Source organism: Vigna umbellata, chromosome 7 (assembly GCF_029865625.1).
Source record: "Vigna umbellata cultivar VRB3 chromosome 7, Vumbellata_1.0, whole genome shotgun sequence".
Taxonomy (NCBI): Eukaryota; Viridiplantae; Streptophyta; class Magnoliopsida; order Fabales; family Fabaceae; genus Vigna; species Vigna umbellata.
The window spans coordinates 28,635,772-28,773,528 of record NC_142171.1 but is presented as its reverse complement, the minus strand read 5'-3'; the positions used below and the strand labels follow the sequence as shown (position 1 = coordinate 28,773,528).

The 137,757-nt window shown below is 32.1% G+C and overlaps 8 protein-coding genes and 1 long non-coding RNA gene across 13 annotated transcripts in view; 4 read left to right on the top strand and 5 right to left on the bottom strand.

The window, feature by feature from the left end:
• Positions 1-33,060: 33,060 nt before the first annotated feature.
• Positions 33,061-42,514, bottom strand: LOC148195662 (uncharacterized). 4 transcript variants are annotated; one of them, XR_015780837.1, is made up of 4 exons: positions 42,223-42,514; positions 41,956-42,123; positions 39,908-41,486; positions 33,061-33,648 (listed from the first exon to the last, which is right to left on the bottom strand). XR_015780837.1 is itself a non-coding variant. In XM_088094565.1 (3 exons), the coding sequence occupies exons 1-3, from the start codon at positions 42,360-42,362 to the stop codon at positions 40,046-40,048; spliced, it is 1,749 nt and encodes a 582-aa protein (XP_087950691.1). In that variant the 5' UTR covers positions 42,363-42,514; the 3' UTR covers positions 39,855-40,045. The 4 variants fall into 4 exon arrangements, 1 of the variants encoding a protein (XP_087950691.1); XR_015780838.1 differs by lacking the exon at positions 33,061-33,648 and adding an exon at positions 38,036-39,361; XR_015780839.1 differs by lacking the exon at positions 33,061-33,648 and adding an exon at positions 38,036-39,138.
• Positions 42,515-47,508: 4,994 nt separating this feature from the next.
• LOC148195661 (uncharacterized) lies at positions 47,509-51,363 on the bottom strand. The gene is made up of 3 exons (XR_015780571.1): positions 50,965-51,363; positions 50,222-50,393; positions 47,509-47,746 (listed from the first exon to the last, which is right to left on the bottom strand). It is a non-coding gene; the product is annotated as an uncharacterized LOC148195661 (long non-coding RNA).
• Positions 51,364-53,854: 2,491 nt separating this feature from the next.
• On the top strand, positions 53,855-57,727 carry LOC148195660 (uncharacterized). Its single transcript, XM_088093771.1, has 5 exons — positions 53,855-54,180; positions 54,338-54,409; positions 55,284-55,450; positions 55,685-55,796; positions 57,332-57,727. The coding sequence occupies exons 1-5, from the start codon at positions 54,145-54,147 to the stop codon at positions 57,545-57,547; spliced, it is 603 nt and encodes a 200-aa protein (XP_087949897.1). The 5' UTR covers positions 53,855-54,144; the 3' UTR covers positions 57,548-57,727.
• A 2,855-nt stretch (positions 57,728-60,582) lies between these two features.
• On the top strand, positions 60,583-82,361 carry LOC124823915 (DNA-directed RNA polymerase V subunit 1). The gene is made up of 18 exons (XM_088094125.1): positions 60,583-60,730; positions 61,861-62,176; positions 62,668-62,794; positions 62,874-62,989; positions 64,922-64,975; positions 65,428-65,595; positions 66,148-66,306; positions 66,656-68,536; positions 68,639-68,814; positions 69,415-69,490; positions 75,891-76,015; positions 76,713-76,852; positions 77,613-77,887; positions 78,535-78,708; positions 78,796-78,936; positions 79,252-81,011; positions 81,385-81,499; positions 81,799-82,361. Exons 2-18 carry the CDS (start codon positions 62,096-62,098, stop codon positions 82,084-82,086), a joined length of 5,856 nt encoding a protein of 1,951 aa, XP_087950251.1. The 5' UTR covers positions 60,583-60,730; positions 61,861-62,095; the 3' UTR covers positions 82,087-82,361.
• Positions 82,362-87,067: 4,706 nt separating this feature from the next.
• On the top strand, positions 87,068-96,686 carry LOC124820196 (uncharacterized). The gene is made up of 17 exons (XM_088094765.1): positions 87,068-87,358; positions 88,020-88,259; positions 88,493-88,639; positions 88,941-89,019; positions 89,511-89,694; positions 90,319-90,384; positions 90,716-90,961; positions 91,404-91,610; positions 91,701-92,004; positions 92,137-92,296; positions 92,503-92,611; positions 92,711-92,846; positions 92,957-93,012; positions 93,090-93,389; positions 93,529-93,651; positions 94,926-95,615; positions 96,190-96,686. Exons 1-17 carry the CDS (start codon positions 87,211-87,213, stop codon positions 96,361-96,363), a joined length of 3,369 nt encoding a protein of 1,122 aa, XP_087950891.1. The 5' UTR covers positions 87,068-87,210; the 3' UTR covers positions 96,364-96,686.
• A 1,348-nt stretch (positions 96,687-98,034) lies between these two features.
• On the bottom strand, positions 98,035-100,353 carry LOC148195659 (prefoldin subunit 1-like). Its single transcript, XM_088094754.1, has 5 exons — positions 100,211-100,353; positions 100,062-100,115; positions 98,879-99,000; positions 98,541-98,625; positions 98,035-98,342 (listed from the first exon to the last, which is right to left on the bottom strand). Exons 1-5 carry the CDS (start codon positions 100,232-100,234, stop codon positions 98,229-98,231), a joined length of 399 nt encoding a protein of 132 aa, XP_087950880.1. The 5' UTR covers positions 100,235-100,353; the 3' UTR covers positions 98,035-98,228.
• A 1,166-nt stretch (positions 100,354-101,519) lies between these two features.
• LOC148195658 (uncharacterized) lies at positions 101,520-104,155 on the bottom strand. Of its 2 annotated transcripts, none has more exons than XM_088094132.1 (4): positions 104,001-104,155; positions 103,428-103,720; positions 103,242-103,284; positions 101,520-101,889 (listed from the first exon to the last, which is right to left on the bottom strand). In XM_088094132.1, the coding sequence occupies exons 2-4, from the start codon at positions 103,698-103,700 to the stop codon at positions 101,738-101,740; spliced, it is 468 nt and encodes a 155-aa protein (XP_087950258.1). In that variant the 5' UTR covers positions 103,701-103,720; positions 104,001-104,155; the 3' UTR covers positions 101,520-101,737. The 2 variants fall into 2 exon arrangements, with proteins under 2 accessions (XP_087950258.1, XP_087950257.1); XM_088094131.1 differs by having other exon boundaries at positions 103,995-104,152.
• Positions 104,156-104,724: 569 nt separating this feature from the next.
• LOC148195657 (protein LONG AFTER FAR-RED 3-like) lies at positions 104,725-118,142 on the top strand. The gene is made up of 15 exons (XM_088094347.1): positions 104,725-104,883; positions 105,334-105,491; positions 105,823-105,924; positions 106,285-106,357; positions 106,925-107,031; positions 107,113-107,236; positions 109,729-109,923; positions 110,432-110,517; positions 114,463-114,570; positions 114,759-114,854; positions 114,925-115,023; positions 115,158-115,232; positions 116,374-116,505; positions 116,626-116,741; positions 117,803-118,142. The coding sequence occupies exons 1-15, from the start codon at positions 104,796-104,798 to the stop codon at positions 117,975-117,977; spliced, it is 1,734 nt and encodes a 577-aa protein (XP_087950473.1). The 5' UTR covers positions 104,725-104,795; the 3' UTR covers positions 117,978-118,142.
• Positions 118,143-137,707: 19,565 nt separating this feature from the next.
• Positions 137,708-137,757, bottom strand: part of LOC148195656 (protein DETOXIFICATION 41-like) — a 2,373-nt gene continuing 2,323 nt past the window's right edge. Inside the window, exon 7 of the mRNA XM_088095263.1 lies at positions 137,708-137,753. Coding sequence (XP_087951389.1) covers positions 137,708-137,753 — 46 coding nt within the window. The remainder of the gene's footprint in view (positions 137,754-137,757) is intronic.

Below are 137,757 nucleotides of genomic sequence, written 5' to 3'. Positions count from 1 at the left end.
ATAAAGGATTGTTTAAAAAGTGAGTTATAAATTATGTTGTTACAATATTAAAATATTATTTTTAACAAATAATAAATAAAAATTGTACAGTTTATTAAGAAATTTTTTTTGATATAAAAATAACACTATATTATTTTAATAAAATGTATAGATTAAATATTTTATAATTCAGTTTAAGATAAAATACAATTTTTTAATGTTTAGTTCTAAACCTAGACATAAATTAAAAGTAGTTGCTGTCTTAAATTTTGATATATCTCTTTTTCAAAATTTTAAAAATAACGTGTATAATTATCTTAATTTAATTGTATTAAATTTCTTTAACATGTTAAATATATTTTAGGTTTAAATTTGCATCATTTATATTGTTTGACGTGATCCCAAATATTAGTTTAAAATGTCATTCAATAAAATAAAAAATAATTAATGTCATTAAATTAATATAATTATATTTATTTATTTTTAAAATTTAAAATTAAAATATATAAAGATTGAAACATAAACTAATTTTAATTTTGTATTTAAGTTTAGTCAGTAAAAACATATCTAATTCTAATTGTTTATTTACTTTAAAGATAAAAATATATTTAATTTTTTAAAATGATTAAAAATATCGGTTCTTCTGTTAATTGATAATCAAAGTAAATAAAAAAATAATTAACGCAAAAAGGTTGTTATTTGACCTAAAAGTTAATTGTTTCTTTTGTGGAGGAAGCTGCACGTGCCGATCTGGTTCATGACAACACCCACGTGGGAGTCATTATATTGAAGGGACTACACTTTGGTTTTGGTCAGACTTTTTGTTAGACAAATATGTGAACGGAGTTGAGTTTGGTTTGGTACATAGGATAGGATCAATATTCATTCTATGTTTTATTTATACAAAAATATAAATTAAAAAGATAGAAAATAAAAAATAAATAAGAAAATCATTTTAATCTAAAAGATTACTCCCACTGGATTCAGAAAAAAAAAATCATGAATTATAATGGAAAAACACACCCACCAACAATCATAGTGTGTAAATGCAAAATACGTTCAATAGTAACAAATACATATGTACTATGTTAAACTACTTCAAGAAAAAGTTGTATACTAAAAAAAATCATTATAAATCTACCATTAAAATTCAAATACACATTATGCTAAATTATCTCAAAATAATTGTAACATATTCAATATATCTAAAAAAACATATTGTTTGTTGAAGTGAAATTTATTCAACAAATATTCATTTTTAATTACATGCACCACATAATGTTAGAAAGTGACTTTTTAAGTCTAATCCAATCTCATAAAAATGACTTATAAAGTAAAATTTGCACCTCACTCATATTATAATTTGATCTTATTTCTAGTCAATGCGAAACTTCCAACATAACTTATTAAAATAATTAAGTTAGTTGCGTGTTTAACATGCAACATGTTGGATCATTCATATTGATTTAGTTAAACAAAATGAACATTTTGTATGTAAGGATAATGTTTTTTACTTTAGAATTATTATTATTATTATTTATTAATAATTATTTCTAACCTTGAAGTGATATTTTAGTTTTTTCTTGAATAATTATTTTTAAGATATGATTAAACATTAGACTATTGCTAAGCGATTATAATACTAGTATAGGTCAGACTTTTTATTTACTCGAATTTTCGAATTTAATTTCTTGTTGTGTCTTACTTTTTGTGGGTGCATGTGACATGAGTTGAATAAAGATATTATTGTTAACATAAGTTTGTAGTGACATGTTTTCTTTTGTGAATCATGCTTTTTGGTAGAAAGTAAATACTTCTCTAATTTTGGGAAAAAGTTCCAAGAACACAAAATCTAAAATGATGGGAGCTAACGATTTCTGAAAGTATTTGGTTTTGATGATATTGGTAATTATAGACAAGTTAGAAACAAATTATTTATACACAAAATGTCTTGTTTTATATTGTCATTGTTTTTAGAATTTTCATTCTGTATTTTATATTTTCTTACCCTTATGATATTTTTATATATAATCTTAAACTTATACTTTATATTGTCTTTACACATATGATCTTTATAAATAAATAAATATATATAACTTTAAACTTTTTCATAAAATATAGGGTTATTAGGAGAGGCATATAAAAGGAAGCTAAGTTTTAATATCTGACCAATAAAATTAGAGAATTTTGTTATCCATTTCATCGAAAAAGAAATGATAGAGGAGAACCATGTTCACTCATTTTTCTTCCTCCTAATTTTACTCTTCTCGTTTCATCACAAACAAACAAAATGTAATGTCACATTTAACGACAACAACCTAAGATTCTTGCTTTTAAATCACGTTATCTTATAAGACAATAGTTTTATAATTATAGTTACATTACTACACTTTTACTACTTACTAATATTCTCTCTTACAACATGCTATTAAACGGAATCAAAATATCATCATTCATTAAATTAAAAAAATAAATAAATCATTCTAACACGTGGGATGACACTAATATGCTTTTCATTTTTTATTTGATAGCTTTTTTCTTTTAAATGTAAAAATATTTCAATGTAAAATTTGCCGTAAATTACTTTATAATTATAAATATATCATGACTATTATAAGATGGAAATATTTCAAATATGATCACTCACTTTAATAATATTATCTTATCAAATTCGATGAACAAAAATATTTTTCGAATACGTTTTATATATAATTATTTAACTAATGTTAGGGCATCATTTATACATTTATAATAATTTTCAATTTAAATCAAAGTTTGGATACTTTTTGTTTGATGAAGATCTATGGTACTTTTAATTTATAATCAGAATCTAGATCTTATGACTTTTGATGAGATCCCAAGTCATTGTACTATATATGTGAGTAAATTAATGTATTAAATATCTAAGGAGATTGATCACATTCTTCAAAATTTATCTTCATGAATTGCGAAATTTAAGTTAATTTATTGAAGAATTAAAGATGAACAAAAGAGATGTAAGTTAAAAGGCGATTTATTTTTGGAGTTACATGTTTTTCTTATTGTGGTAAAATTTGAAGAATATGATACTGAATTAACGAATAAAAATCTTTGAAAATCTAAATAAAAATAAGGGTACATTTGATTCGGTGAAATAGTCATATTTGTCTGCATTATACAACAGTGATGATTCTTTGCTTTGTTCTTTTAAAACATTGAATGACAATTCTATTTTATTTGGGTACTGGATTACCCAAAGACAAGCAGAAAAAATGAACATGAATATTCTTCTTTAAAATTAAAAAGTGAGAATTTGTCACTTTTTTTTTGCAAAAATAAATAGTAATAATCTTACCGTGCTTGTTTAGCTTTTCTTGTGTGCTAGCTAGTTTTCATTTTATATTTAATTAGAAGTTTATTCTTAAATGTTTGTGTATCAAATGTAGATAACATGAGAATAGAATAAAATAGATTATATGAATGAGCTAATCAAATGATGGAGCATTCCATTCAATTCCAAGATATTTATTCATCCTAATTTCTTAAAACCGAGGACCAAGGGCATGCAATGCCAGAAAAATAAAATTAAAGTTCAAGAACATTAAGAACATCTCTCTTATATAATAATGAATAATCCATGCATGACTAATATTAAAAAATATATTAAAAACGCTGTAAATAAATTTATTAATTATTATAGTAGTTATCTTAAAAATAATAGTATGATTATTTTTTAGTTAATTTTTAGATAGTTTTACCTTATGTTTGGTTAAGGTCTATGTTAGGTTCTCTAATCAAGAACTTAAGGGAAAACAATTTTACACACCAAAAAGCACACACTCACAACATAGGATTGTATAATCTCCTTTGTATTAACAACCATCCAGCATGTCTGATACAATGGGTTTCTCAGAGAGCTTAACCTCCCCCTACAGGACCTATGGGTACCTGTCAACTAATAAGACTTCAAAACTAACTCTCGCCTAACAGTCCAACCCCCTTTTATACCAACCTACCTAACTGCCTTGGCAGTTAGGCTGTATAACATCTCTCCTTCTCCTATACACCAGTAGTTTCCTATCATTACGCCCCTCCTCTCCAACAACCTTGTCCCCAAGGTTGAATTCAGGATATTGTTCCTGCATAGTCGCCACATCTTCCCACGTCGCTCCCTCTTGTCCTCCTTCTTGCCACTCAACCAGAGGTATTTCTTCTGCTCCCATTTGTCTCTGCCTCCTGTCCAGCAGTTTGACAGGCCAAAACATGGGTCCCTCTGCCTGCAACTCAGCTGGAAGTTCCTTTTCAACCCTCTGCTCTCCCACCGCTTTCTTCAATTGGGATACGTGAAAAATTGGGTGTATCCGGGCTGTCTCGGGTAATTGTAAACGAAAAGCTACCTTCCCCACCTACTGTAACACCCGAAAAGGCCCATAGTAGCGTGCTGAAAGTTTCGGATGTAAGCGGACTGGCATGGATGACTGTCTGTGGGGTCTAATCTTTAAGTAGACCCAATCCCCTAGATTAACATTCGCTTCCCTCCTCCGTTTATTCGCATGTTTAACCATTGCCTCCTGAGACTGCCTTAAATGTATCTTGAGTTGTTTTAGAGCCTCATCTCTGGTCATCAAATCTTGGGCCACAGTCTCCACCGCCGTCTCTCCTGGAATAAAACGACTCAAGGTTGGTGGTGCTCGTCCATAGACAATTTCGAATGGGGAACACCTTGCTGCACTTTGGTAACTGGTATTATACCAGTATTCGGCCCATGATAGCATCTGCTTCCAACTCCTAGGCTGCTCGTAGCAAAAACACCTCAAATACCCCTCCAAGATTCTATTCAATACTTTTGTTTGGCCATCCGTTTCTGGATGGTAGGCCGTGCTCATTTTGAGCTGGGTACCTTGCATTTTGAAAAGCTCCCTCCAGAACACACTTAAAAATAGGGGATCCCTATCACTGACTATGGATACAGGGATCCCGTGCAGCCGTACTATGTCTTGGATGAATGCCTCTGCTACAGTACGAGCCGAATATGGATGTTTTAGCGCTATGAAGTGGCCATATTTACTGAGTCTGTCGACCACTACCGGTATCGCGTCAAAACCCTGAGATTTGGGTAACTTCACAATAAAATCAAGGCTTACCTCCTCCCAAATAGCCTGAGGAATGGGCAGAGGTTGTAGGAGACCCTGGGGGGAAGCAGCCAAGTACTTATGCTGCTGACAAATCACACACCTCGCCACAAACTCAGTAATCGTTTTCTTCATTCCCAACCAGTACAGTGATTGAGCTATTCGCCGGTATGTGCGAAAAACCCCCGAATGGCCTCCGGTGCTTGTCACGTGAAACTCCGTTAACAACTTGGGGATCCAACCTGATTTAGCCGATAATACCAATCTCCCTTTGTAGTGTAAACGATCATTCTCTAACGTGTAAGATGCGTGGCTGTTTGGGTTCCCCCGGATATCCTCCATTATTTTTCTAACTGTGTCATCCTCCTCCACTTCTCTTAATATTTCCTGGAAATCATGCCAGTATGGTCTGGAGATAGCCCACAACTCTCCCTCCTCCATACCTCCTTCTTCCTTTCTAGACAAAGCATCCGCAACCCTGTTTGAGCTTCCCGTTTTGTAAACGATATCAAAATCATAGCCCATTAATTTAGCTATCCAATTCTGTTGGCTATGGGTGGTAATCCTTTGTTGTAACAAGTATTTTAGGCTTCGCTGATCTGAATGGACCACAAACCTCCTCCCTAATAGATAGGGCCGCCAGTGTTGGATGGCCATTACCAAGGCCATCAATTCTTTCTCGTATATGGACTTACTACGGGACCCTTTTGATAACGCCTTGCTAAAGAAAGCAATTGGCTTTCGGTTTTGCATCAACACAGCCCCCACTCCACTCCCCGATGCATCGCACTCCACATGAAATTCCTGAGTAAAATCAGGCAACACCAAAACTGGTGCCGACGTCATAACAGATTTCAGAGCGGCCATAGCTGTCCGAGCTCGTTCTGACCATTCAAACTTCCCTTTTTTTAATAATTCCGTCAGGGGTCTGGCCAACTCCCCGTATCTCTGGACGAACCTCCTGTAGTAACCTGTTAAGCCTAAAAAACCCCTTAGCGCCTTCAAATTTCTAGGCTCTTCCCACTCCAGCACAGCCTTAATCTTATCTCGGTCCATCTCCACTCCTTTCTCCGAAATCTGATGGCCAAGATATTGAATTTTTTGCTTCCCAAACTCGCATTTTTTTTTATTTGCCACCCAACTCTGTTGCTCCAGCAACTGCAGCACCAGTTTCAAATGTTTCAAATGCTCTGCCCACGTGGTAATGTACACTAAAATATCATCGAAAAAGACGAGTACCCACTTCCTCAAGTAAGGCGACATTAAGCTGTTCATAGCGCTTTGGAATGTCGCCGGAGCGTTGGTTAATCCGAAGGGCATCACCAAAAATTCAAACAGGCCCTGATGTGTTCGGAAAGCAGTTTTATGAATATCTTCTTGCCCCATTCGTATCTGATGATAACCGGCCTTGAGATCCAGCTTGGAAAAATACCTTGCACCCTTGAGCTCATCCAGCAGCTCCTCAATCACGGGTATTGGGAATTTATCGGGAACGGTAGCCTTGTTCAGCGCCCTGTAATCCACGCAGAATCGCCAACTCCCGTCTTTCTTCTTCACCAAAATCACGGGACTGGAGTACGGGCTTTGACTTGGCCGTATAATTCCCGCTTTCAGCATATCTTTGACCTGTGTTTCAATCTCTTCCTTCATGAGGTATGGGTACCGATAGGGGCAGACATTTATGGGATTGATCCCCTCTTTAAGCACAATCCTGTGTTGTGCGTTTCGGTGGGGAGGTAACCCTTCTCTCTCCTGGAACACCCGATAGTGGGTCTGCAAAACTGCTCTCAGCTCCACTCCCTGCTCTTCTGTCAAATCATCCGTCAACTCACCGACTGGCTCCTGCTCCACTAGGCCCAAATCCCAAACCAATATCCATGACTCAGCATCCACTATCTTCAACAATGCTTCTGGCTTCACCAGCTGTCTGGACAGCGCTGGGTCTCCTTTTATAATCCTCTTCTCGCCCTCCACGACATACTTCATGGACATCTCTTTCTAGTTGATCACTACTTCCCCTAATGTCGCCAACCACGCGATTCCCAGTATCACATCAACACCCCCTAGTTCAAACACATGCAATTCTTCCTCCACGGTGACGTCTCCCAATTTTAATCCAACCTTCTCACATCGTCCACTCGTCCATTTCTTATGCCCATCACCTAGACTCACAGCGTACGCCGGCGTATCTGTCACCGACAATCGCAACTCATCCACCACGCTCCGACTAATGAAGTTGTGGCTGGCCCCGCTATCGATGAGGACTACCACCCTCTTTTCCCCAATCAACCCGGCCAACTTCATGGTCTTGGGAGGCGTCATCCCTTCCGCTGAACACGCGGATAATTCCATATGATTATTTTCCGAGTTCGACTCTTCAACCGCCTCTTCCTCCTCGTCCTCCGCTAACAACAAAACTCGTAGGCTTTTCTCCGAACACCGATGACCCGGAGCAAATGGGCCCCCGCACCTAAAACATCTACCTTCTTCCCTCCTCTTCAGAAACTCGGGATAAGGTAAGTTTCTTACCATTCTTCCCCTGTTATCGCCTCCCGCGGTGGTATTACCTCTTGCATGTATATTACTCGCCGTCGACGATACTTCCCTTCTAGTCGTACCAACTCCCTCCCCCCCCCCCCCCCGCGCGCGCGTAGTGAAATTCTGATCGCTGTCGTTTCTAACGATCGTCGAAGAGCCTGGCGTACTCACTGCATTAACTTTCACCCCGTTCCAGACGCCTCCGCGTGCTCTGTTCATGGCGTCTTCCACATCTCTCGCCACCCTTATGGCGATCATCAAATCTGGCGGATCTTGGATTCGTACTTGGCCTTTGATATCTTCGCGTAGCCCCGCTAAAAAGAATCCCAATATCAGCTCCTCCGCCAGCCCCTGGGTCTGGCCCAATAGGGTCTCAAAACTCCTGACATATTCCTCCACCGTCCCATCTTGCCTCAGTGTCGCCATCTGCTCCCTTCAAACGATGGCAATTCCACTCTCTTCCGCCAATTTGGAGGTAATCCCCCATTGTCGCGTCGTTCGGCGTTATGTATTCCGGGGGGCGGGGGGGGGGGGTTTTTTTTTTGTTTATCATTCACAGAGTTGCTACTCCCTTCCGTGCCACCTCCCTGCTGATTCTGAACTCCCCCTATCATCCTCATCATTTGCTGTAAGTCGCGTCTGATCGCGGCCGCCTCATCTTTAATTCCCTCCACCGTAATCTCCAGATTGTCCAATCTCCCCTCCGTTTGGCTATTCATCGTTGATCCTTTCGCCTTCTTGATCCGATAGGTCGGACCAATTGTTAGGTTCTCTAATCAAGAACCTAAGGGAAAACAATTTTACACACCAAAAAGCACACACTCCCAACATAGGATTGTATAATCTCCTTTGTATTAACAACCATCCAGCATGTCTGATACAATGGGTTTCTCAGAGAGCTTAACCTCCCCCTACAGGACCTATGGGTACCTGTCAACTAATAAGACTTCAAAACTAACTCTCGCCTAACAGCCCAACCCCCTTTTATACCAACCTACCTAACTGCCTTGGCAGTTAGGCTGTATAACATCTCTCCTTCTCCTATACACCAGTAGTTTCCTATCAGTCTATAATTCAACATGTGTGACAAACTTATGGTTTGTTCTCAAGAAAAATGGAATCAACAACCTTATATAAAGATAAATGTATTGTTCAATTGAAAGGGTGGTATAGAGATTGAAAAGTTTCATGTGAAAATTTGAGATCTATTTAAAATGTTTTTGTCAAAGAGAAATTTTGAATAATTGATTCACAAGATTGTACTCAATTGTCTTAATGATGTAAGTTTAGAAGGAGAAATAAACTATATGATGAAATATTATTAATTTAACATCCCAATTTAGTAGATTTATATAAGCAATAGATCATCACATAAATATAATATATATTTACAATCCTCCATGAATCTTAAATTTTTAGAATATATAAGGTTTTTCAACAAATGGAAGATTATACAACATAAAACTATATACTTATGCATCAATTATATTCTATCTGACCATCATGCAGTCACTCCTTCACAATCCTCTTTCATGCACTATCATGTGCTCACTTGTAATATACAATCATCATAAACAGATCAACTACAACTAAACATAAAAAATAGGATAAATTCACTAGTAAAAAAACTGGAATCTAACGCGTCATATACGCTTCGGTTACACAAAACCCGAAGCGTAAAAAGCTATATACCTCGATTACACCTTGACCCGAGGCAGAATGATGATATTGCCTCGGTTAGAAGAAGACCTGAGACCTATACTTATGCCCTAATCAGACTTTTTGTCTGACAACTTTATGAAAAGGCCCTATTGCCTCAGGGTTGCCAGACAACCGCTGCCTATACACATGTGCAAGTTAGGCTTCGCTTCATTTCTCTGATCTTTTTCATTTGTACATCCCAACAACTTCTTCATCAAGGATTACTTATCCAAATAAAAAACACACGCATCAAGGAAAAACAACAAATACAATCATAACAATTCACTAATGAAATCAAAGATTACCATTCAACAATAGCCCACACATCCACCAAATAATTTAGACAATATAAATCAAATTGCATAAAAATAATATTAGCTTCTCTCACTTGATGTAGAAAACACTCCTGGCTCAAAATTGCTCCTAAAACTATATTTCTCACAAGATGCTTTAATTACCTACACAGACATCTTATCATATATTTAAGCATATCATTACGATCACAACTGCACAAAGATCAATTTTGAGTTATTTTGAGTCACATACATAAATCCTAAAACCATATGTGCCTCAAAACACTACTAACTCAAAAATAGAGTCAAAGTAAACTTTCTCTATTTGAGATTCTAATTGATTATATCTTTCCATCATAAATCCACTAATAAGTATGATAGAAAGGAAGATTTGAAATATTTTTTAGAAAGATAATAATTCTTATAAATAAAACTCAATTAATAGCAAATTTTATTTATATTATGGTAGTAATAAAATAATTAATTATCTCTTCTAATATATTAGTCACTCTTAATTATTTTTTTAGTCCTTACAATTAACATTCTTAATTATTATTTATGTTTATACATTTTTTAATAGGTATGTTATATCTTTCAATACTTTGAAGTACGAAAACCATTATCTTCATCAATTAATGTTTGCATGTGCAAGCGTTTTTTTTACCTTAAAAAAGTTAAGATAATTTTAGTCTACCGTTATTATTTAGATTTTAATAAAAGAAACTCTTACAATTTAATTTATAATATTTTTAAAAGAAATCATATTTAGTTTACAGAAAAATTAACATGTTTGCATAATATTATTTTATTTGTTTATCTTCTCTATCACTGTAACTTTAAACAAATATTGTACAGAAGAAAATGAAAATTTATTATACAAACTTTATTATATTACATAAATAGTATTTTTAATTTTTTGTAATAAACATTTGAAGGTTCGACAAATAAAACATAACCATTCACTCAGTCCCAGGTAACTTTCTCAAAATTGACTTGATCATGGTTCTATATCCTCAGGAATCTAAGCACCTCTGTTACCAAACCCTACTTTTCTTTAACCTATCTTTGTCAAACCAATAATCTTCTTAAATGCAGAAAATTTCTTGATAAAAAAATACACAGAAAGAGATTGATTTGATCAAAAAACTGTATACAATTTGTCTTCATCGTGTGTATCGATACTGGAATACACACTTGTCGAATACAGACTGATATTTTACTCTTTTTTCACATACTGTAGTAAAGTTTCTGAGCACCCAATAAATTCTATTTACTCACAGTATCTTTTACATTTTGATACTTTTCAGCCATTAGTGATGATCGATTTTCCAGGGTTGAAAATACTCATCTTAATAACCCTTCTAGAAATAATTCACAACAATAAGTATATAAATGGAATGTGAATATAATTTAAGAAATTTCAGAAATGTCATTTAATTTACTAAACTCAAAACGATAAAATCGATTTAGACGTTTAATAATAATGAAAAAGTTAAATAAAAAATATTTTTAGAGTCCATACGAAATAAATAAACATTACTTAGATAGGATATTTTAGTTTATCGAAAATTTAAAATTGAAAAAGTATATTTTTCACATTTTACTGTTTGTAAAAATATTTGATTATTTTAATATTAAATTTTTTTAATATAAATAATTTTATTATTTAAAATATATTATTTCTATGAGGTTTCTGACTTTTCTTTAAGAGTTTTTTTTTCTGTGTTCATCTATTTAAAGATCGAGAATCGCCTTAATGATTCTTGCCGTAAGATCTTAAAGTCAATCTGATCAGTTTCTACAAAAGAGTAAGTTTGATTTCTTTTCTTTTTTCTTAGTTTGTTTACTTCACCTTTGCATGCATATCATCTCTGGTTGCATGTATTATTTAAGTCTTTTATAAGACTCTTTATTGATCAGTGGTCTTAATGGTATATCATAATCAGTGTTTTTCATAATAATTCACTAGCCATAGTCCACACCAAATCAACAATTCCGTTACATATTACCATACATGCAATTAGACAATATAAATCAAATTGTATAAAAATAATATTATCTTCTCTCACTTGGTGTAGAAAACACTTTTAACTCAATTATTCCTAAAATTGTATTTCTCACCGGATGCTTTAACTACCTGCATATCACATATAAGTGTTAAGAAGTAGACTGTAATCTTAACTCAACCCCACCAAATTGGCTTGTAAGGTGAGGTTTTTGCACTCACTTATATACTCTAATTGGCCTTATATCTAGTCGATGTAAGACTTCCAACACTAAGTATATTGTTACGATACTGCATATAGATTCATTTTGAGTTATTTTGAATTACGAGCATGAATCGTAAAATTATGTGTCTCAAAACACTATACTGATTAGTCATATCTTTATCGTGATAATTTATGATCGTTAAACATATAAAAAAACTGAACTTGAAAATTTAAGAAAAAATAAAAAAAAGATTTGAAATTATTTTAGAAAGACCGTGATTCTTATGAATAAAACTTGTTTAATATAAAATTTTATTTATATTATAACTTTTAGTAATAAAATAATTAATTATCATCTTATTCTTAATTATTTTGTAGTTCTTGCAATTAACCTTCTTAATTATTTTTTATGTTTGTATATTTTTTAATTGGTATGTTATATCTTTCAATACTTTGAAGTGCGAAAACCATTAACTTCATCAATTAATGTTGGCATGTGCAAGTGTTTATTTTTACCTTAAAAAAGTTACGATAGCTTTAGTCTACGGTTATTATTTAGATTTTAATAAAAGAAACTCTTAGAAATTAATTTATAATATTTTTAAAAGAAATCATATTTAGTTTATAAAAAAGTAACATCTTTGCATAATATTATTTTATTTATTTTTCTTTTCTATCATTGTAACTTTAAACAAGTGGTGAACAGAAAAAAAAATGAAAAAATATTACGCAAACTTTATTATATTACAAAATAGTATTTTTAATTTTTTATAATAAACATTTGAAGGTTCGAGCAATAAAACTTAACCATTCACTCAGTCCCAGGTAACTTTCTAATAATTACCTGATCATGTTACCAAACCCTACATTTTTTTAACCTGTCTTTGTCATAAATGCAGAAAATTTCTTGATAAAAAATACACAGAAAGAGATTGATTTATCACAAATCTGTATACAATTTGTCTTCATCGTGTGTATCGATACTGAAATACACACTTGTCAAATACAGTCTGGTATTTTGCTCTTTTTTTCACATACTGTAGTAAAGTTTCTGAGCACCCAATAAATTCTATTTACTCACAGTATCTTTTACATTTTGATACTTTTCAGCCATTAATGATGGTCGATTTTCGAGGGTTGAAAATACTCATCTTAATAACCCTTCTAGAAATAATTCACAACAATAAGTAAGAAAATGGAATGTAAATATAATTTAAGAAATTTCAGAGACGTCATTTAATAGTTTAATTATTTATTTAATTTCTAAATTCATGATTAAGTCTAAATTTTATTTCTTTTTAAAAAGTTTCAAGTCCCTACTTTATATAATTTAAATTAATCAAATTCATTTTATTAATTTTGCAAAAGTTAACATGACAAAAAAGTATATATTTTCTTCTTTTCTTCTTTGTCTTCTGTGTTCCTTTACCCTATCTCTTTTTTTTCTTTTTTATTCTTCTTAACATTAAATATACTTATTTTTTAATAATATTTATTATCTTTAGACTCTTTATATTCATTTAAAAAGTTATAAACTTTACATATGCATTTCCAAATAGTAATTTATAACAATAAAAGAGTATAAATAAATAATAAATCAACTTCATGACATCCCAAAATATAATAACCACATCATCTAATTTAGGAGTCAACATTCCCAATAAAAAGAACAGTTAGAGTATGACTTGCAATTAAATACGAAATTACAGTCATCCAAAATATAATACAGAATTTTAAACTTAGACAGTTTAGAGTATTTAATATCCAAAGGTTGAAATATCTAAATCATAAGTAGACTGTGCAGCAGCATCATTCTCCTCCAGCTCTTGCTCCAGAGGTATTTCCTCAACAACATCTGCTCCCATCCAAGTGGATGATCGTCGCAAAGAAAAACATACACAAGCAGCACACAACACAGAAGCAAGGGTGAGCTAGATAAACAGGCAATAATCATATTGTTCAATCAATTAATAATCATCATGCTTAGTACATATAAAACAGTTAATATATAACACTTTAAACCATGACTCAAACACTCATGCGACTCATCCGGATTAGTATAACTGTCGAACTATTGGTCGTCTTTGCACTTGCGTAGTTCAGCTAGCACTCCCTAACACTATGCAAGGTAAATCCCCCAATCTGTCTATGTCTAAACTTTAAGACTATAGACGAGGACCTCCCTCTACTCTCACCACTTACACTGCTCTCCTCTATCTGAGTATGAACAGTGCTTCGAGTGTAGGGATAGACATACCAGTTCAAAGCTCCATACAGTTATACAGAACAACAACAACACCCCACACATCACTTTCAATCATCTCACCCTGAGATGTCCACTTCATACTCAATTACATCATTTCAATTTGCAGTCACATTATATCAAGCCACACAATTCAAATATATGGACATACATACATCCTGGCAGTCAAACAACATCAAACAGCTCAAACAGATGTGGAAAAATATGAAACTCACCGAACCAGGTCTCACAATGCACCAAGATGCAAGGCTAGACAGCAAAAATTCGCATAGCGCACCACCCTTGGTGCGCTGAGCAAATTTTCCTGACGAGGGGAGTGTTTTTCAGCTAAAATTCGCATAGCGCACCCCCTTGATGCGCTGGGCGAATTTTCCTAACAACAGGACAGCTAAAATTCGCATAGCGCACCCAGGTCGCTATGCGAAAACCCAGACAGAGACCAACCTCCCCAAAGCTCTCGCTATGCACCCCACTTGCTCTTCGAATTAAATGGGCAGTGATCCCAGACCACCACCAGTCACATAGCGACAAGATTCACCATGGCGAGTCCATAAACAGTGAGCATCACCCTCTGGTAATTCGCACAGCGCACCAACTCGCACAGCGAATTACCAAGACAGTGAGCACCCTCTACAGGGTTTCGCTATGCGAGACAACTCGCATAGCGACACTGCATAATCTGCAGAACGTGAATTCTGTAGAATCACACACTCACACTAATCCTTACCATTTTCAGTTATTTTCCCCAACTTCTAACCCTCCTAATTCTTGTATCACACCTAATTAAACTTGTCTAGATGATTATAAACGTTCTTAGCATGATTCTAAAGTGATTACTACCAAGTTTTCAACTTACAACCAATTCACATCATAACAACTTACAACCAGTACATTTTTACATGCACAATTTCCATCATCACAACACCAGCCAATTTATACTCAACAGGTACATCCACAGGAACATAACAGTTTAATTCAACACACCAATTCAGGATTCAACATGCATATATCTCATAAATTAATTTCAAACAAAATAACTAGCTCCCCTTACCTTAGAGTTGTATTTCCAGGCTCACAAGGACGCCCCTTTTTGGGTATCTCACACACGCGAACTCAATCCAAACCCTACAAACCACCAAAGTGGTGACAGCAACAACTCTTAGAGCTTTATTTGGCAGAAACAGGAAAACGACACCCCCTAGTAACGTACAACCAGTACTGTTGCATGCTCTAGGTTCGAAGATAGTGAAAGAGAAGGGAAAAATGACTTACCGGTCCAAACGAAAATACGATCGGTTCAAAAGGAAGCCTTCGGTGTGGTGAACGTCTGAGCACCTTCCAACCCAAGATTGAACGGTTCAGAGAGTTGGAAATTTAGAGAGAAGGCAGAGAAAACATTTAGGGCAAGGGTTTTAGAGAGAGAAAAGGAAAGAGCTCAGGAAAGTTGGAAAAGAATTCTGAGAGGCCCTTCCTAAGGTTAAGCTGGCCTTAAGCTGATGGGCCTGACTGCCCCACATAGGGCCCAATGGCCTTAAACTTTTTCAGGCTCTTACACATGATAAGGCATATTGATAATTTTTAATGAACTGTTATAGTATTTAATTACTTATGAGTGATCTGTTATGTTTTTTTTAAATTTTTTTAATAATATATGTATTATTTAAAATTTTACAGTTAACTTTTGTAAAATTAACGAAATAAACTTAAATGGTGCAAATTATACAAAATAAAGACGAAATAAATACTTTTTTAAAATTATAGAAAAGGCAGGTAAATTAATTTTGAGTTACTAATCTTTATTACAAGATTATTACACAAGTTATTATCCTCTCCTACGGCTAGGAAAAAGAGAAGAGAGAGAATAGCAAGAGAAGAGAGAGAATAGCGCAAACTCGATGATAGAACGGACAACTTTGAATGCTTTGGGTTAGGGATCTCAACCCTATCAAAACAGAAGTCTTTAACCTTTTGAAACCATAAACCTTTAGGAGCATACCAAGCCATAGAAAAAGGCCTAGATAAAGAATAAACAATAATATTTTCTTTCTCAAGTTTATATTGAATTGTAAAATCATATCCCAAAATTTTTGGCAACCACTATTGTTGTTTAGGAGTATATAATTTTTGTTTTAGCAACTCTTTTAAACTCTTTTGATCAGTTTTATCACAAATCTATGACATAGCAAGTAATGTATAAACTTAGCTAGAACTTTCGTAATAGCATAAAGCTCATGTATTGAAGTGGATTGATGTTGCATTCTAAAAGATAATTTCTTGAAAAAATAAGGAATAGGATGACTATTTTGACTAAGGACAACACCAATACCATTACTTGATGTGTTAGTTTCCAATTTGAAGGGTTAGGTGAAATTGAGAAGAACCAAAACAGGTGTAAAAACCATACCTTCTTTTAGGGCAACGAAAGAGCTATTGGCAATAAGAGACCATTTAAAAAGAGTTTTTCTTAAGCAAATCAGTTAAAGGAGTGACTATTTGTGTATAACCTTTTATGAACTCTCTGTAGTACCTCTTAATCCCAAAACCTCACACAAGTGCTTAACGGAGACAAATTAAGGCTAATTTTTTATAGCTTCTACTTTAGACATTTCCATAACAATTCGTATTCTAGAAATGTTATAGCCTAAATAATCTATTTCTTTAACTCCAAAAGAACATTCATGTAACGTCCCGGCAACTCACAGGGACCGTTGACTGCCCCCACAGACCACCACCAGGCTTTCCAGTGTGCTTTGTCCTCACTCGCACACTTTCTGGGAAAACTTCCCAGAAGGTCACCCATCCCAGAATTACTCCAGGCTAAGCACGCTTAACCATGGAGTTCTTATGAGTCAGGCTACCGAAAAGTAAATGCATTTTGGTGATATGAGTAGTCAAATCAATTCCTTTAAGCTATCCTTCAACCGTATAGTCCCATACCTACACAGTCTCCAGATCCCTCTCATTCCGGTGTATGTTCGATTCATCCATGTGTCCCTTCCACCGGAAGCCTTGCCAGGAGCCGCTCCTTGTCTGTGCCCCCTGCACCATGCTCCCTGCACCGGCGTCACTCCAGTGCCCGGGTGTCACATGCCCACCAACTTCCGAATGGTTCGTCCTCGAACCACACCGTACTGGGAGAGGCTAGGCTCTGATACCATCTGTAACGTCCCGGCAACTCACAGGGACCGTTGACTGCCCCCACAGACCACCACCAGGCTTTCCAGTGTGCTTTGTCCTCACTCGCACACTTTCTGGGAAAACTTCCCAGAAGGTCACCCATCCCAGAATTACTCCAGGCTAAGCACGCTTAACCATGGAGTTCTTATGAGTCAGGCTACCGAAAAGTAAATGCATTTTGGTGATATGAGTAGTCAAATCAATTCCTTTAAGTTATCCTTCAACCGTATAGTCCCATACCTACACAGTCTCCAGATCCCTCTCATTCCGGTGTATGTTCGATTCATCCATGTGTCCCTTCCACCGGAAGCCTTGCCAGGAGCCGCTCCTTGTCTGTGCCCCCTGCACCATGCTCCCTGCACCGGCGTCACTCCAGTGCCCGGGTGTCACAATTCATATGGTTAGCATATAATTTTTTTCTATTTTAAAATGTTCAAAAATTTATCCAAATGATGCAAATGATCATGTCAATGTAAGTTGTAAACTAGTATATCATAAAAAAACAAACAAATTTACATAATATTTCTTTAAAAATATCATTCATGAAACAATGAAAAGAGGTTGGAGCATTAGAGAGACCAAATGGCATCACCAACCATTCATAATGTCCATGATGTATCCTAAATGTTGTTTTATGTCATCTTCATATTTTACTCTTATATGATGATAATCAGACTTTAAATTAAGTTTAGAAAAATAAATAACTCCAAACAACTCATCAATTAATTCATCTACGGATGGTATTGGAAAAGTATCATTAAATGGTGATAGTATTTAAAACCCTATAATCAAACAAATCCTCCAAGATTCATCTTTCTTTTTAAATTACTAGATCGCGATGAGAAAGGGATTTTGCTAGGTTGTAAGTAATAATAAAAAACAAAAACCTATTTATTGTAATTTGAACAGAGCAGCCATAGGACATTCAAAAGGAGATGGACAGAATTGGATCTCTAAGGCTGAAGTAAGGTCAAACCATGAATTGATGGCATGCATCATGTGCATCATTTGGAACCAAGGAATAACATATTTCTCGAAATTCATCGCAAAAATGTCAATGCATTTGGAGTCTAATGTGTGATGAAATGGAAAGAACTTTTATGCTTTTAATATCAATTCCAACACTAGCATGTCAGACCTTCAAAATGGGGAAAACCCAAAGTGATATCACATTGTTGTAATGTAGCTACACTAGAAGACCCATGAACGCTAACATGTGAGTTTGGAACATTAACGTGCTAAGACTAGTAAAAAATCAAAGTATCCAAGGATCGTTATAATTGATCCAAGTGTTCTCGATTAATAGAGTGATTTTGATTCACCAATTCACGTAACAAATGTTTGTTATCTCGTGAAGCTTGATCACTTTGATCAATCAAATATACAAGACAACAAATCTCCTCATTATGATGCGTAGTTTGATTTTGGCGATTCTTTAAGATGTGTGTTCTCAACCATTGATGATGATGAAAGCACCAATGTAATCAGGAAAGAAAGATTAAAACAATTACATTGCTTATTACAATCAAAATTGAAGAGAAAAATAAACAAATAATAGAACTAGGACAAGAACGTAATAACAAAGAGGAAGAACATAATAGATGAAAAGTATAAGAGAATCTCATAAAAGAAGACATTAACTACTTGTTGTCTGCCCTTGGTTTGCCATTCAAAATCCTTTAATAGGACATTTTTCCATCTTTGCATTTTGTTTTTTCATTAGTCATTTGAGAGAGTTAAATAATTTGAGTGTTTAATTTATTTGTTTGTTTAATTATAGAACTTGACGCTTTAATTTTCAATTATTATCTTTTTAGTAGATAAACATTTTTGTTGTACTTTTATGAATAGAATCAATCCACTTTTTTATACTATAATAAATGTATAAAATAAATTAGAAAAAAAATCAACTGACATCCACTCTTACCAATTTGTAATGGTTAAATCAAGTTACAAATTTTTCATTCATCAAAAAGTAAATTGAATTAATCTAATTCACTTTTAGTTAAACATTATAAATCAACTCGTGTAAACGGAATCGATTCATTTGAAGACTTTCCACTTCCAAATACCTTGGATAAAATAGGACCTCATATGTTTAGTAAAGTTTGATTATTTGGTTGGTCACTAAAATTAATTATTAAGAAACCAATCTCATTTATCTTATCTTTTCTGTGTGAAATCTTAATTTTTTAGTATTTTTGCTACTCTTCTCCATCCCTTCATCCATTACAGAATCCATATCCCTCTTTTCACTCCTTGAAAACTCTAACCCTCCATTTTCATCTCAAAATTTCAACCTCCATTTTTCTTCTGTCTCACTCTTACTTCATTAATTTTCTTAATACCCCACCATCAAACATAAAATTGGTCACAATTTTACTACGTCAAATCAACATTACTAAGTATGCCTTAAAAGTTGTACCAAAATTTCCTGAACATGGGTACTAGACTACACCTCCCAGCACAAAGCTCTACTAATTCGACAACTCACATTGACTTGAAGAATGGCATGAATTGAGTGGTGGTGGCACAGTGGATTTCATGGCAGAGATAAAGGAAAAGAAAGAAGTGTTTGTGGGTGTGATGGGTGGTGTTTGGCAATGTAGACAGGTACAATGAGTGGGGTTAAATGCTTCTTATTCATTACTTATCTTCAAGGGTACAACACAACCTTATAGAGTTCATAATGTACACAGTCTATGAATCGAGTGGTTGGTTATAGCTAGCATGAATCATGGTTTATGCTTTTTTTTTTTAAGAGACATGATGGTTTATACTTTATAGAGGCTATGGATAATGTTGATGGGGATATTGGTTTCACCTTATGGAGAAATTATTAGATTCCGATTCTTAAGGATTGTGACATGCAATTAAAGTTTATAAATTAAAATTTAGTATATAAAAATTTGTTTATGTTGAAGTATAAAATTTAATTCTTTGAGTTCTCATAGCCGAAACCTTTGAAGAAAGGAGATGGCAGCACCTTCTTCTATTTTATTTGTGTATCAAATGTTTTTTTAATTTTCTTCTGGTATTAAGAAGTGAGTTTTTTAAGTCTAACTTAACCTTACAAAATCAACTTGTAAAGTGTGATTTGCATCTCACTTATATATTATAAATTGACATTTTTTCTAGTCGATATGAAACTTCTAACATCTAGTGTCTTTTCATTTCTTTTAGATTTGAATATTTAGACAAGTTAAGTTGGAGTAACAATCTAACTATTAAATGAGGAAACCAAATTACTAATGTACCTTAATTCTTAGTCTCTCTAGGACAACTACCGAGGGAATCTTGTATCACTTCGAAATTCAAAATCCTTAGATCTTATGACTAATGTGAAGTGGATTAAAACATTGTCTTGAGCATTTTCAATATTAAGTTCCTGGAAAACTGAATTGCAAAATGTTTGTTTCAAAACATGAAGAAGAATATATGTTTCTGGATCTCTTTAAATGTAAGACTTTAAGTGAAGAAAGAATATATTGGTTATGAGTATTCATCAAAGTCACACAGAATAATATGAAAAAAAGAAACAATAGAAAAGTATTGTAAATATAGGTATTGAGATATCAAATCAAAGTTAAATTTAATGTGTGTTTTTATTTAAATTTTATTTTATGCTCTTATTTGTAAATATAGTTTTACTATATTATTTTCTTATTACATTATTGTTAACAATAAGTGATTTATCCTTTTTATGATGTTGAATTTGAAATTTTGTGGACAAAGGGAAGTTATACGAGATTAAAGAAAATCTTAGGAAGCCTTACATCTTTTATAAAACGATTAAGATTCTTTTTTAATTATGATGAGAATATTCTATTCAAGAATGTTTAAAATATCTAGTTTGCTCTAAAATAAGATGAAGTGCAAAAAGGTATGAACTATACTAATTGTTGGTTAAACTAGTAATGAGGTAACTCTAACTGGCAACTTTCTTCATCCACCATTGTGGTTGCTTTCGTCCATCAACAGATGATGAGAATATACTTTTTATATAACTTTTATTCAAATTAATTAATTAAGTTGTTGGAAGTTACACATAGATTAGAGATAAGGTCAATGTAAAGTATATAAGTGGGTGCAAACTTCACCTTACAAGCCGGTTTTGTAGGGTTGAGTTAGGCTTAAAGTTCACTTCTTATCATGGTATCAGAACTAGGTTAGAGTCTATCCTAGCGATATTTGTTGGCTTAGACCAACCACGGTTAGACATATTGTTCTTAGCTTAGATGAAAAAGAAGTGTTTTTCCATTATTCTTGTCTTAATATTTTCTTTGATGTGTTTCTACCTTTATTAAGCTCGTGTCATATGCTTTTTGGATAAAAAAATTTATTCTAAATTTTCATAAGGTAATATATTTACCAAGTTCAAGAAAAACTACATCAATTTTCACGGAAAATAATTTTATTCAAATCAAATAAAATAACTATCTAAAATAAGTATTGTTTTAATATTTGATATACATTTAAGACTTAAACTTTAGATGAAAAGGTTAATTTTGCTTAAATTTTATGTCTTATGTGTAAATCATTTATATGATGACCAAAGAAAATAATTGGTATGTTTTATTTATAGTTTCGTTGGCAATACTTACCTATAGTAACGTTATTATTCTTCTGATGAATAATAATTTTATTTTAAAGATTCTCTTTCCCATCTATATGTTTATAGAGTTGTATTGCAATTTTGAGAGGAGGTTAAACCTTTTTAGAAAAAAATAGATTTATTATTTTTAAATTATATTTTAGATTGGGGAAAAAATTATGAAATACTTTATATATTTTTTAAAATATTTTATGTCTTTGTATACGAATTCAAACACCTAAATGCTTCACTCATCTTTCTTTCTAGTAAAAAAAAAATGTAACTATCTTATACAAAAATAAATACTTATATATATATATATAGACACACATATTAAACTGCATAAAAAATAATGGAAATATTAGTTTTTGAAATTTTAAAAATAAGACTATATTTAAAATTGACGCGTGGGATTTGAAACAATTAATAGGGTAAAAAATTTTAAACCTTATTTTAATACTTCCCTAATAAATTATTAGCTATAACAGGGTATAAATATAATAATTTAACCTAAATTTTGACAGAATTATTAAATAATACCGTTTTGTGATACCTTTTAGGTCGTTATAATAAGCTACTACAAAGGGATATTTTGTTTTGTGTGAAAATCATATTTTATAGAACCTTTTCTTATCGCTGAATATGTTATCTTACTGAATGATATAATCACACTGATTATTAAAAGGTTAAAAAAATGTGTATTTAACCTTCATTTGACGTGTGACTCTTTTTTTTTTTTTGCGTGTTTTAGTTGATTTATTTACTATTTGAGAAAAATGTATTAATTTTATTAAAAAAAAGTTAATCGGTGTAATTATTAAAATTTAAACCTCAATATTTGTTATAGCATAACATGAAGTTCAAACATATGTTTTAATAAGGTTGATAATTTGCATTTTAAACTTTAAAAATATAACGACTCAAAGATTTATAATTTTCATATATTTATAAGAGTATTGTAATATGTATTATCTTTATTTTATATTTATTTTTTATTTTTATTTAATTTATTATTATTTTTTTATTTGTATTTTGGATTTGACACATATTTCTTCTATTATAAATAAATAATTCTATGTATATATTCAACACAACACTACTACAAAAAAAAAAAAGCTTTTGATGTCTTTTATTTTCGATATTCAATGTCCAATTCAAATCTGAGGTCTTATTAGAAGACGTCAATTTGACGTCAGATCCTCTTTCTTGAACTTCAATTTTGACGTTGGACCCCTCCTAAACCGACGTCCCTTTTGCTTTTTGTTTTTCTAAAATTAATTTGTTTTTACAATATTCTCACACTTGAGTGTTTGGTATCATTATAATTTATGAGTGCATATTCATACCCTCATTTAACGTTTAATATTGAATTATTAATTGGTTTTTGTAATTTAAAAGAATATTTTAAATAAGATTTGTTGTAATTGGGATTATTGAGCATGAGATAGAAAAACATGTTAAATATAGTTTTTTAGTTGCATAAATGTTCTTTGGATAATAGAGGTGTGTTAATGTAGCTTCAACTAAGTTAAGCTCATTGAGGTGTGAAAATAATTTTTTTAAAGTTTTATGACACCTTAAAGATAAATTCAAGAATAAAAACTAATGAAAAACAACTTGAAGTCAAGCCAAACATTCCATGAAGAAGGCAAGAAAAACATGAAAAAGTGAAGAAATTTGGCTAAGCCAAGAAGAAGGAATAGGCAACAAAAATTAGACATTGAGATTTTTTCTATTTTTTCTACAAAAAAGACTTTGATAATTGATATATGTTTATGATAAAAGATAATTTGGGGAAAATATATTTTTAGATATTTTATTTGATATTTTTAAATAATTATTTTATTTAACTATATTAGTAAATATCAAAAGATAATATTTGCCAACTCTATTTTAATCTAGCAAAGATCTTTTTAAATATTTATATATCCACAACAATCAAATATATATTGAAGATATTGGATTATTTAGAAGATAATGATAGAAGATTACATTATCAGAAATAATATTACAACAAAAAAACAAAACTCAGTCCAATTTTTACATAAAGTGACTTAGAGAAACACATTAGAAGAGTTGAGGAACCCTTCGAGGGCCTAACTTCATCCTCTCTCTTCTCTCATGTTCTCCACCATCTCTTCTTCTATTTTTTTTTATGTTATCTTCACATCCATTAAACCTCTAGGATTGATTCTACTATAATTTCTTAATTGGATTATGAGATTAAATGAATAAATTTTTTTATTCTTTTGTGATTTATTTTTACTTATGTCTTTTGTTTTTTAATGAAGTAAAAGTAATTATTAGCATGATGTTAAATCTACATAACATATCAATCATACGAGTTCAAGGTTTTTAATTTTAATTGAGAATTTACTTTTATTAAAGTTATAAACTTTAATATGATTGAATGTCTTTTTGCCAATAATTAATGATGCAATTTGATTAAAGGTTAAAACTTTAACAAGAATTAATCAATAATTTATTTTGGTTAATTACTTTTTTACTTAATGTAAGAGGTCAATAATAAACATGATTAGACATAGTAACACTTAATTGAAAATTATTTAATTGAGAGAATTTATATTGATTAATTTAAAAATTTAAGATAATAATTACTTGAACAATAATCTTTAGATAACCAAGGATAAATTCTATTTTGAAAAAAAACAATGAAATTAACCTATTTTCTTTATCATTGGTTTTATCTTTTTAAATCTTTTTATAAATTTATTTATTTCTGTTTTTTGTTATTTTGTTATTTAATCTTTTATTTATTTTATTTATCTTTATCTTTTTTTATTATTTTTATTTTACTAACCTTTTGTATAGTTTTTATAAAAATTAATGTGTTAAGAATAATTATGTGTTCATTGAGGTTAATTATGTGTTGATATCACATTAGACATCAAACAAGTCGGAAAGACGACGTCTAATGATTAAAAAAATGACTTTCGCACGGTAATGTTTAATTGTTTATTTTATTTACCCAATGTTTATTTGTTTATTTTATTTAAAAAAATATCATCGAGCATCTTTTACTTTGATTTTTTCTAAACTAACGTTAAATACTAAACGTTAAAAAGTTAGCACTAATAATTATACTCAAATAATATATTTATAACTTCTTATGAAGTAATGTTTAATTATTATTTTTCTGATCTTTAAAACAAATTATTAGCTCAACACATTCAACTAAGAAAATAAGAAGAAAAATATTTTTTAGAGAAATATAAACTATATATATTTAATCGAAAAAAAAAACTTCTATTTTAATTTAACTTTAAAACTCACTTTCAAAATACATTAAAGTTAAAAAAAAAAAAAAATATCATGTAGTAATCTTGACCCCACTAAGTTGGAAAGATTTTCTATAAAAAATTGTAGTTTTATTAGTGCACGTAGTTAAAATGGGTTTGTATGTGTTTAACACAATTTCTCCTCTTTGTTGGATCAACGTCTTCATCATCATCCTATCAACCTAAAACAAATTTGATGGGACTTTGGACAAAAAAGTCTTACCCAGATCACTAAGCTTTTACTTTTTTAGGTATCAATTTATTTATTTTTATGAAAATTGCAAATTTTAATTGTTATTTATTAAATTATAGTAATACTTGAAGATCGAATTCAAATTATTCAAAATATATATATAGAATAAAAAAAGGAAAGAAAACAAAGTGAATTGCCATATTTTAAATAAAGAAACAAAAACCTTATTAAAAGCAATGGGTAAGTGTTTTTTCAAATATTTCCTCTTTCTAAAGGTTGGAAATCAGAAATGGCTAATTAGTGAAAACAAGTTTCTCTCAAATTATAATTTTTTTTATCGTAATTATACATATACATTTTGAAAAAAAAAATTAAGAAGCAAAGCCTTTTTAATTCAACATTTTCTTTGTAACTATTTTCATAATTAGTTAATAGCAGGTAAGTAATCCCTACGAATACATTATAAATTGAGAAAATATACGGAAAGTAATTCTGAGAGTATCTAATTAAAAGTTTCACATACGAGAGTAATATTTGAGTTTCAAATTATTTTAGTCGTTCTGTTTTATTCAATATACAACTTTGATGTTTGGTGACATTTTGTTCTTTTTAAAAAAAAAAATCTTCAATTTTGTTATATATATATATATATATATATATATATATATATATATATATATATATATATTATATTCTAATCAATTAAATTATTTTTCTAGTATTAAATATGTTAAATTTAGGGTTCTAATTTATCATAAATAAATTATATGAAAAATGTTTTGAAACGTAGAGTTGAGGTTAATATTTCATCGTGTAGAAAGCAGTCCAAGGAGTTTCATAGTTATCTTCTACTCTAAGTCTTTTTATAGTCATTTTTAAATCATTCGAAAGATACATGTAGAAGGTACTCTAATGTCAAAATCAATTTAAGATTTGACAATTCAAATATTAATGAGACAGTAGATACAATTACCTATTTCCTTCTTTCAAACCTATATTTATATTTTTGAGAGTGAATCTTTGATTGACCTAATTATGATCCAATGAGTAGTAATCATATTTTATCTTAAGTTGTTCAATATTAAAACTAATTATCCAATAGAGAAAGTTGTCAACCCCTCTCCTCTCCCCACCATTGCCTATTGTTACTTATCCGGTGGAGGAGAAAATGGGTAAATCTCATATAACCTACTATATCTGACAAGTCGCACTCTATATCAGTCCAAACTATATCTCTATCCCTGGAAAGTCGAAAGGATACTCGTGGAACACCAATAGACATAAAATGGACAAATAATAAAATCATATATCTCAATTGATGTATTGATCAAATTTTATAACTGTCCAATCTTAATGGTAATACATTAATTTGGTATTGATAATAGTTTATTTGAATGTTTAGTTGACCGTGGATCTAACAAACCTCACTACAAAAAGTAAAAGAAAAATTACATATTTTTTAAAATAGATAAAGATCAAATATCTCTATTTTAAAAAGAGAGAAGGAAAAGACTAAAAGTATATTCGTATATAAGATATTTATATTTTCATATCCGTTTTTACCTTATAGTGATGAAGATTAAAGATATAGAGAAAAATGTTATGATATTAATGGTCCACCACTAGAATCATAATCATGGATCATGAAAATAATAGTGTCCTATTTGTGCAAACACTAGGCATTATCTACTATACCTACAATAAAGTTTACAAATTTCACCAATTCATTAAAAAGGGTAATGACTATTTATATCAATGTTTTTAGAATCACATGCTTTGTGCTTGAGATTATGTGTGATGTGTGAGCAATTATCATATGTGAGAATAATAATATTAATAATTATTACTTTGATCTTTTAATGGTAATAATTATTTGAAATCGAACTTTAGAATTGTGTCCTTTCATGATGACACTATGGTCTTCGAGTAATTATGAAAATCTTTACTTTTTTCAAAATGGGACAACCACAGTCAATGCATGAAAGCTTTTCTCCCATTTGTTGCTGTGAAAGAAACTTAGTGCTTTCATTGATTTTTAACGAAAAAGAATTATTATTTTAATTTTCTTTGCCAATTCATGAATGTAACTTTCTCCATTTTACTTTTAAGGTTTGGCCGACTTCTATATATATCTATATTTTATCCATAATAATCTTCTTAATTAAGCTCATTTTTTTCTTCACAATTTTTTCTGTCAAATTAAATTAATATATATTGAAAGAAAAAAAGCACCACAAAAATGAAATGACTGAGTGTACCTAACTTTGGTGGTAGCTACATAATCTCATCTTCAAAGGTTTGGCCGACTGTCACAATCTGCATATATACTAACCATATCCAATACCACTTCTTATATATATATATATATATATATTAATGAAATCGTGAAATAAAATCTAGATTAATATTTATATTAATGAAATAATTAAATCAAATTATTTAATCATATTATTTTTACAATTCTATATAAACGGTAATAAAATATTAAAGAAATTTAATATGGACAGAAAAATAAAATAATCTAATTTAGATTTTAATTTACAAAACTAATATAATTTTATCCCATTTCTCAATTTTTTGTTAAGGGAACTTCAAAATAATTCATATAGTTTCTTATTGGCTTGTCATCCTTAATTTTAGACCTAATCATATTACAGGTGTGTCATGTATGACGTGCGTTTAAATCTTTCATCTTGTTTTTTAAAATAAATAAATGCAGATTTTATCGCTTGACTCATTACATTAATTTTATTACTCATCTTTCCTTTTTATTGCTGTTTTCTAAACTTTTTAACATATTTAATTATGTTAAAATGTTTGACAGCATAACATACTACATGTTGTTTGTAAAAAAAAATAATCATGACAAAGTGACATCATTTTTATTTTTTAAACTTTTTTCATGCACATCTGAAATTATAAAAAAAAAATAGTGAAAATATAGTGATGAAAATGTCGACAAAATTTACAAAATAATCTAGATATATAAAATGCAGCATTAATCATTTTAGTTTGTTGTATATCTTTGAAAAGAAATATCATTGTAAAATTCGTTGTTTATAAATTAGAATACTCATTATTGTAACTATAACAGTTAAATATATTTTCAGTTTGTCACATAAAATTAAATTTTATTTTTATTTCTTTAATATAATTTGATTTCCAAATTTAAAAAGTAAATTGATATAAATTTTTTTATTAAATGATGAATGAAATTTATTAATGTGATAAACAGTGTTGTAACGTGAATATCCATGTCAACAGGTAAACACACGTACCAACGTTGTTTATCATGTCAACAAATCTTTTAAGAGTGTTTAATCACAATAACTATGTTTATTTATTAATAAAGTATAACAATAAAAATGATTCAAAATAAAATAATATCAAAATTCAACTTTTTATAAAAAGTTAAAACTAAAATCATAATTAATCTTTTCAGGAAGTAAGTTTTTTTTGTTTGATATCTATATGAAATGACTTGTTTTAGTTTTACGTATGTAGACAAATTTGAAAAACCTTATGCGGAGGAAAATATTTTAAAATTACATATTTAGGCAAGTCGTAGAGGATCCAGACGATTTCAAATGAAGAAGTTGTGTCTCTTCTGCACGACTTCACCTGATATATGAATGAGAGGTGAAGTCGTGCACCCTTAAAACAATTTCAGATTCTGGTAATCGAATGTAGTAATTACAAATTATATACAAATTAACATTTTTATTATTACATGAAAATATTAATAATTAATAATTCAAATGGTAACAATTTAAATGAAAATTCTAATAATTACTAATAATTAAAAAACGATGAGACTTGTAATCGATTACGAGAGACCTCTAATTGATGAGTTCAGCCTTCTATAATTGATTACAAAGTCTGCTAATCGATTATCAAATCAAATAGTTTTAGGGGTGCACGATTTCACCTATGACTCATGTGTCAGAGGCATAACTTCTTCATTTAAAGTAGTATGGGCCCACGACTTGCTTAAATGAGTAACTTTTAAAAATTATCTATATCCATAAAATGCTTTTTAAATTTGCTTATATACGTAAGAAAACCGAAATGAGTTTGTGTAAGAGTTGGTGTTATGGATAGTGAAGAATATTTTGGAAAGAAAAATCCATAAGAAATATATTTGGTTGGTGGTGAAAGTTACACAGATGCAGAGTTCCATGACCACCAAAATAATGAATTGAGTTTAGGGTTAGGCTTTAGTTGTGGAAGGGAGAGAGTTGATCTCCCGACAGCAGCAGTTGCACAACACTACTGAAGAGTGGCAATAAGTCAGCAGCTGAAGGGCAGGCCAAATCTGTATAGGGTCCATTTTTCCACATAATGGGATGTCCAAGTTCACTTCTGCAACAGTTTTTTTTATGCACACACATACACATGATTATGCAAAGGTTAGTGAGAGAGAAAGAGTGTGTGTTTTTGTGCTCTTTGACAAAAATGGAATCTCTGAGTGAAAGCATGACCAATAAGAAAGGGACTTTCTAGGCCTTTGTGGGAAATGTGTGCCCTAGATTCAATGACTCCAGCCTACACAATTTAGTTGGACAGAGACACATTTTTTTTCACCCTTTTCTACCCTTTTCTTTTCTTTAATATTTTTTATATATTCATTTCAATTTCAACTATCTTCAAATAATATACCATCAATCAGCAAGTATACAAGGGATTCTTCAATTTAGAATATGAAATTTCTGTTACGATTTTGTTACTTAAAAATATCTTAAAGATTGAAGTAAAAATGCATATTTATTAAACTCACTGTTGAATACAAACAAAGTCTCACGTCAGATAAAATAAGAGATGGATATGAATTTATATACACATAAAATACTTCCATTGGTAAGAGACCTATAAAATAAGAAATGGATATGAATTTATATACACATAAAATACTTCTAATTGGTAAGAGACCTTTTAGAGTGGTACCAAAATAGTGTATCCGAAAAAGGAGTGAATAGTATAAGCACTGATATGCAGTGACGAAATAAACGTCCACACACAGACCCTCGTGGAGTACTATGTATATCAGACAGTGAGTTTATGATAACTGTCTTAGAAACATGTTACATATATGATTTGGTGATGGTGGTGTAATTTTTTTATTTTTTTTATGGAGAGACATTGTATATGGAAACTAAATACGAGAATTCGGAGGAATTCACATGGTTTGCAAAAAAAGCATTAGTGTTTTTGTAACAGATTACAGTGACAGATAGAGAAAAGTGTGTTCTTTATCAGGTGGTGGAGGCAACAGCTACAGTTCATGTGATTCTCGAAAGTTTTTGGGAGGATTTGGAGATGTGATATATCAGTGAGAGTAACACTGATAATTGTACCTCAGCTGCACGTTTTTCTTTTATTCATAACCTGTGCTTATGAACAATTAAGATTGACTATTATATAGATGAATTTTGCATAGGGTTTTGATAAGGAACTTTTATAGTGTGAGGAAATTTAATCACTTCAATAAAAAATAAAAAATTATTTGAATAGAGTAGTTCGATTTCTTTTGTGTTTTAAATAAATTTATTTAATTTCTATCATATAAAAAAAATTGCTTTGAAAAGAAACCATATATACAAAATTTTTTATTAAAGTATTTGGAGTTTAACCATCAACTATATAAGATTTGAGAATGCCTTCGATTCAAATATTAAAACAATGAGTATGAAAGTATTTTTCATATATATTATTCATGTGATAAATTCATCTCCAAGTAATGTTAGACTTTTAACTATACATCTGAATTCGTCACAGTTGCAATTTTTTGTGAGCATATTTATATATGTTTTTAGTAAAACATGGTTTGAAAAAGAAAAAAGAAGGTGCACGATGAAAGGAAGAGAAAGTGTATAACTGAAAACAAATCGAAAAGGTTTGAGTGAGTGTGTAAAAGGAAGATGGACCACGACCTATATACTCTTTCTTTTCAAAATTTCTGCATGCATAGAAACCTATGAAACATGGTTTTAGTACGGTTGTTTCCTACTTCCTATGCATCACTTTTCATGTTAAAGAAAATTCCATCTTATCATCACAAAAAAGAAAGCGTGGTTCAATTTTAATAGCTACTGTTTTTTGGCATATTAAGTTTTCAGATAAAAAGAAAAAGAATAAACATTCCATCTTATCTTCAAACTAGTGTGCTTCGATTTTAATTAGGATTTCTGTAATCTAGATTGTAGGTTAATTATTTTATTTTTAGAAGGAATAACGCTTTGTTTTGAATGAAAAGGCCTGTGTGAGAATTTTTTTTTAATGTGAGGAATAAATTTACAAATTAGTAATATAAAGTCAAAAGATAAAGATTAGTTAGTAATAAATCACATAACTACTTAAGGTATCAGTGTGTGTTTTCTCTGAATTTTGATAGTTAATATAAGTAAAGTTTTATTAACATGCACCCTCTTATTTTTGAAGAAAAAAAAGTTAACAAGTTTCATTTAGAGTATATTTTATGAAATTTATAGTTATAATTTGCTAACTTGGACCTTGTAAAAAGTAAGTTAATATAAGTTAGCAAGTCACATCTTAGGTGTATTTTAGAATATTTTTTAATACATATTATATATATACACACACGTTTGGTTTGTTAAAGTTTTTCTTAAGATGTTACGATAGTTTAATGTTTTCATTTTTTGTTTTCTTAACCTTATTTCAATCTCAGTCTATCTATTATTTAAAAAGGAAAAAAAAACTCTGCTGTTTACTTCTTTTTTTTCTTTTGTCTTTCGTCGTTGTAAATGTTTATCATACAATTATCACTTTAAAAATATTCGGAACTAGCAATGATTTTATGCGTTAAGGTTGGATGTAGAGTAATTTTATAAAATTTAATTGGAATACAATGACAAAATAAAGACTGTTACCTGATTGATTTTGTTGGATTTTGTTTGTGATGATTTATAATTGATTTTTTTTTCTAAATACTTAGAAAAACAAGATAGTGAAAAACAAAAGTAAAAAATTGGGTAGTTCCCCTTCTTATTTGTTACATACATATATATCATTTACCTTAAATTTTAAATATTATTTAATGTAATACAATTCAAATTTTATGAACATAAAAAATATGTGTAGAGCATCAATATCCTTCAAACAAATTTGCTAAAATAATAAATTAATTTCAAATAAGTTCATGCTAATACGACTCTCATGAAAACTTTTGTTTATTAAACCCGTTACCATTCTTAATATATAATGCTTTTCTTATTGAATCTACTCCCTTTCATTTCATATTATGAAATGATAATAATAATAATAATAATAATATATTTAAAGTTGGACCTAGCTGCCTCTACAAAAGCTTTGAACTATTTCGTAAGCCGCTTTAATCATTCAAGCTTGTCATAGTAATAACAAAACCCTTAGCACGAAACTACCAAAATATCAGCCATAATCCTCCAATCTCGAATTCACAGAAAAACTTATCAATACCCAAAAATTTAGAATGGAAACTTTTACTTCAGAAGAATTAATGGAGTGAAAAAAAGTTATCAATACCCGAAAACTTACATATAATACCATAAATTCTGAAAGCATTATTCCTCATTCAGAATTAGATCTTAATCTTGATAGATAAATAAATAAATAAATAAAACACCATACATCTAACAAAATTATTTACTAAGCAGATGGTGAAATGAAGCTCTAAATCTAACTTAAGATCAACAACACCAACAAGTCAATAATCATAGTCCATAGCTTACCTCTTTTAGGAGGCTGAAACGCACAATTTCTCAATCAGCTTGTAATGCCTGTTCTCCAAGTACAATTTCTCAATTTAACACTTGCAACATCAATCAAACGGAGAAAAAACATAGACATCTTGTCTCAACATTCCGATATTTTCAGAGTAAGTAAACATTTAACAATAATTACCAGAAAATAACCCCTGGCTGACATATTTCCCTCCGTGAAAAATTTCCTAGTGGCTGCAACTAAACTATTGTAAATTATCAAATACATTGTAAAATAAAGCTACATTTTAGTACATTCAAATTATTCATTTATTCGCCAATAAGAAAATCACTACCAAATATGTTGGCTAAACCACACTCGTTGTTAACATTTACAAGCACACCAACCTACAGTTGCCGTTTGAATCCTTCAGCATTACGAACAAATGTAACAGTACCTATTATTCCCCAGGTTTTCTGTGTGGCACACTCGGCCCATTTAGTGCCAGTAGCCTCTCAATGGTACAATTGTAGACATTTGTTATGATAACCTCCGACTGCAGGAGAAGCAGCACTTCTTCCAATTGCTCCTTCTGAATATAATTTAGATAAAATGACGGTTAGCATAAATACAAATATGTATGAATAATCAAGAATTCTATGGCAGGTACGAAGCTTGGAGAACAGGAAAATTCACAACTTTCTGCTTCTTGAGTTGAGAAAGTAAAAAGAAACAAGTCATCAATCACTTAGAAAATTGATGTACAAATTCCATCATTAGTTTTTGATTCAGTTATATTTGGTTTAACATGTTGATAGGTTCAAGGGAAATGTTTATATTAGGAGAAATAAAAGGGACAGACAGTTATAATTGTCTGTGGGTAGGTTTTATTGTCTCAGACTTTTATAAAGTTTGTGTAGGCAGTTGTTTTTAGCAGTTTTTCATTGTTTTTTGTACATTCTGAAAAAAATAGGAAGAGCAGAGAGTGGGTTTCTCCACATTGGAGGAAACTTGGTATGTTGTTGGAATAAAGATCTGCAGTTTCTAAAACATCTCATTATAGGTCTGAAAACCTATCACATGTTTATACAGATAATTAGTGCCAAGGCAGCTACGTTGTTAGAACACCACCACCGATGCAAAGAAGCACAACGGATAGAAAGCCACCAAGTATTACTAAAAACGATGTCAAAAGATCTATTGAGTTATGCAGTGGAGAAACAGATAAGTGACAAAATTGAACTAGAAAAGAATTTATCAACAGCAATGGATATCATCGAAGGACTGGGTCATTGCAAAGAGAGATAACCTCAGTCTCCTCAAAAGTACCTACAGAAACACAATACCCTTTACTCGTCCTCCCTAGCGACCAGTGTTATTATCAAGATAACAGAAAATATGGACAACTCCAAAAATTCTTCATGAAAATATTTCTGAAGTCAGAACAGGTTATGGTGGAAGCATAGTAGAAAAAGAAATACAATACATACATACGAATAATAAAAAAAATGCAGAAATATAATTGTATTGGCAAATTATATCTAATTAATGAAAATAATAAAATAATGAAAAATGTATAAATTAATGAAAATATATAAAAAAAAATGCAGAAATATAATTCTTCATGAAAATAATGAAAAATAATGAAAGAAAACTATCTAATTAATAATATTGGCAAATTCAGAAATTCAAATAACAATAAAATCAAATAGAAAAACCCCAAGTTCAAGTTCAAGACTGAAGATAACAACAAACCATAAAACAAATGTTCTAAACTTCTAAATTCTAATCATCTGGCTTTTCTTCATTCCCAATCTAAACTATCTTTAATGTTATCAAATGGGGCATATCCCTCCTCTTCCCCCTTCACATCAAGTCTTGAGAAAGTTTGTAATTCTTCAAATTCTTTAAACTCAGAATCAGAGCCAGCAAGATTAAATTCGTGTTGGAGCTGATGTTGCACCTGGATATTTCATGGAAGCATGGGAAGATCCAATAGTAATACCACCACTTGATAGTTGCTTTCTTTTATTGCTTGTTTTCTCCTTGTATAAATTATTGGCTCTCCAACACATGAAACTTTATAAACAATTGCCCAATTAAGAGTAGGATCTTCATTATCATTAGCATCATCCACTTGTCCCACTAACCACTCAACAATGTCATACAATATGATCAATTTCATCTCAAATGTTGTATTTTTGAGCAAGTTATTTTATTTATTCTTGATGTAAACCAATCATACAATTGTTTACTGTCACTCCTATTTCTCCTTTTTGAATGAATCTGTGTTTTGAATAAGTAAAATGTGAATCAATTTTATCCCTACTTTCTAAAAAGAAAATTATTAATAAAGAAATGAGTGATGAAGAATAACTATTACTTGCTCAAATACATTCCAATTGCACTCACATCCCAATAAGCTAAATGTCAAGATTAAAATCTTGATTGCTAGCTTTTGCAAGTTTGAAACTGCTTGACCATAATTTTTCCACCATTGAGCTATAAAATAAAAAACAACTTCAAAATTAAACACTATAACGTAAAGCAATTCAGAACACTCACAATAACTTCTATGAAAGTGTTTGAGTTTTTCACCAGGAGTTATGGCTGTCCTATTTTCTTTGGCAAAGTCATCAGTATAGAATCCACTTCAAATGAATGGAGCAAAAAGATCTAACAATCACATTTATCATAGCCTGAAAGCTCTTCAATCTAACAAGGTTAAATGACAAGCATGTTTGGGACCAGAAAGAAGGTCACGTGCCTCATTCATATTAGCTTGTCTTAGTTTCCTTTTTGTATTGCAACAGTTGGATTTCTACTAAACATATCAATCGCCCTTTTTTACCACCACTCTTTCTCCCCTTAACATTACTAGATATAGAAATTTCAACTTCATCTTCCCTCTCATTATCACCATCAGCCGCATTATTTATAGGATTTATACAGGTGACTTCTTTATCACTAAATAACTTCTAAAGGTCTTCTTTCACTTTTGTTGGAATCTTGGTGCAAGATGTGAAATTGTCCTTTGTCACGTTATTTGGATCTAGTAATTCCCTCTTTCATAATTTTTTTCACAATAATTATCAGGAATATCAAAATATCAAATAAGAAAAAATATCAGCAACCCCAAGAATCCTTCATGAAAATATATTAGAAGCCGCAATGGGTTATGACGGAAACAAGGCAAACAAAAATAAAATACAGTATATGCACATAAATAACTAAAAATGTAGAAATATAATTGTAATTCAAAAATAATGGAAAATAGTCATATAATTAATGAAAATTGCAACTCTAGAAATTCAAATAACAACACGATCAAATAAAAATACCACCAAGTTCAAAACTAAAAATAGGTGATAAGGTGTTAAAGCGGTCGAAAAGAGGAAGAAAAAAATAATTTGGAGAGGACAGGTGGTGCTGAACAAAGGGCAAATAGAAAGGGAAAAAACGGACTTTGTTGTTATACAGTTGGGGCAGGACAATGGCTATATTGTGGCCCAATAGCGGGTGGAACAATATGTCCACATAAATCTTACTAGGATAGGTTCTAACCTGGCTCTGATACCATGTTAAAGAGTAGACTTTAAGCCTAACTCAACCCCACAAAACTGGCTTTTAAGGTGAGGTTTGCACCTACTTATATACTATGAATTGGCCTTATCTCTAGTCGATGTGGGACTTCCAACACAAATAGTAACATCAGGATTTCCTTAATCTGAAACACCAATTTACATCCTAAGTGTTCTTGTGAGGTGGAAGTGAAACAAGAGACCAACTGCTATTATGTAGAGCAAAGATTTTGTCCTTCATAACATGAAATGATTACGAATCTTGACAAGCTTGTTTCGTTGTGGTAGATTCTAAGTAGGCAAGAAGAAGGATAGGATGAACACAAGTTTGTAAAGTACCAACTTTGGATCTAGTTTGCATAAGATGAATGTTTAAAGGTTCGATGATTGACTAGGTTTTGTATTAGATGTATAGTGATGTGGACATCATTGAGGGAGAAAAGGCGGTTGAGGAAGGTTATGAGGATGGAACATATGAGATTTATATAGGTGTAATGGTAGGTATAGGAGATGAGGATGGAGCTTATGAGACCTAAACAGGTGTGATGTTAGGTATAGCTATTTGGGATGGTGAGACTATGGGTATATTAGAAGAAGCAAGAGGGAAGACTGATATTGTAGTTAATTGGGTAGAGAGAAATTTTTCAGTATAAGGAAACTTGTTTTCATTGAAAGTAAAATCTTTAGATATATTTGGGTGGATGTGGGTTGTTATCATGTTCTCTCCTTTTAATCTTAAGTCTATTGTTTGAGGAGGCACTTAACAGATACATTTTGATAACGAAAATAAAGTTTATATGAACTGTATGGTTTAAAAAAGGGAAAGCGAGCACATCCAAAAAGTCTGAGAAAACCATAGCCAAGTTGATAGAAACCTCCTTTCAGGTCTATCACAAGTGCTATCCCGAAAAGAAGTGTATATGGTACACCAAAATTTACAGAAGCAGAAAGTATTTTGTAGATGAGATACATTGTTGTAAGAAAGGGAAGGTCCCAATAGGTCATAGTAAGAGAAGCTTGATTGAGAAGTGTAAGGCCCATTTCAACATTGTGATGACGTTTCCTTTCAATTGTGCCATTCTAATGACATGTAAGAGAAATATAGTTCTGAGATTATAAGAAGTGGGATAATCATGAGAAGGGCAAAATTCACCACTGCAATCAGTTTGCACTGCCTTTATTTGTGTCAAATTGCAATTCAACCATGGATTGCAATTGTTGGATAACGAACAATGCATCCACTTTGCATTTTAGAAGAATTACCCAAGTAAATATCAAATAAGCATCCACAAAGAAAATATAGTAAGAATAGTTATTAGTAGATGACACAGGTGAAGGACCCCACAAATCACTAAGAATTAATTCAAAATGAGAATTATAAGAAGTGACAGAATGACGAGAACGAAGTCTGTGATTTGCCCATACAACAAGCTGAAAATAAAAGGTAAACTACTTTTATTATTGAAAGATACATTAAAAGACTGAAAGATAAGACAAAGTACATTGAAATTGGGATGTCCTAATCGTAAATGCCAATATGAGCATTACAATTGAAAGTATTATTAGAAGCAAGCAATAGTGTTTAGACTTGGAACAGGAAAACTAGAAGGTTGTTGTTGTGTATGAGAGGCATGAAGCAGGCTTGGAAACTAATTCAGGCCATCGAGTCCAACTTGTCCATGAAGAACTTCATTAGATGCATGGCATTTGACAAAACGATGATTAGGATCAAACTCAAAATACACATTGTTGGCTGAAGACTTGTCACAGATGACAAGAGGATCCAAGACACATGTCAACCACAACATGATAGCAGTTGCAACAGTGGACAGAGTTGCAATTAAGGATTCAAGAAGCTCTGCCCTTCAGTGGTCAGTTTTCTGCAGGCTGAGGCTTTTGAGCCTGAACCCACACATTAGACCATTCCAATTTGCATGACCAAAGTTGTGCACAAGCTCATGTTGAAGCACAAACAGCTGTGCAAAGATTATGCATAAATATTCAGAGTCTTGCATGTTACAACATGCCCAGCCATGCATATTTAATGTACAGCTCAATAGAGACACCTGAAAGATTGAACAGAAAGAAATACAAGCTGTGTCAAGAAGTTTCATACAATGCTACACCACTGATTCTGGCGTCAATTTGAAAAGGCCGTAAGCAATGAGCTGCCAACTTGGAATGGATCATTTTCTTGCAACAAATTGCTGGCTATAGAGCCTTAGCATCAAATAAACCCACTCTCCTTGTGCAAACGTGTCCTCAACCAAACCATCTCTTACAAATACCTCAGTCACCAACATGAATAGTGTGCTTCTAGTTGCACATTGTGTTCTGGTAAACAATGTCGTACCAATACTCTGCTCGAAGTGAAGGATTTACCACTGTTTCAACCAGTCAACTGCAGAACACCTCAACTCAAGCACTCCAAATCCTTGTCAAGACCTTCATTTATTCATCCATCAGAAGTTGATAAGCAGAGCTCCTTGTCAGAGTTGTCACTGCAAGCGGATAGTATTTTACAACAATTTGATAACAAATGTGGGATCCCGGACCCTGACCACTTAAAATGGAACTTGGAACCCCCAGCAAGTCTAACAATTTCTTTAGCAAGTAACTCAGCTATTTCTGCAGAGTAAATGGGTTCTGGAGGGACAAAATGCCCATTGCTTGAGTACCTGTTGACATTGACAACCACCAAACCCCCTCTGTCTAGGCAACCCCCTATCAAATACATCTCATCTCTAATTAGGGATAATAGAAACCAGATACAGAAAGGGAAACTGGACCAAAATGTATACGGAAATACTCCTAATACTCAAAGAAAGAAGTCTTGTACAGGATTTAAGCAGATACTACAGCTAACACAATACAATGGAGCTGAGCTCCTCGTGAGATGGAAAATATACAATATGACCACGGAAATGGTGAGTTTGCAGGTGATTTGGAAGGTCACTAATCCTAAGTGGATGGTTTATAGCAACTAAATTTCAATGCAAGTTAAGCATTTGATTAAAATTTAGCAAGCAAAAGTTCCAAACAGCACATGCATTATGTTAAATGTCACTGCCCACTTTCATTTAAAAAAAATATAGTATATAATTATATATAATAATTCACAAATCAGCAGCAGCACATAAAATGGGTCCACTAATCAACCCAAAATCTACTTTAGTATTCAGGTTCAACATTTAGCAAGAGTTTGAAATGCAGCCACTGACAATGATTTCACTGGAAGTACATTGTGTGGAATAAAATGCCAACACTCACCTGAAGCATAACTGATAAGAGCTATCATCAACATTTCAGTTGAAATCTGAATTTCAGCTGTTTGACTTCTGAGCACAAGTGGCACTTTTTCCCGAACTTGAAACTTCATGATGTCCAAAGACAGGCAGAATGTCAAATTTAATACAGATGACTTCCCCTTTTACTTTCTAACCAGTCTTGATAGAAATTAAATGCTCTAACTGGTTCCTTCATTTTGCAGTACTTGTTAAATAGAATCTGCACTGGAACATGATCATTCAATAAACCAGATTTTAGTATTTTGGCATATAGCTCCTCTGCCTCTTTCATCTTACCTCTAATACAGAACACCCTAACAATTTCAGTGTAAGTTATTAAATCTGGTTCATACCCTCTCTGCACCATCTCATCATGTAATTGAAGAACAAAATCAGGACGTCCTAAATTACAGGCGGCACCTATCAATAAATTATAGGTAACAACATCAGGAAAAATATCCTTTGAGAGCATTTCTTCCTTCAGAGTGCAAGCACCATTGAAATTGTCACTCTTCACTTGTGCAAGAATTAAAGCATTGTAAGTAAATACATTTGGGTGAACACCAAAAGCTAGCATCTGATTTCTTGTAAAAAGTGCATTGCTAAGATCATCATATCGTCCGTAGAAGTCAATTAGTAGGTTCCATATTAAAGGCTTCGGCACTATTAAATTGTTCAACATAGACCAAAGCAAGCTTTTTGCTCTAGCAATCTCTCCATCAAAACAAAGGCCTCGAATCACAAGCTGGTATGTAATTTGATCGGGCATAATTCCCATACTAGACATGACTCCAAGGGTATAGCAAGCCTCACTAGTTTTACCTTCCTTGCAAAGAGCACCAATAAGAATATTATACGTAAAAACATCAGGAAGTAAACCTTTCTTATACATCTCGCATGTATATCCATATGCAAGGTTCATTTGTAGACTCTTGCAAAAGCCATGGATAAGAACATTATAAGCTACAACATCAACTTTAGTACAATTTTGAACCATCTGATTCCAAAGACTAAGAGCCTGAAAAATTGCTCCTTTCTTAAAGTAGTTATCCATAAATATAGTAGAGGTTACTAAATTAGTTATATATTTCTCGTCATCATCCTTCAATATTTCTTCGAGCATCCTTTTAGCTCCCTTTAGAAGACCTTTCTCACACAGAGCACGCACCAGTATACTACAAGTAACCCTGTTTGGCAGAACCCTAGCATTGGACATGGTGGAGAACAGAGACAAAGCCCTGTCCAGGTCATTAACAGTGCAATAGCCCTTAATCAAAGTGTTATAAGTCGCACAATTGGGACCAGGACCAATTTCTAACATCTCTCCAACAATCCAATCTGCTTTCTCCAGAAAACCAATTTTGCACAGCCCGTTAACAATATGGTTGTGGGTAAACACATCAGGAACAACACCTTTCATAACCATTTTCCTCCGAAGGCAAAGAGCTGCTCCCAACTTCCTGTCCAAGCACAAACTCCTAATAGTAGCTGTATGTTCAGCATACTTGAATTCACAAGCATATCCCATAGTTAGACCTATCTTTACCAAACATATATTTTCCCTGCAACATTATACGTGATAACCAAAAAAGTCAATCACATTGGAATCCCTTGTATCTTTATCCTAACATATAGAGATATACATATATGGGGATGTAGCTAACAAGAAAGCCATTTTAACATGAAGAGAACAAATCTGGGTCAAACAACCATACATCGATGTTAAGATTAGAAGTTCTTTAAAATCACAGAATATAGGTCCTTCGAGAAAGGTCGTGTGAACTCTTAAAATGATTTTCACTTAATTATTTTCTTTTTCGTTTTTCTCTTCTCTCAAGACTGAACCGTTTACTCCAAGACACTTATTCAGCTAGTTGTTCATCCAATCACATAAATAATCTTTCATTGATGGTAAGATCTAAAACACAACCGCATAACATACATACATGCATTGCATGATACTGTGATTCAATTCAACCTACAAATTACTTTAAACTTCATTCTTCGAATTCGATAATAATCGAAACTAACCTCATCATCTTCAGCCGCTCTAAACTATCCTTAAGCATAGTATCCAGCACATTGAAAACGGCGTGCCGTCCATTCTCGTCCGCGCCGAAACTCCTGTCGTTCGACGAAGAATCTCTCGCGTACACATCACACTTTTTCTCAATTGCCACGTCCACGACACAGCAAATCCTGCAACCAACCACGGAACAACGCTGTTGAGGTCAGAAGTTTGAAAGAAAGAAAGAGACGCGATGCAAATAAATGGAGTGAGAGAGAGGAAATAGATGCCTGTGGTGTGAGACGGCGTCGTTTAGGGAGCGGAAAATGTGAGCGATGAGGTTCCGTTTGACGTAGAGAAAGGTGCTGTTGAAGAATCGTAGCAGAGGAGGTTCTCCGGTGGCGGCGAAGAAAATTGCGGTTTCCGCCATCGTTTCGGTTTTACTCGATTGAAGTTGAAGACATTTGGATCGGGAGAGTTGAAAAGGAGAGGAATATGGAGAAACTGCTGTTATCTCTGCTTCTGTATTGTGTTGGTGGCTGCAGAGTGTAGCCTGTTGGAAGAGGATGCACAGCACCGGAAATGAACAAATTATTTAATTTTTACTTTACTCATTCAACTATTTAAAATTAAATAGTTTAAAACTTTTCTTTTTTTTAAGAAAATCTTTTTGTTTTATGTAAATCTAATTTTCTCTAAAAACGTTGCTTTTTCTTCTAAATTTCGATTCAGTTTCCAATCTTTTAACACTAAGAGTAATGAGTTTTCTCCTGCATACAAACTCATCTTTTGTTCATGTCAGTGTCTATTTTTGTTGTTAGTGAATCCCTCCTTATTTATGATTTAAAATTTTGCCTTCTTGATTAAGTCTCAGTTTGTAAATAGAGTGATTTTTTTAGAAAGATAGCAGATTTAGACAAACTATATAAAGTATGGGAAGCTAATTTCATTTTTTAAATATAATGTTTAATTTTTGGAAGCATAGTGTTGTGTTTGAATGTCGTTACAAAATGAGAATTTCATAAGAGAAGTAGAAGTTTAATGTATGATGATATATATACGAGTGATATTTTACTTTGTCTAAAGAAAGTTAAGAATTTGTGAAAGGAAGAGGTTTTTTGGGTCTCTAGTATGAAGTTCCCAAAGTGGGATGAAACTACCGATTTGGATATATTACATTATGAAATTGGTATATGTTTATTCATGTTTGATGTTTTTAAGTTATCAAAATTGGTATGAAAGTAAGTGATTAAGAGTCATATGAGAGAAAATTTATTGATTGAATGTGATTTATGTGATTTCATTGTTATAAGTGTGAAATAAGTTTTTCATGTTAAGCATTCAAAGTTAGAATATGAAAAAACACTTTTATAAATAAATGTTTAATTTAAAAATATAAATTTATACCTTTTCAATATATATATATATATATATATGCTCATTACATGTAAGAATTCTCAATTTACAGTGTTATATTGAATAAATTTCATGAAAATGTTTCGTACCAAGGTGAAAATATACTCACGTATACATTGTAATTATTTTTTTAAAACAACACCACCTCTTTGTGCTTCCTCTTTTGCTTGAACCAAGGACTTCGTTCATGAGTGCGAGGAAGAACAAAGGTAAGTTATGTGTAATTTCCCTTAATAAAGGTAAGTTATCTTCTAAATAATTCAACATCTTCAAGATATATTTGATTATTATTCAAATCTAAAAAGATTTAAGAAGATTTTGCGAGATTCAAAAAGATTTGACAAATATTTTCTTTTGATATTTACTAATATGGTTAAATAAGGTAATTATTTAAAAATATAAAATAAAATGCATAAAAGATATATTTTTCCCAAAAAAAAATTTATCATAAACATTTGAGATTTCAATGGTGTAGTATAAATGGTGTTTTTTGAGCTTTGGGACAAAAACTCAATCTCTATGCAACATAACATTCACCATCACCACAAAAATCATCATCCTTCCATGTATTCACTATATTCCAACATTTAAAATCATATAATCACCGATAAAACTTTCATTTACAATCATGACCTTTTTGTCTAGCTATCATATGATTGCTTAATGAGTTCCTTTTTTGTTCAACGTGTTACCTATGAAGGCAAACTCGCTCAATAAGAAGGTGGCTCACTCAACGAGCCATGGGACTAAACTCATTGAAATTTGCATAACGAGATCAAGCTCCCTCAATAACCAAACCTCCCATGTCGCTCTACCCTTTCCCAAAATGGTTTCCGCCCAGTAATCATTTATCTTGCTCAACAACTTAGACCTTAAGAGCTGGTTTAATCAAATTTGCCCAACAAGCTCTGACTCGTCTATCGAGTGAAAGAATTTGGAACTCTCTCTGATTTTAATATTTCACTATTGATTAGCAAGGGTTTGCATCACCTAACAAGTTTGCATAAAATTAAAAATAAAAATACATTCTAAATTAGTCAATTTAGTCCCTTTAAGTTTCTTAACGTTTCTTAGTTCATAAAATCACAACTATAAGTTGAAATTACCTTAAATGGACCAATTTGCTCAATAAAAGACATCTAAAATAGCTTATTAATCATAATTTATAGGAACCACACAAATTACAATCAATTCAACCAATAATAGTTTACCACAACTCATATTAAATTTTAGATCAGTCAAAATCATAAACAATTTAGTTATACTATTTCAATAGAAATCAATGTTCACATCAATCCAATCCAACATAAACATGTATAAAATAGCACTAGGTTCTCTTACCCAAATAGACACTCCTGAACTCAAAAAGTGATTCACATAGGTTCAAATATCAAATTTTCCATTGACTCTCACATAGGTAGCTCTACTTGTAGATGGAAAAACTTTGATAAATTATCAAAACATATCTCCTAACAATCTTGATCAAACATAGATTAATCTTAAACCGTTTAACGCCACAAGCTCAAACACTTCACATGAAACACATTTTCTAAAATATTGAAAAGAAAAAAAAAATTAACTTACTCTATTTTGAAAAATCTAATCAAATAGAATTGTAATAATCAATGTCATTCCTCATAATATTAAAAACAAGCCAGAGGAAAAAAAATTAGAGAGATAAAATCTTTATAAAATTAAATTTAATTAACTAATTATAATAATAATCTCATAGATCTATAACCTTTGTTAGAAAAGTGTCTACATTTCTTTGTAGGTTTAAATTTTTTTACCGAAACTCTTTTGATAACCTACACAGATAATAAAGATCTAAGACTTCCAATATAATTGTCACAACATAATTCAAGCATCAGAGATATTAAAAAATCGTCACGACAAATCTAACTACGGAACATCTTTAAAATTTCTGCAATTTTATAAATGAATATAAAACCTCAATCATTAGGTAGTTTTTTTTATAGTGTACCTTTTATTAATATTAATAAAAAAATAAAATTAACATTAAAGGAAAATTAGTCATAAATAAAATTCTAACTAAAATTAATTAATAAATATTTTTTATTTATAATGTTCAAAAAATAATTTTAATTAATTAAAAATAATCTTAACTTAGATTAATTGAAAATAAATTCAGTTCACACCAAACGGATATAATTAATAAAAAAGTTAATCTTAATAACATTGGTTGGAAACAACTCTAATCTAACATTAATAATAAAATAATTTCCATAATATCAGTAAAATAAATAAATATCACAAACTTTTTGTGTGAAAAAAATATGTCAATATTTATTAAAGATTGTATTAATATATTCAAATTTTAATATCTATATGTATTGATTTTAGTGTTATGTCAAACCAACGAAAATCAAAATCAAAGAAGAGAATAAAAAAAAAAGACAAATTTGGAATTTTACCTTTCAATTGAAATTTAAAATCATATAGTTCTAAATCATTTAATTAATCTCGTAAATTCTATATTTAAACAACAGAGTTTACGATAAAGGATTTTCAATTTCTCTATTAAAATAAATTGTTCTCTTCAATTTTTTGTTATCCAAATACAGTATATTAATCAATTCAACATTCTTTTAAAAATCATTCTGAAATCAAATTTATTTTATTTTGAATTCTTCATTTCATAACGAGTATGATTTTATCTCTTTCAAATATACATCTCTCTATTAAAATATTACGGGAAAAATAAGGAAGACTTAATAAATATATTCTCTTATCTATAAATAATCATTATAAAATTAATTTTTAATTATTGTAATTACTGATTTCAAAATAACCTACATAATGATTTACCCTTACCATCGAATTATGAAATAATTTTTGCATAACAGTTGCTTTAGTATAATTTCTGATAGATTGAATCACTAAACAATGCCCAGCAATGCTTTTGCAGTTTGGGATGACAAGTTCAAATTAATTAAAGTTGAAAAGAAATTAAGGTTTACAGTCCTTAAAACAGTAATTAATATTATCTAAAATTTAAAAAAGAATAGATAAATGTATAAGAAAAGTTCTCAAACAACAAAAATTAAACAACTTCATATTATTCATATTATCAGTACCATGATATCATCTGATACACACATAATATATATATATATATATATATATATATATATATATATATATATATATATATATATATATATGGGTTAAATATGTTTTTAGTCTCTAAACTATTGGCCCTTTCTCGTTTTCGTCCCTATTTCAAAGTAAGGTACAATTTGATTTTCATTCTTTTCGAAACGTTCGTTTTAGTCCTCGAAAACTAAACACTGTTTAAAAATTTGGTCCTCATTTAGCAACAAATGAGGACTAAAACCAAAATTCCGATGACTAAAACGAACGTTTCGAAAAGAATGAGGACCAAATTGTACCTTACTATGAAAGAGGGACGAAAACCAGAAACGACCAATAGTTTAGGGACAAAAAACATATTTAACCCTATATATATATATATATATATATATATATATATGTCACCCTAAAACATCAATTTCAGATCTAGGGTTTCTGGTGCAAGATATTGCAATTTCCTCATCAGCCATGTTTGGTTTCTTTAGCAATTTCAACAATTTTTTCACTGGAAGGATCTGGAAGTTCATTAGTAGCATCATCACTCAAACACTACAAAAAAAAGGGTTATTTAGAGGAGGTTTTTTTTTCGATTTGCGGAGGTTTTCACCCTCCGCAAAATAAATTCCGGGAGTTTTTCAAACCGCCGAAGTTTGAGTCGCCACAAACTATCTGCGGGGGTTTTTTGCGACCCCTGGTATCATGTTCAATTTGCGGAGGTTTTTCTGCAGAGGTTAAAAACCTCCTCTATTACTGACTATTATTTTGTGGGGGGTTTTAACCTCTTTTATTTTCAACTATTTGATCACAAAAGTTTTCTATATTTTTGTCAGTTTTTTTATTTAATGATTATTAAAATATATAATATTGTTTTTTGTTTAATGATTATTAACATATATAATAACTACCTATTTTCACCAATTTCTTTCTTTTCTTCTTTTTTTTTAATTTGAAAATTAAATAAATTTATTTTTTTAAAATTATTAAATACCAAACAAATATGATTTCTCTGAATAAAAAATTGATATCATAGAACAAAAACCCCTGAGTAGGAAGGAATTTAGAAAAATAAATTGAGAGACAATTGTATGTTACATAAGGATAAACTAGAAGTCAATGTAATCCTATTGCAGAAATAGTTACAAAGAAAGAAATGTGATCCCAATTCATAATAAACTAAGTATACTTTGATCCTAAATCAATATCATAAATTTCCTAAAGATTACTTCCATCAGATGATTGTCTTGTTCCCAAAGGAGACTCTGACTCATTTGCATCACGAGCTTGCTGAAATAATATAAAAAATATTAATAAAATAAACTTAATTACATGTGCTCACATTTTGAAAATAATATATAAACAATAGAATTCAAGACGTGTAGCTCATGCACAAGGTACAATAATGTGTCAGTTAGTTTGGATCATTCTGTGAAGTACAATAATGCACCAATTAAATAAGTGAGGGTTAGTGAGATCGATGTAGGGGAGTGGCATGAACCAAGTCCTTATGTAATCTAAGTTGAAAGTGAAAGAACGATGTTATATATAATAAACAATAGAATTCAAGTTAAAGTAGTGACAATGTCTGGGCCAATGTTTGTTGATATTAGAACTACAATCAGACCAAACCCATAAAAAAAGGGGTTTCTAAAAAGCAAATGGTATAATTTCACAACATCATAAAGGACAATCCAGCCTATATATAATCCTTGTCCTACTGAAAGTACCACAAATCATAATAGAATCAGTATTTATCAAAGAAGACTTGTTAAGAACGAAAAAGTTAGATGAGTTATCAAGATTGGATGTTTAGATAAAATTTTGAATATATCATTATTCATCATTCACAATTTTGTTAAGACAAATAATAACTTATTGGTCAAATCACTCCTGCTTTTCGAATATCATTTTCATTAGGGCTTCAGCTGCAACAAGCAAGCCCATGTCTCTCAGAATAGCAGCTTTAATAATTACCAGAAGAATAAACCCTGCATTTCATCCCCAACTATTTCTCACTCATAAATACTTCCAAACTATAAGAAAATTCATACTTAATATTTGATAAAAGTATACTCTAACAAACAAAAACTAACACTACTCAGTAAACAGTGTCAGATTCACATCTCACAAACAGTAAAATGTAAAATAATATATATTAATTTATTAGAATCTATTTTCGAAAATCAACGTCATAAATAATGTGAATAGAATCCATATTCTTCCTACTCTTAATTCCTAGAAGGATCCTTCGTTTCTTTTCATGGCTTGTTCTCCATGAAAAGAACATATAGTCTCAGCAGTTACTACTTTACACCATATATAAAAGGCAATGGACCAGTACTTCTCACACTGCATATAAATCTTACTACAACAATCAATAAAGCTAACTACAACACAGATACAGACAATAACTAACTACCTAATTCTCACACTATGCATATAAATCTTACTGCAACCATCGTACTCAAAACTTGAATAATGAAAAATATATTGGAAAAACACGACTTATTAACATCTATTAAACCAATTTCATTCCGAAATATAACAAAAAATACACAATCATATAACCGTGAAGATTATTTTGACTGAGATCAATGTAGTTCAAGTCTGGAAGGAAATAAAAAAAGTTTGTTATATCCCCAGTAATTTTTACTATATCTTAAAATATGTTATCTTATATAATTTACACGGTATTCCTAAACCCTATGTATTTTTTTAATTGCACTAAATAATTTTTAAATTTAATAAATTATAAGTTTATATACACAATTAGTAATAATATATGACATCAATTTTTACATAAAATAGTTTTTATTTCAAAGATAGATATTATTAGACAAAGTCTTGTCAACCTACAAATTTCAATCCAATTCAAGTTACATTGAAGTCATGCTTTCCACATACAACTTCAGTTGCAATCAATTTACACAGTTTATTTCAGCTTTAGACGACTTTCGTAAAAATTAAAATCCAATAAAATTGTGCTAACTTTTCACAATTTCTGTAAAACTTAAAATTTAATAGTTGAGCCTATTTCCACGACATGAATTAAAATGGATAAGAAATTTGTAAAAGGAATATAAAATTTGAAGGAAAAATTGTGTTATAATAACTGTTTTTGAATAAAAAATTGGGACATGAAGGAAATTAAGAATGTAGATTTGGGTGATGTGTGGAAATGTAAAATGGGGTTGTCTCTGAAAGACTGAGTAGCTAGTCGTGTATGATGCATGCTACACTACAGTCCAAGAAAAGAGAAATGGCAATGGGCATTGATAAGACATCTTAAGATTAAGGCGTGCCTAATTTACTTAATTTTCTCATCAGTAAGCTTCTCCATTTCTATTGGAATCTCGCCAGTAAGTTCATTCTCAATAACACATATGACCTTGGCGTTTGTTAAATTTCCTATATGGGGAGGGATGGATCCGGTGAGTTGATTTGAAGATAAAGATAACAGGGTGAGCCTGGACAAATTCCCAATACTGGCAGGAATGGATCCAGAGAGTTTATTTTCGAAAAGGTGAATGGATTCTAAAAGGATCAAGGTTCCTAAGGTAGGAGGGATTGACCCAGAGAGGTTGTTGGTAAATATATTGAATGTGAGAAGAGACTGGAGATGATCCACTTCATTAGGAATAGAACCAGAGAGACTATTGACACTAAGATTCAGATACTTTAGTTTGGAAAGATTACAAATGGTTTTACAACAGTTTAATGTGTGGAGGAATACTTCCAGACAAGGAAAAGTTTGAAGTGTACCTTTTAATCCAACACGTGTAAGATTTATGTGAGAAACAGAACGGGAATCATCACATTCTATTCCCAGCCAGATGCAAGGATTAGTGCCATTCCATGAGAGAGAGAAGCTTGACTGTGGCTGTCAAGGCTGCTTTTCCACTTCAACAAAGCATTTGCTTCCGAATCAGAAGAACTGGCAGCATCATAATGTGGAAATGCACAAAACAATACAACAAGCATCGATAAAGGTTTTAGCTTCATGTACAGAAGCGTTGGAAAGACGAACACCATGATGAAATATTCAATTCAAGAGAAATAACTTGCATGCAGTTAATGGGATTTTGCAAATACTTATGAGCATAAAAGTCAAGAAATATTCTGCTGTTTTCTTTTCTTGAATTGGTCGTTGTTACTGCAGCGTATTTTATCAGAGACAATTTACAATTACCCCACCAAAAATTTACCATTAGGTTGGAACTAAAGACAACGTTCTTATCATTCTCACTAAGTTTAATCTCTCTCCACCCACTGACACTAGCACTGCCACCACTGGAGAATATCATTTTGCTAACAATGCACTTACACAAATACAGAATTTCATTACTATACGGATAACCAAGAGAAATTTAGTCTACACTCCTCAACTAGAATCGGTGAGCTTTATGTAAGGCAATTCAAGGTATGTACACCCATAATCATTGGGATAAGGTTTATAGCAATTAACTAGGAGTAAACGACCAAAGCAATTGGTGTTAGAGTTAAACCTTAGGAATTGGGGATTCTGCAGAACCTAGGTGTTGCCGGTGCTGGTGCTGGCGCTGTTGGTGCTTCGGCTGGTGTGGGGGATGCTGTTGGAGTAGGTAATAGTGGTGAGTCAGCTGGTGGAGATGATGTTGGAGATGAGACCTTGGGAACCGCTGATTTCACAGGTGCAGATGATGTTGGAGATGAGACCTTGGGAACCACTGATTTCACAGGTGCGGATGATGTTGGAGATGAAACCTTAGGAATTGGGGATTTTGCAGAACCTAGGGTTCAGGTGAGCGGAGTGAGCGGAGTGAGAGGAGTGAGCAGAGAGCAGAGTGAGCTAGGGTTCAGGTGAATTGTAAGAAGATTTTTAGAGAAAAATTAACTTTTAGAAAAATAATGGTTTTAGGCACAGATGGGTTTTAAATCTGGAGGGAATAAAATTTTAGAATTGTTAAAATGAAACTTAGTCTAAAATTTTTAGAGGGAAAAATGTAAAAGAATTAGAAGATGATGAATAAAAATATATTTTTATTTGAAGAGGTTATAAACTTCTCTTGAAAGGAATTAAAACCCCCACAAATATTGTTAGTTAGATAATTTAAATTAAACATCTTAAAGTATGTTAATTTGAGGGGGTTTTTTATAACCTCCCCAAAATAACCTCCTCTAAATAAGGTTTTTTTTGTAGTGAAAGGTGGTTGTGCAGTTGTATCAACTTTATCATCTGTTGGAGCTTTTTCAGAAAACATAGCAACCATCTTTTCTAGAACCTCATTATCCATATGTAACAGCATTTCGAAAAATTCATTACTTACCATAGATATCACATCATCTGCAGTAGATGCAAAAGGTACATAATCAGCATCCTCATGCTTCTTTCCAGCCATGTTTGTGAGCAATTAGGGTTTTGAAAAAACTAAAACATTTATAGGAGATATAAGTGCAACTTCCAAAGTAAAACTGAATTAATTACAAGTTGTATTTACTAGAAGATTGATGAACACAAGTGCAACTACTTTCTGGGTAATGTAAGAGTGTATTAATTTTAGGTTTGAATGAATGAATCAAAGTTATTTTCTACCTTTCACCATTTCAGAACACTCTTCACAAACTATTCAAGAGTCACACCACTTTTGTATATGTTATCTTTCATTCAGCATTAATATTTTTACAAACTGGTTATTCTTGTAATTTTTGTGAAAAATTGTTCCTTTTCTTAAAAAAAACCTGCATAATATATTATACAAATTTTATATAATATTATAATAGCATATAATTTATTATTTGCTATTTTATGATTATTTAAATTTTAATTTATAAATTATTATTTGGTTTAATAGTTCATTTATATTGTATAACTTTCACGTGAATTATTTTGATATAGTTTATGTAATTTTATGAATTTTTATTTAGAAAATAAATTTGTTAAGTTTTTGTACTTCTTAAAATTTATTTTATATTTTTTATAACTTTATAGCTTAAAAAAATTATGAATTTTATAGAAATTTATAATTTTATGTAATTTATTAGAATGATAAATTTGTTATATAATATTGTTATTCTTTCCTATATAATAGTTTCTCTCCTTTGTTGAAACATTCAATAATAGCTATGAATTTAAGAAGATAAATGAAATTGGTGAGAGAGTAAATTAACTCATCAATACTTGTACTTCTAAATTTATCATTAATTTCATGTTATGTTTGCACGACGAAAGATATAATAAGTATCATATCATCTATGTTAATTATCATGTCGATCCAATCATTCAGGTTGATCACCAAACTAACCATTAGAATGATCACCAGATCGACTATTAGACCGATCACTAGGTCGACCACTCAGGCCAACCATTCAACTGACCATCCAGGTAGATCACTCAAGACAACCACTAGATTTACCACTAGGTTAGATTATCAACTATAATAACTCATTAAAACCCTAATGCAGAGTAAGATGTGATTGGACTGTCATTAGACTATCGAAAAATAAAAGTCATTACAACTATTATATAAAAGTCTCATGTGTGACTTTAGATCATCATGCAAACAATATACATATTTCACCTAGTGAATTAAGCATCAAAGTTTTTTTTGTAAGTATCCTTTCACATGTTTTGGATCAGCGAATCAAAATTTAGTTACATCCTACTCAATATGCTGTAGTGCTCCTGAACCATCTTCAACCTCAAATCCCTCCTATGACCCTACAACCCGAAACATAATATAACATATATTTTCAATATGATATAAAATAATAGAATAATGATATATATATATATATATATATATATATATAAAAGAATAATGAGTTTTGAAAACTTCATATGTTATAACTTTATATAGGAAATCTTGAATCAAGAAAATTGTAAGTGTTGTATATAAAATAATCTCCTCATTCAAACTATTTATTGATCTATTTTAAGTACTCATTAAATGTCAAAAAAATTAAGTGTATATTGATGGTGCAGTATTTAACATGTCATAGTAACAACACTAATATACCAAATTCTATTAGAATGCTATACATTTTCGTACTCTTATTTTCTTTTGGAGAAAAAAAACCACATCTAAGCATTTTTTTCTCTAAAAAGTAAAAGATATTTCTTTATCATGTTATTATTAATAAAAAAATCGTAACAATAATGACTAATAGAAAATGTTAATCGCTGTTAATTTTTTTAGTTAAATAGATTCACTTGTAATGTAATTCTAAATGACATGATCATATGTTATGAGTCTCTTTATCTAAATTTTAAAATAAAAAATATTTTTATACATTTTTTTAACTTTTCAGTGCAGTGGCAATTTTCAAAGAGTCACAGTTTTTTATTTTTTTGGGGACAGTAGCAGAGAAAGTCACTATTTTGTAATTGGGCTTTAAATTTTAAACAAAATGTTCAAAAGTTTTAGGTTAGAAAACGGGTCTCAATTTCAACCCAATGACCTACATCTGGCACCACCACGAGAGGCGCAACTGCGTGAGTCACCGCCGCGAGAAGTGTCACCACAAGTAACATTACAGTGAGAAGCGCCGCCGAGGTCTTACGGGTTGAAGCGCGATTTTGACTAATTGCTCTTATCCCTTTCTCTCACTACTTTCTGTCCATTTTTTTATCTCAGTATTTGAAGCCAGAGTTGAAGATTTTATTATTTGAATTGTGAGGAAGATTGATCAAAGAAACTGAGACAAAAATGAAGATGGTAACTGCTTTCACCGGCAACATGAAGGTGATTAATTTTAACTAGGTCCTTCGGCTATGTAATTTTGCATTGTGTTTTTTGAAAGGGATCACATTCCTCAATGGTTAAATAGGTCTGTGATATAGACTACAACTGGGTTATTTTTCAAATTCAATTTTTATAGCTTTTTTTATTGTATTCTCAGAGAGCTGCTGCTGGGCTTAAACGCATTAATCTTGATGGTCTCCGATGGCGGGTTTTTGATGCACAAGGCCAGGTGATCTGCAGTCTTTTCGTGTTTCTTCCCTTCAAAGCTAAGATAGAGTGGCTACATGTCATGACATGATATTTTGATGTCAACTTAAAGCAGTTTTCTAGTGTCTATGATTTTAGAAAGTAAGCTCCTTTTGAACTTAAAGCTCACCTCAATGTCATAGTTTCATTTTTGGGTATGCCTGGAAGACGGATTGGAAATGAATGGAATAGGTCTAAATGGAATAGAATCACATCAATTGTCATCATTTGGTTTGTTAGAATAGAAAATACATCTATTTCTACCCCTTATGACAGAATTGGGTGGAACAAAATTATTATCCATTCTCGTTATAATTCTGTCCAAAACCCTAACATTGGGTTTCACTTTTTCCTATTCCATGATATATTCAACTGCATGATAATTTTCTTCTGTTGTATTTCATATCATCCTGTTCCATTATACCCATAATTAGAAAATTAAGTATCCAAGCATAACCTGTGAGATTTTATATGCATAACTTTTGGCTTTTTCACAGTGCCAAATAAAATGTGAGAAATTAGGTTAATGAAGGGCATTGCAAAAGTTAGCTTGTTGCCTTGCATGGCATGTATGACTAGGATTGAAGTCAAACCCTCTGAAGAGTTATCATTGGATTCGGAAGTTAATTTCATGGAGGATTCATTTGATAACCATCCAGAATGAATATAGATCTTTTGCAATATCTAGTTATAAAACAAACTAAGAAGGGATCATATATCTTGTCTCAATTATCAGGAGTTGTTATCACTGATTAAGTTGCAACTGATACACTTTTGATTGACATTTGTAGTGCAGTCGACTACTGAACAATTTGCATATTTGATATTTTGCTGATACCAATGCTCCTTTGAAATAGGTCCTTGGGAGGTTAGCATCTCAAATCGCTACTGTAGTTCAAGGAAAAGATAAACCAACTTACACCCCTAATCGTGATGATGGAGATATGTGCATTGTTCTTAATGCAAAGGATGTTTGTGTGACTGGGAGAAAACTCACAGAAAAGGTCTACTACTGGCATACAGGGCAAGTTCTATGCATTTGTACTATAAGTTAGAAGTGATAAAATGTATTATTTATTTTCACTTTTTGCTGTCATACTATATAATAAATCCTTTTTTGTAGTTAAGATGGCAATCTTCTAAGAATTTCTTCCTAGTTTATTGCATTCCTGTTGTTTATTTGGTTTCTTATGCTCCTTAGACTTCCTTAGTTTTCAGTTTTGTTCATCCTATTTTGACATAAAATCATGGTATGTAGCTATATTGGCCACCTCAAGAAAAGGACTCTAAAGGATCAAATGACCCAAGACCCTACTGAAGTCATTCGCAAAGCTGTTCTGCGTATGCTGCCCAGAAACAAACTACGTGATGTAAGTGATATATTCACCAATGATTTAGGAATTTTAAGCTCAATAACGAATTTCATTACTAGCGTGAACGAGGTTATTTTCGTGTTTAGCGTGGATATTATTCGTTAGAATCCCATTTGAGAAAAAACCAAAAACCCTTGAGCAGTGTACTTTGACATTTTAAAAATGGTGACCCAGAAGTAACTCCTGCTGTTCCAAAAGGGATTGACAGGTAGCTGCTGTGATGGACAAAACCCAATAGTTTTCTGAAAATATCCATTGGAGCAACATTTTTAAATTTCGTTTGCCAAGCGCATCTCATGATTTATAAAAAAAAACATCTCTACTATCATACTTCCAAAAGGTATAAAACCCAAACAAACTCAAAATTTTAAAATTATATTCTTTCAGCATCAGTTCTTTCAATTTTCTTTGTTCTACAATCTAACCTAAACAGTCTTATTATCATTTGAAGTATCACAATTGAATATTACCGCATTGTATCCTAAAATCACAACCATGTTTAGAGTTTTATCCTCATCTCATGGAAGAATCAATATTTACTGGAACAAGACGTATGAGTCTTTTCTATTTTAATTATGGATGCTGAATGGAAGTCTCTTGGCAATCTTATTGCACATTTTGTTATCATTTACAGTAAATTAGGAAATGGAAAGTTCATTTAATCATTTCCGTTTCAACAAAACAGGAGCAAGTGATCCTATTTTCTAAGAAAACATCACTAGGGGAACTTGCACCTGTGAACCTTAAAAAATTGTGAGGAAAAAAATATATCAATGTTATAACTAAATATTCCTTTGAATGATTTTTTTTTTTCTTTTTTTTGACTGGGTAATTAGAAAGGTTTTACTAAAGGGAAATACCTTTACCAATGAAGTACACAAAAAAGTGTTGAACCTTAAAAAATTGTGAAGAAAAAAGCATATCAATGTTATAACTAAATTTTCCTTTGAAATAATGTTTTTCGTTTTTTGACAGGGTAATTAGAAAGGTTATACTAAAAGGAAATATTTTGCAATTGTATTTACATATCACGTTTAGCAATGAAGTGCATAAAAAAGTTTTGAACCCATGACCACTTTTGTGGTCTTTTGATGTTCGATTTACTTGTTGCACTAGGTGCCAAACCCCCTATTGACTACTACTTCATAAATTGTTCATTCTAGTTATCATTTGCATTAGGTGTCAAACCCTCTATTGACTACTTCATGAATTGTTCCTTCTAGTTATCATTTAGTCCAATAGTATTGCTTTTAGTACTTTATTAACATTTGGTTTCTGAAATAGAGACTAGGATTGACAGACGACATTATCAGTATATACAAAATCATCAGGTCATTATCATAAATGTTACACAAAATCATCGTATCATTATCATATACGTTACGAAATGAATAATCAAGTATCTTTTGCCAAAGGATATTTATCTTATTAGCTTGTGGTTTTGAATTGTTTTTATTTTATTTTGTTCGATGTAGTATTCAAGAGCTGCACTTCTAAGTTGCATCTACTTGCATTATTGTTAATGGATACAGGACAGGGATCGAAAATTAAGGATTTTTCCTGGCAGTGAGCACCCATTTGGTGATCGGCCACTTGAACCTTATGTGATGCCTCCGAGAAGTGTACGAGAAATGAGGCCACGAAAAAGGCGTGCCATGATTCGAGCACAGAAGAAGGCTGAGCAGCAACAACAGAATGCTGATGGAAAGAAGGGCAAAAATGGAGAAGCGCAGGAAGAAACTGCATGAAGATACAATTTTGCTCAAGGAAGATGGTGCACACACTGATTGTCATTCAAATGGAAAACCATCTGTCTCAAAGGCTTAGACCAAACAAGACATAATTAAAGGCTTGACCAAAGAATTTGAATACTTTATTGATTATGAAAGACTGTCATGACAATTTTTCAAATAAACTATTTTCAGTAACTTGTATTCCTACTATAAACGGGCAAATTGAGAACAACTGCAGCTCCACATTAAATAACAAAAAATTGTAAAATTGAAACACGTCTCTAAACACTAATCCTAAGCTGGATGATCAACAAATTCTTCATTCAGCATTTCTATATCTCTTGACATTTTGGTGAATGATTAGGCTTTCTCTATCTAACCGATGGTTCACATATTTGTGCAGTGCAGGCATTTTCATTTTGCTTTTCAGTGGACTCGTTATGCAAAGACCAAACCCAGTTCCACCATGCCTGAAACGAGTAAAGGTTTCAGAACTCCATAAATCCTGACGCCAAAGCATTCAAAAGGTTTTTAAACCTTTGGATAAAAGTTTCATATTAATTTTAGTTTAATGACAATCACGAAATAATATCATTTGCTAGATAAAAGGTACATTTTTATTCTTGTCTTTGTTGAAATTTAAATTCCTTACAGTCGAGTAGTTGCTGGATCAGCTTGCTCAAAGCTTTCAAACACGCAATCCTTCTTACTTGGGTGAATACCTATATCACAGAGAAAGAAAATCAGTGATTTATCCTTAAATTGATTTTATTATTACATCAAAAAGTCGGTTCTGTGTAGTTTTTGTAGACATGTTCATATCATAGCCTGTGTTCTCAACTTCAAACCAATGTATCACTTTGTTGTCTTTTATAAATGCTTATGTTTTTTAATGATTTGCATTTGGTTTCTCTCTGCACTTCTGTAAAGTTCATAATTTCTTCTGGTCAAGAGGAAAATTTGGAGGCTAAAGCTTCTTGCACCCCATCAAATTTCACCTCACGCGGAAGTGATAAGACAAGTGATAGGGAGTTGGAAGTGTTAGGGTGCAGGAGGAAAATGATAAAAAATGATAAGGTGTAGGAAGTAATTGCCAAATTTGGACTATCAACGGAAGAGTTTGAGCTTTCACTCCATCCTCGCATAACAATATGATCCACTCCACATTTGAAAGAGTTAAGATTAGTCTTGTAACACAACTTTTTTGGTTCTTAGCAATAGACTCATTTAAATTCTTTTGAATTTTGGGGTAACATGCTCCCTCACACTAATGTGATTTATTCTTAAAAGTTTATACTTATTCGTTGTATAAAGTCAAAACATCTTTGCTCAATACTTAGTGGAAGAAATTTAAATAAAATTCATTATACAAGGAAGGAAGGAATAGAGTTCACATAACATTCAAATGATTGACAACTTACATAATGTAGGAGCTAATTACAAACCAGCTAAAACTAACTCTCATATTGTAGTCCAGTCTGAAAAGAAGCCTTCTCTCGGCTTCAAATTTTATATTTTTGGAAAAACAATGGAACTGACCAATGTTCGTTTGAGACAATTTTAGGGGTGAACGTGTTATCATTTCCAATATATAAATTTTAAAGTTCTGTGAAACAAGTGTTAAAGCTTTATTTATATATATATATATATATATATATATATATATATATATATATATATATATATATATATATATATATAAACTTAAAAATATTATTAACTTTTTGCTCATTGAAATATCTTTTAATATAATATATATTGAAATATCTTTTAATATAATATATATTTAAATATTTTTTAATATAATATACATTTATTAACCAAAAAAACCATAGTCATCAAATCCTCAAGCTTTATTTGTAAAGTCTCTATTATTGACCATAATTGCGAGTATAAATACTGTATCCAACATGCACCATTTTTAGTTGATAAATATAAAATGACATGCAATAAAAATAATTAATAAATTCTATTATCTAAATTAAATTCTATATATTTTTAAATATTATTATTTAATTATAATTATATAAATTTTAAAAATAATTAAATTCTTATAAATTTTTTGAATGTTTTAATTATTTTTTCAAAGTTGTACATATTATCTTTTGTGTGGAGAAATGATTTTATTTAATTGGGATTTGATATAATAAATATGAATAAAATTTAATTCTTATTTATTATTATTTTTTAATTTAAATTATTGTTACATTTTTTACAAGATTTATTTCATATCATGTAATGAATTATGAATTTATAATTTATAATATATATATATATATATATATATATATATATATATATATACACTTATTTTAAACTATATAAAAGATTAAAAAATAACGTAACAAATATTAAATATTGAAAATAGTATAGTAATTAACTGTTTCTATAATTTAAAATAAATAACAAGAAATAAAAGATAAAAATAAAAAATATAAAAATTAATATCCAAAGAAAATTAAGTTAAAATAATTATAAAATAGACTATTTTAAAATATTTTATTAAAATTTCTTATATTAATCAATTTTACTTGTAAACTAATCCATTAAACTTCTAATTAACTTATTCTTATAAATGGTGGTGTCACTTTTATAACATACCTTATTTGTAAAATTCTACCCTAAACCCATTTGTTTGGTTAAAAAACAGAGTCACTAACCACTTTAATAAACTTTGGTGAATTTCCGTTAACCACGGTTAGTTTCATTTATGAACGAAATGACTGAGATGTGGATGTGATGGTCCGCATGCAAATTTTGTGTGTCTGTTCACTTTAACCAACAGGGACGAAATTCCTATAATACCACAAATATACATTCAACTGAAAACAGAAGAAATAAGTCAAGATGGGTAAATATGTCATTTTATGTCAACACCTCGAAACTCAGCTTCCAACACTTTCTGTCTCTCCAGTGGAAAAAAAAACACTCTCTAGGTGCATTTGCGCACAACTTAAATTAAATGCAATTATTAATTGAAAAAACAATTAAATTTAATAAATATAAAATAAAATAAATTAAACTAAGAAGTATTTCTTGAAAGAGAAAAATTAAAACTAGTGTCATGCCTTATTTCATTTCACAGTCTCACTTTCACTCTCTCTGATTTCATTTCTTAGTTTTCTCTTTTCCTTCCTTCTTTATTCTTTCTCCTTTGAAACCCTCTCTTCCTGGAGATCGGTTTTTCACAGCGACGAGGTACTTCGATTTCGTGTTTCTGTTGGTCTGCATTTTCGTTTCATGCAATGCATTTCGTTCTCTTTGATGTTCTCGCGTTCGATTGTGTTATTTGCTTTTGTTCTTTAGTTTAGAGGTGCCTTTGCATATTCTAGGGTTTAAGGTTTTGGGTTTAGCTGTGTCAGACGCTCGAATTGAACTGAGTTTGTTTCGTGTATGAGTTAAAAAGCTGGTTGAAGAAGAATGATCATGATTATGTATTGTTTTAATTTTTGCTTTTATTTTTGTGCTTGTTTGTGATGTGATTGTGGTTGGATTTTAATTTACATGCTCTGTTTCTTATAAGGTCGTCATTTTCAGGGAGATTTTTTGCTCTGTTAGTTCTTCTCTCTTTGTGTTTTATTTATTTATTGGTTTTTTTTCTTCTGAAATTTGAATCTGTCATGAACCACTTTTTTTTTTTGTTAAATTTTGTAGTCTACCTTACATGTTGAAATGGAAGCTAATTAGACTTTCTTTTTTGGTGAAAAAAGTTTTGTATTAGTGGATAAGAATGAATTGGTGGCCGGTGAGAGCTTTTTTAACCCGTTCAAGGAGTTGTGTTAGATATTTTAATATTTTAAGATGGATGATTTTGGTTGGGTTAGATGATTTTATGCTTGCATGAATTAAGAGGAATTCTTAGCTAACTGTGTTCTTTGGTGAAGTGGAAGCGGATTTAAATGTATGTAGAGCTATTTAATGATATCACACTGATAAATAAGTACTTTTGTAGGGATACTAATTATAATTACTGCTGTAGTTGGGGTTGTAATTTTAACTTATATCTTATTAGTATTTAACACTTCCTAGTATAGGTTATAGACAGGCAATGGTGTTTAGATGCACAATTCAGTGTGATCTATCTGTTTTTTACATGTGCTTTGTCGGGAATTGGTTGAGGATTGGCTTTGACGTAATTAACATGGGAGTACTCTTAAGGCCATAGAAGAATGGAAACATCATATCTTTGATAGGTTGATCGACAAGTTGTTATTTCAAATATCTAATTTTTCTAAGAAAATTGTGATATCTTGTAATCCCTTAGGACATTCATGGTGGTCAGTTGTTATTGACATGCCTGATGTTTTCATTCTGTGCGGTCTCCACAGACCTGTTTTATGACCTAGATTCAGGAGAGCGGTTGTAAAGGGAACACATGCTATAGTAAAGGGAACACAAGCTATATTGAAGTTATGTTGGGTTATCTTTCTGATACTTTTCTATTTCGTTGATTGTTTTAATTACTCTTCCTCTGTAATTCTGTTAAAGATTTCTATGGTTTACAAGTAATGACTGTAACTTTGAGGTTTCTATCATCAGGCACTGTAATTGACTGCAAAAGTAATGGAAGATAATCCTCCCTCAAGTCTTTTAGATGGGGTGGTTATTGGAGTCAAATTTGGTATGGCTACACGCAAGGAAATTGTAAGCTCAAAACACATTCAATTTTTCAGTTGAGGTCTTTGTGGCCTTCAGTTAGCATCTCTTTATTAATTAATTCATACGAGATAATCTTGTATTAAGTGTGGACAATGTTGTTACTGTCAATGGCAATGTCGAGGATGAATGATGGCTAGCTTGGGATTTAGGAAATTCTTGCTAGATTTCCTTAGTGTTCTATGATGGGTTCCCTTAAGGTCCTTATTTGAAAAATTATTTTTGTTATTGACATTTCCTGAAATTTATTCATGTATTTACAGATATATGGCCTGCTTTTATTTATGGATTAAAATATTTGACGTTAGCTTACATACACATGCTTTTTCAAAAGTTCTGATCTTTATCACTGTTATAAATAAAAAGTTCTTTTTGGAAAATTGAATCAATTTTTTTTACTATAAAAGGGTTATGGCCTATTCAGTATTTGATTAGTTTTGATCTCTTTGGTGGTAAATGGTTTGCTTTTGCCTTGGTAGTGTACAGCATCGATCAGTGACTCTTCAATTAGTCATGCTAGTCAGCTGTCAAATCCCTTCCTTGGTCTACCCCTTGAATTTGGCAGATGTGAATCTTGTGGTACTTCTGAAGCAGGAAAATGTGAAGGTTTGCTCTTTTTCCGTACTGCCTTTTTAAATGGTAAAAAGATGAAATTTAAGTTAAGAAATTCGATGTTACTTTTCAGGCCACTTTGGATATATTGAGCTACCAACTCCAATATATCATCCTAGTCATATTAGTGAGTTGAAACGGATGCTGAGCCTTGTCTGTTTAAACTGCTTGAAAATGAGGAAAAGCAAGGTATTGTTGACAAAGAGGATAAGAGTGGCATTCTTCATCTTTTTGTATGTCTATCTAGCTTGTATGAATTAGCCAGTAATAAAGGGTGTAGTAGTGGTTTTAATGATATGATTTGCTTTTAATCTTTTTTACCTATATGTAAATATCTATAAACAGGCCATTTGTCTTTGAGAGTTTATTTTATTTTATTTTTATTTTCCATCTTTCTTTATGAGTTGAGAAAAATAAAAATAGAGGAGAATATATTTTAGAGAGCTTTTACTAGACTCTGTGGGGACAAATGAGACGATAGGTGATGCCATGAGTGGCAAGGAAGGATTTAAAAGATCTAAACTCACCACTCCTGTCAGTTTGAATAATTTTTATTTTAGTATCAAACTAAAGTTCAACATGAGATTTAATGTTTTGAAAAATAGAGTAGGCTTCAGATTTTAATTTGAGAGGGTAAAGCCATGTAAACCCAAGAAAAAGCTTTGACAAAGAAGATATAGTACAGGTGCCCAACAGTAGATGGGACATGGGATGGTCCTCATAGGTCACTAAAAGTTAATTGAAGTGGTTGTGTGTAAACAATAGTTAGTGGAAGAAGGTAAACGATGAGACTTGCCAACACAACAAGATGAACAAAAGTCCAAATTTTTATTATGAAAAGGAACATTGTGTTGAGTCATTACAAGTTTTAATACATGTCATTAGGATAGCCTAATCTAGAATGCCATAACGTGAGAGACTTTGAGGGAGATGGAGCAGTTGCGAAAGACACAACAACAGGAGTGTTGGTGGACAAAGTGGTAGAAAGACGGGATGATAGAGGAGCAGAACAATTGTGAATTTGAAGATTGGGGAAGGAATATAAGCCATTAGCACCAACAACACCTTGGAGAAGGATTTCATGGTTGTCCAATGATTTGACAGTACAATAGTGAGGAAAAATTCAAAATAAACATCACTATCAAGAGCAAATTGACGAATACTAAGGAGATTATTGGTGATAGATGGAACAAGGAATAAATGATGATGAAGAGAAGTGGAACCAGATGCAAGGACATACAAACCTTCACCATTGCCAACATAAATTTGATTAGGACCACCAAAATGTTGAAACTATTGAATATTTTGGGAGGCTCCAAAATCAGGGATCTAGGAAGTGGTGTTCTCACAAGTGGAGGAAAAAGCAAGCATGGCATTAGGAAGAGTGGAGGTAGACCGAGGAGGGGCAGGATAGTAGCTGCTTAAGACAAAGGAGTGGTGGATGGGGGAAGAAGGTGTAAAGGTTGATTGGTGGCTGGATCATAGAGGATTCTTGTGGTTGAAAAGAGGGATCAATATGAAATGGCAGATGTTAGTGGTGTGACCATATTTGAGGTAAATTTGGCATTGGAAATTAGCAAAGTGACCACCACGGCTATGGCCATGACCACGAAAGTGTCGAGCACCACCACAAACATAGAAGGAGGTAGAACTGTTGCTGTAAGGGGAAGGACAAGCTTGAAAACTAGAATAATTGGATGTAGCAGAAATTGATGAGTAATTGAGGGAAGGAATAAATAGGGATTTCTGGTGTATTTGAGTGTGGAGAACTTTGCTCTGGGCAGTGGGATAATTGTATCCTTCTGATTTCTTGTTTAGTAATATTAAATAATCAAATATATTCCATTCGATTATTCATTTACTCTGCATTTTTAAATTGTATCAGTTTCCCAGAAAGGTAAACATTTAAATTAGTTAAATATTTCTGTTGTTTTTTTTTCTTGTTATTGATCTTTTATTTTGAAGATAAGTGCTCCTGAATGAGATTTGTTAATTTTCATGTCTTCATGTTTTTTGTAATCTATCCACCACTCATTTTATTTGCTAGATTTAATACAAGGATACAAACTTTGTCTATTGCCATTTTTGTGTGCTTGATCTAACTGGTTCACAATCTTTCAGCCTTCAGCATCAGGCAGTGGCTTTGTGCAGAGATTAGTATCTCCTTGTTGTGAGGTTAGTATGAACAAATCATGCAATATGATTTCTTAATAGGTATATGGATTTACAACCCTGAAATATTTTCTTGTATTGTTTCCTACTGATTCTTCCATATACGTGTTTACATATATATTTTTCTAATATTAATGTTTGTATAGATTTTTTTGTTATTGCTAGAATTTTATGATCTTTGTTATGAACTCATGATACCTGTGGAACCCTGGCATGTTTTGCTAACTGTATGTTCTCATCTAAAGGACATTTAAGGAGACTGGAGTTTTCTTTTTCTTTTTTGATTTCTGATGTGCATTGTTTTGTCTTTCCTTTTCTCCACTTTTTTCCATGGTTTACATATGTGTGCATTATAAATGTGGTTTTACTATTGAAATATGCTATCTTTGTAAAATTTCATTTTGAAGGTTCATGGTATTTATTCTTAACCTGGTATTTATTCTTAACCTTTACAGGTTAATGCTGCTGAAGTTTCTATAAGGGATGTTAAAACAAGTGATGGGGCTTGTTATCTAGCACTCAAGGTATCCAAATCCAAGATGCATCCTGATTTTTGGGGTTTTTTAGAAAAATATGGCTATCGCTATGAGGGTGATCATACTCGAGCCTTACTTCCTTGTGAGGTGGGTTTCTACTTTTGTTACTATACTGTTCAAATAGCTTCTTCTTTTACTTGTTTGCAGATATGCTGACACTTGTCAATTTATGATTTTTTATGTGCCGATTTAATTTACTTCCTACATTGTATTAGGCCTACATATGTTTTCTTTCTTATTCTTTTGGTACATGATGATTTTTCTTTAAATTATCATGCTACAGTATAGAAATAGACATCCTTCAAAGTGAGAAATTGTAGGATTTAGCATTATCCTTTGCCCTAAACATCATATTTTGATATTGAAGGATTTTCGTATTGAATGATTTGTAATTTGTTATATTTACATCTTCAAAACTGTATTTTCTTCTTTACACGACAAAAATGGGCATTGGCATATTTTGGAGGTTTGAGTTCGACTCCTGAAATGTTTTTGATTTGCTTTTACAATGATCTGTAATTGAGGGTTCCAGGCTAATTGTTGTGTGTTATTTTTTAAATATTTTAATTCATTATGTCTTTCTATTGAAATTGGCTATTTGCCTTTTGGCTAATATTTTGATTTTAAAATATCTTTCAGGTAATGGAAATTATTAAGAGAATCCCATTAGAAACCAAAAGAAAGCTTGCTGGAAAAGGGTATTTTCCTCAAGATGGATATCTTTTGAAGTATCTTCCAGTGCCACCTAATTGCTTGTCAGTACCAGAAGTTTCAGATGGCGTTAGTGTCATGGCTTCGGTGAGAAAATGAAACATACTATTGTCAGTAAATGTCGCCCTAGTAATGTTTTTTAGTATGCTCAATTCTATTTTCTGTAATAGTTAATTTTGTTATCCTAATTTGCCAGAGGAGATAAACTGCCTTAGGTTTTTAAACCAGACTTGATAATTGCTCTAATCTAAAATTCTGAACTATGATTACATGTATGAATATGAAAAATCCATTCAGAGTTCATTATGAATTAGGTTGCCTATATCTTTTGGATCTTGCTTTGATTCTCTAACCTGGGTATTCATATCTTTGTTTGTCAGCTCGATTTTTTCTTCATTAAAGTGCATGTGTCACTGATGCCTTTGTTGCTTTGTAGGATCCTTCCATTACAATTCTCAGAAAATTGCTCAGGAAGGTTGAAATCATCAAAAGTTCTAGATCTGGAGAACCAAATTTTGAGTCTCATCACGTGGAAGCAAATGATTTGCAGTCAGTTGTTGATCAGTATTTTCAAATTAGGGGCACTTCTAAGGCAGCACGTGCTATTGAAACACGTTTTGGGGTTAATAAAGAGCTTAATGAATCATCAACGAAAGCATGGCTAGAGAAAATGCGGACTTTATTTATAAGAAAAGGTTCAGGTTTTTCCTCCCGGAATGTGATAACTGGAGATTGTTATAGAAGGATAAATGAAGTAGGGATTCCGGTTGAAGTTGCCCAACGAGTAACATTTGAGGAGAGAGTTAACATCCATAACATAGGTTATTTGCAGAAATTAGTTGATGAAAATCTGTGCCTTACTTACAAGGAGGGTATGTCAACTTTTTCACTCAGGGATGGCTCAAAGGGTCACATACATTTGAAGCCTGGTCAGATAGTACAGCGGAGGATTATGGATGGGGATATCGTCTTCATTAACAGGCCACCTACAACACACAAACACTCTTTACAGGCACTTTTTGTTTACATCCATGATGACCACACTGTGAAAATAAATCCTTTAATTTGTGGACCACTTGGGGCTGATTTTGATGGTGATTGTGTCCATCTGTTTTATCCACAGTCACTAGCTGCCAAAGCAGAAGTTGTGGAGTTATTTTCTGTCGAGAATCAACTGCTCAGCTCTCACAGTGGCAATTTGAATTTACAGTTAACCACAGATTCGTTGTTGTCACTGAAGATGTTGGTCAAGAGATGTTTTTTTGATAGAGTGGCAGCTAATCAATTGGCTATGTTTCTTGTACCTTTGCCTCAAGCTGGTTTGATGAAGGCCAATTCTGGTAATTCTTATTGGACTTCCATCCAAATGTTACAGTGTGCTCTCCCTTTGTGTTTTGATTGCTCTGGGGGACGGTATTTGATTAGGCAGAGTGAAATCTTAGAATTCGATTTTAATAGGGATGTTTTGCCTGCAACAGTAAATGAAATAGCAGCCTCAATTTTCTTTAGCAAGGGTCCAAAGGAGGCACTAAAGTTCTTTGATGTGTTGCAGCCTTTTTTGATGGAAAGTATATTTGCTGATGGGTTTAGTGTTAGCCTGCAAGATTTTTCCATATCCAGGGCAATTAAAAGAATTATAAGCAGAAGCATAGGAAAACTTTCTTCTCTCTTGTATCAGCTGAGGTCTGTTTACAACGAGCTGGTGGCGCAACAATTGGAGAAGCTTATTCGTGATATTGAACTTCCTGTTATTAATTTTGCTCTAAAGTCAACCAAACTAGGAGATTTAATTGATTCAAAGAGTAAATCTGCAATTGATAAGGTTGTTCAGCAGATTGGTTTCTTAGGGCAGCAACTTTTTGATAGGGGAAAATTCTATTCAAAAGGATTGGTGGAAGATGTAACATCTCATTTTCACGTGAAGTGTTGTTATGATGGGGATGGTTATCCCTCTGCTGAGTATGGGTTGCTCAAAGGGTCTTTTTTCAATGGTTTGGATCCATATGAAGAGATGGTGCATTCAATTTCAACAAGGGAAATAATGGTGCGTTCTTCAAGGGGATTATCTGAACCAGGAACACTCTTCAAGAATTTGATGGCCATTCTTCGGGATGTTGTTATCTGTTATGATGGAACTGTTAGAAATATTTGCAGTAATTCCATTATCCAGTTTGAATATGGATTAGAGAAAACTGAGCACCTATTCCCTGCTGGTGAGCCTGTAGGCGTCTTAGCAGCAACTGCTATGTCAAATCCTGCTTACAAAGCTGTCCTTGATGCTAGTCCCAGTAGCAATTCCTCATGGGAGTTGATGAAGGTGAACATTTCCTCGTAGTGAATGAAGATAATCTGTGTTTAAGTTTTAATATCTCAATAAATGATATTCCCTGAAATTTTTATTGATGCATTTTTTCTTCAGGAAATACTACAATGCAAGGTCAATTTTAAGAATGAACCTGTTGATCGGCGTGTTATTTTGTACCTGAACGACTGTGATTGTGGAGGGAGTTATTGTCGTGAAAATGCGGCATATAAAGTTAAAGATCAATTGAGAAAAGTCAATCTTAAGGATGCATCAGTGGAGTTTATTATTGAGTAAGTTTCTCTTATAATATTGTACCTTTTAATTTTAGTCTGCACATGCTTTAGTTAAAAAGAATTTCAAGTATACGGTTTATATTTATCTACTGTTCATCATTTGAGGGAGTTTTAATATTTTATAGGCTTAAATATGTTCTTAGTCGTTGCAAAATGAGTGAGTTTTCACTTTGTTCCCCGAAAGTTTTTCTTTTCTCTGATTTTGGTCTCTATGGGATTGAAAATCAATGCTTTTCGATCCCCTAGTATTTTATGACACTAGTTAACTGTTGAACAAAAGGCAAGTGACCACCTGAGTGATGCAGAATAGTATTGTGATACAATGTGAGCATTTGACATCTAAAAGAACTCTTAATATCCATAAAACAAGTTATTTATCAATCTTAAAATGAATATTATGGACTAATAATAGTGATTTTAAATTTTTGAGGGATGAACATCATAGAAAAGTATTTTACAGGAACTAAAACCTAAATTCAAACATTTTATAAGGACTAAACATTTCTTACAATTTTACAGAGATTAAAAACTTATTTAAGCCTATTTTATATTATTGAGAAAATGAGTTTAGTTTGGGGTCCTGTTACTTGTATGCAGATACCAAGAACAGCGGATGCGAAAGGGAAATTCTGAAACCGATGCTGGACTTGTTGGTCATATTTATCTGGACGAGGTTGTTCTATTTCCTTTTCATTCAATTCGCTTATAGTTAAACATTGCTACATATGCTGAAAATTTTCCCTTTAATATATGAAACTTACTAGAATATAGGAAAATGTCTAATAAAATCATGATCATATCTTAGAGGAGTGTCTTAGAACTCTCCAGAGTGTCCAATTATACATGTATTGTATCTTATAAATTATAATACTTTTGTTAGTCCCAGTTAGATATATCGCGTTTTATGTTAATTAGGAAAACATGTCTCTATGTTAATTATGTTATTTTTTACATATTCATTTGTATTTGCACTTAACCCTCATTCTCTTAGTTGAATATAGTGAAAACTATATATGAGATTAATCTCCTTGTATTGAATATACACATAGGATCCTTTATTTATAATAGAAGTGTTGAAATGTAATATGTTTTTAGATATAGGCTCTGTAGGAGCCTACTATTTACTGTTTATTGTTGATTACTGTTTTTCATTATTGTATAAGTATGTGTTTAGTGTGAAGATAATAATAAGAAAGAGAGTTTCTTTCTCTAAATTCTCCAAGATGGTATCAAGAGCCAAGCACCGAGGCTCTCTTCTGTAGACGCCATCAACCACCAGCCGTCGTCGCTGCCGTTGTCGTCGCCGCCGCCGCCGGTACCTCATTTTCTCAGGAAAATTTAGGGGTTTTGTGCGCCTCCGTGAGCGCGACCCAACCCTGGTGGTCGCCGTCCCTGCATCGCCCTCACACGCCGTCACGCGCCGTCGCAGCCCGCCAGACCTCGCGCGCGTACTGTTCACGCGCCGCCCTACGCTGGTCGGAATTTCACCGCGCATCTAGGGTTCCGCTCGCCTCACTCTCCTGAGCCTATATCTGACCTTACTTCACTGTTTCAGGGGGTGTAATTGATACCTAGGGTCAATGATGTACAGGAACATTAGTATTCAACATTAAGGAACGTGCAGTTTCAATGAGATGTCTATTCTTCCTCTCTTAATAATAAAATTCCTTACTCTGTCATTTTTCCCAACGACACTTTATACCATGTTTCCCCACGTGTATTTGGGTGTATGTGTTTTGTTCATAATGTTTCTCCAGGTCTTGATAAGCTCTCAGCAAAAGTTATCAAGTGTGTTTTCTTAGGATACTCTCGTCTTCAGAAAGGGTATAGATGTTATTCTCCCTCCACAAAGAGATATTATATGTCAGCTGATGTCACATTCTTTGAGGATACACCTTTTTTTTCTTCCTCCATGGAGGATCGTTCCTCTGTTCAACAAATGTTTCCTTTACCAACATGTGATCCTCTAATTATTCCTGATTCTGTACCTCAAAATCAAAATCCAAATAACATTGTTCCTCCACCTCTTATCACATATCAGCGTCGAACCCAATCTCGAACTCCTAACACTGACGATCCTCGAGACTCAGATCCTTCTGCATCAGATCCTCAGACCATGGATCCTTCATCATCTTCACCTTCTACTGATTCAGATGATAATTGGCCCATTGCCCTCCGAAAAGGTATTCGTTCTACTCGCAATCCATATCCTATTTATAATTTTGTGAGTTATCATAACTTGTCTCCTACATATTTCTCCTTTGTTTCCTCATTATCATCGACTAAGGTTCCTAATAATATTCATGAGGCACTTGTTCATTCTGGATGGCGACAAGCCATGGTTGATGAGATGAAGGCACTTGAACACAATGGCACTTGGGATCTTGTCCCTCTTCCTCCTGATAAGAAGCCTGTTGGTTGTAGATGGATTTATACTGTTAAAGTTGGTCCTACTGGTAAAATTGATCGCCTTAAAGCTCGACTGGTAGCTAAGGGCTATACTCAAGTTTATGGCCAAGACTATTGTGATACTTTTTCTCCTGTGGCTAAAACCAGTACCGTTCGTATTTTGCTTGCTATGGCTGCCATTCGTCATTGGCCTCTTTATCAGTTAGACATTAAAAATGCCTTCCTTCATGGTGATCTGGAAGAGGAGATATACATGGAGCAACCTCCTGGATTTGTTGCTCAGGGGGAGTCTGGATTAGTTTGTAAGTTGCGTCGTTCCCTTTATGGCTTAAAGCAATCACCTCGAGCTTGGTTTGGTAAATTTAGTCAGGTGGTGCAAAAATTTGGATTGAAACGTTGTGAGGCGGATCATTCAATGTTTTATGGTCACTATTCTCCTGAAAAATGTGTTTATCTCATGGTGTATGTTGATGATATTGTTATTACAGGGAATGACATCACTAGAATTAATCAGTTAAAGAATCATCTGTTCAATCACTTTCAAACTAAAGATCTGGGTCGTCTAAAATATTTTCTTGGTATTGAAGTGGCACAGTCAAAAGAAGGTGTCATCATTTCACAAAGGAAATATGCTCTTGACATTTTAGAGGAAACAGGTCTGACAAATTGCAAGCCCATTGACAATCCCATGGACCCAAATCAAAAGTTAATGACAGATCAGGGTGAACCTTTCTCAGACCCAGAGAGATATAGAAGACTAGTTGGAAAACTCATTTATCTTACCATAACAAGACCTGATCTTTCTTATCCAGTTGGAGTTGTGAGTCAATTTATGCAAAATCCACATGTTGATCATTGGAATGCAGTACTTCGCATTCTCAGATACATAAAAGGAAGTCCAGGACAGGGACTATTGTATGAGAACAAGGGAAACACTCGGATCGAGGATATTGTGATGCGGATTGGGCTGGTAGTCCAATTGATCGAAGATCTACTACAGGATATTGTGTTTTACTTGGTGGGAACCTTGTATCTTGGAAAAGTAAGAAACAAAACGTTGTTGCTCGATCTAGTGCTGAAGCTGAATACCGATCTATGGCTCTGAGTACATGTGAACTTGTGTGGATTAAACAACTTCTTCAAGAATTGAAGTTTTGTGAAAATGAGCAAATGAAACTGTACTGTGACAATCAAGCAGCTCTACACATTTCCTCCAATCCTGTGTTTCATGAGAGGACGAAACACATAGAAATTGACTGTCATTTTATTAGAGAGAAGTTGTTGTCAAAGGAACTGGTTACTGAATTTGTCAATTCTAATGAACAACTCGGAGACATGTTGACCAAATCTCTAAGGGGGCCTAGAATTCAATTCATATGTTCCAAGCTTGGGGCATATGACTTATATGCTCCAGCTTGAGGGGGAGTGTTGAAATGTAATATGTTTTTAGATATAGGCTCTGTAGGAGCCTACTATTTACTGTTTATTGTTGATTATTGTTTTTCATTATTGTATAAGTATGTGTTTAGTGTGAAGATAATAATAATAAGAAAGAGAGTTTCTTTCTCTAAATTCTCCAAGAAGAAGAAATATGGACTAAGTCTAAAATACAAATAAGAAATAAGAACAAACTAACTAAAGATAAAAGATAAATATAAAATAAAGATAATATATCTAACACTCCCCTTCAAGCTGGAGCATACAAATTGTATGTCTAAGCTTGGAACAAATAAACTCAAATCGAGGACTCCTTAATGACTTGGTCAACACATCTGCAGGTTGATCGTTTGACCCAACAAACTCAGTATATATTTCTTTTGTCAACAACTTTTCATGAACAAAATGACAATCAATTTCTATATGTTTAGTCTTCTCGTGAAACATTGGATTTGATGCAATGTGGAGAGCAGCTTGATTATTGCAATATATCTTCATAGTATGGATGTCACAGAAGTTAAGCTCTTGAAGGAATTGTTTCACCCGTATAAGTTCACATGTGAGTGACGCCATCGCCCTATACTCGGCTTTTGCTGTTGATTGGGCTACTACATTCTGATTCTTACTTTTCCATGAAATAATGTTTCCTCCACGAAAAACACAATATCCTGTAGTAGGCCGTTTATCGATAGGCGAACCTGCCCAATCTGCATCACAATACCCAAAGAGCTGAATGCTTCCTTTATCTTCATATACGATCCTTGCCCGGGAGCCTTTTTGATATACCTTAGAATGCGAATGAGAGCATTCCAATGGTCAACACATGGAGCCTGCATGAACTGGCTAACCACTCCAACTGCAAAGGATAGATCTGGCCTTGTAATAGTGAGATAAATTAGTTTTCCAACCAACCTCCTATACCTTTCTGGATCGAAGAATAATTCATCTTCTTTTGTCTTTAATTTCTGGTTTGGGTCCATGGGAATGTCTGCCGGTCTGCAATCAGTCATGCTTGTTTCTATATCAAGAGCATACTTCCTTTGGGAGATTACAACTCCATCTTTTGATTGCACTACTTCAATGCCTAAGAAGTATTTGAGTCTTCCAAGATCCTTGGTTTGAAAATGTCTACACAAGTACTGTTTTAGTTGAGATATTCCAACGTCATCATTTCCTGTAATGACAATATCATCAACATATACTATTAAGTAAACACATTTCCCAAGAGAAGAATGACAATAAAAAATCGAACTGCTTCACTGCGTTTTAGCCCAAATTTTTGAACAATGGAGCTAAACTATTCAAACCAAGCACGTGGTGATTGCTTGAGGCAATATAGTTGGCATAGATGCTTTGAGCTTTCTTCCAAAAGGAGTGACATGTTTTGAAAGCCCTTGGAGATATAAGAAGTTTGGGTTCCACTGATTGCCATAACAAGGCACACAATTGGAAATGTGCTTGTTTCCACTGATCAGCTTTTTTAGCAGGCATATGGCTTCTATCTCGCTCAAGGTGGTCATAATGCCCTTGGCCAAGGAACCACATTTCAACGGCAGCAGACCAGGATAGATAATTTTTTCCATCTAACTTCTCGGAGGTAATTGATGAATTTCCAGAGAAGGACAGAGTACTGCCAGACGCCACCTCTGAAGAAGACAAATCACACCAGCAAGGGTTTAGATAGACGTAATTGTGACGGCGGCCGGTGGTGAACGACGACCGATAGTGGACGGCTGATGGCGGACAGTGGCGGACAACGACACCGGTGAGACAGAAACCAGAGCGGGTCTGATACTAAGTTGAATATAGTGAAAACTATATGAGATTAATCTCCTTTGTGTTGAACATACATATAGGGTTCTTTATTTATAATAGAAGAAATATTGGCTAAGCCCAAAATACAAATAAGAAATAATAACAAACTAACTAAAGATAAAAGATAAATATAAAATAAAGATAATATATCTAATACTCTTAATTATATAAATACATTACCTTATGAGTATTTTCTAAACAAGGGGGATTAGCCCTGTACCTAGTTTTTCTCTATATTCAACATAGTATCTAGAACTTAGGGCTTTTTGCCAATTTTTTATTTTGCCTTTGCCACTGCAATCACTGTCGTTGTTGCTACGGTCATCGTCGTTGGAGTGTCAGTGCAAATCAGTGACCACATGGTTTTTATCGTCTCGGTCAGGCGATCACCATGTTGTTAACAACGCCTTCATCAGAACTTCCACATGCCTCACATGCCTCTCCAAGTCATGGATATGCTACCTTTTTCGCTTGGCTTCTCTTTTGGTGTTTTATGGTTTTTCTCTCTCTTCCTCCATGGCGTCTTTCACTGCCTCTTCCACTTCCGACATCTATTCTGACACCACTGTCTCTGGCTGATCAATCTTTACTAACTATATCAATGTGCACTTGCCCATTGATAAGGTAGATGAGACTAATTATGCAACTTGGGCGTCAGACATTAAACTTTGGCTTGAGAAGTCCTACAATGACTAGAGATAAGACCAATTCACAATATATCAGTGGGTTACAAGCCGGTTTTGTAGGGTTGAGTTATGCTTGAAGTCTACTTTTTAACATGATACCAGAGTCATGAGTTAGAGTCAATCTTTGTGAAATTTGATGTTTGGTTAAGTCTATTGTTTCACCCGCTATTGGACCACCTATGAATGTCTAGTTCCACGCATGCGTTGTATATGCCTCGACATAAGGTAGGTGTGTTGGAAATCCCACATTGACTAGAGATAAAGTCAATTCACAATATATAAGTGGGTATAAACCTCATCTTACAAGTCGGTTTTGTAGGGATAAGTTAGGCTTAAAGTTTCCTTCTTAACCGTTACAAATTATCTCTTAGAACTATGTACTTACTTTCTATCCGAATATGTCATGATTTATTCCTTGGTCAGGATTGTGATTAGTATATTAAATGCAAGGCTTGTGCTTTAGGGTTTATGAACACATCATCATTGCACTGTAATAAATCACATCATGTCAGGTCTACATCAATTTCATTCTATTTCTTGTGTGTTCTTGACTCTCCATTCTCTCCCTCTACCATCCTGTAATTTTAACAAAACCTAATAAATAAACGTGATTGAACATTTTTTTCATTCCTCTGGAGTTTTAACCACACACGAGAATACTATGTAATGTTGAGTTAATCATATCTTGGTAATTATAATTACTACTAATGATATCGTTTTGAACAGATGATGTTAGAAGAGCTGAAGATCAGCATGGCGAACATTTTTCAGAAATGCTCGGATAGACTAAAATCCTTTAGTCGGAGAAAGAAAGCTAATGAATTTCTGAATAAGACCGAATTGTCGTTTAGGTTTATCCTATTTCTTTTCGTTTGCATTTGATATTCCACCATCCAATTTTAAATATTTATCCTTTCTTAAAGTAATCTATTGCTTGCAATATGAGTAGTAGCGTAGAGGTGCCCTTTTATTTTCTTTCAAAAGAACAAAATTACATTTTTTTTGTAAAACTAGTGCTTTGTACTTTTTTAATATATTATTGTCATTTTAGTAAAATATAATTCTTTCCTAATAGTTTAGTACCAAGGTTCACGGGGGGAAATAAATATGTAGGATTTAATTTAAAGTGGGCAGTTATGGATTGGCAGGGCTTTTGAATTCCCTGAGCTTGTATCAATCAACGTTTTTTTAACAGTTTAGGAGTACTACTTCCAAGAGAAGGACCAGTCAATAAATTTCTACCTTGATGGTGTCTCACACATGTATCTTCTTTTTTTATAGATTTTTTATTTTTTTTATTTTTTACTAAGGTACATTTCAGAATGTTGAAATTTCCCTAAATTTGAACATCCATTCAATAGTGTTATATTTTTCTCAAACATTTCTACAAGGTTGGTGATCTAATCTAAAAGAAGAAGGGAAAAAAAGAAGATAAAAGCTTTTGCATGTCACTTCCTTTTTACATCATTCTAATCAAATGCTTTCTTTTATGACTGTTGTTTATTTGTTAATTTATATCGCTTTCTGATCTGTGTTCCATCTTGGCAGTGAGTCTTGCTCGGCTTCACATTCTGCTGCCCCGTGTTTAACATTCATTTGGGTTGATGATCGTAATAATGAATTTGATCGAATTGTAAAGATCCTATCGGAAGAAATCTGCCCTGTGCTGTTAGATACAATAATCCAAGGTATTTTCCTTGCAATCATTCTTTGGGGAGAGGAAGTACTATATTTTCTTTGATCATTAAATCTATGTCTGTGGTTTTGGAGGGAGGGTGGAAAAGAGAAAAAGGATACCAGGAACTAGAATAAAATGTGCCACAGTTCACTAATTGAATTGTCCGGTAGTCTTATTCTAATTATTTGGTAAATTATTGATACAATACTAAATCCTGTACAATACAAATCCACAATTTCATGAAGACTTCAATATTTAATACATTAATATTGTTGTTACAAGTAGGAAGCCTGAAACAGAATATCAAACATCAAAATTTTATACCGATTGGCCCATTTCAAATAAATGACTTGTGTACTGGATAATCTCCCTGAATCATGAAAACATAGTGTTCTTGGAAGATAGCTCTTGTAAGTTCTTAACCATTTTCTTCATGCACTAGAATTACCACTAGCTAGTTACTCTCATATCCCCATTGGCATTCTCAAAAAGCACAAATTACTTGCTAGAGGACCTCTCCTGCATTCAAATTCATTGGCCGTATCTATCCTTTCCACATGCTAATGTTTTTCAATCTAAAGACTTGCTTATTCCTCTCAGATGTGATCTTCTGTCAACTGTTTATTTCTTGTTTAAATTTGTTGGCCGTCAGTTTTTATATGTGGTCTGTCATATGTTTTGTTGAATTCTTAATTTTGAATGCATACATCGCTTGGATCACATATTTCTGTCTGAGTAATGTTTCTGATTTTCCTCTTACTAATAAGCAGGAGACCCACGCATTAGCTCTGCTAGTATAATTTGGGTTAGTCCGGATACAAACACATGGGTTCGAAACCCTTATAAATCTTCTAATGGTGAACTGGCACTGGATATTATTCTTGAGAAGGATGTAGTCAAGCAGAGTGGTGATGCTTGGAGGATTGTACTTGATTCCTGCCTTCCTGTTCTTCATTTGATTGATACCAGGCGTTCAATCCCATACGCTATTAAGCAGATTCAAGAATTGTTGGGGATATCTTGCACTTTTGATCAAGCGATTCAGGTGAGTTGTATTGAATTATGTTTAGTTAGTTGCTCTTTTGGTTGTCTTTCGGATATTTCCTCACTTAATTACTCCAAGTATTTTTATGGGCGGAGTTGTTGGGTGATTCCCAATGTTTCTAATTGCTTAGACTTTTGCAGTGTTCCCTTTGCCTCTATCTCTATGGTGTCCTAATCTTGAGAGGTATTTTCTTTGGTCAGATCAGGCGGAACACGGAGAATAGATATTTTTAGTTTGAGAATTTGGTGCCTAGAAATTTTGCTTTAGCACTGAACTCCTATCTATAGAAACTAAATGCCTATATCCAGGAAAATGAAAATTATTAATGATAAATATATTGCATCAAATGGACTGCAGCTCAGACTAAACACGCAATGCCCAAAACATAAAACACACAACAAAACTGAATTGTATTTCTATCTTATTTGATTCTTATATTAGGAAAACAATCAGTTGAAAATCAAACTACATTGCTAGATTTTGTGGTGATATGCAATTTTTGCCTTTCTCGTCTATATCGGAGTCTGATTTTTATATCATTGGGGTGTTTTGTTGTGAATATGAAAGATTTGATCATTATACAATGTTTAGTAACCCCCATTAGTAAATCTTTTGTACCCATCTTATCCTTCTGTACCTACTTGCAGCGTGTTGCGGCATCTGTGAAAATGGTGGCAAAAGGTGTTCTTAGAGAGCATCTAATTTTGTTAGCTAGTAGTATGACATGTGGTGGGAACCTGGTTGGCTTTAACACAGGGGGATATAAAGCCCTCTGTCGACAACTAAATATTCAAGTACCATTCACAGATGCAACACTCTTTGTAAGTTGCTACCTTGTTAATTGTTGTATCGTGAGGTGTATTGGGTTATTATTATTATTCTTACTTTGTGAATGTTACACTATGCAGACACCTAAAAAATGTTTTGAGCGAGCTGCTGCGAAATGTCATACTGACTCTCTGTCAAGCGTAGTTGCATCCTGTTCCTGGGGTAAACATGTGGCAGTTGGTACAGGATCAAAATTTGATGTTGTTTGGGATGCAAATAAGGTATTTTATCATACTCAGGTTTAATACTTATGAGTGTACAACTCCTTTTAGCAGTTAGTTAGTTAGTTACAATCATCATTATGTATTGTGTTCTCTTAGAGTTGTTTGTTACAGCTGTCACTGTTAGGTTGTAATAATTGATCCCATAAAGTTAGATGAGTTTCTGTAGTCTATGTGTAGTTGCTGTATATAGAAACTTGTAACTTGTACAAATCTCAGAATTAGAAGTGCAAGTTTCTTTTCTCTTGAGTTTGTTTTTAATAATTGGAGTTCTGGATAAGCATTATTTGAATGTTGACATTTGTTCTTTTGCAGATAAGATCAAGTGAAATTAAAGGAATGGATGTTTACAGTTTTCTTCACATGGTTGGAGGTCATACTGATGGGGAAGAAGAAACTGATGCATGTTTGGGTGAAGATATTGATGATTTGCTGGAAGAAGAAAATTTGGATTTGGAAATGTCCTCACCACATAACTCTGGTTTTAAGGCTGTCTTCGAAGACAATCCTGAAGTACTCAATGATTCAACATCCAATGGTTGGGATGTAAATTTAGATCAGAATGAATCAAAATCAAATGGTTGGGGTGCAAACATAACAGGTCAGGCAAACACAAATTCTAATGAATGGTCTGGCTGGGGAAACAATAATTCTGAAATACCAGCCGGTGGAACCGAAAATATGCAAGGCTCTTGGGGCTCTGGTAGGAGGAAAGATGTAACCCAAGAAGACAATTTTGCATCAGGTGCTTGGGGTGCAAACAAAACAAATCATACAGAAACAAAATCTAATGACTGGGGAAGGAATAATAAGTCTGAAACACTTGCTAGTGGATCTGAAAAAGATTCTTGGGGCTCAAGTAAATTGAAAGATGATGTACCAAAAAACAATATTGGTTCTAGTGCTTGGGATGCAGGAAGCACAGGTCAGGCAAAAGCAAAATCTAATGAATGGTCTGGATGGGGAAATAATCAGTCTGAAATAACAGCTGGTGGATCAGAAAATGTGCGAGATTCCTGGGGCTCTGACAAGGGGAAAGATGATGTTACCCAAGTAGACAACTCCGCATATGGTTCTTGGGGTGGAAACAGAAGAGATCAGACAAAAGCAAAATCTAATGAATGGTCAGGCTGGGGAAGGAATCAATCAGAAATGCAACCTGGAGGATTTAAAAATGTAAGAGAAGATTCTTGGGGCTCAGGTAAATTGAAAGATGATACCCAAAATGACAATTCTGAGTCTGGTGCCTGGGGTGCAAGCAGCAAAGGCCAGATAGAATCAAAATCTAATGAATGGTCAGGCTGGGGGAAGAATAAGTCTGAAAAAGCTGGTGAATTTGAAAATGTGCAGGATTCTTGGGGCTCTGGTAAGAGGAAAGATGTTACCCAAGTAGACAACTCTGTGTCTGGTTCTTGGGGTGGAAGCAGAGGAGATCAAACTAACACAAAATCTAATGAATTGTCTGGCTGGGGAAGGAATAAATCGGTAATACCAGCTAGCGGAACTGAAAATGCACAAGATTCTTGGGGCTCAAGTATATTGAAAGATGATGTTACCCAAAACGATAATTCCACCTCTGGTTCTTGGGGTGCAAACAAAACAGGTTCGTCAAAAACTGAAGTAGATGAGTGGGCTAGAAATAAAGTTGAGGCAATAGATGGTGGGTCAGAAAAGCCCCAAGAAGATTCTTGGAACTCAGGTAATTGGAAAGCTGACTCAAAAGTTGGCAATAACTCTTGGGGACAAGCCAAATCCTCTGGAAGTCAATCATGGGATTCCCAAAATCAGTCAAATCAAAATTCAACTTCACGGGGATGGGAATCACATATTGCTTCAGCTAATTCAGATAGTGAGAAAGGTTTTCAGTGGGGTAAGCAAGGTAGAGAATCTTTCAAGAAAAATCGCTTTGAAGGTTCACAAGGTCGGGGTCCAAATGGTGGCGACTGGAAAAATAGGAATCGCCCACCTAGACCACCTGGACAGAGATTGGACTTATATTCATCTGAGGAGCAGGATGTGCTGAAGGAGATCGAACCTATTATGCAGTCTATCAGACGAATCATGCAACAACAGGGGTAAGTTACTTGTGACAGTAAATACTAACTCCCCCATTATAATGACTTGGCAAGCTAGAAAAAATCATGATATTATTTGCCTTTCCTGTAATAATACAAGCCGTACACTGAATTGCAAGTTGCAATTTGAACCTTTGCATCTGCTCTACTGTCTTTACTGTCCATAGCAATTTCTCTGGTAGTTATTTTTGGTTTGAATACCATTACAAATATAGCTATTATTACTTTAAATTTTTGCTCCTTATTAAGCTTGTGTTAGCTGTACTCTCTACCCTAGCCTCGAGTGGTTTCCTGATGTATTCCCTCTGTTATGAGTATTGTATCATAAGCTGAAGCATTTTGATCATATTTTTTTAATAAATTCCTATTGAAGGTACAACGATGGGGACCCGCTGGCTGCTGAAGATCAACAATTTATACTTGAGAATGTCTTTGAGCACCATCCAGATAAAGAAACCAAAATGGGTGCTGGAATTGATTATGTCATGGTATCACCTAACTCTGTTTACATTGAATCTTTCATTCACATTTATAAATAATATTGTGATCAATATCAATTTAGATAAATGAGTTTCTTTCCAAAACTTCCTGGGTCCTGGTACTGAAAGATGGTATTTTGGTATTTCTATTTCCTTGCGTATGTGTCAGTTTGCATACATGCAATATGCAATACGTGATCTATGTATTCCATCGTTGGATTATGGGTTGCGAGGGAAGTTGAAACTTCAAATTATCGTCTACCTATATCTTTTCCTGTGCCTAATGTTGGGAGTATTATTTGCAACAGGTTAACAGACACAGCAGTTTTCAGGATAGCAGATGCTTTTTCGTGGTTTTGAAAGATGGTCGAAGAGAAGATTTTTCCTACCGTAAATGCTTGGATAACCGGATAAGAAAGAAGTATCCAGCTGACCTTGCCGAAGCATTCGTCAATAAATATTTTCGAGTTTTCCGTAATAGGGGGGACCAAACTGCAAACCCAAGGGGGGACCAGACTAGAATGCCAGTGCAGGACGAAGCTTCTACACCGGCTGACCAGACCTCAACACCCGGCCCTGTGGAAACGAATGAGTAGATTACAGACTTTTTGTTCATAAATTGTACAGAAGCGGCGTAGTTAAGGCCACTGAATAGTTTTTGCATAGATGGCCAATTTTCCTATCGGAAATTTATCCTCTTTTCGGTGACAGGTGACAGTTGGATGGTAATTTTTGTAACCTGGGAATCATGCATCTTTGTGCACATGTTAATATTCTTACTGATTACAGCACATGGTGTAATGATTTTTGAACCTTTAACCATTGACTGGACCATCGATATCAAAATGACATGCTTCTTATTAGAGTTTCATCATTCAGATTCTAGCTGATATTCTTTTTTTTTAAGTTTCTTACCATTCCAGTTATTTGGTATCTATTTTTAGAGAAATTACTTTTTCACTGCCCATTCTTGTTAACTGCATTGTCATATTTTCTTGTAAATTTAATTTTCTAAATATTCGTTAGTATAACTATACAGTCTCGTTTTTCCAAAGTATTTTTATGTCATTTCGGGTTGCTTTAAATAACGACTTTTGGAATTATAACTGAGATAATTGCAGGCAACAATAATGCATTCTGATATCCCTTATTAAGTGAAATTGATACGAGTCAAATTTGAGGCAACGATGATTTTGTTTAGAACATAACAGCAATGCTCTCTCGATTCAACTTTTGTTCACTCGTTCTAAAATGATGATGCCTCACCAAAGGGTTAAGAATAATGCTCTGATTCAATAAGTTCATTTCCAGTTATTTTTCACAGGTTTCATCCCTAGTATGTTGGAAAGACTATTAAATATTAAATGCGATCATCCTACCAATGATTCGTGTCTTATTTCAGTATGTTTTGAAGACCAGCTCCTATTGGACTGTATTCTTTTAACACGATCCAATAAATTATACCCCACTCATATAACATCAAAATCATAATTAAAGAAATTTGCACCGCTAGCTACTTTTCATATAACTTAATTTTTTTTTCAATTTTTTTTAAAAAAAAAGAGATTTTGGAAGAAAAAATATTTGTAAAAAGTAGTAGTTCTGAACATAAATAATACAGTGTTATCCATGTAAATAAATGAACAATTTGCTATTCAAAGAAGAAAAAAAAGGTGAAAAAATCCATAATGAAATGAACGGATAAGATGGTCTTATAAAACACTTTTGAAAACTAATAATGTTTTACGATGTTAGATCGCTATCTATCCAAAACCATGTATGTTATGGTCAACCTGCAATAATAATGGTGCCTCCACTATCACTTGTGGGATCCATACCCACTTCTTTCCTTATTTCCCACGTGCCATTACTTAACAATTGATTTTTAAATTCCTGAATTCTACACCTATTACTTCTACTTTTATTTTTAAAAATTTAATGCTTATATTCTAACAATATAACTCAATTTTATCTTTCATATATTATGGTTTGCCATGACATAAAATCTGAGCATAAGTTCACCAAAAAATATAACTCCACATACGTATTTTCTCATTTTTGTCATTATAAGTTCACCAAAAAATGTATGCACCACTCATAATTATTTACGAGTCACTTAAAAGAAAGGAAAATGCATTCAAAAGATGATCAATTTTGTATCTTGTTATCATATAAATATTTGAAACTATAGAAAACTTAAATAACTTTCATTTAAGCTCATAAAATCAACTTCTTATTAAGTCACGAATTTAAAGACTCAAGTGAGAGTAATAACCTACGTTACACCGTTATATATTGTATTTATATTGTTAGTGCTATTCTTCTTAACAAACATAAAAAAGTTTCACTTTTAGACATATCAATTTTAGGATAGAACTTAAATACTGTTTTTAAGAATATTAATTTTGCCCTATTTTTGCTTAATGTGAATTATTATTATACGATTCATCAAAATGAAATTTTATTGGAAAGTCACATTATTATGCAAGTAGGATTAGTTTCTGAGAATGAGGAAAACCATGAAAAAAAAAACAACAACTACTAAAAAAGACTTAAGTTTGGTTCTTCAAAATAATAATTGATATCACCAATACAACACGACTAAAAATTTATATAATTCTAAAGATATAAATACACACACAAATATGCTTATATGATACCCTTTACATTTTCTATAAAGTATATTCATTAATTACCACATATCTTATCATTATAATAATTAATAACTACTTCAAAATAATTATTCGTTATAGTTTGTGATTAGACAAAAGTGTGAACACACTTAAACTTTTTTTGACATTCATAATTTAAATGAAAAACGTATACTACTAAGTTTTTTTTAATGCAAAATACTTACAAGACTTAAACCCTTTAGTAATCTTTTTCATTCGAAAATGATAATTAGGTATTCAAATTTTTATTAATTTCAATTGAGTTATCATGTAATGTAATTTGATTCTTTCTATTAATTAGTATTAACATGTTAATTCATGTATTAGTGTCAGTTTATGATTTTTTTTCCAGTTATTTTATTTTAGAGTTAAATATGTTTTTAGTCCCTCAACTATCAAGCGATTTTATTTCCCGCCACTCTTTCAAACTTTGGTACACTTTGATCATTGTCCTTAAGGAAACTATAATTTTTCGTCCTCCAAAACTAACGCCGTTAGAATTAGGCTGAGTTGGCTAATTGATTGTCACATCATTTTTTCTTTTTCTGACACTAAGTCAATATTCTTCTCCTCTCCCTCTCCCTCCATCTCCTTCCTTGCATGTGACGTTGAACACAGGGGTTTCTCTCCTAGGGAGGTCACGGGTTAGAAAAAGGAGATACCCTTTCTCCTTCATCTTTTTCGGTTTGGTCTCTCGCAGGAGAAGCGTTGTCCTTCGTCTTGTTCTCTGGTCTTGGTTTGGGTTTTACAGGAAACTTTCTTCTTCTTTCTAGATTCTTTCTGGTTTTGATTATCGGGGAAAGCATAGTTAAAAAATTGAAACAATTTCGAGTTAAATTTGAAAAAGGGAACGAGTACTCGCCTATCTCTACTTTCAAAATCCAAAACATTTTCCCCAAATGACGCTTCCTGGACTAATAAAGATCTTCACAGATCTCTTCTTCTATTGTTACCGAACTGTGGAAGGCAAGAAGAGGCCGTTCGGTCTGATACCATGTAAGTGTTTGAGAAAGAGAGAAGCGAAAGAGCTCTAGAGAAAAGAATAATAGTGAATGAATTCAAGTAAAAGTATATTGAGTTACAGCGGAAGCAAAAAATATATACAAAGAAAATAAAAACAAAATTAACAAACTATTTAATAAGATACTAAAACACTGCAACCGATCGACTTTCATGCTTCTACCGTTCGGTAGCATTCAGTCGTTCGGTAGCTACATTGCCTTTAGGCGTTCGGTAGTCTTCAGTCGTTCGATTTCCGTCTTCTTCTCCCTCAGTCGTTCGGTTCACGATGCTTTCTTCTCGACAACGAGTGCTCCAATGTCTTCACGACAAAGTGAAATTGTGTTTGGTTCGCGACTTTGGGTGTGGTTCGAATTGGATTTTTGTTCTTTCGTAACTTTTGGACTCGTGATGGGGCTAGGGTTGGAAATGGGAATTTGGGGGTTCTGATTCTGTGATTTAAGGTTGTAGTTGATTCATCTGATCTTCTCTGCAAATTGATGGTCATGAATTGGGGATTTTGGGTTTCTGATTCTTGCAGTTTGGGCTCTGTTTTTGGAAAATTTCTTGTTTTCTTAATGATGCGATTTAGAAGGTTGGAGTTCGAATGAATTTTGGATTTTTGATCCGCATTTTGGGTCTCTTCTTGTGGTTCTAGGTTCCTCGTGGTGGTTGCACTAGTGGAGTCAATGGTGGTGTCACTGGTGGGGGCTGCCGGAGTGTTTCAACGGTTGGCCATGGAGTCCTAGATGTGGGTTGACTTGGCAGATTGGCGTGGCCTGTGGTTTAGTTTGACTTAGTGTAAAAAAAATGACGTGGCAATCTGTTAGCCAACTCAGCCTAGTTCTAACGATGTTAGTTTTGGAGGACGAAAAATTATAGTTTCCTTAAGGACAAGGATCAAAGTGTACCAAAGTTTGAAAGAGAGACGAAAAATAAAATCGCTTGATAGTTGATGGACTAAAAACATATTTAACCCTTTATTTTATTATTGTTTTTAAGAAATTGTCATACGTTAAATGAGACTCCTGTCATATGATAAAAATAGTATGATCTAACAGTGACAGTTCCACATATCACTGTTGGAACAAATGTAATGTGAAAAATCTTAATTTAATCTCTATTTATTATTTTGTCTCAGTTCTACTTTTTTCAAAAAAATATAATAATTTCATTCCTTTTTAAATTGTGACAAAATTTAATTTTCATATAATAAAACAATACAAATAAATTAAAAAAAAATAACAATGAACTAAGACATAACACATAAGTTAATGTCGTTAGTATACAGAACTTAGACATATATAAATTAAATGAATCCGAGACCGTGATACTTGACATATTGACACTTGACATCACATGTCACATTAGACTTACATTATATGTAACACCATAAACTTTTTTTTGGCAACAAATTTTTTACAAAAAAATAAAAAAATTTAAAAATTTTAAAAAATCATATATTAACGAATGTTATTAATGTCGTTAGTAATTTTTTTTAGAAAATTTCAAAAATTAGGACAATTATTTTTTTTCAAAATTTAAAATACAATCGAAACTTTTTTTAAAATAAGATCATAAAACATTCCAATAAAGACCGAGTAATTAAGCTTAATTAAAATAAAAGTGATACTCATTCTTTTAGTATTTTAATAAGTTTTAAACATAATAAAATACACAACGTGTTTAAAAAAAAGGAAAATAGTTTATAAAAGAACAATGTAAAACAATTTTATATTATCATTTAATATGACATTGATATGTCATTTAATTTTACGAAAAATGTGTCAAAGTTTATATCAATAGCGATTTTTATTAACCAAAAATGTAGAAAAGAAACTTTTACATTATTGAAAGTGCATATATATTGAACACGTTTTTTTTTTAATTAAACTCATGGAAATAATCCACATGAAATTCCGAGTTTCCAAAACGAGGAGTCGTGACATGTTCTTCCGACCAACAAAAATCACTTCTTAGATCATCACTTTTCACAATAACTCCTTTGGTTTTGGCCACAATAGTTCAAAGAAATTTGTGAATTGTGTTATGGCCTCTTCTTCTTCTTCTTTGGTTGTTGTTGGGCCTCTTAACCTCACTCAACAGAATGGTTACAAAGTGTGGGAAGATCCTTCTTTCATCAAGTGGAGGAAAAGGGACTCTCATGTCACCTTGCACTGCCATGACTCTCTAGAAGGTCTCACACCCATCAACATTTTTTTCCCATTTCGTTTACTGGGATAGATTCTACGCTAAAATGGATTCGTTTCATGTTTTGGGTTTGCTAGATAGATGGAAACACATTGGTTCCATTCTGAAAGTTCGTATTTTTTAGTTGCCCTTTTCAAGAAAATTTCATTTTTTGAAAGATGCTATTCCATTCATGTGAGTTTTCTATTCTAACTTCCATTGGGGGTTGATAAATGGTCGTAACATTTCAGCTGAATGAAATAATTTGATAAAATGAAGTGAGGAATATATATATTCTAAAAGTTCAATTTTTTAGGCCATTTGCAAGAAAATTGCCACCTTTTTTTTTTTACTTATTCTATTATTGTGTTCATAGAGTTATCTATTATATATTTTTATTGCGATTGATAAATGGTTTCAAGATGTCAGCTGAATGAAATGGTTTAAGTAAATTAAGTATAGGTGTATAATATTGACTTCTTATATTAAATGTTATGAATTTAATCAATAGTTCATTGCACATGAAAGAAGTTAAAATCAATGACTGTAGTTTTTCGGTACCAAAAAATTGTATAGGATTTTTATGAGTTTATGTTGTTATGGATTTCCTTCTATTTTAGTTTTGTTATATAAATTATGGGCAATCTGGAATTTTGTGATATGTGTAGGATCTCTCAGATATTGGTATCAACGGAACAAAGTGGATTTTTTGGTTTCCCAGTCTGCTGTTTGGAATGATGATGCTGTTCAGGGGTCTCTTGATTGTGCTGCATTTTGGGTCAAAGACTTGCCTTTTGTTAAGTCCTTGTCTGGATATTGGAAATTTTTCATCGCTGACAGGCCCAGCAATGTTCCAACTAATTTTTATGAAAGTGAGTTCCACGATTCAGAGTGGAAAAATTTGCCTGGTAAGTGCTCATGTTTAAGTGCGTATATGTTATTCGTAAAACGCCTTTGCATTCACTGTGTCTGCTTAATTTCTTCACAATGTTCTCTAAATTTTGCTTTACTAAAGAGTTTGTTGTAGTGGTGAAATGCTATTATTTTGCTTTGAATATGAGTTGATTTTTGTCATTTTCTGTTCTTACTCAGTGCTGATATTTTTATCCATGTTTAATTATCTTTTGTCAAAATTGGACAGTTCCTTCGAATTGGCAGTTACACGGATTTGATGTTCCTATATATACGAACGTGGTGTATCCATTTCCGCTAGATCCTCCTTTCGTTCCAAGTGAAAATCCTACTGGCTGTTACAGAACGTACTTCCAAATTCCTAAAGAATGGGAGGGTATGACTTGCTGAATTTCCTTATGCTGTTTTTTCTTTTCTTCTGTAGATTGACATACACTATTGAGGAATTTGGTGTTGCCATTCTCTTGTTTTCATTCACTTCTCTATGTTAGTGCATTGTACTTCAAAGGTAATTAGGAAGCCATTGTATGACATTGTTTTTGTGGAATATATGAAGTGTTGTTGTTCTGTACCACATGTTGTGGAAAAGTTGTATCCTGTAGGTTTTAATCGCCACCAGTACTTGCTGTTTTTTAGTTTAAAATACTTACTTCGGGACATTGATTGGTTTTCTGTAGGTAGAAGAATTTTGTTGCATTTTGAAGCAGTTGATTCTGCCTTTTGTGCATGGATAAATGGGAATCCTGTTGGATATAGGTATCTCTCTCTCTCTCTCTGATATGCAGATCATACAAACTTGAACATGATTACAAACTTGCTGGTTAGTATTTTTCTATTGTATTTTCAACTCTAGCATATGTGATGCTAGAAGGGAGAGGGGGGTGGGGAGTAAAAGGGGATAGATGATAAGATTTTCAAAGCAATGCAAGCCAGGGAGAAGGCATGTTATGAAATAGAAAATAAATTGGTAACTGTGGTCAACGGCAATGAAGAAAATACTCATCTAATCATTAGATATTCATTTACCATCTTGTCTTTTCTTTTTCGAATTCCTGGCTGATCATAGCTGGACTTCTGATATTTAGTAGTATGTTCTTGCTAAAATGAAAGGGCTTAGACCTGTTTTTTTTTTTTTTAATGGATATGGAGTGAAGTGTTGCCTTATCACATAATATTTATGAAGACGAAAGGTAATATATATGAAGCTTTGGCATTAATCAACTCTTGTTTTTATTTTGCAAGGACAGCCAAGACAGCAGACTTCCTGCAGAGTTTGAAATCACTGAATTTTGTCATCCATGTGGTTCAGATGTTAAGAATGTTTTAGCTGTTCAAGTGCATAGATGGAGTGATGGCTCTTACCTTGAGGACCAGGACCAATGGCGGTTATCTGGTATCCACCGTGATGTTCTTCTTATGGCAAAGCCAGAGGTTTGTTTTCACTAAACCTCCTATTTTTTGATATAATTTATGATAAGTGTCCTTATTAGAATTAAGTTGGTGCTTATAGGTAAAAATGCAAGTCATTAATGTTTATGGTTTACATATGACAATCAAATTGTGATGCTGTTAGGATACAAGAAAAAGAGAAATTAGTTAAGATAGTTTGAATGTTAATGAGTTATTTACTTGAGGTGTTAGTTAGATAAATAAGGGAAGAACGAGAGGAGAGAGAAGGATGTCAATTTTGTAGTTTGAGCATTAGCTCTTTGTTAAGGAGAAAATGTAGGAGGAGAGAGTGCTCTCCTATTTCTTGTTATTTTCAGTCTATTCAAGAAAAATCTTTCTTTTCTTTCTCTTTTAGTTCTTGTTTGCTTACAGGTGCTGTCATTATTTATTAGCATTTGGTCTTGTAGAATAATTAAGAGTTAGATTACATTATTAATGCACCTAATTTATCATTTAAATAACAGAAAATTCAAGTTTGAGAATTATATACACGTATCTTTATACCTATTCCTTTTTTTGTTGAATATATAGCATGTCCAAATCTTCAGCCATTTGACTATCTTTTCATGCTTGATGCTAATATCTTTCAAAATATTTTGTATGTAGGTATTTATTACTGATTACTTTTTCAAATCAAATATCGCTGAAGATTATTCTTACGCAGATATACTGGTAAGCATAAATACATTGTTAAATTATTGTTATTTTTCATTTAATAATTATTATACATCCGTGACTGGTCTTGTGGAAGATTTTACCTAAACCCAATTATATTGAAGTCTCTATTATTTTGTTGTTTTGACTTTGTAAAAGTGAAATGTAGTTTCTAAATTTATGAATGAAATTATGTTCTGTATTTCTTCACAGTAAATTTTACTATTGTTTCCTTTATTCCACCATGATTACCCCATAGTATCACTGATATTACAACAACACTGTTATATTTATTAATGTGTTATTGTTATTTGGGATATAATATCAATTTCATGCATATATAATCCAGGTTGAAGTAAAATTAGATAGATTAAAAGAGACATCCAAGGATAATATTCTCACAGACTACTCCATAGAAGCTACGTTGTTTGATTCTGGAAGCTGGTACACCTCTGATGGCAATCCTGATCTCCTTTCATCTAATGTGGCTGACATAAAGCTCCAACCATCAAGTACACCAGCACCAATATTAGGGTTTCATGGCTACTTGCTTACAGGGAAACTACAATCACCAAAGCTTTGGTCTGCAGAGAAAGTAAGAAATTTCAATCATATTTTTTCGATGTTTTGGTCAATTTTACTCATTGATTAGCGAACTAAGGTTTACATTACTATTGAAAAATAACGTTGAAGTAGTTATTAAGATTTTTGTCTATTGATTACTCAACAACTGTAATCCTGCAAATGTCTCCTGTTTCTTGTCTCATTTCCTTCTCTCATTAATTTTTTTTATCTGTGGCATATTTTAGTTTTCATAGCCAAGAAGTGATAGGCCGATAAAGTTTTTGAATCGAGTTTCTTAAACTCCTATGAAAGGTTTTATGATGATTTATCAAGACAAGACCTGTCTGTGTGATTGAAAGCTTATTGACATATTTGGATTTTCTCAAAGCTTCACAAGATCTTTTTTTTTTTTTTGTTATTGATCTTTTACCTATATGGTTTTCATGTATAATTTTTTCTTTGCTTTTTCACAGCCATACCTCTATACTCTGGTTGTTGTCCTGAAAGACCGATCTGGCCGTGTTGTTGACAGTGAATCATGTCCAGTAGGATTTAGACAAGTGTCTAAAGCCCATAAACAACTGCTTGTTAATGGACATGCTGTTGTGATTAGAGGTGTGAACAGGCATGAACATCATCCTCAAGTGGGGAAGGCAAACATAGAATCCTGCATGATCAAGGTACTGCTAATCCTTTTTCGCCCTTCAATAAAGTTGTCAGTACAGTTCATTTATTTGAAGGCTAAAAAGCAATAATTGTTGTGATTACAGGATTTGGTCTTGATGAAGCAAAATAATATTAATGCAGTGAGGAATAGCCATTATCCCCAACATCCACGTTGGTATGAGCTATGTGATCTGTTTGGCATGTATATGATAGACGAAGCAAATATTGAGACACATGGTTTTGACTATTCTAAACATCTCAAGCACCCTACTTTGGAACCAATTTGGGCATCTTCAATGCTGGATCGTGTGATTGGCATGGTTGAGAGAGATAAAAATCACGCATGCATTATTTCGTGGTCTTTAGGGAATGAATCTGGATTTGGAACAAATCATTATGCTTTAGCTGGTAGATACTGCACTTGGGTTCACTTACAGTTAGCATATTTGAAGTGACTTTTTTTTTTATTCTGCTGTTACATTTTATTTTAAGATTACTGGCTAAATTTTTTTTTTTTTTTTCATTTTGTCAACACATCAGGCTGGATTCGAGGACGAGATTCATCACGGGTATTACATTATGAAGGAGGTGGATCCAGGACTCCATGCACTGATATTGTGTGTCCTATGTATATGCGTGTTTGGGACATGGTGAAAATAGCCAATGATCCAACTGAAACACGTCCTCTGATACTGTGCGAGTATGATTTCATAGTTTTACATCAACAACAGAACATGACTTCTATTGTTCCCTGTTGTTTTCAGTTATAGATAATTAGTTATATCTCTTACCGATATAAGTATAAGATAATATTGGTCCATTCCCTCTCTGTATCTTTGTTAGTGCTGGTATTGTTTGTTTTGCATATATTTAAAATCTTTTTTTTGCCGACCCAAAAAATGGCAGATATTCACATGCAATGGGAAACAGTAATGGAAATCTTCATATATATTGGGAAGCAATTGACAACACATTTGGACTCCAAGGAGGCTTTATTTGGGATTGGGTTGATCAGGTGAGTGGCTTTTTGAAATACTGTAACTAAATTGAGGAAGGATAAACTTTACCCTACATTGTCTGAATTCTCTCAGTTTTGTACTTTGCTTGCACATAGGCGCTGGTGAAAGTTTATGAGGATGGTACAAAGCATTGGGCATATGGAGGTGAATTCGGGGATGTTCCCAATGATTTGAATTTTTGTTTGAATGGGCTCACATTTCCTGATCGAACTCCTCATCCTGTTTTACATGGTAAACTGACAGACTGCCTCATTATTGCACACACAACCTTGTAGGAGTGACTATTCGTGTTTCTGTTTACATCTTTAGTCATGCTTCATCAATATGCCTTTTTGTTTCAGAGGTTAAATACTTGTACCAACCAATCAAGGTGGCTTTAAATGAAGGGAAATTGGAGGTACTCAGTTTATCTGAATTTTATGTTTCTCTAGTCAAATTTGACTTGATAATTTATTTTTGTTTTCTGTTTTGCAGATAAAAAATACTCATTTTTTTCAAACAACAGAAGGATTGGAGTTCAGCTGGTATATTTCTGCAAATGGATATAACCTTGGATCTGGTATTTTGGACCTTGCCCCTATAAAGCCCCAGAATAGTTATGCTGTTGATTGGAAATCAGGTCCGTGGTATTCTCTGTGGGCTTCATCATCAGAAGAAGAACTATTCTTGACATTAACGGTTAAACTTTTGGACTCCACACGTTGGGTTGAAGCTGGTCATATTGTTTCATCTGCTCAAGTTCAACTGCCTGCCAGGAAAAACATTCTTGTGCATGTAATTTTATGACGTGTTGATTTATTTTAGAATCAATTCATACCTCTTGTTAGGGCTGAGTAATGAGGTTTAGTAGCTTATACTATATGTTATTGCTGAAATTAATTTATTATACTTTATGAATGGTTGTTGTATTCAGGCTATTGCTATTAGTTCTGGCAAACTGGTTGCTGAAACACAAGGAGATACAATCATAGTCAAAAAGCAAGATGTTTGGGATTTGACATTGAATACTAAAACTGGTTTAGTTGAAAGCTGGAAGGTAAGTCTAAACTTTGAATTTATCATTTTTCCATTGAATGCTTGACTAAATTGGAACTTGTTTTGTCTCTTTAAGTTAGAAACAACAGCAGATGTAGAATACAGGACAAATGTCTTCTTAAAATAGTAAGACCTGGCTTTCACTGATCACCAGTGGATGTAGAACTTGTTATATAGTGAAGAGTACCTTCAATATTGGTTTCTGTGTTTCAAATAATAGTTTCTTTTAATCTTCAATCACGAAAAATGCAGAATTCACTGATCACATTATTTTTCTTTTTAAACCCTCTAATAGGGAGCCAAAGTGATGTTTGCTGTGAGAAAATACCATTGATCCAAACCCAGATGAATTTTGGCTCAAGGTTTTGACATTATCTACACCATCAAGAAAGGAGATTCTTCCTTTTTGCGTATAAATTTTTTTCCAATTTTACCATTTAAGTAACTGTCTTTTTAAACTCAAATAACAACTCATAGGGTAAAAAAGTCATCTACACAATAAAAGAATTACCAATGATAAAAATTGTAAAATTATTTATTTTATAATTTCTTTTTTATAAAAAACATTTTATAATATAATAATATTTTTTCAATAACTATTGTAATAATACTATTTTTGTCATGATAAGAAAAAAAAACATATCTTAGAAAATGCTTTAGACTTACTTAACCTTATAAAATTGACTTTAAGGTAAAGTTTGCTATCATTTATAAACTATTGGGCTTGGTACGTGGGTAACACAGTAGGTGCCATTTAATGCATTTTATCATCGTAGACAGTGGTTTAGATTTAATTCAATCTTATAAAATCGATTTGTAAGGTAACGATTGTTTCTATTATATAGTGTAATTTGCCACTATCTCTTGTTGAGACTTAGATTTTCTCCAATAAGATATATGATAGAGATGTCTAACACTGAATATAAGACAAAATCAGAGGCAGAAGTCCAGTACAATGGTAGCACTGGTAAGCACAGAACAGGCACTAAGAAGTGTAAATGAAAGGAAAAGATAGAAAATCAGAGTTGCAAAAACAGATTCTGACCTTGGCCTCTCAGCCTCCTTATCATTTATCAAAATCTGCCATGTCTTCCCACTACTATTCTTTCCTTTATTTCGTACTTCTTGAGTTTTGAAATGTTTGAAGAGTAAAGACATGCCATAGGTTTTGGAACATTTGTGTTATTTAAGTTTCCTCTTTACAAGAAGTTTCATGATACCTGTTCAAATTTTTGTATGACTTTACTTTACAGCTATTATTATGATGAATGCTAGGTTAAAGGAGTACATATTTTGAAAAAGGGCATCCTCCCATGTTTCTGGCGAGCTCCTATAGATAATGATAAAGGAGGAGAGGGAGCCAGTTATTTGTCCAGGTGGAAAGCTGCTGGAATGGACTGCCTCCACTTCATTGCTGAGAGCTGTTCTGTGCAAAGTATTACAGAAAACTCAGTTAGAATATTGGTGGTTTTTCTTGGTGTTACAAAGGGTGCTGAGGGTTCTCTCTCTAACCAAGACAAGTCAAAGGTATTATATACTACAGAAGTGACATATACAATTTTTGCTTCTGGGGATGTTATTATAGAATGCGAAGTGAAGCCAAATCCTGATCTTCCTCCTTTACCACGTGTGGGAATTGTGTTAAATGTGGAAAAATCATTGGATCTAGTAACTTGGTATGGAAGAGGACCATTTGAGTCTTATCCGGATCGAAAAGCTGCAGCCCAAGTTGCAGTCTATGAACATAATGTTAGTGAGTTGCATGTTCCTTATATTGTTCCTGGGGAATCTTCTGGCAGGGCAGATGTTAGGTGGGCAACATTCAGAAACAAAAATGGTTTTGGAATATATGCTTCTAAGTATGGTATCTCTCCACCAATGCAAATGAGTGCAAGCTACTATAGCACCTCAGAACTTGAACGTGCCACACACAATGAAGAGCTCATTGAAGGAGATAGCATTGAGGTATATTTCTGTACATTTTCCTTCCACTGTTTTTGAAATGATATAATGCACTTCATCAAATGTATGGTGATGACTGATCAGGGTGCAAATTAGAATAATGCTATAGTTTATGGTGAAAATGTGGTATGATATTTTTAGATGTCAAGCAGAAAGCTTGGGCCCAATGTTCAGGTTGGCAAAGTTCAATATTTTCCAAAATCTGTGTTGGTGCTCACACTTGTGCTGCATTCGAGTGCACTGTTTGTGTGTGTTCTGTGACCTGAATTTTTTCATGTACAATTAGTTGTTTTGAATGTTACTTGCTATGGTGAATTTCTTCTGTGGTCAAGGCAAATTGAAGTATAAGGTCATCTCTGAGATTTTGGCACATCTTGTGAACAGGCCTCTTTTTCTTAGTAACATATAAGCTTTCCTTTTTCAGAAGAAGAGAAAAGAAATACAACCAAAACCACTGATTTTGAAATGTATGGACTAAATAAACATTCACCATATCTTGAAGGACCTAAAACATGTTTTATTTTACCTTTGCTATTACTATTGAATTGCTCATCTTAGATGTTTTATGGTATTACAGGTTCATCTGGATCACAAGCATATGGGGTTAGGTGGAGATGATAGTTGGTCGCCATGTGTCCACAATCCTTATTTGATTCCTCCTGTGTCACACTCATTCTCTGTTAGATTGTGTCCTGTAACTCCAGACACTTCTGGGTATGACATCTACAAATCCCAGCTTCAAAACTCTTGATTTCTTGGATCGCATGACTTTATTCTATCCAAGAATAAACATGTAGAAGCAGCAGAAGGCTGGCATGTTTACAAAGAACTACTTCAAAGAAACTTCAAAGCTGTTAAACATTTTCATGCAATCATTTTAGTTGGAAGCTTGATTTAATAATGTGGAAGGTGAATATAATCTTGTATTAACGAATTTCATCCATCGGAACAAAGCGGCCAATTCCACAAGTTGTTTAATTAATGTGCTGTAACTGTGATATGAATAATGATTTGTTCTTGTTTGAAAATGATTAGTGACACTGAAATAAATGAAAATGATCTCCACACTCTGAATCTGATTCTTACGTATTTTTCTGAGATCACAAGGGGCCCCAGAGGAAAAAAAAACACATCTAGAATTTTGTTTTTGGCTCCAACTTTCCATTTTAAAAGGTTTGGGTAATGATAGTCTCTAGAATGGGGTCCAACTTCCAGCATTTGATGCATTTCTTGGGTTACTCTTCATTTCGGAATGAAGTTTCGAAATCCTTAAAAGTACATTCAGAAATGAATGGGAATTTAACTAAAAATATGTCAAAATTAGACAAAACTCTAAAGGAGAATTGTTGGAAATTATAATTTCAGCCTTTCTTTAATGTTTTAATCCATGATTTGGGGTCCTAGTTTTGTAAATAAGATTTGTAATTTTGATGTACTTAAAAATTTACATGTATTTTATTTCTTTTATTTTCACCAATTTAACTCTAAATCTAATATGTCCATTTACGGTATTCTCAAGAAATAATTTAACTAATTAAAACAAAATAATATATGAAATTATATTATATTAAAATATATTTAACCGAAATTAGAGAGAAATCAAAATTATACTTTAACCGAAAATGAAATTGCTATGGAAAATAATTAATGCAAGTTAGAAACGATCAATATTAACTTTTGTTATAGCCTTAAAGAGCAGCATTCACTGTATATTTCTTTGGAAGGATGAATTTGAAGAATGACGAGAGGATGAATTTGGAAGTATACATTGTTTTGTATTTTTTTAAGGGATTTACAAGTAAAAATAAGTGAAATTGATTAAATTTGTAAATGATTTCACTGATATAAGAGATAAAAAAGGTTTTAGTACATATAAAAAGAAAATTATCAAAATATCCTTATTGGTAAATATAAAATAAAAAAAATACAATGTATTTCTTATAAGAAAGATGTTCAATATTTTTGTGGGTATTGTTGACATGTTGAATTAATGGACGTAAACGTTGACTTAAATATGATCGCAGACCGAATGCGTCTTTTGCTGCTGGAAGCAAAAGCAGCACAAAATCATGAACAATGCAGGTGAATAAAAAGTGACATGAAATAAGATAGGGATATTTTGGTAACCGACCTTCCTAATGTCCTTCAACAACAGGAAATCAAGCAAACACACCCTAAGAGTACAATAACTTTTTAATAGTATTTTGCATTTGAAGCAGGATATGCAAAATGTATTTAATTATCTTTAATACCTCTTGTATGGTTGAGATGGTTTTTTTTTTCTTTGCTTACCTATCATTGGTTTTCTTCAGAATAATATTTTAACATATCATTTTAAAACATGTTTTGGTTTTATACCCAATTTAAATAATGTAATCAGTAAAAACCTGAGTACTGATGAAGGAAAGGTGAAACAAATAAATGAAGAAAACAAAACAGTCTGAGAGTTGATAGCCTACAAAATCTCCCCAAATCAACATTTTGAGAAGGATAGAAGATCATCATCCATGATGCAGACAATAAATATTCTCGTATCTCACCAAGTCCTGAATTTTTCTATTTTCTCAAATACACCAGAAAACCCACCACCGGAAGATAATTTCACTAATGGAAAGTTTACACTACATTCATAGACATGATTTGTCTAGCAAGACCAGGATCTTGCTGTAACAGTTCTCTCAAATTGCTTTCCACCTCTGCCATCTGCTTTTCCAAGTACTCTTTCGAGCTCTGCTCAAAGACACAGTAGAATAAAAACTGAATTTCATTCAAAGGTTATGGATACTCGTATTTACTGCTTTAGAAATTTAGTCACAATAGTTATATTTGTTTCAGTTATGAGATTTAACTTAAGAAAACTGAAAACAAAATAAGGATAGAAATGATGGAAGATAAGAAGTTTTTTGGCAATGAATGAAGGAGATCTACCTGTAATGCAGTAACAGAAGCTTCACCATCTTTAAACTTTTTGTCCTGTTCATTCATTAATGATGCCTTGGTCTCCAATACAAACCTGGTCATCATGTTAAGAGTGTGTTAAAGTATGCCTTTAATATTTTCTAAAAACATCCCATAAATCAAGCTTTTGTGTACTCTATTTAGTAGCATGTTCAAAGAGGTAACCACAACTCACATTCTCCCTGCAAAACAAAATAACTGGACACATCATATGTCTGTAGAAAAACTAAGGCTTTAATAAATGCCAATAGAAATACTTTCAAATTTGTAGGGTTGCTTAAAGAACAGAAACATTAAGATAAACTCACGATTTTCTTCGCATACCAATAGATTTGTAAACATTAGTATCATCAGGAACTTGCTTTAACTCTTCCATGGTCAAATAAGCACGCTTTTTCTCAGCTTCTTTGGAACGCATCTGGGTTTGCACCTGCGTATGCCAAGGCATAATATAAACTAGTCTCAGGCAACCCTAACAAGAATATCATTCCCATATGCAAAATAGAAATGTAAGGTTTTCATTTCTTTTATATACCACATCAAACAACAATAACAAAAACCTTATTCCACTAGGTGAGGTTGACCCTTTTCTTTTTATCCCACTTCTAAATAAATAAAGTTATGTATTCTCTTTCACAACTCAGATGTAAGTATTCTCAAACAGCGTTGATGGCAGTGAAGCCTGCACATCCCAGCACACATGAAGTGCATAAAACCACTACTCTTCATGGTAATAGTTACATCAAATCACTCTTCCAAAACATTTAGAATACACCCAAGAAACACATGTTAGAAAAAACATGATGAACTTAAGAAACTAAAGAGGATCCCATTCCATTAGAATCCAGTAGGTTAAAGATGAAATATATTCTCCACAGGAAACAACCCTACTTGAGTTTGTTAAGACTATTGTGAACAGAAAATTTTCTTTCCAAATCTTTGATAGGGTTTCATACTCAAAACCCAAACTTGAAATTATCTATAAAGCTGAAAACATCAAAACAGTTGAGATATACAATCAGACAATTAGAAGCCAATACTTAGTTTCATGTGAATCTGAATGAGTACAAAAACAACTTCACATTACCCACTGATTGCTTCAGGTGTAAGTCTCTTCAATTATTCAGCTAGGTTCAATCAAATTCAAACAATAACGGAGAGTGTAATTATAGAGATTTATGAAAATAATAGGGAAAAAAAATATGTACCCAAATCTTTATCCCTTTACATATGTAGTTATAAACTATACATACTTGTGTTCATATGAGCTCGGTGTCCATATTTGTGTTCTACTCTGTCCCTATAATTTTCTTCCTTAATCTCCATTCTGTCTTTATAACTATAAACTTCACATGATTCATATCTTTAACTAGACTGTGCAAACCACCCACAGCTATTAATTTTTCAAAATAAAAAAGGCCCAGAGTATCTTTTTCCCCAAATAAAAATAACAACAACAATAATAAGAGATTAAGACAGATTATGAAAAACCTGTTTTAGTTTTCCAGTAGTTTCGATCATGCGACCTTGAATTTCAAGGAAAGCCTGCATTTTTGGATCAAGAAATGAAAAATAAAAGTTGTTATAGCCATTTGAAGAAGAACACTTTATACAGAACGAAAGAGATAGAGTGTTATTACAGTTCTGTTAGCTTCGTCTGCCATTTCAGTGGATTAATGATAGGAGACGATCTTACAAATTTGTAACTTTCAAAAACCCTAACGCAATTGGATCAGGGAACGGGAAGAAGGAGAGGAAGTAGAAGTTCCACACTAAACGCACCGTTTTGTTGTATATACATATAAATAACTTTTTTAGGTTTAGATTCACTTTTACTTTATGTCTTTGTTTTTCATAATTAGATGAGCTGTGTAATTTTAGTTTTATAAAACTTTAATTTAATTACATATATATTAGTGTAAAATATTGATTATTTGTTAGTCATAAAAAATGTTAAATATTACTCCTAATCCTATTACTAATTATTAATGTTCTAGCTTCTAAGTAAATAAATAACTGATACTAATGCATTACTATCTTTGGTTGATAATTAGACGATATTAATTTTCCATTAAAATTGATAATTTTAAATAAAATTGAAAAACTAAATGCTGATTTAAATTTATATAGGAGAAAAATTACACATTTAAGAAACAATAAGAAGAAAAGTTTATTTAAATATTGTTGTATACACTTTTAAATCTTCTTAATCTCTTCCAAAATAAACTAAATTTATTTCCTTTTCCTTTATTAAAGAAATTAATTTTGATTTTGTTGAATTGTCATTATTTTTTTCTAAATAAATATTAATTTTGGATAAGGATGAAAATTATCCGTTTTTAAAATATTGAAGAATTTTGTTACTTTTTCTAATAATATTTTTCTTCTTAATATTTCCTTTGATATACTATAATACATAAACTCACTAACGTCTTTATATTTGTTCTAGCACGTGACATTCCTTCTTTTCCCCTCCAACTAATAATTAAAAATGTCTTTAATCTTTAACAAAACATAAAAAAACATTTCAAAATTACACTTAATTTAAAATTAATACATACATTAATATATAAAGTAATAAAAATTATTACAACATTTAATTTTTAATTCAATAAAATGAAATATAAGAACATAATGACAGATGAAATCCTATGTATTAGAAATTTGCTAGTATAAAAAAGTTTACTTATAGAATAAATTATTTAATCAAAATACATCATCATTAATATTATAACAAGTAAAATTTAAATGATAAACGTTATATTTAAATCACTAACAATTTATTTTAATAATAATATATTTCAATCACTCTTTCTTTTATCTTTAATCTTCATTGATACACATAACTTTTAATTACTTATTTTAATTTTAAAATTTTAAAAAAATCAACAATATTTAAAAAAATAAGATTTTATCACCCAATTATGTTTATACATAGAGAAACACAAATATAGTAACAGCCAAATCTATCCAGATTACGCCCTCAAAGCACGTTTCATAGTAGAAAGAGTTCATTTGATTACAAACATAAACTTAATAATTAAGCATGAAAGCTTAACAAACATTGCAAGATTGACTAAAAAATCTAGTATAGTTGAAAACAACTAGGCCAATTGAAAAAGACATGGACTACTGTCGATGACTTTAAACAAAGTCATTACAAAGGATCAACTTGCTTCAGTTTCAACTTTCAAGCCAGTATCAATTGGACTGGTTAAGTTTGTTGAGCTTTCTGATGCTTTTACTACCTTTGGTAGGAACTTCCAACAGCGTTTGTGAACTCCACTAATTTTTTTTGGAGCATCTGCTATTGGCAAGCCTGCAATAAGTTGGGACTTATCAAATTAAGCCAGCAACCAAGTAATGAAAAAGCCACAGTATTTACTCAATGCTTCATACAATCTATACTTTATGCTTCACAAAGTATTCACTGAGAACTTATCAAATAAAGCTGCCAAGTTCTAACAAGCAACAGAAACTACACTGAAATAAGAAAAAAGTATGTCTACACTGTGAAATAATAATAAAAAAAATCATGTCATTTATAACAGATCATAACTACTATGATATGATATGGAACATGAATGAAACAAACAAAAAGTTAACGCCAAGACAAGCAAATGGAGTGCCGCATGTGGCATCATTCATCCAAACTTTTGCACACAAGTTCAATCCTCTCACAGGCAAATTTGTTTTTTCAATAAAAGAGGAGATAACTGAATTTTGGCACAAGAAAGAAGACACTGAAGAAAAACAAGTTGGTCCTGTAATAGCAGCCCCCAAGCCTAGAAGTGGTGCCACACAGAAGCAAGGTTGACAGCAACAAAGGAACAGGCTCAGTCTCGTCTGATCAAGAGGAGTCAGAGGAATGGAAGAGGGTGTATGATACCGTTAGAGAAGTAAAATCACTTTAGAGAAAGTTAAAAAGGTTGAACATGATGAGAAGGGTATAAAAACTCTGAACTTAGAGTTTAATACTATTGAAACAAAGATAAGATACTATGATGCCAAAATGTTTCACTAAGGATTGACATTAAAGAGTTGGCTGAGAACTTCAAGGTAGAAAAAGCTAAGGTCCAATTATATCAGAGGGATGCGATAGTATTTCAACAGAAGACTAATCTTGAACAACAGTATTTAAATTAGCAGGTTAAATTTCTGAGAAAGAAGCTAGGAGTTTGCAGCCTTCAAGGCAATAAGGTGTTTTAGAAACATGCCTTAGATGTTGTCAGAGCAGATTTAATTTTAATTTTGCATAAGTCAATTATTAAATTTATAAGAACATGTTATATTGTTTCTAGTTGTCAGTGGATTAGTTAGTTTCAGATTTCATTTTTCAGTTATTAGTAACAACTCACAAAACTGTTGAGCAAGAATTATATTTAGTTATTTCCGAGTACTAAATACAAGTTACATTCAATAAAAGTTACACGCTTCTGCCACTCAAATTATTTATATTATTTCCTCGCACGTTTTTTTTCTATCCTTAAACAAAAACCAACACTTATTAAGAACTCAGAAAAACACTCTTAGCCTAACCAACTATAATTGAAGAATAGAAGTGCAGCATGATCATCAGCGCCTTCAACAAGCTGACTCTGCCGCACATAGAATTGAAAAACAGAATATCCTAAAGCCAGAAACATTTCTCATACAACTTATGACACTGACCATTTTTATGAGCAATCCCCCATGCTTTTCCATGCCTTCCATCCTGCAAAAGAAATACGTAAATAAAATAAAAAAGAAAGAAAAGCAGAGGAATAAATAATGGTGAAATGTAAATTCAAATAGTTGAAATCCAATACAAACAATAGAAGAATAGGAAAAAAAGAAGTTGAGAATTGAAAGAAGCACCTTGTAGAGATTGAGTTTAGTGATTTCGTAAGAAACTTCATTCCAGTGAGACTTGGCCATGTGGTGGCCAATTCCCCAGTTCGGTAAGAACTGAGCAACTTCAAACAAGTTTTTCTTCTTTCTTCGCTTCGATTTCTTAGGGTTCTGAGCAGAAGAAGCAGCAGAAGAAGTAGAAGAGGAAGCAGAGCTAGAGGCTCTCAAGAAGTTGAGAGAAAACCTTAGTAAAGGAGAGTTTCGAAAAGATTCAACTCTGCTACCAATTGCACTTGCCATTGCTTTTTCTTTTAAAATCCCTATGGAGAAGCAAATCCAAAATGTCAAAAATCATGCACCTAATAATCCCAATGCCCACAACATCACATAAAAATTTCTCCAAACATACCCTAAATGACCTACAGAAAACAATTTCAGACATAAAATTTCCATATCATGTAAAAACAGTAAGATAAACAACATTTGATGAAATTCACAAACTGATTGCCGCAGATGAAGATGGTAATTATGGATAGTTAATCATTCAATGGTTAAGAAAAAAAAGGGCAAACAATGAATCTCAAAGACACATACGCTCACTTGTTCGTTAATGCGGAGATTGTGATTTGCGATCGCTGAACAACTAAACTGAAACGTCACTCGTTTTAAGATTAGTAGTAGTGTCATGTATCACTCATAAACCCCAACTCGTGTCAAGATTACTAGGGTTCTTTCCCTTTCTTTCTGCACATGATAAATCAAGTTGAATATAAACATTGATTTTTATTTTTAATGTAATAAAAAATTACACTACACAAGTTTTGATTTATTAATTATGTTTGAATTTTATTAAGAATTAAAGTGATTAAACATTTTTAATAATTATTTTATAAAAAGAATTAATATTAACTTACAAAATAATTATTAAAAAATTCAAATAAATCAGAAATTTAAATGTAATTATAATTTTTGTATTAAAATTATAAATTTTATTACTAAGCTAAAATTGAAATAGGTATAGATTTATTTTGATGTTTAAATATAATTAATATAATTATAATTTGTATATTAAATTTTAAACATTTTTTATTAAAATCGGAAAAGGTTTACATTTATCCTGAACTTACTGTTTATTAAATAATTTAGTTATAATAATTCTTTTCTGTGAATGTTTTTATATTTATAATCCATAGCTCAATAACAATAATAATATATAAATTAATATAAAATCAAAGTTTAAATCTTTAAGAGAAAATTGTTAATTTGGACCCTAAATAAAAGAAAAAAAAATTGATAGAAAAAACTCTAGATTTATGTGAAGTTGTGGTTGGTAAGACAATAGTGGAATGAGTAACAGAGAGAAGAAGAGGAAGAGAAAGTCTGGTTTTGTTTCTGATGGACTTTCTTCTCATTCACTTGTTTCTATTTGTTCCAATCCTTTTCTTCTTCACCTTTCTGTCTCTCCCTTTTCCATTCCCAACCTGTAACTCACTATCTCTCCTTGTTACTACTTTTCTCTTCTCTCACACACAACACAGCTATTAGACAACCTCGTAGACACCTTGCACACTTGGAATTCTCATTCAGTTTTTGGCACCTTATTTTGCTTCTTTTTGTATCAATACAGATATAATTGTTGCAATAATTATTATTCCACCAAACAACTATTGGTGTCAATTTTTAATACTTATGTTAATTTGTCTTTGTTTGTATAAAGTCAGTAATTTAGTGGTAATCAGTTACAATTTGTAATGTGTGGTGAAAGTTATAATTACCATGATTTCTTATTGATTGATAATGCAAAGATTTTTGTAGACATTGCATTAGAAATTAAACCTTTTTATTAAATTGTTGTTGTTGGTGGGTAGAGAGCTACATGGTTCTGTGAATGAAGTATATTACATTTTTGTTATAGTTTCTTTTACTTTTTCAGATTTTTGGGCTTGGAAGTCACAGTTGTCTCACCCCGTGGCTGATTTGATTGTGAGGAATGGGGTGATATATACTAGTGATGATTCTCTCCCATTTGCAGAGTCTATGGCGGTGGCCAATGGGAGGGTTCTTCGTGTTGGAAACCATTCATTTGTCAAGGTTATTATATTCTTGATGCTAAATTCATCTCTCCGTTTACTGAAAAAAAGAAAGCAATTTTATTGTAGTTTAACTTTTAGGCATGCAAGGTAAAATTTGTTATATTATCAATCATCCTAGATGTGACTTTTTAAATAATTATTGCAGAATTCAACAAATCTAAAGTATATAACAATATGGATTTGGAAGACACTATAAAAAAATTTACAGTGTCAATGCATTCCAATTTAATTCATTCTATTCAACCCTGTTGTTGTTGCTGGTACTCATGTATGTGGCCTTCAATTGCAAACTGGGTCTGACCCAGATGTGCTTTTCATCATTTATGTAGGAGTTGGAGGGATATGGAACTCAAGTTTTGGATCTTGGTGGGAAGGTTGTGGTTCCTGGGTTCATTGATTCCCATGTGCATTTCATTCCTGGTGGATTACAGGTTAAGTCGATGTCCCAGTTTTCTGAATGTTTCTTTTACCTTTATTATGTGCTTCAGTCTGTTTTGCTAGTTTTTCTGAAATGATCATTTGTTACCGTCTAAACCCTAAGAAATTCTAGTAATCTATAACGTTTGATTCTTGAATAATTTTGAAAAACTACTATTCTATCAATCAAGTGCAGTTCAGAAGTGTGCTAATCAGAAAGTCGAATTGTGAAGGATGGATTCTGGTTGTGTATAGGCTAGGATGCTTGAATCATTTGCATGCTTCCTAATTTTGATCTTTCTATCTGAGAAGTCCTTTATGTTTGCAAACCTAAAATGTGTTCCCCTGTTTTAACACTTCACCTGTAGTAACAGATGATGCAGGTGGAGCTGAGAGGTGTTAGTAAAAAGGAAGAATTTGTCAGAAGGACCAAAGATGCAGTACAAAGTAAGCCTTGAGCTTTTGCATACTTTTTCATAGTTATGATGGAGGATAGTCTAACACCTAACTAGTAGTTTCCTTGATGATGATCATATTTGTCAAACTGTCAATTCATATTTGTTTAAGTGCGGGCTCAAATCCGCGCTGTATGTATTCCACTCTTCAAACTTGATTAAGGTTCCAAATTTAAAATTATCTTCTAAATATTGTATTGATGCAACTAGAACAAAGTTTTGCATAATTATGGTTATCTTCTAAATCAATCATTTGATTCCATTGATTCTTAGTTTGAACCCATTGGATATATTTGTCTCATTTTGCCTTTTTTTAGTAGATTCATTGGAGTTTATTAGTTTTACCTGTTCACTACCTAATGAACTATTAGATAAGATTGGCATTCTTTCTGAGTAAGCATACTCTGGAATAGAAGGATTAAAGGCTGGTGGTTAAATCTGCACCACTATGTTCATCAAATGGGAAATATCACGTAGAACAATTTTCAAACTGGATGCCTTCGAGTCCTGAATTATGTTAGTTTTGGTGTTTACTCATTTTGTGCACTTTTGGATTTAGGCTCAAAACAAGGTTCATGGATTTTGGGTGGTGGATGGAACAATGATCTGTGGAAAGGAGATCTGCCTGCTGCCTCTTGGATTGATGATATTACTCCTAATAATCCTGTGAGCCCTTTACATGTGTTCTTTCCTTTATGGAAATCTCCATTCACAGCAAAACTAATCTTATTTGAAGTATATGAGCAGGTTTGGCTTTCAAGAGTAGATGGCCACATGGGCTTGGCTAATTCAGTAGCACTAAAGTTGGCTGGGATTACAAATGCAACAGATGATCCAATGGGGGGGATCATAGTGAGGGCTGCTAATGGAGGTAATACTTCATTTTCATTGTATGAAAAGGAATTTTGACCATCCTGCAACATGGTATAGTCTTTTTTGTGTATCGTACTCTTTAATTAACCATTTTCTTTTTGAACTTATGATTTTAAAACTCAATAACTTCAGCTACAAAGTTTTTAGTTTCTGCATTTTTTATGATGATTTTCTGGATGCTAAAATGGGAGTTGTGTCTAAGATTTTAGGGTGAATAAGCACGGTTAGATATAATGCCATTTATCAGTCTCCATCCAATCCAATTGCTTAAGCTTTTACAATAGTTGCCCTTTGACATGGTAGCAAAACCTTTATGACTAAAAGTCAAGCATTTAATTCTTACCATCCCCAATAATTTACAGCAAGTTGAATTTCAACTATAGGTTAAATGGTCTTCTACATTATTCATTCTTTAAGTTCATAGGTTCTTGCATGAGGGATTATTTTGAGAGAGTGAGGGTCTCTGCAGTATTAATTGTATACTTGAAGAAGAAAGCGCTATTACATCTTTTGATTCCATAAATCAATATAGTATAATACAATATCAAATATATATTATATGATAAGCTCTGAAACAGAAAATAAAAAATTGATGATAAAAGGTGTTAGATTAGGCTTCTTTGGCATTTTTTTTTTCCGTTGCCCTAGCCATTGAAACTGTCGTCAATCACCTATCACCATTGTCTGTAGTCGCCGTCGTCGCTGGAGTTTCAGTTTTGATCGGCAACCACACGGTTTTGTTCGTCTCGACTAGGTGACCATCGTACCATCAAGATTGCCGCCATCGCAAGTCAGATGTGCCCTCATGCACCAGTGACAGGTTTGCTCAGCGTTTTTCTTCCTGCCACACGTGGCGGCGCATGTGTCGTTGTCTTCGGTGTTGTTGACTTGGAGTGGGGTCACCTCATTCTCCTTTTTTAGGATCTTCGGTGTTGTTGACTTGGAGTGGGGTCACCTCATTCTCCTTTTTTAGGATCTGTGCTTGTTGCCTTGATTGGAGGACCTTTGGTTTTTAGGGTTTTTCTCTCTTCTGTTCATCAATGGCTTCTTTCGTTGCCTCTTCTAATACTATAGGCCAATCTGCTCTTTTCAATGAATTTCTCAAATGCTACGAAGATAGTTAGAGCTCTAGTTCCACTGCTTCTGTACGCATATGTATATCTTTTGTTGGCCTAATTCAACCTCCTTCTCTTGGACCTTAGGTTCTTGACTCAAGTGCCACAAATCACATTATTGGAAATAAATCTTTGTTTTTTTTTATCCTCTCTGGATAATTTACAGTCTATTACAATGGTTGATGGGTCTAGGGTTTTAGCTCGTAGTGTTGGGATTGTAAATCTTTTTCCATGTTTATCCATTGATAATGTTCTTTAAGTCCCTAGGTCCCTCTTTAATTTACAGTCTATTATCCTTTTTCCATGTTTTACCAACGATTTTGTTTGTTTACAGAACCAGAGTTTGAGACAAATGATTGGCACCAGATGTGAGTGTCATGGCCTTTATGATCTCTGTCCTTTTACACATGTTGACACAGTTATGAAGTCTTCATCTCTCCTTCATTCTTAGCTAGGCCACCCGAGTCTTGCTAAATTACAACAACTTGTTCCTAGTTTGTCCAATTTACCTAGTTTGTTGTGTGAGTCATGTCAATTAGGAAAACAGAGTTGTTCGTTTTCTCGTAGTGTCTCACAATGTGCTTTGTCACCTTTTGCCTTAGTTCACTTTGACATTTGGGGACCTAGTTGTGTTAAGTACACTCTTGGTTTTCGGTATTTTGTTACCTTTATTGATGATTATTCCAAATGCACTTGGTTGTTCTTAATGAAAAATCATTCTGAGTAGTTTTTTATATTTCAAACCTTTTATAATGAAACTAAACTCAATTTGGGATTTCTATTCGAACTTTGCGAAGTGATCATGGCTGTGAATATCTTTCCCATTCTTTTAATTATTTAATGGCTTCTCATGACAGTCTCCATCAAACTTCATGTGCTTATACAGCTCATGAGCCTCTACCTCAACCTAAGCCTTTACAGGTATCCTTAGCAAGCATATTAGCATGTGTTGTTGCATTCCAAATGTTCAACCTTCATTGAAATTGTGGCATTTTCCTTACCACTATCATGTTTATACTATTCACATGTTTCTTGGTTTGGTTCATGTGTTTTCTAATGTAGATTACATGTTATAGTTTCTTTCTTGAGTCTATCCTATCAAAATTTTGTTAGATTTATTATTTCACTCACTATTGGATCACTCATGTATTCAAATTCACGCTCAAAATGTTACGATCATGATGTCAAGGGGGGAGGGGCTTTTGCGATCTTACATTAACTACAGATAGGCCACATTATAATATGAGTGCAAACTAGATTGAGTTAGACTTAAAATATGGTCAATAAATGAATGCATTCCAATATTGGAAAATGATGCTGGTAATTTCATTTCAAGATTCTATTTTTTTTCTGAGTAATTGTTGTTATTATGCAGAACCTACTGGAGTACTAATTGATCTTGCTGGGACACTTATTACCTCACTGATTCCAGAGGATTCAGTAGATGATAGAAGGGAAGCATTGCTTAGAGCAAGCAGTCTTGCCCTAACAAGGGGGGTGACCACGGTTGTTGATATGGGAAGATATTATCCTGGCTTTTCACCTGAACTTTCTTGGGATGATTTTTCAGGTTTTTTCTAAAAGTTTTAGTTGATTTATATATAAGTTTTTTTTTCTGCATTTTTTAATTGTGGTTTTTTCGTCATTTTGTTTCCTTTTATTTTGAATATTACCATGATGCCAATGTAGTCACAAGGCAAAGATTTAAAGCAAGCAGTTCCTGCTGTGCTAAATATTGAACTATACATAAAGAAAACCACTTCCATTCAAATGCAATATAAAGTAATGGTTTTATAACAATGAGACCATAGAATACTTACCTAGTTACCTTATTCAATTGCATAACTTCATCTGTATAATAGCTTGAATGATCTAGATTATATTTTTAATATTTGAATTAATTAAGGAAAAGGAGTGGGAAAGCATAGATGATGTAATCCAAAAGCCAAGTTTCAAGGATAATGCCTTTTTGTAATTTGAAACAGAATGAATTTTCCTCTTATTTTATGTGATATGTAAAAAGCCTTATTGTTGAGACTAGCTGACTATTCATTTTATTGTTATTTTGAATTGCACAGATGTTTATCAATGGGCTAATTCTATGTCAAAAATGAAAATTAGAGTATGTTTATTTTTTTCAATGGAGACAAGGTTACGCTTGGTGGTATGATTCCTTTCTAACTTATGATTTATTGAAAGTTTAGTACATTCTTCACTTTGCCTTCACTTTGCCTTTCTTAATGTCTTTGAATTAACTTGATATAAATAGGGGGATATAAGACGAAAATATCCACTTTAGCTTTGTATCATTTGAGAATTGATTTTTTCTCCTTCTTAGAGAAGAATTAGCTTACAGTGATTCTGTTTTCGTTCTCCTCTGCGATCGAGATTTTTGCTACAGTGTTCGTGTTCGTGATTTAGGTCTTGTTCTCGTTTGCCGTTGTGATTTTCGTCTTTGTTCTTGTACGCGACGTTCATTTCAGTGCTCTCGCCTCTTTGTGTTGCTGCTTCACTGTGTTCGCCATCTTTACTTCGATTGTTGTTTCTGAGAGTACTATGGCTACGACCTCTTTTCCTACTTCCATTGCGGAAAAATTAGATGATTCAAACTATCTTCACTGGCGGCAATTTGTTGAACCAGTGATTAAATCATGTAAGCTTCACTGTTTTGTTGTCAATCCTATTGTTCTGCCTAGATATCTCAATGAAATTGATAGAGCTGCTGATGTTATTAATCCTGCGTATGAAGCCTGGGAGGTACAAGATCAAATGGCTTCAATCTACTCTTTCCAAGTTTGTTCTCTCTCGTGTTCTCGGATGTACTCACTCCTATGAAGTTTGGAAGAGAATTCATGAATATTTTAACCTTCAAACAAAGTCTCGTGCACGTCAGGTTCGGACTGCTATGCGTGCTGTCAAACTTGAATCTAAGTCCGTGGAAGATTATTTACTTAAAATCAAGAATTATGTTGATGAAATTACTGGTGTTGGCTTTCCAGTTCCTCATGATGAGCATGTGGATGCTATTTTGGAAGGTCTTCGCTTTGATTATGCTTCTATTGTTTCTGTTATTAGAGAGCAACAAGAGGCCTCCTTCCATTGCTGAGATTGAAGCTCTTCTGTATGGTCATGAAACCAGGCTCCATGGATATGAACAGGAAAATCAGAACCTAGTAACACCTTCACTTAATTTTACACACGGACCTTATGCTAGAGGTACACAAAAAGGCAATTCTCGTGGTTCTACTCGCGGTGGCAGTGGTCCAGCCAGAGGCCGTGGCAAGTTTGCCAAATTTGTCTTAAATTCGGTCATACGGCTAAATTTTGCCACTTCAGGTCTGATGTATCCTATCAACCTCACGAGTTGTTGTTCTCTATTGATCCTGCCACTCAACAGTCTATTCCTTATTCTGCTGGCTCTTACAAGACCTCCAATACTTGGGTGAATCCAAATGTTCAATCCAATACCAGTTCATAGCCTAGTGTTATGCTACTACAGTCCACCTCTCCAGATAAAGGAAAGTCTTCCTGGATACCTGATTTGGGTGCAAGTTTTCATGTGACTGGTGAATCATTAAATATAAAACAACATCAACAATTTGATGGTCCGGATAAAGTTTTCATAGGAAATGGTGCAGGTCTGAGAATGCATCAAGTCGCGTACTCAACCACTATCAAAACTCGATCGAGTTGGTCTCAACTCGATCGAAAAGTCGGTGGTTGAAAATACCGAGTCAACCTCAGTCAAAGTTTGATCAAGTTTGCAGCAACCAAACTAAACTGCAACTTTAGAGATTCTCAAACAAGTAAAAAGTATAAGACGTAGTAGTTTTAAGTTAATGAGTAATTAACTTAAGTACAACTTTAGAGGTTCAGTTTTTAATCTAAATAGTTTAGTATTTTTGGTATAATATAGTAAAGTTAATTGATAGTTTAATAGTTCAGTTAGTTTTGCCCACCCTTGGTAGACTCGATCCAATTCAGGCATATTTAAACAGAGTAGATCCTTCTTTGTTATTAACTCATTCTGAGCCTACCTCTGTTAAACAGGCTCTTAAGGATACTGATTGGAAGGCTGCTATGCAGCATGAATATGATGCCTTAATTCCCCATCAAACATGGGACTTGGTTCCTTTACCTATTAATAGGAAGGCTGTTGGTTGTAAATAGGTTTTTAAGGTCAAGTAAAATGCTGATGGCTCCATTAATAAATATAAAGCCCGCCTAGTAGCTAAAGGATTTCATCAAATGGCTGGTTTTGATTTTCATGAAACATTTTCACAAGTCATCAAACCTGTTACTATTTGCATAATTTAGTTGTTGCTCTTTCTTTTGGGTGGAAGTTGTTTCAACTGGATTAGAATAATGCCTTTTTGAATGGTATTTTGGAAGGAACTGTCTATATGCAGCAACCTCCTAGTTTTGAGGTGGCTGACAAGTCTCTTGTCTGCAAGTTAAATAAGGCGCTCTATGGGCTCAAGCTAGCCCCTGACAATGGTTCAATCGCTTACAGCACACTCTTCATCAGCTTGGGTTTGTTAACAGTGTTTGTGATACATCCTTGTTTATTGACAAGAAAGACTTTGAGGTGCATCATCATCATTGGCAATTCTGTTTCTCTCGTTCAGCATGTTACGTCCAGCCTTAATGCCACATTTTCTTTAAAACATCTTGGTCAACTGGACTATTTTCTTGGCCTGGAAATCAAGCATTTATCTGACAACTCAGTTGTGATGACTCAGACCAAATACATTCATGATTTGCTTCATAAAACTCATCTGGAAGAAGCTCACACTATCTCTATCCCCATGGTCTCTAACTGTAAATTGTCTAAACATGGTGCAGATCTCTTTGCAGACCCTACCTTATATAGGTCTGTGGTGGGGATGTTGCAGTATGCTACTCTTACATGGCCCGAAATCAGCTTTGCTGTAAATAAAGTATGCCAGTTTATAGCACAACCTCTTGACTCTCACTGGAATGTGGTTAAACGCATTTTACACTATTTAAGGGGCACTTTGATCTGTGGTCATTTTCAGCCAGCGGCTTTTAATTGTTCTGTACCCCTGCTCGCTCCAGCACTGAAACTAAATACAGAAGTTTAGCCCAAACTTCTGCTGAATTGTCATTGATTTTAAGTTACTCATTGGACTTCAAGTTCCATTCAATTCTTTTGTTCTTTACTGTGACAATCAAAGTGCAGTCTCCATTGCACATAAACCAGTTTTTCACCACAGGACCAAACACATAGAAATTGATGTGTTCTTTGTTCGTGAGAAGACTTTGTTGAAGCAGCTGCAAGTCTCTCATGTTCCAGCACTTGATCAGTGGGCATATGCCCTGACAAAGCCTCTCTCTTCCTCTTGGTTCATTTTTCTACGTTCCAAACTCAATGTGAAAACTTTTTCTTCTCAAAAATCTTCTCCTTGAGTTTGAGGTGGCTGTTAGCATATGTTAGTATGATTTTATTGGTTAATCAGGGTCAAGTATTATGTACAACTGTCTTTTCTTTTGTATCTTTATAAATACAAACACTGTACAGAATGTTAAGTGAGTTTTTCAATTCTATCAATGAACAGTTTGTTCTATTCATTTTCTCTCTGCTCTCTCATTCGTAAATCTAATAATTTTTAGTTCCAGCAAATGATAGCTAAAATGTATTAACTTGTAGTATTATATGAAATAGGTAAACTCTTCTTTTGTCTTTTTTAATCAGTTTAGCTTTCATTGCTTGAGTTAATTCAAAATTCAGCTAGTATTTTATTAGAATCGAGAACAAATTAGACCTAACTAAGCCGCAAATGCTAATATAGGATCTTAACACATCTACTCGCCCAAAGTGGACATTTGAACCGAGTTTGGGAAGGCTTTGATAATTGATACCATATTAAAATTGAGATTGGACTAGCCTAAATTAACTTAAAAAGTTAGTTCTAAGGTGGAGGATTTCCCAATTCATTATAAGAGTGTTTTCACCATATGCCAAGATCTTAATAAGTGTCTGATTTCTCTGTATTTGGTATCACACTAATAATTGTTATTAACTATATTTTTGTTTTTTAATGTTGATTTTAACATTTGTCTCCTAAAGTTACATTTTTCTTCTTAGGATTTGATTAACAAAGTTGGCCATACCTTGAGCGAATGGATTTATATTGGTGGTGTTAAAGCTTTTGCTGATGGGTCTTTGGGTTCCAATAGTGCATTGCTTTATGAGGTGAGGCCAGATATTCACTTTTTCAGTGTAAATTATCTGTCGATAGTTTTTTGAAAAATCCATTTATTTATCTGTTTTCTGCCATATTTTTTGTTTTTAAATGGATATGGGTTGGGAATGACAAGTAGCACCTCAGTTTATAGAGACTGAAATTTAGCATGGGTTTAATGCACATTCAAATTTTGTAGCCATATGTTGATGAGCCAGACAACTATGGTTTACAAGTGACTGAACCTGAAGCACTTCTCAACATGACCTTGGAGTCTGATTTATATGGTCTACAGGTGATTAGTCTTTTGTTCTTAGTTGCTAAATTCTCTTGTTCTTAGTTACCAAATTGTTGATTCATTACAGGTCGCTATTCATGCTATAGGAGACAAAACAAATGACCTTATCTTGGACCTATATAGTTCAGTAGCTTCTGCAAATGGTATGAGAGATCGAAGATTCAGGGTAATATTTTTTGCTTAAACATAGCAAGCTTTAATAATTTTCTATTGATAATGGGGAGATTTTGCTCCAGAGATGTTTGTTCTAATATAATCATGGTGAGCCAAGTTAGTAATGAACATAAACACTACTTTCAGATTGAGCATGCCCAGCAGTTGGCAGCCGGAACCCCTGGCCGATTTGGTAAACAAAGGGTTGTTGCTTCCATGCAGGTTTTCATTAACCATTATCTTGTTTTTTCATTACTATCAATATTATGTATATGCCAGAGACATGGAAAAGGACATGAAATGTTTTATTCATGGAGAACAATATATTACTGAATAAATTATACAATGAGCAATACTCCCAAAAAGGTTCGCACTATTATGGTCCGCACCAAGAAAAGCAGAAATTAACTTTTCCTCCCCCCTCCCTCACTATGCAAGCATTGCATGTTAATTGCTCTTCCAAGCCAAATTCTTATTCTATCCCTTCATATTTCTCTTGCTATATGAACTAGTACTAGAACAATCACACTATAATAACAGCAGTGTGCAGTTAGAATGAGAGGGTTGATCTCATGTTAGTTCAATCCACTAACTAAGATTTCATTTTTACAATGATTCCCTCATTATGAATTATCTAATCTTTGCTCTTCTTTATTCTCAAACAATTCAAGTGTCATGCAAATCCCAAGAACATAAAGGTGAATGTAGATGAAATCATGAAAATAGTTTTTCCTTCTGTGCATAAAGTCAGTATTGTTTATATGAACATACAGCAGACACTATGATATTAAGTTTCTAGCAAATATCAATAACTTGTACTTTCTAATTCTATGAGTGCACTGGTCACTTAAAAGCTTCATATTTTACAGCTTAAGGGTAAAATAATTGCCTCACGATTGTGCTTGTACCAAATCTTAGTTGAAATCTCTTATCTTTCCTATTCTCTTCCCCATGTTTTCCATTCTCTCTCTCCTTGCTTCAGTTTGTCCCACTGTTGTTCTTACCTTGAAAATGACTTAATAATTAATCCTTTAATACTCTGTAAAACCTGTTTGTTGTGAGATTTGTACTCATTTATACATCTTATTCTTGTCATATTTCTAAATAATGTAAAATCTCTAACACGCATTCTCAAGTTAAAGACTAGACATCTTGAACGTTGCGTGAATGGTAGGATAGCAGTCCAATAGTGATTACATGACAAACTCACTAAATTTGGTTAGGATAGACTTTATTTTAGTCATATCTTTAGTTGATGTATCTATAATCTCCAATACCTTCCCTATTGTATGTATATGTTTTGACAGTATAAACAATACCCTCTTACAAGATCTGTACTATTTTAACTATCAATATTCAACAGCCAGATCAATTGTTGGATGATGCTGACTCTACTAGCAAAAAGCTTGGCAAGGATAGGGCAGACACAGAATCATATTTGTTTCGGTCACTCTTAAATAACAATGCATTAGTGGCATTTGGTTCTGACTGGCCGGTAAGTGTTGTATTTATCAGTACTCATCAACTTGCACAGTTTCATATTTTTTAACACTAGTTTAGATATTTTTTAACACTAGTTTAGAAGTACTTTTCACAACATGTCTCTCTTTCACAGGTGGTAGACATCAATCCCTTAAGTGGAATTAAGACAGCAATGAAGAGGAAGCCTCCCACTTGGAAAAGTGCATGGATTCCATCCGAATGCATTTCACTAGATGATGCAATAAAGGCGTAAGATCATGTTATACTGATGTTATGTGACTTGTTGATTTCTTGTTTGTTTGTGATGTGATGGGAACCACTTTATGTGGACTGTCAGTGAGTGGAAATTTTTTACATGTTGGTTTGTCATCTCAAGAAATTAGTCAAAATATTATATAACATTAGTATCATGATGTAGTACTGATGGCCTGCTCTATATTTTCATCTGTACACATCTGTAGCACAGAAAAAATGGAATTGAGAGAGACATGAGCAGAAGTTTTTCAGGAATATAACAGTAACATATGTTAGAATTTTGAGTTTTCTAAAGAGTAATTCAACCTTACAAAACCAGTTTATAAGGTTAGGATCATCCCCTACTAATATATTTCAATTTAATCCCATCATTGATTGATATAAAATTTCTGATACACTCTCTTTGCAAGTAAAATTAGACATCTGATATGTGAAGTTTGCAAGATTAAACATTATGGATAATACGATAACCGTCTAATAGCTAGTGGTATGAAAGACTCAACAACAATTACTGGAAAAGCTCTGGTATTATTTTAAAAGTTAGGGTAGAATCTAATTCAATACTATAAAATGGTTTGCATTATATATTTTTGTTTGATCATATTCGTAATCAATGTATGGTTTTCAACAGGATCTTATAGATATGGTTTGTGGGATTACCCATTAACTCTATAATCATTTGAATCTCAGAGAACAAGTTCCTTAGCCCTCATGCCTATCTGAATTTGGTATGCAAAACAATCATAGTGTGTATGGCTTTTAAATAGTGGAGAGACCACTTCTTCAGTGCTTTGTACTTTACAGAAATTTTCACCACAATGCTGTGTTGTTCTTTTTGTTTTTTCTTCTGATTGTGATTACAAGGTACAAGCCCCACTTATTCATAGGACATTTTTAGCAAGTGTATTGTTTCATTTCATGTAAATCTAGATCTGCTTGAGTGGTGCACTAGTGCTCTTTCCTAATCTGATCATATTTCAACTTCAAGTTCATCATATACATGGTTTTCTTTTGCTATTCTTGCATGATACTAAAAGTCTCTCTGACCTTCACAGTTACACCATTTCTGCTGCTCATGCAAGCTTCCTTGACAAAGATCTTGGGTCCTTATCTCCAGGGAAACTGGCAGATTTTGTCATATTGTCCACTGATTCATGGGAAGACTTTGCTGAAGATGCATCTGCATCTATTGAGCAAACATATGTTTCTGGTGTGAGAGCATATCCTTGAAGCCTTTCCATTCAGTTAGATGATACATTTTTGGTTAAATTAAAAAGATAATCACTGTTTTCATTTCAGTCCTATATGAAAAAACTCTACATTTTAGTTGATACAGTAAAATATGCTTAAGAACTAGTTTGTCAACATTATAATGGTGTTAGATTTGTTTCTTAATCTTACTCTTGATAACATTTGGTTAGTTCCTTCATGAAAAAGACTACACTATAGCAAAATCTCTACATTTTTGGTTTATACCTGACCTGACACCACTTTTTGGTCTCAAAAATCTCAACACTGGTAAAATTTGGATAAATTTTAGAGACTGATTCAGAGACATTTTTTATTTGTGGGTAATAAAATATATGGTTAATACTCATACATTGAAGAAAGTTACAGTGGCAATTTTCTGTACGAATGAACTCAATTGCTATTCTCTGATGTAATGGGGTGACACTCAAGTGCAAAACATTTTTACATCATACTCAAGTTCATGTAATCAAAACACTTTCTTGCATTAGGTTAAAAAATGGAATAGTTTTCACTTTTCTTAGGAAAGTGGTGTAGTAACTCATTGTGGTATACCAGTATTTTTTCTTTTCATCATTAGTATGAAACAAAGTTCTTCAATATATATAAATTGAGGCAGATAATATAAAACTTTCCATCATAACAATTAGGTTTATTTAATGATTCATCATGATATATTTTTCTTTTGTACCTCACTGAAAAAAATTATTTTGCTTTAAAAGGAAGATACAATAGGAAAGAAAATAAAAGAAATGAAGAAAAAAAATGGAAGGGTTATATTACCTTATATGGTATTATCCATTGAAAAAGAATAGAAGGGACACTTTCATTCTTTGATTTTGCTTTATGAAAAGGAACAATTGTGCATTTTCATAGTATTGAGTGAGATGAAAATATGACCCATAATAGGTAGGAATCATTTCCTTTCTTCTCCCCCTTAAAAAGAAGAAGAGAAATTGCACTGAAAATTAGCTAATTACTTGGTACATAGACGAATTAGATTATTAAAAAAATGGTTTCGAAACTTTGAATAGATGATTAATAAAATACTTTTGTTTCCTTTAAAGGGTAATAAGCTTTATTCAAAATAGTATTTTGATAAATATTTACAAAAGAGATTATTAATGGTTAAACTTTTGTTATTAAGTTTCGTAAGACATTGTCATGCTATTACATTAATTTGCAATTTTTTATAGAACCCTTTTTTTATGATTTTGATAGTTTATTGTATAATATATTATATATTGACGAAGAAGAGCTAATGAAATCCACATATATTCCCATCTATCTCTATCTCTTATAAGAAAAAATAAAGTTCTTAAATTTAAATTTATCATGGGAAGGTAATCATAAATGATTTTCATTGTTTTCCCTTTGCATATTACTTATTATTGAGTATAAATATTTTGATTCATTTAAAAACACAAAATTAACCCTAAACTAATTTGATGTTGTAAAATATAGGTTGATTTAATTTTAAAGTTTGAGTATGTTTTAGTATTTGAATTTTAACGCAAAACTGGACACTTTGACACAAAATCGAAATTTGTCTTATTCGAAATTTTGATACATTAATGTGTTAAATGTGTCAATATTTAAGTTATTAAAATTTATTTTATTCGAAATTTTGATACATTAATGTGTTAAATGTGTCACTATTTAAGTTATTTACCTTATTCGACACATTCATATTTTAGTATTGAGAAACATATTTGACATATAAAAAAAATTTTAACATAATTATGTTAAAATAATCCTATTCATTCATTTTTAAAATTTAAAAATTCAAAAATCAAAATATATCAAGATTTCACAAAGAAGAATTTTAATTTCAAATAAAAGTTAAAAGACTATAAAAATACTTAACCTTAATTTTAAATATAATTTCAATACGAATTAAATTTGATTATTTTCTTTCGACTTTACCATCCTGAAACTCATTACATTATATTCAAATTTATCAAATAAAATTAAAACATAATTTGTCAAATATATTAATGGTTGAAAGTATAATAAAAATTAAACATATGGACACTAGTAAAATCTTTTAGACAAAACAAAGTATAATTATTTGGAATTAGTTGAAAACTTAAACTAGAGCAATTATCATTTTCTTTTATCTTTAAATTTATTTATTTTTTAACATTTTCTTAATATTGCTTTGTAAATTTCAATTTGTATCAATTTGAAACATGACGACATTACGAGCAGAAAATGCCAAAGTTTGCTACATTGCATGATCCTTGTAATTCAATTGATCTATAGTAGTCTAGGCTATGCCCTAGACCTAGGCTAGCCAAGGGCTAAGTTAGCCTAAACCTTTTTAGTTTTTACCAACTTTTGTCAAGTACGTACCTAGACTAGGGCTAACTAAGGCGCACCACTACCCCCTACTTTTCTTTCTTGTGAATAACCTAAAATTCTAAATTCTAATCTCACTAATATTTTACCTTTTTTTTAAATATATATTTCCCTTATAGTTAAAATGTACTAAAGCGTCTTGTGAAATTGTTTACTTAACTAACCTTTAATTATACTTTTTTAATGAAGTTAATTAATAATCAAGTAGAGAATAATTAATAATAAAATATTGATTAAAGTTTATTATTTAATAAGGTATATTCTAATATATAGTTATGATATGTTAAGAAGTAAATTTTAAATCTAATTGAATTTTATAAAATGATACTTAAATTAATCTTACCACTAATCGATACGAGACATAAGTAATTGATAACATAAGTCAACTTGACATATAAGTTGACTCATTAGGATTTGAATTGAAAATGAGTTAACTTCTATGTTCAAAATTTTATAACTTAAAACTCAACAAATTACAGGATGATAGATGTTAGGTGGATTGATTATCTTAAATATTATTTATTTTTTAAATTTGTTTTATATATTATGGTAAGTCAAAGTTATTCACTTTCATGACTTATTTATCTATAATAATATAATTAGATGTTCTTTTATTTTATTAAATATTATTATAAAGAAAATGCATCCAAACCATTCAAATATAACTTAATAATATTATACTATTTAAGAAAGATCAAATTATTAAGTTATATAATCAAAACGAATAAACAATTATAATAAAAAAAAGATAAAAGGTTATTATTATTGTTTAATTTAAGAATGAGACGCAATTTTAAAAATAGTTTAAAAATACAACATAATAACATGTATATTTTCGACCTCAATAACACAATTATCACAATACTACTGTTGGAAGTGAACTTTAAACCTAATTCAATTTCACAAAACTAACTCATAAACTAAAGTTTGCACCTACTTATAAACTATGAATTGATCTTATCTCTAGTCGATGTAGAACTTCCAACAAATACAACATAAAATCTCACATAAGACAATTAAAATTTACTCAACTATCATATCTATCATTTGATTTACCTTACTTGTTGTATAAACATTGAGTTCTATCATTAACCTCTAAACTTGTCTCATCTTAAACTATTACAATGTTGCTTAAGTAGAAAAAAAAAAAGGAGAAATAACATACTATCTCTCTCACTTACATCTAAAGTCTTAACATGAATAAAAAGTATTCTCTCTTTGAACGAAAATTTCCATACTGCTTGAACTGTTATTCGAACGATAACTGAACACATATAAAAAATCAAAATATGAAAATAAGGGTAATATGATTGCACAATAAAAGAAAATACAAATTCAAACATCACTGAGATTTTAATTATCAAAAGCAAATTTTATCTTTCTCAAATTCAAAAATATTATTTCTACCCAACTATAACTAACCAACACAAAAACATGAGCCCAATCCAACAAAAGAAAGTAATTCTCATCATTCATATATATATATATATATACACTAAAAATACCAATTAACTTTCAAATTATTCAACACAATTTCCAACTGTGAGACCCTGAAAATTTACTCTGTAAATTACCTGTCATATCACCATTAATGCACACCACAATCCATGCTTATCTCATTTAAAACCCATTTCCAAATCTGATAAACTCTCTGCTGTGCACTGAAACCGAGTCACATCATTCTCTGCAACATTAAAAACGCACATGGCTTCACATGTACACACGCCACGTGTTGCAGAAGAAGTTTCCAGTTCAGAATTTAGTGTGCAGGTGTCAGCTTGGGATACGTTCGCTCAAACAAACATGAATTTAACAAAACTGGATTTTCTAGAATTCTCTCTCTCACCTGCATCACTCATCTTCTTCCTCACGAAACACACCCATTCATCTTCTCCAACTTCTCTCTAGAACTCCCAAGCTTCTCTCTACTGTAACCTCTCATTTTCTTCTCCAAATCCCATTTCAGAACCATAGGAACGTTTCCAGAGACGCGGACGTTAGTTTGGACCGAACAGAATTTGGTTCTAAGCTGGTAAGTTCCTTCCTCTAGTAGTTCTTCTATTAGGGTTTCATTCGAAACCATGTCCTCGGTTCATGCATGAACTATTTTTAAGTAATCTCTGATTTTGATGTTTAGATCAAGTGAAGATAGTTAGTGAAACTGAGGGTAGAAAGTCTAAGAGACAAATCAAATCTTTGCTGTTGAACGAACCCTGCTATCCAGGTAAGGGAAGCTTATATGTTTAATTTATACTTGCATGTTGTGTAATCTGGATTGCATGTATGATGTTTGAGCTGTATGGACGATCACTGTTATGGAATATGAGTTCTGATTTTGATTGATCTGCATGTTGGTTTGATACGTATGAAAAATGGATGTTATGTTGTATGAAGTAAATCTGTATTTTGATGTTGAATATGAAGTTACTGGAATGCATGTTATAAAGTTTATAAATTGAAGATCCTATGAAGCATAAAGTATAAGTTTAAAGGTTGAAATCTGGAAATTTGTTAAGTTTGAGGAATCTGAAACTTAAATCGTCCCCTTTGATAAATGACGCTCGTCACCGTACGGTCTTAGACCGTTCGGTTTTCCTTAAAATAACTTAGAATGGAATTCCTTCATTTGGAAAGAATTCTGCTCGAGAACGAGCGTCCCCCATTTGGATGTCTGAGCGTTCGTTCAGCTCAGCTGTTTATAAATATTTGAAACTTTATAAATACGTAACGCTCGGTCTTTAACCGAAGCGTTCGCCCTTATAGCATTCGGCCTTCTGTCGAACGTTCGCCCTTATAGCGTTCGGTCTTTTACTGAACGTTCGTCCTTAATATCGTTCAATCTTATGTCGAACGATAGTTCTAAATGACGTTCGGTCTTATACCGAAGCATTCGTCCTAAACAGCGCTCGGCCTGATACCGAAGCGTTCGTCCTAAACAGCGCTCGGTCTGATACCGAAGCGTTCGTCCTAAACAGCGCTCGGTCTGATACCGAAGCGTTCGTTCAAAATAGCGTTCGTTCCAACATTTGAATATTTATCCTCTTACGTTCGTTCAAATACTGGCATCAGTTCATTTAATTGGTAAAACAGAGAGTTACGTCCGTCCATCCAGTACTGTATTTGGACGTTCGTCCTATTTTCTTCAAAGGACTGAACGTTCGTCCTTCTGTACTCTTAAAGTTAAAGATGAGATTGATTATGAATTATGATAAATTACAGTGCGAACGTTATATTAAGTGATTTTATGATTATGGAATTTGAACGAGCGTTCCAAGGAGGAACGTCTCAGATATGTTAAATATTAAATTGGTAAAGTATGACTGTGGTTAGCTAATGCTGGCTTGGTCCATCCTGATGTTCCGTGATACTCATCTTCACGTAGAAGGGGGTAGTCATGTGTGGGAATGGCAGGAGGTTCTATTCCTTAGGGGTACTTTGGATAGGGCTAACCTCGAGTGGCAGCTGTTGAGTGTATCCCAGTTACTACATCACTCGGGTGCAAGGACGCCTGTAGCTACATGGTTCATACAGTCCGGACGGTCGTCTATTATATACTTATAAATTACTATGATGGATTATGTTAAATTGTATGTTGTGTGTGTGCATTGAAATGTTGAATGTTTATGTTGGATGTATGAATTAAATATTATAAGCTTACCCTTTCGTTTTCCTTGTGTTGTCAATTGTCCATGTACGTTCGTCTTGTCTTGCAATGATCATCCGTGTGGATGTGAGCAGATGGGGGTGCATCTCTTGAAGAAATGCTGGAAGAAGAAAATTTAGAAGATGCAAATCTGGTGGAAGTGGAAGTAAAGGCCGAGCCTTAGAGCGCTCGTTAGTTTAGTACTGTAAATGTTAGAGTAGTTTGAACGTTCGGCTAAGTATTTTGTAAAGCCGTTCGTCCTAGTTATCTCTGTTTCTGTTTGAGCGTACACTATTATTTTTTTTTTATTCAAGCCGTTGTGGCTTTTGAACTCTGCTTTATTAATGTAAAGACTGTTTGCTGTTTACTGTTAATTGTAATTAATTCTCAATTATGGTAATTACTATATTTTGGGATGTTACACCAACCTATTAAATCAAATTAATTGAATAGATGAAGATGATTAGCTATCCAGTATCACAAATTTGCATGTTGTTAGAAATTTTAGAGTCCAAACTTATACTACTAATATCTTCACTTGTTTATATTATTACCCGTACATCCCACTGCTTTATTACGACTATATAATTTCTAGCATAAAAGGAAATGCGTTTCAGACAAGGAAATGTGTTCTGGATGTGGGGGTAAAGAATCACAGTTAATATTCTTTTATATTCTTCTGTCAAATCTTTATCATCTTCGTCTTCAAACTTTGAGTTGAGCGGGTGGTTATTGTTACGACGTTCAAGTCAATTATATATATATATATATAGTAAAATCTTAAATTTAATGTAATCAATATATCTTTATTTTATCTATATATTAATAAATTTTGAAGTAGATTTTAAATTAAAATTAACATAATCACGATTCAAAAGTTAATAAGTATATTTTACCAGTAAATATGCTAATTTGTATAAACTTAAAATTAGAAACATTCTTCTTCCAACGTTCTTAAAAATGTTGACCGTCCGATTAACTGGTTGATCTTACTATACAAACTGAAAAAGATAAAATCAACCTAGAAAAGAAATAACTACACAGCGTGATTGATTTATCTTAATATAATTGCTCTGAATTTCTTAATTATGTAATCTATTTATGGAAAAGATAAATAATCAATCATAAATCTTAATCATCACTCCTCGTGCATATAACCTATTTGCGAAAATGATAAACAATCTATCACAACTTTTAGAAAAAAAAAATTAAAGAATTTAGAAGTTTAAAATAAATATGTAATAAATTATTTTAAATCTACTTATAAACTAGTTTTTTTTATGTATTTTTCATTTAATTATAAATTATATACTTCTTAATCTGAAAAAATAATCTTGTTACATAATGAAGGTAAATTAGAGGAGGTAGAAGTGAGTAAAAGTCCCATTGAATTGAAAAAAAGAAGGACATGATTTGAAAAGATTTTAAAAAATAAGGATTTGAATTGTTTTTCAAATTTGTAGTGAACTACATATGAGAGTGTTATGCATAGGATGCAGCAGAAGTAGTAGTAGCTATGACAAGGTATGGTACTAGAGTTTCACATGTCTTTTATATATATATATATATATATATATATATATATATATATATATATATATATATATATATATATATATATATATATATATATATATATATATATATATATATATATATATATATACACACATATATGTATAAATGAATATATATGTGTGTGTATTTATCATGTGCGCATACGGGATTCACCTAAACCTATGCATGCTATATATATGTTGCTGCCTAACCCTACAAATGTTATGAGATGCCAAGAAAGTTAGATGGGTGAGATTCCATGCGTATAATTTTTAAATATGGGACTCCTGCAATTCAATTAAAATATCATATATATATATATATATTGGTTGGACTATTTCTACATAGATTAGTCATGAACAAAATTTAAATTAAGTAATTTATTTAATGAATTAAGCAAATTTCTATTTTTATGATTTTTTTAATATTTTATTTAATAGTATAAAATTATTAAATAAAACATTACAAAACCTGGTAATACAAATCAGATAGTTACAAACATATATGATATTAACAAAATTAATTTTCTTAATAACCGTAATCAACTAAAACTGTATATATGAGTTGTTCAAAAGAAAATAACTTCTATATAAAACAACTAGAGAAAAGTTATTCAACTATTCCATCAAATTATTGTCTTTCAGTGAAGGTATATAGTCACCTAACTCACTATATGTTTATATTATGAAGTGATCATAGTAAAAGAACAATAAAACACAAAAGAAAATAGTAGGGTAAGCTAATCTCAAAAATAAATATCCTAATGCAGTTAAATGATATTAAATATAAGCTAAACATTTATGAAATACAATAATTTATAAAAACAAATATAAACAATTGACACTAGACTCAATTATCCAAATTCCTACCTTTGACATAAGGTATTTATGTTTTAGGGATTATCACCTTAATACTCATAAGGTTAATCGCCTTCGCGCCTAGGATCAAATAGTCCAGCGACTAGTCCTCACCATTCATCTCTATATGAGTTGAATAGTTGGTAGAATATCACAATACCTCCTTTTTGAAGTCTTGTATGTCAATGCATACACTAAACATCACCCACGCACAAAATTTTTCCTTGAAATTCTCTCAACAACATTACTAAACATATCCATAACAAAATCCTCATTTCCATACATAGTCATCATATTAAACAACATACATAAAGATTATTTAAATTAATGCCAAATAGCCAAGAAGAAAGACAAATCAAACAGACAAATTGGCGCTTAAATGTGGCACCCAACGCCAAATTTCTCACAAAAGGTGACACCTAACGCTAGTCTTGGCACTCAACGTCATTCTTATCTCAAAAAGTCATGCTCAACGTCGCCTTTCTATCACTCAACGTCCTAAAATTAAACTGCTCCGGACTTGTAGTGCAAGATTGTGCTCAACGGTGCCCTGCTACTCCTTAACACCAAAGCATTTGAAAAACTGGACACTCAATAATGAAAAGGGGCGTCAAGTGGTCTGAGGCTAAATTACTCCTAGACTTGCATAAGTAAGCTTACGCTCAACGCCCAATTAATATTGTTCAACACTATACTGATTGACAACAAACTCAAATTTGTGATTTAATTGAACCTGAACTTGATCAATTGCTCAAATTGATATTCGTTTTTTAGGGAGTTGATACAAAATAGTTTTTACACATTAAAACTTATATCAATTTGTTTAATTATTCAACTTTCTAGTTCTCTCAGTCACACCAACACAAACAATAATAAGATTCAATTCAATCCTCAAACCACACAATTAAATTAAGACATACACACCAATCAGATTCAATCAACTGTTGGGTACAAACAAAGTCCCACATCGGATAAAATAAGAGATGAACATGAGTTTATATACACATAATATACCTCCATTGATAAGAGTCCTTTTGGAGTGGTACCAAAAGCAAATCCGTGAGGGCTTGGCCCAAAGCGGACAATATCTTATCACTCTGGTGATCGGGCTCAGATGGCTAATTAGCAGAGACTAGCAAAGAGAACTCAAACACCACATACAAAGAAATCTTATTGTCTCTAATCTTTAAAAGGTCATAAGAAATCTTAGATAGAACTTAGGAAAAATGTTTTCTACGAAAAATGTATTTTTAAATAATAAACTCGTTTATAAAAAAATTATTTATATTTTAAACTTTTATTATTAAAATAATTGAATCTCATCCTTCTAAACACATTATCAATTCTAAAACATCATTTTCTAGTTTCTAGTCTATTATTATGTTTATTTTAAATAGACATTTCAAAAAATATTAAATAGAGACTAGAAAAGATTAGTAAATTATTTGGTGAAATTATTAAAATATAAAAAAATTACGTTGTTAGCTAAAGAAAGTCACTCTAAAATAAGATTAGATTGAATAGATTTATTCGGTTCTCTACCAGAATTTTTAAAGTTGTTTGGTATACAAAAGAATGAAGAGGTTTTTAAAAAATTTGGAGAGGAGATAAAGAAAATAAAGAAAAAAATTAAATTTGAATTTTTTTATTTATTTATAAGTTTTATATTTAAATTATAAAATATTCATATTTCTTCTTATCTATATGATTTTTATTCTAAATAGTTTTACTGGGTCCTTGGTAGTAAATTATTTGATGAAACTATTAAAATATAAAAAAAATTATAAAATAGTTTTTTATTCATAAAATATAAAATTAAATTTTTTGAATCCAAATTAAATGCGAACTACTTTGGTTGATTTAATCATAGTTCAATGAACCTTGACACGAAAAACAATACCAAAAGTCTAAAAAACGACTTTATATATATGAAAATTAAACTCTAATAGTAATAACGTGGTGGTGATTGATATTAACTAGTTATTAGGTGATAATGAGTTTAAGTTTAACCTATGAAATTATTCATTAGTATTTTGTGAAAAAGGATTTAATTAATTAATTTATTCCATAACTTTTAACTCCAATTAATCCAATTATATTTTGGTTCAATCATAGCACAACCAATCAAGTAACTTAATTAATTAGACTTATTTGAGTTTAGTTTCATAATTATTGTTTTGGATTCATATTCTTGACACAATCAATAGTGCTCAAAGTTGAACTACACTTGTTTGCGTGATTGCATGTTTCTCCTCACATATTAAAATTAGAAAAAAGAATGATTAATAACATTTTTTATTGTTAATTGAAATTTACTTAAAATTATAAAGTTATCAGATTCACGATGTTTTAAAGTTATTAAATTTTAATTATAATACAAAGCATATTCAAAAGGGCATGTTAAAAATATATTACTAATATTTCTCATTCAAAAATATCAAAGTTTAAAACATTGAATCCTTCAATAGTAAAATATAAATATAATTCGAATATGAACTACAAATAAATACAACAATTGCTTTTTGTTTTATCCATCAAATGGAAGAAAAGTAACGTCGATTGACCAAGCCACTTATTTATATACATAAGACAAAAAATGGTTACTGTATTTAAGACTCTGCATCAATATTTCCTAATTAGGATTATGTAATGTACCTCTCATAATTCAAAAGGTTTAAGAGTTAATGTTAAGGAGATTTAAAAAAAATTAAAATTGTGATGGATTTTCAATTATAAAGTGAATAATATCTCAAAAGTTAATGTTTAAATTTATTTTATTTTTTAAAAATAAAATTATGATAGATTTTCAAATTTTAAAACAATATATATATTGTAATTTTGTGTTATTTTTAGTTTATTTGTAATTTTCAATATAACAAATTTGGGGTCGGACAATTAATATTATATATGAAAAAGAAAGTACAATTTCAAACGCAAACTTTCACTCATCTTATACCTCCAAAACAAGTTATAATTTTATTTTAGTAAACATCACATTAATTGGTCCATTGATAAGAAATTTAAGTAGTACTCACAAGTCAAAAATTCTAAATTCAAAGGGAATATTGAACACAGACTTTTCGTATTTCAATTTACTTATAATAAAAGTTTGTACAATTGGTACAAAATTTCAAAATGAACCTTCACTTTTAGTTAAAAAATAATACTTAAAACTCAAAAACTTGTATCTTATGACATTTCATTTTAGTTTTAACATTATCATAAAAGCATCACATATTCAATAAACAAAAACAGTAAATTTAAAACGAAACATATAAAATTTCATTACAATTATCCAAACTTAACCATAATAACAAACTTTATATATAACAAGTTTCTAAAACCAAGAGTATCTATACATAAACTATGTGTCTTAAAATAGTTTTTCAAAACTCTAAATATACATAAGAACTAATTCAGTGTCTATCCCTCAGTTCCTTTATCACCCAACACCTACTCCACTAAAACATCATTCTCTCTCACATCAATTAAATGATTATTGCAAAAGAGAAACACAATCAAAACATAAGAGTAAGCTAACTTTTACAAAGAAACAATGACAATTTAATTCAAATGTTCAACCTTACATAATAATTACATTCTCAAGTCAATCCAAAACATAAAGAGATTCATAACACTTAGACTTGACCATCTCGATATGTGTAGTAATGTCATTTTATGACAAGTTTTGCACTTGCAATGGTAAAACAACTTGCCCACCCAAGCTACCACACGAGCTTAGTTCATTTACCACCTATGGCCAAAGAATCAAACCATAGACTAAGATATCATGTTACTCCTCATCACATAATCCTCTTCTCTACTTGAGATACAATGACTATTAGAGTGTTAAAATAACTTAAATTGAGTCCCTACAACAATACGTCACACTGTTAAATGCCACCATGGAGTCTCACTACGAGGTGCATGGAATTATGCTAAACATTAATACCATACCAATAACTAGAATTCATTATCACTCTCATATCATACTAAAAAAACATCATATACACCATCATATGCATCAACCATAAACATATACAATACCCACCAATATAATTAATATGTATAAAGCATCCAAAACAAATCAACTTTTAAAAGTGCAGAAAACTTAAAGGAAAACCCAAAACAAATGTCTAATACCAGACTAACGCCTAACGAGCAAGCCACTTGTCTAGTGAATTAAGAGAAACAAAAGTCCAAACCTGTAGTAGAAAAGTGACGCTCAACACCACTTCTTACCGCGCCTCTCAAATAGAGAGCACAACACTAAGTGACCAATAGTGTCCCCTCAGCGTTAAGAACACATAGAGTTATTTGACTTTGAAACGCTCAACGCCACTCCAAGCCCATCAACGCCATACCAGAAAACCATCAGGTCTGATTCTTGATCTGTTGTATCAAGTCATTTCCAAATGACTAAATTGATATCCTAATACTTATAATTGGTTGGAAAACATGTTTAAACCTTGGTTTGGATATCTACTTGCTCAAATGATCAATGACTCAATCCATTAGATCGAGCTTACACTCACCACAACCTCAACTACTAACTTAACATACTTAAATATCATATTTTAACAAGATAAGAAGTTAACTAAGTCTTAAATGACACAAATTTAAATTCCTAACTCCAAACTAACTTAAGAACGCACTCCCTTAGAATTTCACCTATCAAAACCTCTATTACTAAACCCCCTTTTTATCTAATATCATGACCTTTTACTCATTTATATACCCAACAGTAGAACCACCAATTATTTACTCAAACTCATTAATTCAGACTAATAAAACCCTTTAAATTTAACAAGAAACTCCTTCCTAACTTTCTTATACCAAACGAGGAAATGCTAAACCTAAAAACTCAAGTATTTTACCATATCACTATAGTATTTAAGCACAATTTCAAATCAGTTAAACAGTAATTCCTAACCAATAGATCATTCAAAAACCAATACCTTAAATTAATAATTCACCACACCAAAACACCAATTTCACAATATTTCAAGCATACAACATAGATTATAAGCCTCAAAATAAATTAAAAAGGTAGTGGTTAGCTTCCCTTACCTGTTAGGAGCTCAAACAACTCTAAAGATCTCAAACAACACCTATAAATCAAATAACTCGATATAAATCACAAAATCATTATCAGAGTACGTCATTAGAACCACTGATCAATAAAGAACCTAATGGAAAAAGTGGATGACACATGCGACAGAGCCAAGCCTGCACACATCATAAAACAGAGAAAACAGAGAACAAAAATAGAAATTAACTTACTCTTTGATAAGAATTGATCGGTTAGAAATGAAGACTTTGTCGCCATAATCACTTAGACACTTCTTGATATTCAAACAGATTACCTAACACTTAGAACTCTAAGAGAGAAGGTAGAGAATACTTAGAGAATGAATTTTAGAGAAATAGTTTGTGTTTTAAGTAATGAGACTTCTTAATAGAATTTTTGTTTATACCTTTAACTTTTTAATATTAAAATAACATAGTCTCATTATTTAAAACACGTTATTGACTTTTAAGACTCTATTTTCTAGATTCTTAACTATGTAAATTTGTTTCTCATCATAGTTTCAATTTTAAGCATACAAAGATATTATTATTAAAACCTATTATCTTATTTGGATTCATTTTGAAATTTTATAACTTTGTTACGATTGTTTTTCAAATTTCAGTTTTACTCAAAGTAACCCTCCACACTCAAAAAAATTGTATATAAATGTTTTTAATTTTCTATGATCATCATTTCTACTAAAATATCATTATTTAGAATTAAATTTCTCATTCAAGTCCATTTTTAAAGTTCTGTATAACATCATTTTAATATTAGCATCACACTATTAATTAAACCATAACAAGTATTACACATAAATTATTACTAAAAATTATAAGTTGTATTTTATAATCCTCTAAACAAAATATTCATAGTCTTTAAAAATTTTAAAATTCTTTTAATACTCAAATAAATGTAAAACACAACTATATATAGACATAAATATATACAATTTCTAATAACCCTTCAATAGTCTTATTGTTCTTTATCACTCTCACTTGAATCATCCTCTATTAACATATATAACATACGATTATGGTAGGTAGACGAACCACAACCAAAACAGAAAGCTAAATAAGCTAGTGTAATTATAATAAACTATACAAGATATAAATAACTTTATAATAGAGGAAAATTTTCATCATCATAACTATCCTACCACATGTAACAAGGATCAAATGTCTACTCATTACATGCACTCATTGACATGAATATAAAATCTCAACTCACATGACTTAGCCCTTATGGCAATTTATGCACAAATAGACATGTGATTCAACCTTCGGAGGACATATATATTAAGTAGAATTCTGAGACCATGCACATGTCATCATTCATTCACTACTGCGTCTAAGGAGCTATAACTATATCATAGTCAGAGAACGTCTTGAACAAAGAGTATAAAAGGGTAAATCTTTAATATCTTCTAAATGTGATTCTATTTCACACCACGCCCCATATATAAAAACCTCAATCAACTCTCACAACTAAGTAATCTTAACTAAGTAATCTTTCTTTATATGAGATAAATACTAGTATAGTCATGATAGTCTAATTACAAAATCTATCATCAATACACTTCTCGTATGACCACATAATAGTATTCCCACCCAAGGAATCCCTAATTTCACATAATTCATACGAAATCACACCACACAATACATGAATTAAAGACCAAATTTACAAGTTTATGAATATATATTCTCACTTAGAAAATGCATGTCTTGCTGAGTGAGTTCCCACTAGAATAAGACTCGTCTATTGATTAGTCACTTGCCCAATGAAAATATCTGATGTTGTTTTGTTTTCACATAAAAAAACCCTACTTAGAAAAAAGCAAGCTCACCATATGAGAGATAACTGAGACTAAATTCTTAAAAATTTGCCTAAAGAAATTTCCCTCGTCCAACAAATCAAGCACACACCTCGCTCTTAGGTTTTTAACATTTTTATTTTTGTTCAATCACTCCTTTACTTACCTAACAAACTCACCATCCAACACCTCTTTTCATAAGCTCGCTTAGTAAATTGTAGTTCGCTCAACGAGTAAATAGTTCTAAAGTTAGATTTTTGCATTCTCGCTTAATGAGCCATATAATTGTCTAGCAAGTCTGCATAATTATGCAAAACCAGTTCTATTATATAATGTTACCAACCCATCTATCTAGCCATTCAACTTATTTTTCATGTTAAAACACACTAGTTTAAATCTACCGATGCCTCAGATAGATTCAACCAAATCATATAACCAAATTACAATAATCATAAGAATAATCATCAGTGCAAAAATAGCTCACAACACATACAAAATTCAATATAACTTAGTAAATTAACTTAAAAAAGATTCCAACACAAAGAAGCATTATATATCACAATTACTCAACTCAATCTCATCATATAGCAATAATATTTAAATATAACTAGTTTCACTTATCTTAACTATGAGCTTTTATCATAAATTACTTTATTGCCTCTAAAGACCCCTACTCACACACAGGATGGCAAAAAAATTCACCCCGCGGATAAAATCCGCGACGGATAGTTGGTACCCACGAATATTTACTATTCGCGGGTTGCGGGTAGCGAGTTTTTTAATATCCGCTTATAAACGGGTCGGGTGCGGATATTATCCTATCCGTACCCGCGGATATCCGCTACCTGCAAAAAATAAAAAATTAATTTATATTTTATTAAGTTAAATTTAATTAAAATTAACATTAATTTTTATTTTATAAGGTTAAATATAATTAAAATTAAATTTTAATTTATATTTAATTTAATATATATATATATATATATATATATATATATATATATATATCTATATATATATATTATATTTTAAATATTTTTTGTAATTTTATTTAAGTTTTATTATAATATTTTATAAAAATATATTTTTTTAAATATTTGCAGGTATCCGCGGGTTTTAAAATATCCACTGATATTTTTTAAGTGGGTATCCGTGCGGGTAACGGATCGGATAGCGGGTGGATTTTTTTTTGTCGGGTCGGATTGCGGATAGACACTATCCGTGCCCGACCCGCTGTTGCCATCCCTACTCACATGAAACAATACATACACATAGAAAACTCATATCAATGATCGAAACATATTTTAACAATCTTAACCAAACAAAGATTCATCTTGGACCCTTAAATGACATATAAAGTCCTACAACCTCCACATGCATCAAATCTACTAAAAGACTCCAAAAAATTGAAAAATATAAATTTACTTTTTTTAAGATTCTCATCAAATAGTATTGCAGTACTTATAACAATAATTCCTACTATAGTCTCTGATACTCAAACATATAACAATAATTCCCACTATACTCCCTGATACTTAAACAGGTGAATGATGTAGTCAAGGAGTAGGTAGAGAAAATGTTTAGAAGAAAGGTTTTATAAATATGATAGTTCTTATAAAATAAAACCCGATTAATGAAATTTGGTTTGTAGTATGACTTTTTCCATAACAAAATAATCGAGTATCATCTTTTAAAAATAATTACTAATCTTAACTATTTTCTGTTTGCATATTATTCCTTATTATTTTACTATTAAAACTTCAATTGTTAAAAAATAATATTCAAATGTAGTCCTACAATTATTACATATATCTTACAACGATAACATTAGAACCGATTCCGTTTTTGAAATTTTGAAATTTTTGTAATTTTATGTCTTTGTCACATTTTGTTCTTAAAACTTTAATTTTAATTAAAAAATACTAAAAACAAAAACTGGATTTAAATATTTTTGTATGATCATAATTTGGATTTTAATCCCACTAAAATATCATTGCTAGAACATCCAAGTTTGTTTGAAATTTTATCTTTAATACAATATTCTTCATAAAACTTTAATTTTAGTTTAAAAAATAATACTGAACACTTAAAAAACTGTATTTAAATATTTTTTATATCACAGACTGAACTTCAGAAATGTTAAAGTGTCTGAGTTCAATCTAAAGTTTGTGTACACCATACAATTTTATTTTTAACATACACAGGTAAAAAATAGTAAAATCTATAAAAATATTATTCTTAGAATCGATAAATTAAAAGAAGAATATATATATATATATATATATATATATATATATATATATATATATATATAATTCTTAACCTAAACTTTTAAACATAACAAAAAACTATCATTAGTTATTTTGAGTAGAAAATATTATCAAATTCTATTTGTAAAAATATAGAAAATGACATTTTAGAAATGATATTAATCTAAAAATACTAAGATTCAATTATTTTAATATGAAAAGATTTTAATATAAATAGTTTTGTTATCAATGTGTTTCATTACTTTAAAACATATTATATATTTAAAAATTAGTTTTATAGAGTTCTTTGACTTCTCTTTAAGGGTTCTTCTTTTCTACTCATCTGATTGAAGAACCAAAACCATAAGATTGATCCTTGAGATGAGTTCTTCAATTTGGATCGATCAGTTTCTCTGTTTGTGTAAGTTGAGTTTCTGTCTTTTATTTTGTTTATTTCAGTTTTTTGTTGCGTGTGAGCATTCTTTCACATGCATGCATCTTTTTAGTCATTTATACGAGTCTCTGGTGATTAGTGATAATAATAGTATGTCATTGTCGTTCTTGTTATGTTTCTATGTGTAGATAGAACATCTTATAAGATGGGAGAATTTTCACTGGTTATGGTTATGTGAACTTGAAGGGATTTGGGATTCCATAGAACAAGTTCATCTATCTCTCAAGTAGATGAAGCTAATTGCATTGTTTTAATGTTATAAGTATCTTGAACATATGTGATTGCATGATTAAATGATATTATGAAATTGATCTGTTGAATTTGGTTATTGGATGTTTGTATTGTTGAATTGTCTTGGTTTGAGGAACTTAGGATCTATTCAATTGAACCAATTGGTATGTCCACTGACATTAAAAGTTGTTTTTTTTACCGAAGTAATAAGAAAGAAATACAAATTTGATCATTTGAGCAAGTCCGAATTTCCAAAATCAGAGTTTTCATCTATTTTTTTCTAATACAACACTAAGCAGCGGGAGACTAGCATTGAGTGCTAGTTCATTATGTAGATCTTGAAGCATTTTACCTTCAAATCGTTGAGTGCCAGTTTTGTACCGCTAAGCCATGTAAAATGTGAATGTCTTGGCATTGACCAGTATTAGGACACCACTAAGCGTCATCTTTCCCTAAAGTTTGAAGCATTTTTGTTCTAGAACGTTAGTGTGTGCATTGACATTGGGGGTTCAGTAAGGAGGTATTATGATATACTACAAACCATTCAACTCATATAGAGAGGAATGGTGTGGGAAAGAAAATGGCAGGAGGTCCTAGTCACTAGACTATTTTGGTCCTAAGCGCGAAAGGAATTAACCTTGTAAGTAGTAAGGTGATAATATCTTTCTTTATGACTCTGTACAGTAAAATACTAATACAAGTACACACTTACAAGGAAACTCAATCTCAAAGACATGTATCTAGATAATTTAGTCTATTATGAGTTTTTATGTGATATGTTATTTTTATGAATGAGTGATATATTGATAATATCATTATGTTTGTTTTATGAAAATCTTGTCTCACATTAGCTTATCTTATTGTTTTCTTTTGTGTTTTCTTATATTTATATTGTTTCTTTTTGCGAAATCACTTTTTGATATGAGCAGATGACAAATACATATTAAAACATATTTAGTAGAAGACGGTGATTTTACATTATTATTTAAGATTTAATAACATTTTTTCCATGTTAATAACAATGACTTAATTATTTTAATTATTTTGATTCAACATGTTTTTTTATTCTTTAAAAAAATATACATTATCCTTCTTAGATCAACATCTTAATACACTTTTTTTTTTCAGAAATTGGAAAATAAAATTCTTACAAATTATATATCAGTTCATCATCTTCTAAATCAAATTAACACTAACCACATTAAATGTTTTAAGAAAATACATAAAAATCACATTAAATGAAAAATTTTGAAAAAAATATTGAATCGTTAGTACAAATATGAAGACAAAGAATGCTATTAAATTTTAAATCTTACTTAAACATTGATTTTTAAATAAAATTTATACTTGGTCATAAATATTTAATTAATTAATAATAATAATAATAATAATAATAATAATAAATAATTAAAACTAAGGTGATTATCCCCACATAATTATCACCATATGAAAGAGCGAAAGATCCATACGAAAGAGCTAAGGGGGGGCCCCCAGAAGTCTGATCCTGTAAAAGTGGGGTGCCCTAC

Excerpts from the sequence above, each read along its gene's own strand:
- LOC148195662 (XM_088094565.1), bottom strand. The coding sequence starts at position 42,362 with ATGGCGGAAACCGCAATTTTCTTCGCCGCCACCGGAGAACCTCCTCTG. Across the intron at positions 42,124-42,222 it reads GACGCCGTCTCACACCACAG|GATTTGCTGTGTCGTGGACG; the intron begins GCATCTATTTCC and ends GGTTGGTTGCAG. Across the intron at positions 41,487-41,955 it reads GAGCGGCTGAAGATGATGAG|GGAAAATATATGTTTGGTAA; the intron begins GTTAGTTTCGAT and ends ATAATGTTGCAG.
- LOC148195660 (XM_088093771.1), top strand. The coding sequence starts at position 54,145 with ATGAAGATGGTAACTGCTTTCACCGGCAACATGAAG. Across the intron at positions 54,410-55,283 it reads TTTTTGATGCACAAGGCCAG|GTCCTTGGGAGGTTAGCATC; the intron begins GTGATCTGCAGT and ends CCTTTGAAATAG. Across the intron at positions 55,451-55,684 it reads GTCTACTACTGGCATACAGG|CTATATTGGCCACCTCAAGA; the intron begins GCAAGTTCTATG and ends CATGGTATGTAG.
- LOC124823915 (XM_088094125.1), top strand. The coding sequence starts at position 62,096 with ATGGAAGATAATCCTCCCTCAAGTCTTTTAGATGGGGTGGTTATTGGA. Across the intron at positions 68,537-68,638 it reads CCTCATGGGAGTTGATGAAG|GAAATACTACAATGCAAGGT; the intron begins GTGAACATTTCC and ends TTTTTTCTTCAG. Across the intron at positions 81,500-81,798 it reads CTGGAATTGATTATGTCATG|GTTAACAGACACAGCAGTTT; the intron begins GTATCACCTAAC and ends TATTTGCAACAG.
- LOC124820196 (XM_088094765.1), top strand. The coding sequence starts at position 87,211 with ATGGCCTCTTCTTCTTCTTCTTTGGTTGTTGTTGGGCCTCTTAACCTC. Across the intron at positions 89,695-90,318 it reads TTCTTATGGCAAAGCCAGAG|GTATTTATTACTGATTACTT; the intron begins GTTTGTTTTCAC and ends TTTTGTATGTAG. Across the intron at positions 91,611-91,700 it reads TAGAATCCTGCATGATCAAG|GATTTGGTCTTGATGAAGCA; the intron begins GTACTGCTAATC and ends TTGTGATTACAG.
- LOC148195659 (XM_088094754.1), bottom strand. The coding sequence starts at position 100,234 with ATGGCAGACGAAGCTAACAGAACT. Across the intron at positions 99,001-100,061 it reads CTACTGGAAAACTAAAACAG|GTGCAAACCCAGATGCGTTC; the intron begins GTTTTTCATAAT and ends TGGCATACGCAG. Across the intron at positions 98,626-98,878 it reads ATTGGTATGCGAAGAAAATC|GTTTGTATTGGAGACCAAGG; the intron begins GTGAGTTTATCT and ends CATGATGACCAG.
- LOC148195658 (XM_088094132.1), bottom strand. The coding sequence starts at position 103,700 with ATGGCAAGTGCAATTGGTAGCAGAGTTGAATCTTTTCGAAACTCTCCT. Across the intron at positions 103,285-103,427 it reads CTAAACTCAATCTCTACAAG|GATGGAAGGCATGGAAAAGC; the intron begins GTGCTTCTTTCA and ends TTTCTTTTGCAG. Across the intron at positions 101,890-103,241 it reads GGGGATTGCTCATAAAAATG|GCTTGCCAATAGCAGATGCT; the intron begins GTCAGTGTCATA and ends AACTTATTGCAG.
- LOC148195657 (XM_088094347.1), top strand. The coding sequence starts at position 104,796 with ATGGACTTTCTTCTCATTCACTTGTTTCTATTTGTTCCAATCCTTTTC. Across the intron at positions 105,925-106,284 it reads TCATTCCTGGTGGATTACAG|ATGATGCAGGTGGAGCTGAG; the intron begins GTTAAGTCGATG and ends CTGTAGTAACAG. Across the intron at positions 107,032-107,112 it reads ATATTACTCCTAATAATCCT|GTTTGGCTTTCAAGAGTAGA; the intron begins GTGAGCCCTTTA and ends GTATATGAGCAG.